A 144,179-nucleotide genomic window follows, 5' to 3' on the forward strand; every position below is an offset into this window, starting at 1 on the left:
CTGTAATCCTAGCACTCTGAGAGACCAAGGCAGGAGAATTGCTTGAGATCAGGAGTTTGAGACCAGCTTGAGCAAGAGCAAGACTCTTGCCTATACCGAGAATAGAAAACTTTGCTGGGCCTGGTGGCATGTGCCTGTAGTCCCAGCTATTCAGAGGCTGAGGCAGGAGGATCACTTGAGCCCAGGAGTTGGAGGTTGCAGTGAGCCATGATGATGCCACTGCACTCTGGCCCAGGTAACAGAGCAAGACCCTGTCTCAAAAAATAGGGAAGTCTAATAGTAGACTTAACAAGCCCCTGCCTCTTACACAGAACTCCCAGTCAGCTTTATACTGAGTTCTTCTTAAATCAATGGCTGATAGGTTTGAGCATTTATGAAAAAATATGCTATAGGTTTATGAATGAACTGATGAAACTAATGGGAAAAACTAAGGCTAGGCACATTTCAAGTGGAAAAAACCCCAAGCAATTATTAAAACCAGGAATATTTTAAAAATGGAAAAAAAGGTAATTATAGTGTACTTCCTAGCTCTGCAGTGACTACTGGTTTGCTAGGAACTGGGATATAAACATATTGGAAGAATGAAGGGAGGGAAAGTAGGGGTGTGGAGGGGACCAGCAAAAGGTAAATCATCTTCTACCATAAGGATATGCAAGAGATAATGACACAGGCCGGGCGCAGTGGCTCACGCCTGTAATCCTAGCACTCTGGGAGGCCGAGGCAGTTGGATTGCTCGAGGTTGGGAGTTCGAAACCAGCCTGAGCAGGAGCGAGACCCCGTCTCTACTATAAATAGAAAGAAATTAATTGGCCAACTAATATATATGGAAAAAAAACTAGCCGGGCATGGTGGCCCATGCCTGTAGTTCCAGCTACTCGGGAGGCTGAGGCAGTAGGATTGCTTGAGCTCAGGAGTTTGAGGTTGCTGTGTGCTAGGCTGATGCCACGGCACTCACTCTAGCCTGGGCAACAAAGCAAGACTCTGTCTCAAAAAAAACAAAGGCTGATAATAATTTTGTATCTCCAGAGCAAAGGACATCAATTCAAACTTGGAAGTAGACTTACCAGAACAGGCTTTTTACTTAGACTTAGGTGTCTCAGGTATCCACCCAGTGATTAGAGAAAATTGTGCTATTATTAACCTGAATGTGGCTGGTGGAAACCAGGACAGCTATGTGTAGCAGTTACATGGGTTGAAAGTTGTTAGACGGTCCTGGTGCAATTTCCTGTCTTCCATTTATTAGCTCTGTAATCCTGGTTGAATGACACCTTAGAGCCTCACTTTCCTTCTTTATGAAACAAAGGTAACTCAAGTGTAAGCACTCAGAGTAAGCATGCAACAAATATCATCCACTGTGATTAAAATCATAAATGTTCTGTGTAGTGACATAATTTGGGTGTACTTTAACAGCATTATGCTTCCACTGAGTTAATGTTTTTATTCTAAACATGGGTTTGGACTAGACTGTCACTGAAAATTATTATTTGTTCTTTAGAGATGTGTGTACACATTTTTTCCCAGGCCTTTGCTTACAGAAGATACTCCGTTGGGACCACATCAGGAGACATGCAGGCTGTAATTGCTTTGGACTCCTGTTGGATGAAACGCTGTAAAAATGAATGAAACAGCATTGTTGGTCCCACTACAAATATTGTTATTTAACTTTTTTTTTTGAGACAGAGTCTCACTTTGTTGCCCAAGCTAGAGTGAGTGTTATTTAACTTTAAAAAGAATCCACTCTGTGACATATAGTTGCTGACTTTTGTGATGGCCTCTTCTGGGCCATGGGGCTGAGGTCACCACTATGGGGCAGGTGTTAGAACACCCCAGAAAGAAAATGGATATGGGGAGTGTTATGCTGGAGCAGGAAATACAGTTGGCTTGGGAGTGGGGAATGGAAAAATGACCTCTGCTTTCTGATGCCAATGTGAGAGCTGGAGATCTGGAAGGCAGGTAGGGAGCACGTGGCCAAAACCAGTTAGTAGAAGACAATCTTTCCCACATGTGGTATCAGAGTGGGGGGCTATGGAGAGGGACAGCCAGTAGACAGCCTCCCTCAGAGAGGCAAGAGTGACATTCCCTTGGAGAGATAATGTCTGCTATCCACTGAAAATTTTCCTTTCTGGACGGATAATTGTCTTCGGTTATCCACAAGACTCTAGTAAAGTTAAGTTCTATTAAGCACACATACACAGAAGATATTGCATCCATAAAAGAAAAGAAGACAAGGATGCTATGAGAAAGGCACCTTTAGCTGGGCGTGGTGGCTCACGCCTGTAATCCTAGCACTCTGGGAGGCCGAGGCGGGCGGATTGCTCGATGTCAGGAGTTTGAAACCAGCCTGAGCAAGAGCGAGACCCCGTCTCTACCATAAATCGAAAGAAATTAATTGGCCAACTGATACATATAGAAAAAACCAGCCGGGCATGGTGGCACATGCCTGTAGTCTCAGCTACTTGGGAGGCTGAGGCAGCAGGATTGCTTGAGCCCAGGAGTTTGAGGTGGCTGTGAGCTAGGCTGATGCCACGGTACTCACTCTAGCCTAGGCAACAAAGCGAGACTCTGTCTCAAAAAAAAAAAAAAAAAAAGAAAAGAAAAAGAAAAAGAAAAAGGCACCTTTGGAGAATAAGAAAGAATGTTTAGAAATTAAAAATGACTACCAAAATAAAAGAGTCCAATAGAAGATAAAGTCAAAAAAATGTCCCAGAATGTAGAATAAAAACCAAAGACATGGAAAATATGTGAGAAAATAAAGAGACAAAGACAACCATCCAGAAGATCCAACATCCAACTAATAGGAGTCCCAGAGAAAATTTGCAAAGAAATAAAACTGTGGGCCGGGCGCGGTGGCTCATGCCTGTAATCCTAGCACTCTGGGAGGCCGAGGCAGGCGGATTGCTCGAGGTAAGCAGTTCGAGATCAGCCTGAGCAAGAGCGAGACCCCATCTCTACTATAAATAGAAAGAAATTAATTGGCCAACTAATATACATAGAAAAAATTAGCTGGGCATGGTGGTGTATGCCTATAGTCCCAGCTACTCGGGAGGCTGAGGCAGCAGGATTGCTTGAGCCCAGGAGTTTGAGGTTGCTGTGAGCTAGGCTGACGGCATGGCACTCACTCTAGCCTGGGCAACAAAGTGAGACTCTGTCTCAAAAAAAAAAAAAAAAAAAGAAATAAAACAATGATTTCTCAGACTAGAGAAATAAGTCATAAAATTGAAAGGGCCTACCCACCAGGTGCCCAGCAAAACAGATGAGGGGAAAACACACTTCTGGGCATATCATTGTGATATTTCAAAACACTAAGTATGAAGGAAAAAATGTAAGCTTCTAGTGGTAGGGAAAACAGGTTGCCAGCAAAGAAATGAGAATAATATTAATATCTGACTTCTAAGCAGCAACACTACATGCTAAAAGCAATACCCTGAAAATTTAGAGGAAAATTTGTTTCTAACATAGAAGTCTAAAGCCAAACTATCATTGACATATGAAGGTAAAATAACAACTGCGTTTTTAGACACGCAAAGACCCCCAAATTTACCTTTCTCAAGAAGTTACTTCAGAGTGTTCTCCAACAAAATGCACGATGTATCAGTTAGGATTCTTGAATGTAAATAACAGAAGTGGACTCTAGTTATGCAGAAAAAGGATTTATTGTGAAGTTATTAGGTAGTTCACAGAAGTCTGGAGAATCAGGCTGAGAAAATGGGGCAGTAGCTAGAAAGCCCAGGCAGGAGGAACCACAGCTAAGGTTCTACCATAGGAAAAGCCTTGTTAAAAGGCTGCTCCTGGTACTGCTATCCCCACTGCCCCTACCAGTGGATCTTGTCCTATTATCACATGCCACTGCAAAGGAGCACTCTAAACATCCTCATGTATGTTATTTTGGTTTGTTTGTTGTGGACTTCAGGGTTGAGTTAATCATAATCTTCAATTCATGGTATATTATTATCACCAGTCCACTGAAGTCTGCTCTTTTACTTTATTATTATTTTCTCACATCAGTCCCTATCCGCACTCCCATTCTCTTGCCCATTTTACTGAGCCTCTGTAGTATAATTAATGTGTTTAACTTTAAATCCATCTTTCATATGTTTATTTAGGAATATGCATATGCATGAAAATATACAATGTTATTTACATAAATAGTATTATGCTATAAATCTCATTCTGTTTCTTACATTTTTTACTCATCACTAGGTTTGCAGACCTATCCATGTGGCTATGTATAAATCTATCTTATTACTTTTAATTGTTTTACAATTTTCCATCCTATGAATATATGACAGTTTGCTTATCCAGTCCCAGTGATGAATTGCTTGCAATTCCTCACTATCACAAATAACACTGCAATGAACAACCTCAACTATATTTCCTTAGGACCTATGTGAGAACTTTTCTGGAATACATCCCTGGAGCAGGATCACTGTGTTGTAGGGCATAGACATACTTACTTTCATGAGGTACTTGGCCAAACTACTCTCTGGAATGCTTGTAACAGTTTACACTCCCACTCACGGTTGTCCTTTTTCTCACATCCTCATTGGCACTTGATATCTGACTTTCTACATGTTACCATTGCTGTCATGATTTTTCCCTGTTATTTTAATTTTCATGTCTCTAATTATTAGCAGAGTTGAAAACTCTCTTAATATATTCCAGGTCCCCTTCTGTAAATTCCAGTTTCCCCTTCTGTAAGTTACTCTTCATATCCTATGCCTATCTTCCTATTGCATTTACTATCTTCCTTTTCTATTTATTAATCTTTTGTCAGTTTTGCCCATCATACATATATTCTCCTAATCTGTCATCATTCTGTTAATTTTGTATATTCCTGCCTTCTCTGTATTGCTGGCTCCAGATTCAAGCCATGAACAGACTATTTAGCTCTTATTGCCTGGTGGGCAGGTAAAGGAAGTATCAGACCACCTTTTGTTTCCTTAGTAGGAAGTGGGGCTCTACCTCCGACCAAGACTCCCACTAGGGGGTAATCCCCCAAAAGAGCATGGGAATTTAGATGCTAGGGAGTACTATAGTTCACTCCTTTGGTTGTCCAACATCCACATATACCCTTCCTCTCATACTTAATGCTTAAAAAAAAAAAGCTTTCACCTAATATAGTGCAAATATAGCTTATATAACCAAACATATACTCATCCCCTTTCCAAAGGAGACCACCAAAAAAACATAAATTGGAATGCTTTGTGGTGCAAGCAATAGAAAACCCAACTTAAACTGCCTTAAATAGTGAATGCAATTTATCGGCTGACTTAACTGAGGAGTCCATAGGCAGGGAGACTTCAGGCATAGTATGATCAGGAATATTGTTTCATTTCTCTGATTCTCTTGGTTCTGCCCCCTCCATTTGTCAGCTCCATCCTCAGGTAGGCCTTCCATATGTTCATGAGATGGCTAGCAGCAGCAACCAGGCTACATGCTTCTTTGTTCATATCCAAGGGAAGACAGGCCACCTCTTCCCTCAAAAGCTGAACAAAAGTCCTAAGCTTCACTGTGATTGGATCATCCCTGAACCAATCATCACTATGGCTAAGGTGGTGAAATTACTCAGATCAGTTTATACCAATAAAGGCCTATACCTAGAGCTGGTGGTGGAGTTGATCCTATTCAAATCTCTTAGTTTTTATACAATGGGGGGAGTGGAATGGATGTTGCAGAACAACCACAATGTCCACTACAAGGGAGGACACTAAGAAAGAGAAAAATATGGGGTCTAAGAAAGATTGGGTCCACCCAGAAGAGTAATGAAGGGACGTCCCAGGATGACAGCTGTGCCACAGGCCTATAGAGCAATCAGTCCAAATTGGAACAGGAAGATGGAGGGCTCCAGGAAGAAGGTATCTGGGAAAAAAGAGGATTCAAATGATTTTATACTTTCCTTGAGAATTTGGAATAACTTAAGAAGGTGATTAAAGTCAGACAATGCAAAGAAAAAAAGACAATTAGAAACTCAAGGGAAAAAACTGTGTAAGAAAAGAAATGTAATCCTAGTACACTAATTGGACCTTTGTGGAACAATATTTATATAATCATCATAGTATGAACACTTTATTGATGTTAAATTTTTAGAATTACTTATTGGCAAAGTATGGATTACTCAATTATGGTTACAGAACAGAATGTAACTATTATTAACCTTGTTAATATAAAAGTACAGATGGCAGAAGTAAAGAGCTAGAAAGAGAAAGTATAAATTTATTAGTTAAAAGTACAAAGGTAAGGAAAGGAGGATATATAATTAGTGACATGACTGTATTGGGCATGGGAAGAAGGGATTTTGGTAGTATAAATAGCAGGAAGTCAGCAGGGCACGGTGGCTGACGCCTGTAATCCTAGCACTCTGGGAGGCTGAGGCGGACGGATGGCTCAAGGTCAGGAGTTCAAGACCAGCCTGAGCAAGAGCGAGACCCTGTCTCTATTAAAAAATAGAAAGAAGTTAATTGGCCAACTAAAAATATATAGAAAAATTTAGCCGGGCATGGTGACACATGACGGTAGTCCCAGCTACTCGGGAGGCTGGGGCAGGAGGATTGCTTGAGCCCAAAGTCTGAGGCTGCTGTGAGCTAGGCTGACACCACGGCACTCTAGCCTGGGCAACAGAGTGAGACTCTGTCAAAAAAAATAGCAGAAGTAAACAGATTATGACAAATTAAAAAATAAGTTGATAAATAGAAAAATCTGCATATTATTTAGAGATATGAAGATAATTATCATAAAAATGAAAAAAAGTTAAAAGTAGACTAGTAGATTTCCAGGTCAAAATGACAGACTTACCACATGTTTATCTCCAGTCCCACCTGAGACCCTACTAAAATGATCATAAAGGAATACAAAGGGGTATAAAACACAATGATGGGCAGCGGGGGGAGGATCAAGATGGCGGACAAGAAACACCGCCAGACAAAGTGTCTCTGCAGAAAAGACAGATTCTAGCAGAAATTAGAAAAAAGAAGCAAGAAGAAGAGCATACAGCGGACGAGGGTCGGAAGGTGGGTACCTGAGACCCCGGGAGACTCCACGGGAGGAGGTTGCGGAGGAGAACTGGAAGCTGAGACCGCTGGAGCAGCCCGGAAACCAGCGGGAAGGGTAGGTGGTTCAGCCGTTTCCCCTCCCCTGCATTTGGGACTGCTGGTGGGCTCCCCAGCGGGTGGAGAGACCTGCGGACACCAGCCCAGAGACGGCCGCCGCCAGTAAGCGGTGAGCCTGTAGCGGACGCGGCACCAGGCTCCCAAATCCCACGGGGCACCTCCGTGTGCACAGACCCGAGCCGCGTGGCAGGCGCCATATTGCCTCCTCGTCCCCTCTGCAGACCCTACTCGCGGCTGCCCAAAGAGACCATATAGCCACCAGCGGGAGGCACCTCCAGGGAACGGGACCTTCTCTTTTAGGAACCTACAGCTGACTAAGGGAAACTCAGACTGTGAGCTCCCTACCCACCAGCCCACGCAGGTGCTGCTGGCACAGTGATCCCAGGAAAACCGTGCAGACTCAGAGGCTGAGAGACATAGACCCAGCTTGGGCTCCCTGTGGGTGAATTGGGACTGGAACTCCTCTCCCTGGTTGGGATATAGTTTGAACTCTGGGACCCAGAGGTTAGACCTGCAGTCCAGATCCCGTGCACCGAGGTCTCGAGTTGCTGGGGCACAGAGGGATATATGGGAACAGCCTACTGAGGTGTGTGTGCCTTCAGGGGCAGATCAGCGTCCTAGAGGGCAACCGTCCTCTCAAAAGGAGGCCGTGCGCCCAGCCCAGGTGGTGTTCCTGCGTAGGGAACCTCCCAGCCGGCATCACAGTCCGGGGAGGCCTGGTGGCGTGTGGTGTGGCCTACTGGCAGAGGCCCAGGAGTAGCCGCAGAGTTGGAGCCGGTGGAAGGAAGCCAGGCCCGCTCCAGACAGCGGGTCTCAGATAGCCCCACCCCCACACATAGACATTCTGGCTGAGCGGGGCCATTCCAGCACCTCCCAGACAGCTTTTACTGGAAGCAGAGAACAGAACTTTGAGCCCTGCTAATGGCATACGTGGTGCCTGAAGGCTGGCTTGCCCAACTCAGCTCTGCCCAGACTCTCTCCTAGACCAGTCCTCACTGAGGGGGAGAAAAGGACACACCTGGAAGTCCCAGGGCCCCATCGACCACCTGAGGCACTAGAGTGCCTCCCTACAGGAACAAGAGCTGATAACAGGACACAAAAACAACAGCGTAGCCTGTTCCTCCAAGCAAGCGCCACCTACTGACAGGGAGGACATCCTGCACAGCCTTTTCACAGCACCTACTGACTCATTATACAGGGAGTGGTCGAATCTCACCCAAAGATACCACCTACCGGCTCAGAAACTAAACAAGGCGTGTGAATACCCAAACAAAAACAAAAAGGAAAGAAACAACAACTGATCGACAAGGGAAGAAATCAGCGAAGGAACTCAGGTAATATGAAGAACCAAATGGAAAACACACCCCCAAAGAGGAGCACCAGCCCCCTAGAAATGGACGCCAACCAAAATCAGGCAACCAAAATGACAGAAGAGGAATTTCCTATGTGGATCATAAGAACACTCACCGACCTGCAAGAACAACTCAAAAACCAACACAAAGAAACCACAAAAAGCCTCCAGGACCTAGAACAAAAGTTCACTAAAGAAATAGAAATATTGAAGAAAAGTTTAACCGAACTCCTGGAAATGAAGAATCAATTCAGGGAACTATAAAATACAGTGGAAAGTCTCAAGAACAGGGCAAATCAAACAGAAGAAAGAATCTCAGAGATTGAAGATAACACCCTCCAACTAAATAAAACCGTCACAGAGATAGAGCAGAGAAACAAGAGAAAAGAGCAAAGCCTACAAGAGATGTGGGATTATGTGAAGAAGGGTCATAGGGTTACCAGAAGGGGAAGACGACAACACTCAAGGGTTGGACAAGATATTTGAAGATATAATAGAGGAAAGTTTCCCAGGCCTTGCTAAAAATCTCGATATACAACTTCAAGAAATCAGAGGACCCCTGGGAGATTCAATGCAAACAGGGAGATGTCAGGACATGCAGTAATCAGACTGACCAAAATATTAACTAAAGAGGCCCTTCTAAGAGCTGTAAGACGAAAGAAGCAAGTAACATACAAGGGAAAGCCAATTCAAATAACACCAGATTTCTCTACTGAGACTTCACAAGCAAGGAGAGACTGGGGCCCCATTCTCACTCTTCTGAAACAAAACAATGCCCAGCCTAGAATATATTCCCTGCAAAACTAAGCTTCATCTATGAAGGGGAAATCAAGACATTCTCAGATAAGCAAAGTCTCAGAGAATTCACCAAGACAAGACCAGCCCTACAAGAAGTACTCAAAAACAGTGTTATGCACAGAACAACATAATAAAAACTCACGAATATAAAAACAACCAAAACCCAAAGATTAAAGGCCAGATAATACAATGGCTCAAGACAGAAATGAAAGCAACAACATCCAACCCAACGTTATGAACAATAATCTACCTTACCTATCAGTTCTCTCAATAAATGTGAATGGCTTAAACTCTCCACTCAAGAGACATAGGCTGGCTGAATGGATAAGAAAATACAGGCCAAGTATATGCTGTCTTCAGGAAACACATCTAACCTGCAAGGATGCATATAGACTAAAAATAAAAGGGTGGAGATCAGTATTCCAGGCAAATGGAAGCCAAAAGAAGGCTGGCGTGGCGGTCTAATTTCAGATGATTTAGTTTTTAAACGAACAAAAGTAGTGAAAGACAAAGAGGGTCATTATATAATGGTGAAGGGCACACTTCAACAAGACGAGATAACAATTTTAAATATATATGCACCCAACTTAGGTGCACCCAGTTTCATAAAGCAAACCTTACTGGATCTAAGCAAATGGATTAATAGCAACTCCATAATCACCGGAGATTTCAACACCCCACTGACGGCACAAGACAGATCCTCCAAACAGAAAATTAATAAAGAAATAATGAACTTAAACAAAACCCTGGAACAACTGTGTCTGCCTGACAACTACAGGACATACTACCCAAAATCCACTGAATGTACGTTCTTCTCATCAGCTCACAGGACATTTTCTAAGATTGACCATATCCGAGGACACAAAGTAAACCTTTTTTTTAACAAATTAGAAATAATAGAAATCATACCATGTACCTTCTCAGATCACAGTGGAATAAAAGTAGAAATCAACCCTAACAGAAACTCACATTTCTACACAAAAACGTGGAAATTAAACAACCTCCTACTAAACGATTACTTCATAAATCAAGAAATCAAGATGGAAATAAAAAAATTCTATTAGGAAATGACAATGGAGAGACAAGTTATCAATTCCTCTGGGACACAGCTAACGCAGTGCGGAGAGGAATGTTTATCTCCATAAATTCCTATAACCAAAAGACAAAAAGATCACAAATAGACAATCTAATGAAATGACTCAAAGAGCTGGAAAAAGAAGAACAGACCAACCCCAAACCCAGCAGAAGCGAAATCAACAAGATCAAATCAGAACTAAACGAAATTGAAAACAGGGAAGCTATTCAGGAGATTAATAAAACAAAAAGTTGGTTCTTTGAAAAAATAAACAAAATTGACACGCCATTGGCTAGGTTAACGAAAAGCAGAAAAGAGAAATCTCTAATAACCTCCATCAGGAACAAAAAAGGAGATATCACAACTGATCCCAAAGAGATACAAGATATAATTTATGAGTACTACAAAAATCTTTATGCACACAAACTAGAAAATGTGGAGGAAATGGACAAATTTCTAGAAACACACAGCCTCCCTAGGCTCAACCAGAAAGAAATAGATTCCCTGAGCAAACCAATCTCAAGAGTTGAAATAGAAACAGCAATTAAAAATCTCCCTAAGGCCTGGCGCGGTGGCTCACGCCTGTAATCCTAGCACGCTGGGAGGCCGAGGCAGTTGGATTGCCCGAGGTTGGGAGTTCGAAACCATCCTGAGCGAGACTCCATCTCTACTAAAAATAGAAAGAAATTAATTGACCAACTAAAAATATATATACAAAAAATTAGCCGAGTATGGTGGTGCATGCCTGTAGTCCCAGCTACTTGGGAGGCTGAGGCAGGAGGATCGCTTGAGCCCAGGAGTTTGAGGTTGCTGTGAGCTAGGCTGACGCCACGGCACTCACTCTAGCCAGGGCAACAAAAAGTGAGACTCTGTCTCAAAAAAAAAAAAAAAAAAAAAATCTCCCTAAAAAGAAAAGTCCCGGTCCAGATGGTTTCACACCCGAATTTTACCACACTTACAAAGAAGAACTAGTACCTATCTTGCAGAAACTATTCCACAACATCGAGAAGAACGGAAACCTCCCCCACCTTTTATGAAGCGAATATTACTCTGATACCAAAGCCAGGAAAGGATGCAACAAAAACAGACAACTACAGACCAATATCCCTAATGAATATAGATGCAAAAATTTTCAACAAAATCTTAGCTAACCGAATCCAGACCCTTATCAAAAAAATAATCCATCACGACCAAGTGGGCTTCATCCCAGGGATGCAGGGATGGTTCAACATACGTAAATCTATAAATGCAATTCACCACATAAACAGAAGCAAAAACAGAGACCACATGATTCTCCCAATAGATGCAGAAAAAGCTTTTGACAAAATTCAACACCCTTTCATGATACGAACACTTAAGAAAATAGGCATAGAAGGGACATACCTAAAAATAATACAAGCCATACATGACAGACCCATAGTCAACATCATACTGAATGGGGAAAAATTGAAAGCATTCCCACTTAGAACTGGAACCATACAAGGCTGGCCACTATCTCCACTTCTATTCAACATAGTGCTGGAAGTCCTGGCTACAGCAATCAGACAGGAAAATGGAACTAAAGGTATCCAAATAGGGGCAGAAGAGATCAAACTTTCACTGTTTGCTGATGATATGATATTATATCTAGAAAACCCCAAAGATTCAACCAAGAAGCTCCTGGAACTGATCGATGAATTTAGTAAAGTCTCAGGATACAAACTGAATACACAGAAATCAGAGGCATTCATATACGCCAACAACAATCTAATTGAGAACCATATCAAAGACTCAATTCCCTTCACAATAGCAACAAAGAAATTAAAGTACCTAGGAATATACTTAACCAAGTACGTAAAAGACCTCTACAGGGAGAAGTATGAAACACTGAGGAAGGAAATAGCAGAGGATGTAAACAGATGGAAATCCATACCATGCTCGTGGATCGGCAGACTCAACATCATTCAAATGTCTATACTACCCAAACTGATCTACAGATTCAATGCAATACCTACTAAAATCCCATCAGCATTCTTCACAGATATAGAAAAAATAATTTTACGCTTCATATGGAACCAAAGAAGACCCCGCATATCAAAAGCAATTCTATGCAACAAAAACAATATGGGAGGCATTAATATGCCAAATATCAAACTATACTACAAAGCTGTAGTAATTAAATCAATATGGTATTGGCACAAAAATAGGAATATTGACCAGTGGAACAGATCTGAGAATCCTGATATAAAACCATCCTCATATAGTCATCTAATCTTTGACAAAGCAGACAAAAACATACGCTGGGGAAAAGAATCCCTTTTCAATAAATGGTGTTGGGAAAACTGGATAACCACCTGTAGAAGGCTAAAGCAGGACCCACACCTTTCACCTCTCACAAAAATCAACTCGCGCTGGATAACAGACTTAAACCTAAGGTATGAAACTATTAGAATTCTAGAGGAAAAAGTTGGAAACACTCTCCTAGACATCGACCTAGGCAAAAAGCTTATGAAGAAGTCCCCAAACTTCTTCTTCTTCTTTTGTTGCTGCAATCATAGCAGCAACAAAAATAAATAAATGGGACATGATCAAACTATAAAGCTTCTGCACAGCCAAAGAAATAGTCATGAAAGTAAACAAACAACCTACAGAATGGGAGAAAATTTTTGCATCCTACGCATCCGATAAGGGACTGATAACTAGAATATACTTAGAACTCATGAAAATCAGCAAGACAAAATCAAATAACCCTATTAAAAAGTTGGCAAAGGACTTGAACAGAAACTTTTCTAAAGAAGACAGAAGAATGGCCAACAAACATATGAAAAAATGTTCAACATCTCTAATCATCTGGGAAATGCAAATCAAAACCACAATGAAGTATCACTTAACTCCAGTGAGAATGGCCTTTATCAAAAAGTCTCCAAACAATAAATGCTGGCGTGGATGAGGAGAGAGAGGAACACTCCTACACTGCTGGTGGGACTGCAAACTAGTTCAACCTCTGTGGAAAGCAATATGGAGATACCTTAAAGCGATACAAGTGAATCTACCATTTGATCCAGCAATCCCATTGCTGGGCATCTACCCAAAAGATCCAGTGACACTCTATAGAAAAGACACCTGTACTCTAATGTATATAGCAGCACAATTCATAATTACAAGGTTGTGGAAACAGCCCAAGTGCCCTTCAATCCATTAATCCAAGAATGGATTAATAAAATGTGGTATATGTATACCATGGAGTACTATTCAGCTCTAAGAAACAACGGTGATATAGCACATCTTATATTTTCATGGTTAGAGCTGGAACCCATACTACTAAGTGAAGTATCCCAAGAATGGAAAAACAAGCACCAGATATATTCTCCAGCAAACTGGTATTAACTGAGCAGCACCTAAGTGGACACATAGGTACTACAGTAATAGGGTATTGGGCAGGTGGGAGGGGGGAGGGGGGCGGGTATATACATACATAATGAGTGAGATGTGCACCATCTGGGGGATGGTCATGCTGGAGAGTCAGACTTGTGGGGGGAGGGGGGAAAGGCCATTTATTGAAACCTGAAAATCTGTACCCCCATAATATGCCGAAATAAAAAAAAAAAAAAAAAACCACATGATGAAGAAAATGGGAATAGGTCCATCAGCAAAAGAGAAATTTCAACCAATTTCTGGAAGATAGAAAGTAAATGGAGGAATGGTGACTAATGAAGTATGGTGGAGGATGCCATAGCCTGGAGTATGCATAGAGGTGATGCCTCTGAGGAAGGAGTCCATCTTTCTCTGCAGACACCTGGAGTATCCTGGGTCTTGACGATGCCAGGTATGATGAAAGGTGGGAGTGTGATGTGGGTCTAAAAAGAGGAAGTTTAACTGGAAGATTGCATATCAAACCATCAATTCACCCCCTTGTGCACAATTCACAGCAGCCAGGTGTCTACCTATTAGGCAAAAATCAGAAGGTTCTTCTCTAAGGAAACTGGACCATCTCAGAGAAAAGACCTTGGCATTCTGGGACTTTGCAGCACAATAGTCAGCTCCCCTCCAGTCATCTTAAAGGAAGGTCACCAGTTGCCTAGCCCTGCTCCCATACACAGAGCTTCCAATCAGGTTTTTATTGCTACATTCTTAAATATCAGGAAACAACCATGGATCACCAGGAACTTGAAAAAAGAAAGATTTCAACTTGAAGAAAGAGACCAAAATAAATTAAACAGGGGCAAAAACAATCTCAAATGAAATAGATATTTCAAAGAACAGAAGAAATATAAACATATCTCTACTATCCTTAGAGAGATTTAAGATGATAGTGCATCCATAAAACAAGAACAGGATGCAAAAGAAAGGAAGAGAGAACATGAATGAATACTTGGAAATTTCAAATATGACTATCAAATGATTTCTGGAAGGAAAGAACAAAGAAAGTGGAGAAGAGGAATATATCAAAGAAATAATATGAGAATTTCACAGAGTTAAAGGACTTCAAAATGAAACAATGTAACAAACGTCCAGCACAATGAATGACAAAAGACTCCAAATCAAAACACATAATAGTGAACTTTTAGAACACTGAAAATAAAATTCTGGGAAGTGTATATTCAAAGCCAGTTGAATCTATGCTGCCAGGTTGCCAAAAGAAAAAAATTATTAAAAATTTTTTTAAAAAAAGCATAAAATTCTTAAAAAATAACAGGAGGAAGGGTGGATGGAGTAGATTTACTTTTGCCTATTCTTCTCACCAAGTACAGCTAAAATCCTTGGATATTATATTAATATATAAACATAAGATTCTGAAAGGTAGAGAGAAGGGGGCAAATCAGGTAGGGAACTTGATAGCAGAGGAGTGACATGGTGGTGAGTTCCCTGAGTTGTGTTTTTTTTTTTTTTTTTTTTTTTTTTGCCTCCCATATCCCAGACTTAGGGATGGAGAAGCCAACAATTAGATAATAACCACTCTACTCTAGCCATATACCACAGAAGAAAACTGTATTCCAATTCCCACCTCACCAGCAAAGGCCAAGAGGGGAGCCTAGACTTCTACCCTCACTGGCTATAACCAGTTGCCCCTCTCCCTTCCCACTGGGATGGTATCAGAGAAGGTTGCCTGGGTAGCTGGAACTCCCACCCCCACCCAGCAGGAACAAGGAAACCCTTCCCTTGTGGTATCAATGGAGACTGAATGGGGAACCTGGACTTACACGCCCACCTGGCAGTGATGAGGTAATGTCCCCTCTTCCATTGCCAGGGTGGTGTCTGAAGAGGCAAGCTAAAACAGAATATTTAAATAAGATCTGGTGTCTCATAATACAATACCAAAAATGCCCAGGTTTCAATAGAAAATCACTCATCATACCAAGAACCAGGAAAATCTCAACTTGAATGAGAAAAGATACTCGATTAACACCAACACCAAGATAACAGAGATGTTAAAATTATCTGACAAGAGTTTTTAAGGAGCTATCATAAAAATGCCTCAAAAATTAGGAACATACTTAATATAAATGAAAAAGTAGCTGTGTGCGGTGGCTTACGCCTGTAATCCTAGCACTCTGGGAGGCTGAGGCAGGAGGACTGCTTGAGGTCAGGAGTTTGAGACCAGCCTGAGCAAGAGTGAGATCCTGTGTCTACTAAAAATAGAAAAATTAGCTGGGCATGGTGGTACACCCCTTTAGTCCCAGCTACTCAGGAGGCTGAGGCAGGAGGATTGCTTGAGCCCAGGAGTTTGAGGTTGCTGTGAGCTAGGCTGACGCCATGGCACTCATTCTAGCCTGGGCAACAAAGTGAGACTCTGTCTCAAAAATACATAAATAAATAAAATAAAATAAGATAAAACAAAATAAAATATAAAATGAAATGAAATGAAAAAGTGGAAACTGTCAGCAAAGAAACAGAAGATACAAAGAACCAAGTGGGAATTTCAGAACTGCAAAATACAAAAATGAAAATAAAAACCTAAAAAGATGGGCTAACAGCAAAATGGAGAGGACAGAGAAAAGAAGTCAGTGATCTCTAAGATATTATAGAACAACAGAAATTACCCAGTCTGGAAAACAGAGAGAAAACAGATTGGAGGAAAAAAAATGAACAGAGTTGCAGGGACTTGTGAAATCGTTAGAAAAGATCTAACATTTGTGTCATTCGTGTCCTGGAAGGAGAGGAGAAAAAGTGATAAGGAAAGTTACCTATGAAGCAATGAGACTCAGATTGATATCAGACTCAAGATACTAAGATCGGGCCGGGCGTGGTGGCTCACGCCTGTAATCCTAGCACTTTGGGAGGCCGAGGCGGGCGGATTGCTCAAGGTCAGGAGTTCGAAACCAGCCTGAGCGAGACCCCGTCTCTACCAAAAATAGAAATAAATTAATTGACCAACTAAAAATATATATACAAAAAAAAAAAAAAAAAAGATACTAAGATCGATATAATCAAAACAGAATGCTAGCCGGGCGCGGTGGCTGACGCCTGTAATCCTAGCACTCTGGGAGGCTGAGGCGGGCGGATTGCTCAAGGTCAGGAGTTCGAAACCAAGCCTGAGCAAGAGCGAGACCTCGTCTCTACTATAAATAAATAAAAAAGAAATTAATTGGCCAACTAATACACATAGAAAAAATTAGCCGGGCATGGTGGTGCCTGCCTGTAGTCCCAGCTACTCGGGAGGCTGAGGCAGGAGGATCACTTGAGCCCAGGAGTCTGAGGTTGCTGTGAGCTAGGCTGACGCCATGGCACTCACTCTAGCTTGGGCAACAAAGTGAGACTCTGTCTCAAAAAAAAAACAAAAAACAAAAAACAAAAACAACAACAACAACAACAACAAAAACCAGAATGCTAGAAGAAAGTGAGGGAATGCCTCCAAAGTTCTGAGGGAAAAATGATGTTGAACCACAAATTTTATAGCCAAATGTGAGGATGGAATAAAAACATTTTCAGACATGCAAAGACTCAGAAGTCTACTTCCTATATAACCTTTCTGAGAAAGTTACCTGAGAATGTGCTCTATCAAAACAATGGGAAAAACAAGCAAGCAAACAAAACAGAAACCCTGGGAACCAGTAAATAGTGGATATAACCATGGAAAGCAGTGAGAAGTCCCAAGATGATAACTATGCATCAGGCTTAGAAAGCAAATAGTCCAGATATGAAAAAGAGATGAAGAGCTCCGGGAAGAAGGTCCTCTGGTGGGCAAAAACAGACTTGACGAAATTCCCAATGTAATAGAGATTTTGAAAAGAAAAAAAATGGAATCTATGATAAAGTCAAAAGAGTGAAAGAGAAAAAAATAGAAACTTCAGGAAAAAGAAAAAGCTACTATAAGGAAAAAATTACAAAAGTACATGATGTGGCTCTGCAATGAAGAATATTTACATAGTCAAATAACAGCTGTTTATTGCTTTTCAACTTGTAGAATCAAACTAGACAAAATACCAAAAAACTCAATTATGATTACAGAACAAAATTCAATGTTATCATCTTTGACAATATAAAAGACCAGATAATAGAAGTTGGGAGGTTAATGGTGAGGAAATGGGCTATAGGAAAGATATTCTCTCATCTAACAAAGTTCTGGTCAAGAATTATTGTCTCTGGTTCATGGAATAAGAAATAAAGATGTTACTTAAATTCAGAAAGCTAACCAATATAGAAACTAAATTATACTAGAAGCAGGAAGGAGTTGAACTTGGTGTAAATGATCTAAATCCTTATCTGTCATAGCAGGACATCAACAGGTAATGTCTGAAATTGATGATTTTTAAAATGCACACATATTATTTAGGTATGGAGATGACAATCAGAAGAAATAACTAAAAGCGGTTGCTAAAAGTGAGAGAGAGTGGGGTTGTGGATGTGTGGGTCAGTAGATTTTTGCTTTTAATAAGTCCTTTTGTACTGATTTGAGTTTACTGGTTTTTCTAAATAAGATACATGCATTACTTGTATTTTAAAATGAACATTTGAGAAAAAAATTAATTTTAAAAAACACAAAAAAGGACACTCCAGCCCACACCTCCCCCTCCCCCCAAATTCCTTTGTTTCCCCAGACCTACTGCAACAGGATATAATGAAGTTCGGGACATCTTGCAGTCTTCCTTCCTGCCTTTCCCTTAAATGCAGCTTCTGCTCCAAATTGAAATATTTGTTAGTCCAAACAGGTCACATTTACTCCTACCTCCTTGCTTTTTTTCATGTCTCCCAGGCATGGAAAGCCCTTCCTTCTGATCTCCACCAGTTGAAATTCTCTCCCTTTTAAGGCTCAGCTGAAATTCTACCTTCTCCAAAAGTCTTCCTTGTCCCCTGGTAGAACTTTTCTGTCTCTCTCCTCCGGGGCTCCCAAATATCTTCATTCATGCCTCTAATTATGACACTTAAATGTACTTTCTTCAAGTACATTATTTAGGTCAGTGTTTCGTGCCTGCAACCGTCTTTCACACCAGCTATTAGAGTGATCTTCCTAAATAGCAATCTGACTGTCACTTCCCTGCTCCAAAAGGGTCTACAGCTTCCCATTGCTCATAGGGTCAAAGCTAAGCTTGATTGCCTGGATTCTGCCACTTATCCCACTGCATGCATATAACTTTGCTTAGGTAGTTCCTCTCCTTGGTATGTTCTTTCCTCCCTTTCCACATGGTAAACACCAATTCCTCTTTTCAAGAATCAGTTCAAGTGCCCCACCCTCTATATAAAGGCTTTCCTGAGTACTCCCTCCAACCCACCCCACCCCAGGGAACACCATCCAGTGCTTCCTATATGCTCACTTTGCCTTATCTAGACTTCCATTATATCATTTCCCATGCTTAGTGCACTTAACTGCTTACTTATCTAAGTCCCCAATTAAACTGAATTCCTGGAGAGCAGAGAATATATCTTATCCCCAGAACTTAGCAAAGGGCTGACGTGTAGCAGGAATTCAGCGTATGCTTGCTGAACGAATGCATGGAAAAATAATGTGTGAGTGAATGCAGGAAAGAACAAATGAGCAGTCCAGGCGCGGTGGCTTACACCTGTAATCCTAGCACTCTGGGAGGCCAAGTTGGGTGGACCACTCAAGGTCAGGAGTTTGAAACCAGCCTGAGCAAGAGGGAGACCCCGTCTCTACTAAAAAAAAAAAAAAAAAAAAAAAAGAAACAAATTAATTGGCCAACTAAAAGTATATAGAAAAAATTAACCAGGCATGGTGGCGCATGCCTGTAGTCCCAGCTACTGGGGAGGCTGAGGCAGAAGGATCGCTTGAGCCCAGGAGTTTGAGGTTGCTGTGAGCTACGCTGATGCCACAGCACTCTAGCTCAGGCAACAGAGTGAAACTGTCTCAAAAAAAAAAGAACAAATGAGCAAATGCATGAATAAATAAGTGAGTGAAGTTATGAGTTAGTGCATAAATAAGAGAATGAATGATGAATGAGTGAGAAATGCAAGCCAATAAGTAAATGAATGAAAAGTGCCTATGTCAGTAAGGGCATGAGAGAAAGAATGAGTGAATTCCCACTGCTGTGTCTTGCTTCAAACCAATCAGGAAGACCTTCTGCCCTGCTCCTCCATCTATCTAAACAGCACACCACAGTGTTAACCACTTTTAGATTGCAAGAAACAAAGACACACTCAGGTTAGTGATGGGGATTTATTAAAGCATTCACAGGGAAATAAGATGAGAACAGCTACACAGGCAGCCTCACAGAACAGAAACTTGAAAATGGTTCATGATCCAAAGTAGCTCTAGAGCCCGGTTTATCTTGTCACCCCCTCAGCTGCAGGCATCTGTTGCTCCCTTCTCTGGTGCTTCCCAAAATGGTGACTCAACTACTTTCTGGCTGTATTTATACTCCTCCTACTGCTACTAACTTCTTTCTGCGCCCCTCATTGCTAGCCCATAGCTTTTGCTGCCTCACAGCTTCCAAGCCTCCTGGCTCCTGCAGCTTCATGGCTCTGGGGCTTCAGTTCCTATTATTAATTCACAACTTCTCTGCGTTTTAACTCCTGTTGCCTCTTCAATTCCTGTTGCCTTGCTGCCGCATGGTTCCGGCTTGTGTCTCTTGCAGTCTCACCACTTGTGTTGCCTCATGGATCTTGTATATTCCAGTCTCCTGCTGCTTCCTGGATCTGTCAGTTTTGTCTCATGGTTTCTGTTCCTCATGGCTCCTATTGCTTCATGGCTTCTGCATCCTTTTGGCCCATTGTTGCCTTGCTGCTTCATGGCTTCTGTTACTTTGTGGCCCCATGATCTCATGATACAAATGTCTCCTGACATCTGCTCACTTATGGTTTCTACAGCTTTCACTTTGCTTTTGCTGTTTTAATTTCTGGCCACTCTCATCTACCACCACTTCTGCCTCATTGAATTCTAATTAATTGTTCACTTCTTCTGAATGCCTCACATTCAGCCTCTTTGAAAGGTCTGTTTCATGCATTTGCCACTTGATATTTATTTGCCACCCCTATGAGGTAGAGTCCTTACATCAGTCCACGTAACAGGCTGGTGGCCAGCCTAGAGATCAGCTGCACTCGAGTCAGATACTAACCCAATCTAGCCATTTGTGGCCAAGATTCGTGAGGTCACATGGTACAGAGCATGGCAACTTATCCTAAAGAAACCCTTTAGAAGAGACTGTGGGCATGACAGGTTTGCTGAGGGTTTGCAAGCATCTTGTTTTGCCTGTCCAGTACACTGACCTCCCTAACCACGTCTGCCTGTCCTGATCTGTAATGAGACAGATCAAGATCAAGGTTCTTGAGATGATATGGAAAGGGAACTTAGGTTCCAGTTCTGGCTTGAACACTTCCTAATAGTGGGACCTTGGGAAGTTAATTCCCCTCTGAGGGCCTCAGGAAGGGGTTGGGCAAAGTCTCAAAGTTCCCAAACAGGTGTGACATTTTGGGCACCTCACTGTTATTGTATAATAACAATAACTGGGAAAGCCCTCCAAAACATCTCTTGAGGTAGGAAAGAAAGAGTCAGAGTCCTAGCTTAGAGAAGCCTCACTGTACATAGGAGGTGCTCAGCCAGGATTTATTGAATAGGATGAATGAATCAATGGCTGGGGGGGAGTGAGAGACCACACAACACACAGAATGTTTAACTAACTTGAGGGAGAAATTCCAGTTGCTGAGGAGGCTGGAAGGAGATTCTCATTCAGAGATGGATGAGGAGAGAGAAGACTGGGATAGGGTAGGAATCCTATCCATTCATGGTGGGTACTCACTCTATCCGCTCAGTCAGCCTCCGCATCCAATAATCAGTCACCAAGTCCAGTTTATCACCTTTTCTTAACAGCTCACATCTTAACACCTGCAATCCATTCCTACTGGCCCTTGCTCTAGTGTAGGCCTCCTGGTCTTTTCAGTAATCTCCTAACTAATCTCTTGTGTCCATTCTGTCCCTTGCAAATGCATTCACTCATGCTTTCATTCATTCGAAAACTTTAGTGGGTGCCTGTTTTGTTTCAGGCACCCTGCTTTTGGCAGGGGATATACTGGTAAGCAAGATATCCCCAGGCCCATCCTTGTGGTGCTTACAGTTTATTCAGACACAAAGTAAGCAGATACAATAGTATGAGAAATTGAATAACAGGGAAACTACAGGCATAGGCACATATGGCATAAACATCTAAATTCATTTCCACACTGGCTGGCTGGCCAGACACAGGTTAGATTCACATCTGATCTGGAGTCCCCCTGCTTAAGTTTCATGATTCCCCTACTGCCTTCAAGCCATAGTTCTCAAATCTGGCTGTACTGTAGGCATATGGTGACCTTCATAATCATTCAAGATTCCAAGGCCCCACCCCAGACTTACCGAGTTTTTAGAGTTTGGGGCCCAGAATGCCCTCTGTGCTTCTGGTATACAGCCAGTTTGGGAACCACACTGTCCCACAAGATATGTCTGAATTCTGTAGCCAGGCATTTACAACCCTCTTCTGATCTGGTTCCTGACTACCTCTCTAGCTTTTCTTGCTGCTCTTCCCCTACTCCAGGAATCTTTATGCTTCAGTATTTATGAATTGCTTTGCTGTTTCTTTCCTTCAGGTCTTTGTGCATACTGTTTCCACTACCTGGAAATCCCTTCTACTTCCACAACTAGCTAATTCCTACCAGTCCCTCAAGACTCAGTTCAGGTGTTACTCTTAGACTAGAGGATACCTTCCCTGAATTTTTACCTAACCTAGATGCCCCCTCTTGTGTGCCTGTCAGAGCGATGATCACACCATATGGTTAATGGCTGTTTATTACTATAAAGCAAATTACCTTCCCAACAAACAGTGAGCTCCTTAAAGGCAGGATAAAAATTTGATTCAGCTTTGTGTTTCTGGTGCAGTGATTTCCAGGGTGAAGTGCTCAATTAAAGGTAGATACCATTGTGGAGTACTCTTCAACTCCCTAGACCAGGCATCCTCAACATAAGGCCTGCGGGCCACATAGCACATTTATCCAGCCCTCTGGGTGTTTTCGCCGCTGCTGCCTGACCTGCTTAGCAGCCGACTCATCCCAGGCCCACAGTGCGCACTCTCCAACGGTCTGAGGGACAGTGAACTGGCCCCCTATTTAAAAACTTTGAAGACCCCTGCCCTAGACCAAGGTTACTGGGTCCAGAGTACAAGGGAGTTAAACTAGTACTAGTTCTTCCAACAAGCCCTAGGGATTCTACTCAGATCCAGCTTCCTCTCAGAAACACTCCATGGTGTCTAGCCTCCTGAACACAGCGTTCACTGACATGTGTTGCTCTGCAATGACAGGAGATGGTGGGGCATAACAGGAAAGAGCAAGGAGCAAGTAGATTCGAGTGGAAGTCTAGGCTCTGCTATTAAACCACCGGAATCTGGGCCAAGTCATCTCATCTCCTGGATCCTCAGGACTTAAGTCCTCGAAGCTCCTTTGTAGAACTTGTGCTCCTGTGTGCCAGGGCATCTCATGTAATCTTTTCCATCCTGTGTGGTAGGGGTTAGTTATCCAGGTTATTGTCCACACCTAGTGAATTGATTTCCAGAGGTGGGCCCAGAACAATTTATTTTTAAAGAGCTTCACATCCTTTTGATGTGGAGGTGCAGCAGGAAATTGCTGCTTCTCATTTTAAGCCCTTCTGTACTATTTGATTTTTTTTTTTTTTTGGAGACAGAGTCTCACTCTCTTGCCCAGGCTAGAGTGCTGTGGCGTCAGCCTAGCTCACAGCAACCTCAAACTCCTGGGCTTAAACAATCCTGTCTCAGACTCCTGAGTAGCTGGGACTACAGGAACGTGCCACCATGCCTGGCTAATTTTTTCTGTATATTTTTAGTTGGCCAATTAATTTCTATTTTTTTAGTAGACGGGGGTCTCCCTCTTGCTCAGGCTGGCCTCGAACTCCTGACCTTGAGTGATCCACCCAACTCGGCCTCCCAGAGTGCTAGGATTACAGGCGTGAGCCATCGCACCCGGCCTAGTGATTCTGATGTACAGCCATGGTTGATAACCACCGTTATAGTAGTAGAGAAAGCACTAGGATGACTCAGGGGACCTGGGTTCAAACCCAGCCTGTTATCTTGTACATAGGTCATCTACCCTTTCCTGGCCTCAGTTTCCTCATCTGTAAAGTGGGGAGAACAGCAATAGCTCCCTTTTTAAAGGGCTATGATGATCTGCATACTAGCCAAACTGCTTCAGATTTATTTCATTTAATCTTCTCTTCACAGCTGCAAGGTAGGTGTTCATGATCTCTTTTTTTTTTTTTGAGACAGAGTCTCACTTTGTTGCCCAGGCTAGAGTGAGTGCCGTGGCGTCAACCTAGCTCACAGCAACCTCAAACTCCTGGGATCAAGCAATCCTACTGCCTCAGCCTCCCAAGTAGCTGGGACTACAGGCATGCGCCACCATGCCCGGCTAAATTTTTCTATATATATTAGTTGGCCAATTAATTTCTTTCTATTTATAGTAAAGATAGGGTCTCGCTCTTGCTCAGGCTGGTTTTGAATTCCTGACCTTGAGCAATCCGCCCGCCTCGGCCTCCCAGAGAGCTAGGATTACAGGTGTGAGCCACCGCGCCCGGCCCATCATCTCCTTTAATAGATGAGGAAACAGAGGCTCAGAGGTGAAGTAACTTGCCCAAGTTTCTACAGCTAGAATTAGAACCAAGTGTGACCCCCAAATTGTGCTCTTCCATATATGCCAGCATTTGCCAAATTATGGCACATGTACCACTGATGGTATGTGACTTCCTTGGTTGAACACAGACAAATTTATTTTGATAGTTATGCCTTTTAATATGTATTAGAAAAACACATAATTAGCACATCAAACCTATGATTTCACAAATATCACTACTTAGGATGAAACTGATGTAGATAACAATGTTAGACCTCAGATAACTTCAAGAAAAATACTGAGTAAATAGTACAGGAGGGCATCTTGGAAGTATCTATTAAAAACAAATACATAAATATCCTATGATTGCAACTCCACTTCTAGGAATGAACCCTAGGTAAACTTTCACACACACACACACTTTCACACAGGCATAGGGATGCTCCTGTGTAGTATTTTATAATAGCAAAAAACTGAAAACAGTCTTAATGTCCATCACAAGGGAAATATGTAAAATGTGGTAGTCATATGATGGCAATCCATACAATTTACAGAGGATGGACTGATCAATATTTAGCAACATGCATAAATCTCAAAAACATTGTTAAGCAAAGAAAGAAAATTGCAGAACAATTCAACATACCATTTGCATTAAACACAATTTTTTCAATGAATTCATAAATGTATGTAAAAGTATTAAAACAAAGTCTAGATGGAAGTACAACAAACATAACCACCATTAAGAGGGGAAGGATCAGGAGGGGGAGTAGTTGGTAGTCAAATGAGGCTACCTTATCTAACAATCTAATTTCCCAAAAGGAGGATGGATTCATGCATTACTTGAGTAATTAGAAATGATTTAACTTTTTAAAAGCACAAAAACAATATACAGATTAGGATAAGAAAAAAGACTAATGGTACTACATGAATGAATGAAAGCTGAACTCATCACATCAGGCTTTGCTGCCTCTGCATGGTCCTTAACAGCTCACGAGGTTAGTTCCCAAAAGGAACCTCACCTGTTAGGCTGGGATGTAGTCCAGGCTACCTCTCCCCTATTTCCTCATAACCCAGGTTGGGGCTCAGGCACCTGGTTATCATACATGGTTGAAGCTATAGTTTTCCTCAGGCCCTCCCTCCACTTATCAGGTACACCCTATCAGTGCCCTGGAACTTTCCCAGTAACCAGGGCATTCAGCACCTCCCAGATTTGGAGCCTCCTTCTGTCCCTAATAGCTGGGATCAGAAGCCCTCAATGGGCCAGGTTTATATTCTGAAGGGTCGACACCTAGTGGGCTCCAAAAAGGGATAAGGCATCCAGTGAGGAGCTTGACATCATTAAATCCTATGAGGTAGGTAATATTTTTAGCCCCATTTTACAGATGAGGAAACTGAGGCACAGAAAGGTCAAATGACTTTCCCAAGGTCAAACAACTAGTATGTGATAAAAAGTGGGACTAGAACCCATAACTGTCCCTAGAGCCAATGCTCTGTTCCTAGTGCCTGACCAAATCCTACCAATTTGTCAAGGTCCAGCTCAAATGTGACCTTCTCCAGGAAGCCTGGAGGTAATCGTCCTCTTCTCAAATTCAAAGTACATACAACATTCAGCTAACTACAGTAATTCATGAACTCATTACATCTCCTTATAAGGAGAGTAGAGATCATGTCTGATTAGAAATCATGTCTGATTTAACTCTGTATTCCAAGCACACAGTCTGACAAACAGAGGGTGTTCCGTATGTGTTTGATGAACACATGAATGAGTAAATGAAAGCAGTTTCAGGTAACTGCCTAAGACTCCTATGATATCCACAGTACCTTTGCCCAGCTCTGGGGTGCTGTCATCCTAAGCTCTTTTGGAATCAAATTCAGCCTAGGCTCCTTCTAAAACAGGTCTCCAATATCTTTTCATTATTTTGCAAACACACCCACATGCACACGTGCCAACACACATATACACGCATACATAGCCACACACACAGTTGGCAAGGGACCCATGATTATGGGTGATGAGGGGGAGGTCCAGTGGGGGTTGGGGAATGGACAGATGGCCCTGTTCGGTTCAGCACCTCCGTCCAGAGGCCAGGATGCTCCCTGTCGCTCAGAAATTTTTGCTCCAAGCCTAATACCACCTCTGTTCCTCTTCGCGCTTGATAGCAGTGCTTAAATCCCATGACTACACCAAAAAGGGCCAGGAGGTAGGGGAAGGTTGGGAGCCAAATATCCAGAGACTGGAAGAAGGGCAGTTTAGAGATCCAGACAGGGCTAGGGGGGCAGAACTACTGCTACTGCTCATTGGGGTTGGGGTTGGCATCTGGGTACTTGGTGAGGTCGAAGGTCAAGACTTTGCTGATCACACAGTCCCCTTGCTGAAGGAGGGAGGAAAAAGAAAAATAAAATTGTAAGGAGAGAATTAAGAGGGGCCTAGTACCCCAGGACCAGGGGCCTTAAACCCTCCTCCCCTACATACCCGCCCAAAGCCCAGACAATGGGTGTGAGAGGATGTGCTCAGTCCCATGTGCCTTCTCTCCCTGACTATTTCTGCACTCTCTTCCTTTCTCCACTGTCTGGCTGCCTTTGCCTGGCCTTTCCACCTGTCCCCAAATGCAATGGCCCTGCTTGGCTAGGCTGGCTAAGCCTCCACAGCAGGGCTTCAACAAGCCCAGATGGCTGTTCAGGACCTGATTCCCTATGCTCCCCCACCCCCTTTCCCCTCCACTGCAGCCTTCCCTTCCTGCCCTGGGAAGTCAGGCAGGGAGTGGGGCTGGCTCCTGAGCCAGGCCTGCCCTACCTCAGGATAGACTCCAATAAGGCTCTCAGCTTTGGTGTAGAACTCCTCCTTGAGAGAGATGACGATGGCCTGGAAGTTGCAAGTTGACTGCTCCTTGATGTAATTTGCCACCTATGGAAGAGGCCACCACGCACTTAGCAGGGCTGAAGCCCTATCACTCCCTTGATATTCTAGTCACAACCAGAGGCAGAGGGGGTTGGGTAGGGGCTGGAGGAGGGAAAGGCTGAGAGGAAGGAGACTACTGACTACCATGGTGTAGATGACCCTGGGCCCAGTCTCCCAGGCACAGAGAGCAGGCAGCAGGAATGGCTAGGGCGCACTCAGGAGTTGCTCCCTGAAACCCAGTCCCAACCTGGGGATCTCCCTCCTAGGTCCCACTTTCCTTGCACCCACCTTGCCAATGTTGGTGTTATCCAAGGCAGCATCGATCTCATCCAGGACGAAGAAGGGGGCTGGCTTGTAGCTGGAAGGGAACCAGTAGGTGAGCTGACACTGAGGTGGGGGAGGGGGCGGCAAGGTGGGGTGGGATAGCCCCAGGGCCCATCAAACAGCCAGCTTTCCCCTCCATTTCTTCAAAGACTAAAAAACTCATGTCTTAATGTTGCCTGAGCCCTTAAAAGCCAATATACCAACCAAGCCCTCCCCTCTGCACACAACCCTGTGTTCCAGGATCCTGTAGAACCACAAGAAGACATGGTCTTCTCAGGAGCTCCCAGGCTGGCTGGGGAGATAAAGCTGTTCTAGGCTCTAGTCATACTGACCAAGGTGCCTAGAGGTCCACCCCACTACAACACATACCATGCTCTGTCATGCCTCCTTGGCCCTGCACATGCTGCGCCCCCGGTCTAGAATGCCTGCCAGTCTCCCTGGCAAACTTCTAGTCATCCTTAATATGTCCTGCTCAAGTGTTACTTGCCCTTAAATCTTAAGAAGTCATCCCTGGCCTACCCACAACTCCTCCCAGACTGGGTTAAGTGTACCTCCTCTGTGTATCCATAGCACTCACGCTCACCCAGTTATAACACTTAGAACACTGTCCACATGTCTGGTTTCCACTAGACTGAGCTCCTCCAGGCCAAAGACCAGGTCTGATACATCTGTGTCCCTAGTCCCTCTACAATGCTGGGTCTGATACAGAGCAGGACACAAGAAATGCTCACAGAATGATGCTGTACAATCAAGCACTAAGTTGTGGGAGTCAGATTTAAATACTACTAGCATTCAGGAGGAGGAGGTCAGGGTATGCCACAGTGGTTAAGGGGGGCTTCCTAGAGGAAAGAGAGGAAAACGAGGCGTGAAGGGGTAGAAGGTGACAGTCAAGCTAGATTTGCATGGGAAGGACTTAGCCAGCAACCACGTGGGCAAAGGCCTGGAAGCAGGACAGAATACATGCAGGGGCCAGTGAGGACATGCTGAGTGGATGAGGGTGGATAGGGAAGACAGGTCCAGGAAAACCAAGGACCAATACACTGTAGTAGGCAGTGAAACAGGGACACAATCCAGATTCCACAAGGATATCTTTGCCTCCGCAGATCTCTGCATATCCTTGGGCCCCAGAGCCTCTGGTGGCCTCAGTTCAGTCTTTCTGCTAACTGCCCTGGGGCAGCAGCCTTACCTGTGGATGGCAAAGAGTAGGGCCAGAGCTGCCACTGTCTTTTCCCCCCCTGACAAGTTGTCCATAGGCCGGAAGCGTTTCCCAGGAGCCACACAATTGTAGTTGATGCCATCCAAGTAGGGCTCCTCAGGGTTCTCAGGGCCCAGGAATGCCTGGGGGAAGGCAGATGAGTCAGGATCTCAATTTGAGTCTAAATGGTGATGGGGACAGGAAGCCTAGAGGGAAGGGCAACTGAGCATGGAAGGGTATGGTGGTTGGGTAAGGGGCTCCAGCCTACCTGTGCACTGCTGTTACGGGACAGGGCCTTATAGATCTCATCAATGTTGGTAGCCACAGATTCAAAACAAGCATTGAAGCGGTCAAAGCGCTCCTTCTTGATCTGTTCAAATGCCTGCTTGGCCTTCTTTGCTCGCTTTCGGGCTGCCTCAAACTCTGCCAGAAAGAAAGACAAGTGATTTCTTAGGACCACCCTCTGACAAGAATAACCTGAAAATGACAATACAGAGTAGAGACATTCCACAGAGAAAGGAATGCCTAAAGAGGGTCCCACAAGGACCTGTATCCAGTGGGCTGGCAACTGGATACAGTGTAGAGTAAGAAAGTATGGGCATGAAGCCACATAAACATGGATTCCTCCCTGGGCTCTAATAGCAACCAGCTGTGTGACCCCAGACAAAAAACAGGTAATTTATCCTCTCAGAACGTCAGCAGTTTTCCTCTCTATAAAATAGGTATAGTATTTAATAACTCCCACTGTTTAGGGTAAGAAAGCATGTAAAAACAGGAGCTGTTGTCATGTATAGCAGGTCTGTGGCCTACGTCCAGCCTCTCGTCCTCCTCTTAGGCCCAAGTAGAAGGGCAAATCTTACCATCTGAGGTCTCCTGGAATTTGTCTCGGACACTTTCCAGCTTTTCCATGGCCTTCATGTTGGGGGCAGCAATACGCTGAAGCACACTCTGCTGCTCATTCAGCTTCTGCTGCAGTGTGTTCATCTCTTGCTTGATCTCCTCCTCAGCCTGGGCATCCTGTAAGCCCCAGGCCCAGCAACATCAACAAGGGCCTAGCCCCTGCGCCCATGCAGAAGGTAGGTTTTTTCCCAACTTGGCTCCTTCCACCAGTAATCATTCCCACCATCCCTGGAAATTATAGGCTGATGCCACTTTCTCATCTCTAGCCCTTCCCTCAGGCCCTGCCAACATCTCATCTCTCAGGAAAAGCAGCTGGTGGTGGCCCTCTCTGGCTCTCAGCCCAGGCCATAAGCCAGCACCATCCCAGGATGACCTAGAGGCTACCCATACAGGCTGCTCTGGACTACACTTACAGCTCCATAATAAATAAGGCAACTCACATTTTCTGCTTAGATCACCACTTCTGAGCAAATTCCACTCAAATTTGGCTTTAGGTCTTTTTTTTTTTTTTTTTTTTTTTTTTTTTTTTGAGACAGAGTCTCGCTTTCTTGCCTAGGCTAGAGTGAGTGCCATGGCGTCAGCCTAGCTCACAGCAACCTCAAACTCCTGGGCTCAAGCAATCCTCCTGCCTCAGCCTCCCGAGTAGCTGGGACTACAGGCATGAGCCACCATGCCCGGCTGATTTTTATATTATATATATTAGTTGGCCAATTAATTTCTTTCTATTTTTTTATGGTAGAGACGGGGTCTCGCTCAGGCTGGTTTTGAACTCCTGACCTTGAGCAATCCGCCCGCCTCGGCCTCCCAGAGTGCTAGGATTACAGGCGTGAGCCACCGCGCCCGGCCTCTGGCTTTAGGTCTTATGGATATTACAATGCATGTCTGGGCTTGTGCCTTTCTGCCACTGTCAGTCAATAAATATTTACTGAATGCCTACCAAGTGCCAGGCACTGGGGCTGTCATGTCCTGTGAGCCATGGTTCCTGTGCTCACAGAACTCAGGAGTCTAACAGAGGAATGCATGTAAGTAAATAATCAGAATACTGTAGGATGAATGTGTAAGCAATGTTGAATCAGCACACAAGAAGGGTACCTAACTCAGACTCTGAGGTAGGGAAGGCCTCTAGGAACATGTTTAAATTAAGGCCTATAGGATAAATGAGTGAGGACAGAGAGAAGGAACAATCTTCTGTGCAACCAGCATCATCACAGGCAAAAGCCGGGGGTAGGGGGAGGGAGTTGTTGATGGTTAATTCATTGAATTGGAAGCAATTCAAAAGAGTAATCAACTTTAATAAACTTCGAAATCTCCCCCACCCATTGTGTGTGTGTATGCACAGGGCACAGGAAGAGAAGAGGCCAAATAGACAAGCAGAAGTCAGACCATGAAGCACCTTATAAGGTTTAGACTTTAGCCCAAGGGAGGTGAGGTACCACTGAATGATTTCAAGAAGAAGGACATAAACATATTTACATTTCAGAAGGCCCTTCTGGAAATCTCTATATACTGCTGTGGAATGGTTTCCAGGTAGACTTTTAAATAAAATATAAAAGATACACAATAGTATGCTATCCATTATCTAAGAGAAGATGGAGGGAATATAAATGTTTGCATACAAACACACTTGTATTTCAAATGTACAACAACAAAAAAAGGATGATCCAAAAACTAATTAAAAGGGATAGCTATTGAGAAAGAGAGGTGAAGAGAACAGGAATGGAAGCTAGAGTTTTCTCCATGCACCTTGTTTTAAACTTTTGGTTTTAGAACCACATGAAGGTGTTATATAATTAAAAAACAAAATTGTATCAAAATGTGAGAACCACTGGGCAAAAAATTATTGGGGAACAAGATATTCATAAGATGCCAATCATTGCCCTAAAGATTGCTTACTAATTAATGACAAAGGTAAAAGTGTACATTTACCATTGAGGGACCTAGCACCTAACACCTTAACTAAGGGATGAAACTCAGCATCACAATAGTGGGCTAGTCCTGGTAGGATATCACATAAAGTTCACTAACAAAGTGGTTCTTGCCAAAAAATACTTAAACTCAAATCCATTCAGCCTCGAGACTAGACCAAATTTCCAATTTATAGAAGATATAGGGGTTGGAAGAACAGGTTAAACAATACTATAAAGTACCCAACATAGTCATAATGTGGGACATTTTCCAAGACAACTTACATGGACTCTTCAAAAGACCAATGTAACCAGTAAAAGGTGAAGGACCCACTCCATATTAAAAGAAACTAAAGGGGCTGGGCACAGTGGCTCACACCTGTAATCCTAGCACTCTGGGAGGCCAAAGTGGGAGGATCGCTCAAGGTTAGGAGTTCGAGACCAGCCTGAGCAAGAGTGAGACCCTGTCTCTACTAAAAATAGAAAGAAATTAATTGGCCAACTAAAAATATATAGGGAAAAATTAGCTGGGCACGGTGGTGCATGCCTGTAGTCCCAGCTACTTGGGAGGCTGAGGCAGGAGGATCGCTTGAGCCCAGGAGTTTGGGGTTGCTATGAGCCAGGCTGACGCCACAGCACTCTACCCTGGACAACAGAGTGAGACTCTGTCTCACAAAAAAAAAAAAAAAAAGAACCGCTCCTATAAAAGATAAGGACTTAAAAAAATAAAACCGTAATATCATTATCATACCTAAAAACATTAAAAGCAATTCCCTAACATCATAAAACACCTGGTCAGTGTTCAAATTGCCCTGTTTTATAAATTTATTTTTTACACAGATTTTTCAAAGTAGGTACACACATTGCAGCTGACTGATATGTCTCTTAAGTCTCATTTACTCTATAAGGTCCCTCTCCCTCTCTTTCCTTTGCAATGGATTCAAGTTAAGTCCACACATTTCATTTGGTTGATTTGTCTTTTGTGATAACACTTCCCCCTCCCTCTTTATTTTTTCTCCTCATTTACTTGTGGAAGAAATCGGGTCTTTTGTCCTTTAGAGTTTCCTAGTCTGGATTTGGCTAACTGAATCCCTATGCTTTAATGTAAGCTTGATCAGATACACGTTTCAGTTTTTGGCAAGAATACTTCATACGTAATGCTGAACAATGATCAATTTTAACATATGAGAGAGAGAGAAAGAGAAAGAAGTGACATCAGGTGTCTACTGATATGATACAAAAGGAAGTTCACAAGTACACAGTACTACCTGATATAAAAAAAAGAACCCGAATCCAATCAAACTCTAGGTTTACTTATTAGCTTATAGGAAATACAGGAGATGGAAGAACACATTAAGTAACATAATGAAGACATAATCAGTCAAATCCAGATCTGGAATGTAGAAAATTCTATAGTACCAATGACCCAGTTTCTTCCATAAATAAATAAGAAAAATAAATAAATAAAAGGAATAGGAAACTGTCATAGACTAGCAGAGACCAATTTTAACATGGACCTCGGCTAGGCGTGGTGGCTCACGCCTGTAATCCTAGCACTCTGGGAGGCCGAGGCGGGCAGATTACTCGAGGTTAGGAGTTTGAAACCAGCCTGAGCAAGAGCGAGATCCGTCTCTACTATAAGTAGAAAAAAATCAATTGGCCAACTAATATATATAGAAAAAATGAGCCGGGCATGGTGGCACATGCCTGTAGTCCCAACTACTCGGGAGGCTGAGGCAGGAGGATCGCCTGAGCCCAGGAGTTTGAGGTTGCTGTGAGCTAGGCTTGACGCCACGGCACTCACTCTAGCTTGGGCAACAAAAGTGAGACTCTGTCTCAAAAAAAACAAAAAAACAACAACATGGACCTTACTCGAATATTGATTTAAACATAAAAACTGCAAAATAAGGCCGGGCGCTGTGGCTCACGCCTGTAATCCTAGCTCTTGGGAGGCCGAGGCAGGCGGATTGCTCAAGGTCAGGAGTTCAAAACCAGCCTGAGCAAGAGCGAGACCCCGTCTCTACTATAAATAGAAAGAAATTAATTGGCCAACTGATATATATATAAAAAATTAGCCGGGCATGGTGGCGCATGCCTGTAGTCCCAGCTACTCGGGAGGCTGAGGCAGGAGGATTGCTTGAGCCCAGGAGTTTGAGGTTGCTGTGAGCTAGGCTGACGCCACGGCACTCACTCTAGCCTGGGCAACAAAGTGAGACTCTGTCTCAAAAAAAAAAAAAAAAAAAAAAAACTGCAAAATATAAAAATTAAATTAAAATATATGAGACTTTCATGAAAATCTAAAGATTTACTGAATATTAGGTGATAGTGTACAGTTATTATTAAATTTTTTGTGGTTATGTTTTTTTAAAAGAGTCTTCATATTCTAGAGATACATTCTAAGGTAATTATGGATGGAATAATGTCTGGAATTTGCTTTAAAACAGCCCAATGCTGGGAGGAGCAGGGAGAAAAAACAAGATTGACCATATGTTGCTAACTATTGAAGCTGGGTGATGGGTGCCTCAGGTTCATTATTATCATTCTCTTTACTTCCATATATATTTAAAAATTTCTGTAACTTAACCTAGCACAGAGACAGCAGCTAAAGCCAGGGGAGTGAAGTGCTACCCAGGAGAGAATGCCAAATGAGGAAAGAGCCCTAAGAAAGACTTGAGGCCAATCTGTTCACTGTACAGGAGCCTGTTCTGTGTGTGTGTGTGTGTGTGTGTGTGTGTGTGTGTGTGTGTGTGTATCCGGGCTTAGCCATGTATACACATGGAAGGGGAAGACTGACAGCAGGCAGAGACAGCAGCAACTGGGGATGCAGGGTGGAAGATGTGCATATATCTGTGTGTATGTATGAGGGGAAAACCCTGGCTCACAACTCAATCCTTCTTCCCTTGCCAGCTCTCCCCTTTCCAGCCATGGTCTCCACAGAGCCTCCAGATGGGCTGACCCTTGCTCTGGACAGCTGGGAAGATGGCCCACACCCATGGTTGATCCTCACCTTAAGATCTTCACACAGGTCACCGTAGTCAATCTCAATGAGGGCCTCTCGTGCATAGATACTGGAAATTCTCTGGGAACCACTCACTGATTCCTCCCCCTGGGAGCTACCCTGCAATGGTGAGAGGGAGAGTCAAATGTAGCAGACTGGCCGTGAGAGTACTCCTCTAGAGAAAGGCTGAGGACTCCTTTGCAGCCTTCAATCTTTGAGATAGCATCTTGCTAGAAAGCACCGTGGCAAAAGGAACAGAGATTTTGTAAGCAGAATGACCTGAGTTTAAAATTGGGCTCTACCCACTTACTAACAGTGTGATCCTGGGCAAGTCATGTTCTCAGATCCTGAGTTTCTTCGCCTGTAACGTAGGCATAACACCTGCCCTGCAGGGCTGTGTTAGGATTAGGGGTTATTATGCCACATGTTACCATGATGCCTGGAACATTTCTGGTGCTCAAAATATTATAATTTATTGAATTAAACTAAAATGCCATTTGGGAAGGGGGAGAGGGGACAGAAGACACGTGGACTGCGACACATGACCAGATCTAAGACAAGATATATGCTAACTTCCTCTCAGTTAACACCCCCCATCCTTGTTACCAATCTTCACTTCTAATGGATAAAATGCCTTGGCTCCTCTATTTGTAAGTGTCCCTTCCTTTCTTAAAACTAAACTTCCTCACCTCTGCATTGCTGATGTCCCTTACCCAACCCTCTCCTGGCCAACCTCCCTCACTGTAGCTAAGCTATCATCCTCAGGTCCCCTAACTTCCTATCTTCCTTTGTTCTTGGCTAATGTCCCTCAATTCTTACTCCTACCAATATCCATCACCTGCTGGAGCTAACATAGCTCAAATTCCCAAGGTTAATGAATTCCTTCATCCTCTCCTGGCTCAACACTCTCACCATCCATGGGGGATGCAGCTCTCTTAATTCAACATCCCTCTCACACCGAGGCTATTATTACTTTCACCTCACCTGCCTTAACCACCTCACCCTGCCTCATCTCTCCTGAATCCCTCCACTGTCTGCCCACCATGCTCTCTCTCACTGTCCTTACTGGCCACTTTTACTTCCCATCCCTGGTTATTGTTGTTCACAGCCCACTCCCACCACCAGCCATAATACTCACTTCCTCCTGGCTAATATCATCCATGGTGCCTTTTGACAGTGGCAACTTGATGTCTTGCATCTTGCAGGCCTGCAGCAAGTTGTGGCGGTCACTGCGCTTCTGTTCGAGCTTGGTCTCAATGGCTGTCACCTCCTTCTGTAAATGGGTCATTTCCCTAAAAAAAGTCCAAGGAGCTAGGTGAGACCCAAATCTGGAAGTCTGCCCACTCTACCTACTTTCTCCCACCCCAGGCCCGAACCCACTCACTTGTTGGCACCCCCTAGTTTCTTACGAATCTCCTCCATCTCGTGATTCTTGTCATTCACTTCTGACTTCTTGGCCAAGTGCTGATTCTTCAGGTCTTGTAGCTGGGCCATGGTCTCATCTATGATCTTCATGTGTCTTTGTTCCTCCTGGTCCCAGCAGGGGGAACAGGACAAGAGGTGAAGGCTTTCCCCATCTCACCTTGGGATCTTCTCCTCCTGCCTCCACCCTGCCTCCCAGGCATTTTGCTGGAGCCACTTAATGAGCTCTGCTTTCTCACCCTCATCAGCTCTCAGCCTCCTTTTATCTTTTTCTCAATTATTTGGTTGCCCTCTCCCACATACCCCTGTTATATAAGTTACCTACTATAGAAAAGTTAAAAGTATAGAGGAAGTATAAAGGGGGGGAGGAATTGGGATCACTCATAATCCCACCAGCCAGAAGTAACCAATTAACATTCTAATGTATTTCCTCTCAGCATTATTTACAGACAGCTTTACATGGTTGAGACTAGATTGTTAATTAAAACTCTTATTCTCACTTAATATTTAAATAATTTTCCCACATCAAAACTTTTGTCATGGGGGGGAAATGGGCATTTATTGAAACCTTAAAATCTGTACCCCCATAATATGCCAAAATAAAAAAAAATAATTAAAAAAAAAAAAAAAAAAAAAAAAAAGGCCGGGCGCTGTGGCTCACGCCTGTAATCCTAGCTCTTGGGAGGCCGAGGCGGGCGGATTGCTCAAGGTCAGGAGTTCGTAACCAGCCTGAGCAAGAGCGAGACCCCGTCTCTACTATAAATAGAAAGAAATTAATTGGCCAACTGATATATATATAAAAAAAATTAGCCGGGCATAGTGGCGCATGCCTGTAGTCCCAGCTACTCGGGAGGCTGAGGCAGAAGGATCACTGGAGCCCAGGAGTTTGAGGTTGCTGTGAGCTAGGCTGACGCCACGGCACTCACTCTAGCCTGGACAACAATGCGAGACTCTGTCTCAAAAAAAAAAAACAAAAAAAAAAACTTTTGTCATGTGCAATATGACATTTGATTTTTTAAAAACCCACATAAACAATACTGTGTACTTTCTATGAATACACATATATGAATGTGCAAGTATTTAAGTAAATCCCTAAAAGGTCTGGAAGAATACATACTCACGTGGGATTACCTCTGGGAAGTGGAAGGGGAGTAGGACTGAGAGTCCAAAGGGAAGTGTAGCTTTACTTATAATGTTCTGATTTTTAAAATTTTTTTTATTTTCCTAATGCTTTATCTTAATATTCTGATTTTTTAACAGAGAATTTTGTTTTCATTTTGACCTTAAAAAGTCACATAAAGGGGACATATCTGCAACTTACTCTCAAAAGGCTCATAAAAAATAATAAGCATATTATACAGAGAGATGCGAAAGGGAATGTGGCAACATATTGATAACTGATGAAACTTGGTGATGGGTAGATGAGAGTTTTTGTACTATTCTTGCAGCTTTCCACAAAGATGAAAATTATTTCAAAATAAAGTCAAAAAGTCAAATAAATATATTATCCTGGATCATCTAGATATCTACCTAGTCTTGCCCTGGGATTTTAATTGCTCAATTTACAATGCATTTAAGATTCCAGTGACACCAAAGAGAACTACCTTGATCATCAAGGGTTAATGAAGAAAAACACAAAAACGAGCAACAAACAGGCAGACATAAAAGTCAAATGATATTTTCAAGCCAAGAGAAAACCAAATCACCTCAGAAGGGAATGCTATAAAGGAACAAAGGTTTCATAGTAATTTAAAGAGAATAGGTGGGCCGGGCGTGGTGGCTCACGCCTGTAATCCTAGCACTTTGGGAGGCCGAAGTGGACGGATTGCTCAACGTCAGGAGTTCGAAACCAGCCTGAGCAAGAGCGAGACCCTGTCTCTACTATAAATAGAAAGAAATTAATTGGCCAACTAAAAATATATAGGAAAAAATTAGCCAGGCATGGTGGCGCATGCCTGTAGTCCCAGCTACTCGGGAGGCTGAGGCAGTAGGATTGCTTAAGCCCAGGAGTTTGAGGTTGCTGTGAGCTAGGCTGACGCCATGGCACTCACTCTAGCCTGGGCAACAAAGTGAGACTCTGTCTCAAAAAAATAAATAAATAAAGAGAATGGGTGTGTGAAAATTGAGTCATCACACAATACACTGTGGCCCAGGCATGCTAAACTCAAAAGCACTGAGCTAGAGAAATCAGTAGCGTAGTCACACTGTGAAGCGACTAGGTTTCAGCAAAACGTCATCTGTTGTACTGAATTTACACGGTTAATCTAAATTTTACTCATTTTGTTAGTTTAATTTGTAAGTTTGTCTTGGATTTTGGTTAAGTATGTATATTTGTATATATTTAAGTAACATTAAGGATTTAAGCCAACACTGGCGATCTTAGGGACCACTTTTCCTTTTAAAGCAGTCTGTGTATTACTTAAGTTTGAAGACCACTAAACTATATAAATATTTCTGTGGATGTGGCATGATTTGCTAAATTCCTACTTTCCAAGGGGCACTGGGTAGTTTCCAATTTGGAACTATAAATAATACTTGTAATTAACATCAACCTGTTTGCACAAAGCTTTGCCAACATTTTGGATCATCTCCTCTGGTACTACTGAGGGTATAAATGCATTGTGAAGCTTCTTGATAGATTGTGCCATACTGCATAAGAATACTGGTCTCCTGCACCATGGCTGACATTGAGTATTATCCTTTTTTAATTTGGGGGTAATGTGATAGGAAGCAAATTATCTCTGACTGTTGCTTTAATTTGCATTTCTTTAATTTCTGGAAAAGCTAAATTATTTGTATGTGTTTATGGCCTATTTGAACCTCTTCTTGAACTGTTTGTGCCACTTATCCATTTTTACCCCTATTTAGGTCTTGGTGTTTTATTTTGATGAGATTAATAAATTATGGACATTATCCTTCTGTCTGTCATATTTCCTCTAATTTTCCTCCCAGTTTTTAGTTTTTTAATTCTCTCCTGTCTTACCTTCTTGAGCTTTTCTATCTCATTTTCGTCCTTTTTCACTGTCTGCTCCCACATGTGTACTTTATCCTGGTCCTCCTTCAGTTGGTTCTTTTCAAAATCCAACTGGATGCCCAGGCGAGTCTTCTGATTCTCAAACTCCAAACTGTGGAAGAAAGGGGAACCAGGCCCAGGGCTCAGGGAACCAGCTACTGCTGAATTTAATTCAGTCACCACTAAGCTTCTCCACCCATAAGCATATCAAAACTGTCTCCTGAAGTTAGAGGATACAGTTCCTCAGCCTGGCCCTGTGGACATGGCACAAGACAGGGGAGATTGGGCCAAACCCTAATTATCCCCCCTTTAAACACTAGAGACTCTAATGGCCTCCCAAGTTCCTAGAATCCACCAGCTATGGTAATTCTTACTTATTAAGCTTCTATGTACTTTACATACATTATCTCTAATCCTCTAATCAACTACCTAAGTATCCATTATTATCTTAATTTTACAAATGTGGAAAATTAGGCCAAGAGGTAAAAGATCTGGCCCAAGGCCACACAGCTAGTAAATGGCACACATGAGACTGGAACCCAGGTTTAACACCAAAACTCAGGGTCTTTCCTGCACATCATCATCGCAATGTAACAGTGGGTTAAGAGGATTGGTAACTCTGCAACTCACTAGTAGTATGATCTTAGGCTAGTTAGCTATACTCTCTAGGCCTCAGTTTCCTCATCTGCAAAATAGAAATAATAATAGTACTTACCTCTGAGTTATCAGGGGATTTTTTAAATGAGTTAATATGTATGAAGTCTTTAGAATCAGACCTGGCAGACAGTAACTACTCAATAAATTTCAGTTACCATCATCATTACCAAGTATATTGACTGTATTCAGCTCATCTTTGCCCAAGGGTTCCCAATCTCTGCCCCAAGATTCTAGAACCTCTTAAAGGGCAGAGCTTGGATGGTACAAAAACATGCAGAAAATAATAGATTTCTGCTATTGTCTTCCTCCCCATCTCTTTAGAAACTCAAAGCACACGTAGACACTAGCAGACCAGGCAGGGCTAACTTCCAACTGCCCCCAACCCCCAATATGATATGACAGATGCTGCCAGATGTCATGCTAGCAGTTTAAACCTATTAGTCACTATAATCCAAATGGAATGTAATTAACTCTATAATTTTAAGCTACACAATTTTATGTCCAATCTCCTGAGTATGACTCATAAAGGCCTCTGTGATGTGGCCCGTTGCCCTCTCTACAACCCCCACCTTCCTACTGACCCTGTTTTTATGCTCTAGATATTCAAAACTACTTAGTGTCTAGAACAAGGCATGCACTCTCACACCTCCAAGCATGCTGCTCTCAATGCCTGCAACTCCCTTCTTATGTAGTTGCCCAGCGGCTAAATCCTACTGGTTCTTCAGGTCTCCAGTTCATCACTCCTTGTTTTGTAAAACCTTTCCTGATTTTCTGAGCAGGTTCTTAGTTTCTATTATACTTTGTTGGGTTCCTCCCTTTTTGGACTTCAGGTGGAAAGTTGAATTAATCATATCCCATAGTTCATAACACACTTAGCATAACTGCCTGTGCAAGACTCCTCCCTCCCTTGTCCCCTTTGTTTCAATCCCCAATTTCCACTCTCACTACCTTCCCTACTGTGACATACACATATCCTTAAAAACACATATCCTTGTAAAGCCATCGTTTTAAAATGTATACAAATGTATGTTGTTATAAATTTCATTCTTTCATTCAATACCAAGTTAATATTTTATTGATAAATTATAAATTATTTAGCCTGTAAACCCAGTTCTTGTTTTGAATTGCTACACAGTATTCCATAGTCTGTATATTCATTTAACTTACACTTCCCCCAGTGATAGTCATCTATATTGCCACCAACACCTCACTACCACAAATTATGCCAAGATGAACAACCCTGAATGTGTCTCCTTATGACCCTGTGGAAAGACCCTGGGATCTATACCCATAGGGCATATATATACCTATATACAACATAGGATATATATATAGACTTATTTTCACTAAGTATTGCTAGATTGGGTTTTTCTTTTTTTTGTTTCTTTGAGACAGGGTCTCACTTTCACTCTGTTGCCTAGGCTACAGTGCAGTGCCATCATCATACCTCACAACCCCAAAATCCTAGGTTCAAGCGGTCTCCTCTCCCTCAGCGTCCCGAGTAGCCGGACCACAGGCATGTACTGCCCATCTGATTTTTCCATCTTTTGTAGAGATGGGGTCTTGCTCTGTTGCTCAGCCTGATCTTGAACTCCTTGGCCTCCCAAAGTGCTAAGATTATAGGCTTGAGCCACAGTGCCTCACCCTGGATTGCTTTTAATTTGCATTCTTCTGATTCAGAGATTAAATATCAATTCCTACAGTTGTTAGCCATTCAAGCATCTCTTTCCATGAAAGGTCATCTATATACTTTGCCCATTTTTCTGTTGGGTTTGTTGTCATTGTTTTTATTTTTCCTCTTTTTTTTTTTTTTTTTTTTTTTATTCCTTTATTTTTTTTTTTTTTCCATTTTCAGTTGGCCAATTAACGTTTTTTTTTTTTTTTTTATTTTTAGTAGAGACGGGGTCTCGGCTCTTGCTCAGGCTGGTCTTGAACTTCTGAGCTCCAACGATCCACCCGCCTCGGCCTCCCAAAGAGCTAGGATTACAGGCGTGAGCCACAGCGCCCGGCCTATTTTTCCTCTTAATGATTTGCAGTTCCTTGAAAATGTATTCTGTATTTTGTATCTACCTCGATTACACCATGGATCATACTGTTCTTAAATCATTGTTCTACCTTTTAAGTTTCCTGAGGAAAAAAACAGCCACTGATTCAATCCTATATCCCTTGAGCCTGGCTTGGAGTAAGAGCAATGAATATTTATTGCATGGGCCAACGGTTAGATTAACTGCTGACTGAAGCCCAGCATCCAAGGGGTGACCTCTTTCTGCAGAGACTGTTGTGTTCATCTCTGTCTTACCACCGGTCTCCCTTATAACCCTCTGGTGCATAGCACAGGATAACCTGGCACAAGGTAGGTACTTAAGAAAAGTTTATTGACCTAAAGCAAGACAGAAAGGAGCAGCTTATTTTGTTCTGGCTATTCTTCAAACCTAGATAGAACTTTATTCCTCCAACCCCACCCCTACCTCCCTACCCCCTCAAATCACCCATCAGGATAATGCCAATAAAAGCTAACACTTATTGCACTCAGTAGGCGCTAAGTATTATGCTAAATAGTTTACAAAGATTAGCTAGCTCATCTGATCCTCCCAACAATGACATGAGATAGGTATCATTATACCATTTTACACACATTGTGGTTTGCAGAAGTCAAGTCACTGCCCAAGATGATGAGTTGTGGAGCTGGGATTTTAATCCAGGTAAATCAAGTTTAACCACTCTATTATGCCCTACTGCCTCCCTGATATCCTTGCTCTTTAAGGCCCAACTATAATAAACTCCCATAGCTCTAAGAGTTGGTCCCTGCCTTACGATGGCATTTGACTTTCCAAGAATGTCAGGATGGAGGATCGATGACATCCCAGTCTCTTCTACCAAGACTTAAACCTACCGCTTCTTGGCGATTTCATTCTGCCGTTTCACCTTTTCTTCCTCAAACTCCCGGATGTTGCGCACACCAATCTCACGACAGAACTCTTCAAACACCTCGTCCTCTACCTGAAGGGAGAAGCCAGGGAGCACAGAGGCTCTCTTAGTCAGAGTCCTGCTTCCAACCCTATAGTCCTGCCCTGTTGCACATGTTGGCATGGCTCACCCCTACCAACCTGGTTCATCTTCTCCTTCAAGTCTTTCATTTCCCTCTCTCGGCTCTGGATAATCCTCTTGATATCGTTAATGCGAGGCCCAAAGTTGGCTAGCTCACTCTCCAGCTTGGACTTTTCCTACAAGCAATGGGTTGAAAAGAGAAAGTAAATCAGGCTCCTTGGAAGAAAAGAGCTACCCTGATGCACTGGCCCCATGGTCAAGAAGGGCTATCTCTCCACACACACTGAGAAACCCTGACTTAGCACCACTGCCCTAGTCAGTCTCCATGTTCTCTTGCTGAAACCATCACAGGGTTTCCTCCCTGGCCTCCAGTTCAGCCACCTTCAATCTATAGGGCAGGGCACACAACAAACATCATTAGTTATAGATCCATAATCCCTTATTCATAACCCGTGGGGACAGATGTTTTAGAATTCAGTTCAGATTTTTTTGAGTTTAGAAAAAGGTAAAATAATATATATACTACACATTATAAAACACCTCCAGGATGGTCTAGGGAAGCACTCAAAAGTAAATAAAACACATTACTATATCTAGAACAGTACCCCTGCTGACAGGGACTGAAACACCTGTAGCTCTTTCAAAAGTTCAAATATTTACTGAATGAACAAATTATGCTAATAATAGTACCTAATATTTATTAAACACTAGTCTAAGCACTTTATAGGTTAACTCATTCGATTCAATCTTTGTAATGACTCTATAAAGTAGGTATTATTCTAACTCCCATATTATAGATGAAGATGAGAAAATTGATACTGAGAGATGAAGCAACTTGCCTAATGTCATACCTATGGCAGAGCCAAGATCTGAACACTTGGCTGTCTGACTCTATGCTGTGTGCTTGGTTCCCTGGAGCAGGCTGGGAGGAGGGAGGGAAGTAAAACAAGTTCCCCATCCCCAGAGAAACCTAGGCCAGGAGTGTGAGGATGGCCTTTAGAGGAGAGGGCTGAAGGCCAGGCCCCACCTGCAGATTCAGAGCCAGATGCCGTGTCTTGGTCTGTTCCAGGTCACTCTGTGAGTACTTGAGCCGCATCTGTAATCCGTGGGCCTGAGACTGTACCTGACGCAGCTCTGCCTCTTTCCGTTTTGCTTTCATCTGTTCCTGAAGGGAACAAGAAAGAAGGCCTAGGTGGTAAGATGGCCAACCTAGGCTTAGGACCTCCACTCCAAGGAATAGTGCTGCCTGTGACTTACTTTCAGCTCCTCTGTCAAGCGCTCCTTCTTCTCTTTCAACTTATCTACTGCTTTCTCATCCCAGCGCCGCGCCTTGGCCTTCAGGTCACTAGCCCCACCAGAGATCACTCCTGACTTCTGGAACAGGGTTCCATCCAGTGCCACTGTCTACACAAGGAAGGAAGAAGAGAGGAGGAGAGGAGGAGAAGCTGAATAGAGGAATCTCCAGTATTGAGCCTGTCCAGCTCCACTCTGGACAAAGGAATCCACACCTTGTGGCGTTGGTGTCCTCCAAAGGCAATGCGGCGGGCATCCTCCACGTTGTCACAGACAAGGGCATTGCCACATGCATACTGCAGAGCCTTTTTGATGTGAGGTGGCTCATAGCGAATCACATCAATCACTAGCTTGGCCCCCTTCAGCTCCCGGAGTTTCTCATCTGTAGGTTTCACCTGTGGAGAGAAGCTCAGTCAGTGGCAAAACATGGAGGACCAGGAAGAGGGTCCCATGAATACTGCCCTGAATCCATCCCCAACAAGGCTTACCTCCAGGTAGTCAAGAGGCAAGAAGGTCTCAGGCTCCCCACGTTGCTCCTTGATATACTGAATACAATCCCGGCCTGTCTTCTCTGAGTCCACAATAATGGCATCCATGTTCTTGCCCAAAACCTTGGTTACAGCAATCTGATACTTCTTTTGTGTGGGCTGGCAGAGGTCAATGAGACGGCCATACTGAGTAAAATAGAAAGGGAAAAACTAAAGCATGAAGCTTTTGGATCTGGCTCAGGAATCCCAATTCCTAGCATGCAAAGAGGGTCAGACTGGAATCTGTTATTAGAAACAGTGAATGCAACTGTATTGCCTAGTGGTCAGAACAGCCCACTAGTTCTGCACTTATGTAACTCTACCCTATCTAAATGGTGATAGACTGAGAAGGAAGCACTTGCTGAACTAGTATCGCTGCCTGAAGTCTAGACCAGCACATTTGCCAATCCTAATTCCCTTCCAAAGGTGGAAAACTAAGAGAAGGGGGTTGGCCGGGCGCGGTGGCTCATGCCTGTAATCCTAGCTCTCTGGGAGGCCGAGGCGGGCGGATCGTTTGAGCTCAGGAGTTCGAAACCAACCTGAGCAAGAGCGAGACCCCGTCTCTACTATAAATAGAAAGAAATTAAATGGCCAACTAATATATATAGAAAAAATTAGCCAGGCATGGTGGCGCATGCCTATAGTCCCAGCTACTCGGGAGGCTGAGGCAGGTGGATTGCTTGAGCCCAGGAGTTTGAGGTTGCTGTGAGCTAGGCTGATGCCACGGCACTCACTCTGGCCTAGGCAACAAAGCGAGACTCTGTTTCAAAAAAAAAAAAAAAAAAAATAGCTAAGAGAAGGGCGTTGGGGGAGTAAAGGAATGAATAAATGGATTATGTGAGGGAAACCCAATATTACACTAATACTTCAAAAGAGGCTCAGAGCAAAAGATGATATTATCTCTTAAGGAATTATACCAGATGCCTGAAAGGGTGAAGTTATATGTTTGCTGAGACTATTTCTGTTTTTAGAACCTGACAAAATTGAATAGAAGCCTGCAAACCTAAGTAGCGTGGTTATGGGAGACAGTTTCACATGATATGATGACAGACCAGACTATTAATTAGCGACTGAATTGGATTCTAGTAATGTGCCAGTATCTTTCAACTTATATGACTGCTTTGATGTAAGGGATTTGTGCTTGATGACTGAGATGAACTGTGATATTGTGAAAGATATGAGGTCATTAAGTATGAAATGTCCAATTTCCTTAAGTATTAACTTTGACACTGGATACCTCTGGCATTTCACATTGACACTTGTTTGTTTGTTTAATTGTGAAGATACATCCTCATTTCTTCAAATGCATGATTTGGCTTATGATTATCTTTCAATGTTTTTAGAGCAATTTTTATGAAACCACAGATAAGTCAAAAATTCATGTTATTTTTTAATATGAGTACTATCATGGAACCAGTGCAGCACAAACAGCTAGAAATATCAATGAAGTGTTTGGGAAGTATATGGCTAATGAACACACAGTATATAAACAATTTGAGAAGTTCTGTTCTGGTAATTTTAATCTTGAAAATGAGCCACGTGGGTGACCTGAGACCAAGGTGGATAATGATGAGCTGAAAGCTGTAGTGGAAGCGAATCCATTTCAACCTATGTGTGAATTAGTAGCAAGGTTTGACATTACTATTCGAACAATATTGGACCATTTGAAACAAACTGGCAAGGTAAAGAAGCTGGATAGATGGGTAACACATGAATTAAACCAGCATCAGACGAGAAATCATTTCGAAACTTGCCTTTCTTTGCTGTCACAACATAAAGGTAAACCATTTCCACACCGTATTGCAACGTGTAATGAAAAAATGGATTCTTTTTGACAATCGCAAGCATTTGGCACAATGGGTGGATAAGGATGAAGTGCCAAAACAGTCCCAAGCTTATTCATCAAAAAAAGCTAACAGGCCGGGCGCTGTGGCTCACACCTGTAATCCTAGCTCTTGGGAGGCCGAGGCGGGCAGATTGCTCAAGGTCAGGAGTTCAAAACCAGCCTGAGCAAGAGCGAGACCCCGTCTCTACTATAAATAGAAAGAAATTAATTGGCCAACTGATATATATATAAAAAATTAGCCGGGCATGGTGGCGCATGCCTGTAGTCCCAGCTACTCGGGAGGCTGAGGCAGAAGGATCACTCGAGCCCAGGAGTTTGAGGTTGCTGTGAGCTAGGACGCCACGGCACTCACTCTAGCCTGGGCAACAAAGCGAGACTCTGTCTCAAAAAAAAAAAAAAAAAGCTAACAATGTCTGTTTGGTGGTCCAGCACTGGTATTATCCACTAGAGCTTCATGAAACCTGGTTAGCTGATTACAGCGGATGTCTACTGCAATCAACTGGATGAAATAATGAGGATGCTTGCAATTAAGCAGCCGAGAGTGGTCACTACAGACACTCTAGTCCTCTTTCAAGACCACACATCGCAAAAAACAATGTTGCTCAAACTATGGAAGCTGGACTTGGAAACTCCCTGATATCCACCAAACCTCGCACTGACTACCACTTCTTTCAGATTTTTGACCACTTTGTGCAAGGAAAAATATTCAGTTCTCAACAAGCTGTGGAAAATACCTTTTAGGATTTCATCTTCACTTGCTCTCCAAACTTCTTCTTTGCTAGCATAAACCAGCTACTATTAAGATGGCAAAACTGACAGAAGAGGAATTTCAAATGTGGATCATAAGAAAATTCAACGACCCGCAAGAACACCTCAATAATCAACACAAAGAAAGCACAAAAAGCCTCCAAGACCTGAAACAAAAGTTCACTAAAGAAAAAGACACAATGTTAAAAAAAAAAAAAAAAAAGAAATTAAAAAAAAAAAAAAAAAAAAGAAAAAGACACAATGTTCATCTTGCTCACTTAAAAAAAAAAAAAAAAAAAAAAAAAAAAGACACAATGAAGAAAAGTTTAACCAAACTCCTGGAAATGAAGAATCAATTAAGGGAACTAAAAATACAGTGGAAAGTCTCAAGAACAGGGTAGATCAAACAGAAGAAAGAATCTCAGAGATGGAAGGTAACACCCTCCAACTAAATAAATCAGTCACAGAGATAGAGCAGAGAAACAAGAGAAAAGAGCAAAGCCTACAAGAGATGTGGGATTATGTGAAGAAACCTAATGTGAGGGTCACAGGGTTACCAGAAGGGGAAGAAGACAACACTCAAGGGTTGGACGAGATATTTGAAGATATAATAGAGGAAAATTTCCCAGGCCTTGCTAAAAATCTCGATATACAACTTCAAGAAGCTCAGAGAACCCCTGGGAGATTCAATGCAAACAGGAAGACGTCACGACATTCACTCATCAGACTGATGAAAATATCAACTAAAGAGGCCGTTCTAAGAGCTGTAAGATGAAAGAAGCAAGTAACATACAAGGGAAAGCCAATTCGAATAACACCAGACTTCTCTAATGAGACACAAGCAAGGAGAGACTGGGGACCCATTCTCACTCTTTCGAAACAAAAAATGTCTAGTCTAGAATCTTATTCCATGCAAAACTAAGCTTCATCTATGAAGGAGAAATAAAGACATTCTCAGACAAGCAAAGTCTCAGAGAATTCACCAAGACAAGACCAGCCCTACAAGAAGTACTCAAAACAGCGTTACGCACGGAACATCATAATAATAACCCACGAATATAAAAAGAACCAAAACCCAAAGATTAAAGGCCAGATATTACAATGGCTCAAGACAGAAAAGAAAGCAACAATATCCAACCCAACAGAATGAACAGTAATCTACCTTACCTATCACTTCTCTCAATAAATGTGAATGGCTTAAACTCTCCACTCAAGAGACATAGGCTGGCTGAATGGATAAGAAAATACAGGCCAAGTATATGCTGTCTTCAAGAAACACATCTAACCTGTAAGGATGCATTTAGACTAAAAATAAAAGGGTGGAGATAAGTATTTCAAGCAAATGGAAGCCAAAAGAAGGCTGGCGTGCCATTTCTAATTTCAGACGATTTAGTTTTTAAAGCAACAAAAGTAGTGAAAGACAAAGAGGGTCATTATATAATGGTGAAGGGCACAGTTTAACAAGAAGAGACAACAACTTTAAATATATATGCACCCAACTTAGGTGCACCCAGATTCATAAAGCAAACCTTACTAGAGCTAAGCAAATGGATTAATAGCAACTCCATAATCACTGGAGATTTCAAAACCACACTGACGGCACAAGACAGATCCTCCAAACAGAAAATTAATAAACAAATGATGGACTTAAAACTCTAGAAAAATTGGGTCTGACTGACATTTACAGGACATTCTACCCAAAATCCACTGAATATACGTTCTTCTCATCAGCTCACGAGACATTCTCTAAGATTGACCATATTCTAGGACACAAAGTAAACCTCAAGAAATTTTAAAAAATAGAAATCATACCATGTACCCTCTCAGATCACAGTGGAATAAAAGTAGAAATCAACCCTAACAGAAACTCACACTTCTACACAAAAACGTGGAAATTAAACAACCTCCTACTAAACGATTACTTCATAAATCAAGAAATCAAGATGGAAATAAAAAAATTCTATGAAGAAAATGACAATGGAGAGACAAGTTATCAAATCCTCTGGGACACAGCTAAAGCAGTGTGAGAGGAAACTTTATTTTCATAAATGCCTATAAGCAAAAGTCAAAAAGATCACAAATAGACAACCTAATAAAACAACTCAAAGAGCTGGAAAAAGAAGAACAGACCAACCCCAAAGCCAGCAGAAGAAGTGAAAGCAACAAGATCAAATCAGAACTAAACGAAATTGAAAACAGGGAAGCTATTCAGGAGATTAATAAAACAAAAAGTTGGTTCTTTGAAAAAATAAACAAAATTGACATGCCATTGGCCAAGCTAAAGAAAAGCAGAAAAGATAAATCTCTAATACGCTCCATCGGGAACAAAAAAGGAGATATCACAACTGATTCCAAGGAAATACAAGATATAATTTATGAATACTACAAAAATCTTTATGCACACAAACTGGAAAATGTGGAGGAAATGGACAAGTTTCTAGAAACACACAGCCTCCCTAGGCTCAACCAGGAAGAAATAGATTCCCTGAGCAGACCAATCTCAACAGCTGAAATAGAAACAGCAATTAAAAAGCTACCTAAAAAGAAAAGTCCCGGTCCAGATGGTTTCACACCCAAATTTTACCACACTTACAAAGAAGAACTAGTACCTATCTTGCAGAAACTATTCCACAACATCGAGAAGAACAGAAACCTCCCTGACACCTTCTATGAAGCAAATATTACTCTGATACCAAAACCAGGAAAGGATGCAACAAAAAAAGAAAACTACAGACCAATATCCCTAATGAATATAGATGCAAAAATTTTCAACAAAATCTTAGCTAACCGAATCCAGACACTTATCAAAAAAATAATCCACCACAACCAAGTGGGCTTCATCCCAGGGATGCAGGGATGGTTCAACATACGTAAATCTATAAATGCAATTCACCACATAAACAGAAGCAAAAACAGAGACCACATGATTCTCCCAATAGATGCAGAAAAAGCTTTTGACAAAATTCAACACCCTTTCATGATACGAACACTTAAGAAAATAGGCATAGAAGGGACATACCTAAAAATGATACAAGCCATATATGACAGACCCATAGTCAACATCAGACTTAATGGGGAAAAACTGAAGGCATTCCCACTTAGAACTGGAACCAGACAAGGCTGCCCACTATCTCCACTTCTATTCAACATAGTGCTGGAATTCCTACCTACAGCAGTCAGACCTGAAAGTGGAATTAAAAGTATCCAAATAGGGGCAGAAGAGATCAAACTTTCACTGTTTGCTGATGATATGATATTATATCTAGAAAACCCCAACGATTCAACCAAGAAACTCCTGGAACTGATCGATGAATTTAGTAAAGTCTCAGGATACAAAATGAAATCAGAGGCATTCATATAAGCCAACAACAATCTAATTGAGAACCAAATCAAAGACTCAATTCCCTTGACACTGGCAACAAAGAAATTAAAGTACCTAGGAATATACTTAACCAGGGAGGTAAAAGACCTCTACAGGGAGAACTATGAATCACTGAGGAAGGAAACAGCAGAGGATGTAAACAGATGGAAATCCATACCATGCTCGTGGATCGGCAGACTCAACATCATTCAAATGTCTACACTACCCAAACTGATCTACAGATTCAATGCAATACCTATTAAAATCCCATCAGCATTCTTCACAGATATAGAAAAAATAATTTTGCGCTTCGAATGGAATCAAAGAAGACCCCGAATATCAAGAGCAATTCCAGGCAACAAAAACAAAATGGGAGGTATCAATATGCCAGATACCAAACTATACTACAAAGCTGCAGTAATTAAAACAATCTGGTATTGGCACAAAAATAGGAATACTGACCAGTGGAACAGATCTGAGAATCCTGATATAAAACCATCCTCATATAGCCATCTAATCTTTGACAAAGCAGATAAAAACATACGCTGGGGAAAAGAATCCCTTTTCAATAAATAGTGCTGGGAAAACTGGATAGCCACTTGTAGAAGGCTAAACAGGACCCACACCTTTCACCTCTCACAAAAATCAACTCACGCTGGATAACAGACTTAAACCTAAGTTATGAAACTATTAGAATTCTAGAGGAAAATGTTGGAAACACTCTCCTAGACATGGCCTAGGCAAAGAGTTTATGAAGAAGTCCCCAAAGGCAATCACAGCAGCAACAAAAATAAATAAATGGGACATGATCAAACTATAAAGCTTCTGCACAGCCAAAGAAACAGTCTTGAAAGTAAACAGACAACCTACAGAATAGGAGAAAATTTTTGCATTCTACGCATCTGATAAGGGGCTGATAACTAGAATATACTTAGAACTCATAAAAATAAGCAAGAAAAAATTAAATAACCCTATTAAAAAGTGGGCAAAGGACTTGAACAGAAACTTTTCTAAAGAAGACAGAATAATGGCCAACAAACATATGAAAAAATGCTCAACATCTGTAATCATCAGAGAAATGCAAAGCAAAACCACAATGAGATATCACTTAACTCCAGTGAGAATGGCCTTTATCAAAAAGTCCCCAAACAGGCCGGGCGCTGTGGCTCACGCCTGTAATCCTAGCTCTTGGGAGGCCGAGGCGGGCGGATTGCTCAAGGTCAGGAGTTCAAAACCAGCCTGAGCGAGACCCCGTCTCTACTATAAATAGAAAGAAATTAATTGGCCAACTGATATATATATAAAAAATTAGCCGGGCATGGTGGCGCATGCCTGTAGTCCCAGCTACTTGGGAGGCTGAGGCAGAAGGATCACTGGAGCCTAGGAGTTTGAGGTTGCTGTGAGCTAGGCTGACGCCACGGCACTCACTCTAGCCTGGGCAACAAAGCGAGACTCTGTCTCAAAAAAAAAAAAAAAAAAAAAAAGTCCCCAAACAATAAATGCTGGCGTGGATGCGGAGAGAGAGGAACACTCCTACACTGCTGGTGGGACTGCAAACTAGTTCAACCTCTGTGGAAAGCAATATGGAGATACCTTAAAGCGATACAAGTAAATCTACCATTTGATCCAGCAATCCCATCACTGGGCATCTATCCAAAAGATCCAATGACACTCTACAAAAAAGACACCTGCACTCGAATGCTTATAGCAGCACAATTCATAATTGCAAGGCTGTGGAAACAGCTCAAGTGCCCATCAATCCATTAATCCAAGAATGGATTAATAAAATGTGGTATATGTATACCATGGTATACTATTCAGCTCTAAGAAACAACAGTGATATAGCACATCTTATATTTTCCTGGTTAGAGCTGGAACCCATAGTACTAAGTGAAGTATCCCAAGAATGGAAAAACAAGCACCACATATACTCAACAGCAAACTGGTATTAACTGAGCAGCACCTAAATGGACACATAGGTACTACAGTAATTGGGTATTGGGCAGGTGGGAGGGGGGCGGGTATATACATACATAATGAGTGGGATGTGTACCATCTGGGGGATGGTCACGCTGGAAACTCAGACTTCTGGGGGGAGGGGAGGAAAGGGCATTTATTGAAATCTTAAAATTTGTACCCCCGAGTTGCTAAAAAAAAAAAAAAAAAATTTGTACCCCCATAATATGCCGGAAAAAAAAAAAAGATGGCAAAACTGTGTTGATTCTTTAGGCACTTACTTTGATTAATTGTACTGCTTGTTTGAGATATAGTAACTTTTGATTCAAAATTGGACATTTCATATTTAATGACTCAATATTTGGTCTTTGACCTAAGTTCCTGACACATAGCTCCTAAAACACTTGGAATATTAAGAGTGATTAGAGTGTCTTTTGCATGTTAATGAGATGAGTAATGCCTAGGGGGCCCTAGACAGCTTCAGGATGAGGGCTGGTCACCAGAAACAGGGGAAAGGGGCTGAAGATTCAGTTGATCGCCAATGACCAATGTCTACAAAGTAAAGCCTCCATGAAAACCTAAAAGAACTGGATTCTGGACTGGATAGCTAAACATGTAGAGGTGCCTGGAGGGTGGTATGCCTGGAGAGGGCACAGAAGCTTCACAACCTTCTCCCATACCTCACCTTATACATCTCTTCCATCTGGCTGTTCGTCTGTATCCTTTGTAATATCCTTTATCATAAATGGGTAAGCCTAAGTAAAATATTTCCCTGAGTTCTGTGAGCTGCTCTAGTAAATTAATTGCACTCAAGGAGGAGTTTGCGGGAATTTTGATTTATAGGTCAATCACAACCACAGGCCACAACTTGGGACTTTCCATTGGCATCTGAAGTGGGTGGTAGTCTTGTGGGACTGAGTCCTTAATCTGTGGGATCTGATGCTATCTCCAGATAGATAGTGTCAGAATTCAATCACATTATAGGACACCCAGCTGGAGAACTGCTTCATGTGTGATGAAAACCCCCCACATGGCCGGGCGCGGTGGCTCACGCCTGTAATCCTAGCTCTCTGGGAGGCCGAGGCGGGCGGATTGCTCAAGGTCAGGAGTTCGAAACCAGCCTGAGCAAGAGCGAGACCCCGTCTCTACTATAAATAGAAAGAAATTAATTGGCCAACTAATATATATAGAAAAAATTAGCCGGGCATGGTGGCACATGCCTGTAGTCCCAGCTACTTGGGAGGCTGAGGCAGAAGGATTGTTTGAGCCCAGGAGTTTGAGGTTGCTGTGAGCTAGGCTGACGCCACAGCACTCACTCTAGCCTAGGCAACAAAGTGAGACACTGTCTCAAAACAAAAACAAACAAACAAAAAAAAACCCCCACATGTCTGGTGTTAGACTGAAGTGTTGTGCTGGCTGTGTGAGAGTAGGAAAAGCAATTTGGTTTTCTATCTTACAAAAGAACACAGCCCCATGCTATAGAGGAAAAGCCTATTCTGGCTCCCAAGCAACGACTTTGGGCAGTCATGTCTGAATCCAAAATCATCTTTCTAAACCTCACTTTTACGATTTCAGACCACTGCCACAGAGGTACTACGCCAAGTACCTTATATACATTATCTCAAATTCTCATGAGCAACTGGCAAAATAAATTTTTTACCAGTTCCCTTTCCCCATCCCCCCAAAACCAAGCATGGTTCCCTAAGAACTATCAGATAAAGGGTAAACTCTTCAAGGGCAGGGACTAAGCCTAATTCATACTTATCTCCTTAGCAGTGCCTAGAGAGGAATGATAGGGGATATTTGTGGAACCAAACTAAGTTGAACCCAGGGATGGGATAATATTCAGGAAAGCTGGTAACTCAGGATTTTGTTAAAGAGGCCAAGAGATCTGACAAATCCCAGGGTGTCCCTAAAAGATAATGGGCTGGTTGGCACATGCCAAGGGAGCTCATATAGAAGACTGCACAGAGATACTTTCCGGGAGCGTAATTCCAGCCCAATGGCCCCTCCCCCTTCCAAAGGTTTTCCCCACAGGAGTGGACACAGCAAGACAAACCCTTTAGAAAGATTATAATTGGTGTGAGGAAAAGAACACGAGCTTAAGAGTCAGAACAAGTTGAGTTTGAATTGTAGTTCTTCCACTTATAAGCTGTGCTGCTTTGGGAAGTAATTTAACCTATCCGAGCCTCAGCTCCTCCAACTATAAAAATTGGATCAGCAACCCTGTCCTTACAGAGCAGCTGGGAAAATCATACGACAGTGAGTGTGGGAGTAGGTGCTCAGGAAATGAGTTCCCTCTCCATTCTTACCACAGAGCCAGGGTAAAGGCGCTTGATGCTTTCCATTATCTCTGCCTTTCGCTGCTGGCGGCTGCTCTCCTGACGGTCAATGCGGGCATCCCCTAGCTGTTCCATCACCTGGTTCAGTTCCTTATTGATTTCATCAATACGCCGCTTGGCCATCTCCACCTCCTCTGTCAGCTCCCCCTCTAGCTTCTTCTGCTCCTCTAGGGACTGCCTGAAAAGTGAGAGAACATACAAGTCACTTGGGCTGGTCAGAAAATTTGCCTGTCTGAGAATGACTCGGGGGGTCCTGCCTGAAGAGGGGCAGGACAGGTATGGTCACAAAAAACAGGCCTGGGGGCCAGGCGTAGCCCTCTGGGAGGCCGAGGCGGGCGGATCGTTTGAGCTCAGGAGTTCAAGACCAGCCTGAGCAAGACTAGTCTCTACTAAAAATAGAAATTAGCTGGACAACTAAAAATATATAGAAAAAATTAGCTGGGCATGGTGGCACATGCCTGTAGTCCCAGCTACTCGGGAGGCTGAGGCAGGAGGATCGCCTGAGCCCAGGAGTTTGAGGTTGCTATGAGCTAGGCTTGACGCCACGGCACTCACTGTAGCCCGGGCAACAGAGTGAGACTCTGTCTCAAAAAAAAAAAAAAAAAAAAAACCAGACCTGGAAGTAAGGAGAATGGTTGCAGAGCCACATACTTGCTAGTGGTGATGTATTCCTCTAATTTTTCAATCCGCTTCTGATTTTCTTCAATCTCCCGCAGCTTTTGCTTGATCTTGGCCTGGAAAACAAATATATTCTGTCACCAGGGGTTGCACAAGTTAACTCCAAGATCATGAGGCCCAGGCTTACACTCCCTATGTGCCCACTCATTCAAGAGCCCAACAGTCCCAGACAATCTGTCACTCTAGCAAGAGGTCTACTAAAAGGCAGACACACAGATGGTGTTCAGTTTGGATCTGCTAACTGATGGGGGCCTCCCGGGGCTCCAGAACCTCTCATAGGTGTTCTCGCCAGCCCTGGCTATCTTCTCATCGATCATAGAGGCTCAAACCAAGATAAAGAGAAGCTTAACAGGCCTTTCTGTCCCTGTTTTCTCATGTGTAAAATGTGAGTAATCTCTACTTCATAGACTAGGGTAGCTGTTAATGCCTACCATATTTTTTTATTTATTTATTTATTTTTTAAAGACAGAGTCTCGTTTTGTTGCCCAGGCTAGAGTGAGTGCCGTGGCATCAGCCTAGCTCACAGCAACCTCAATCTCCTGGGCTCAAGCGATCCTCTTGCCTCAGCCTCCCCAGTAGCTGGGACTACAGGCATGCGCCACCATGCCCGGCTAATTTTTTCTATATATATTAGTTGGCCAATTAATTTCTCTCTATTTATAGTAGAGATGGGGTCTCGCTGTTGCTCAGGCTGGTTTCAAACTCCTGACCTCGAGCAATCTGCCCGCCTCGGCCTCCCAGAGTGCTAGGATTACAGGTGTGAGCCACCTCACCCGGCCTCATATTCAAGAGAAGTGCTTAGCAGAATGCCTGGAACACTATAGGCTCTTGGGCACTGTAACAGTTTTTTATCACTGCTGTTATTACTATTAGGGAAGCAGTAAGTAAAAGTATATTTGGTAAGAGTGTTGGCTTTAGAGCTAGAGTGTCCAGGTTCATATCCTAGTTCTGCTGCTAAATAATTACGTGACCTTAGACAAATTACTTCACCTCTGTGCTGTAGCTTTCTTATTCGGAAGATGGGGATTAATAGTAGCCATCTCATGAAGGTAGTTGTAAATGAAGAATTAAATGAGTGAATATGTGTAAAGAACGATGCCTGGCAGTCAGTGCTTGACAGATGTTATTTAGCTATTGTCATTATTGTGAAGACTATCACTATGGATTGAGTATCCCTTATCCGAAATGCTTGAGACTGGAATATTTCAGATTTTGGAATTTTGGGGGGATGCTCAACCTATATTTCCTTTTCTCTGGACCATCATCCCTAATCTTATAACTCTTGCGCACCTCTGTCTCTACTTTCTTCCGCTCTTCCAGATCTAGACGGTCTTGGTCAGCTTTCTGGTCTCTATTGAATTTCTCCAGTTCCTGGGCCAAGGTAGCTGCTCTCTTGCTGGCTTCTTCTTTCAACCGGTGGTATTTTTTCACCTGTGTTAGAGATAAGGAAGGACAATAGATATGACCAAGTCAGTCCATGTCAGCCCAGTTATCTCCTTTCCACTAAACCCTCCCAGGCCTACCTGATTCTCCTCCAGGGTCAAGTCTCTGCCCTGACTCTGACTCTCTTCTTCCATTCGTTCTTCAAACTCCTGCCGGGCCTTCTCCACTGACAGCATCTCCTTCTCCAGCTCATCCATGTCACCTTTACGCTTCTTGTAGTGCTTCTGAGCATTCTGCAGAGATTTCTTAGCCGCTTCCAGCTTCTTGATTTTGTGGGAGGTATTCTCCTTGGCTTTGATGTACTGAGGCCGCTTCTGGTTCAGTTCTGAGTCCTTCTCCCTTTTACCAGAGGGGAGGGGGGAACCAATTAGCACTGTGGAATAAGGGAGAATTCACAGGCTTTTTACTCAAAGAAAGGGGGGCCTGAGCCCCTGAGCCAGCCTCAGGGAATTAAGGGCAATCTGTCTACTCCCTGGAACCTATGGCTTCAGTCTGACATTCCAGCCACTCCACAAGGGAAGGTGACCGACCACTCTTGCCTCAACCTTGGCCATGCCAGGCCCCTCATTAACAACTCCCAAGAACACTCTGTGTTTACTGAGTTGTCCCCTAAGCCTTTTAAATTACTGTCCTTTAAACTTCTAGTTTCAGTTCAACTTCTCCCTCTTCTGAGTACCTACCTACCCAGAGCCCGAGCAGTTCAATATTTTATTTGTCCAAAATGCAAGTCAAGAAATATGCCTGGCCAAAATAAGTCAAGGGGAAAACAGAGAAACTAGTAAGGGCACTGGACTCTAGGCTCACAAGAGCCCTAAGAAATAGTACTACAGCCTCTTCATTTCCCATAAAGTACAGGTCCCAGTCAGCCTCTTACTTGATCTCCTTCTCAATCTGTTGCTGTTCCCGCATCATTTTGCCCAGTTCCTTCTTCTTCTCCTTCAGCTCATCCTCTACCTTGTCCATTCGCTTCTTATCCTTCTCAATCTCCTTGTTCTTAGAAGCCAGTTCCTTGTTGAGCTTCTCAATTTCCACTTCATTATGGTAAAGCTTAAAGAGCTGCAGCTGTACCTGAGCTCGTACCACCTCATCCTTTAGGCGCTGGTAGCGGTCAGCCTATGCAAACATGGGAATGGGGATAGGGCTGCATCAGTAAGGCACCAGCTCCATCCTGGCCCCTCAGAGCCAAGAGGTAGCCTGGCCACCTACCTCTTCTTTCTCCTGTTTGGCCTCCTTGCGTTCAGCTGCGATGTTCTTCTTGCGATGGTAATTAAACTGTGTGTCCTCTTCAGCCTTCACCATTTCCTTCTTTCGCTTATCATACTCCTGGGCCAGCTCCCCAGAGCGACTGATCTCTTCAAATAGAGCAGTCCTCTCTTTGGGGTTCTTCATGGCAATAGATTCCACAGCACCCTAGTAAAGGTCAAAATCCGCCCCCATTTAGACCCAGCCAGTCCAGTTCCCCTTATCTACTCCTACTCATCTACCCAGAAAAAGTTCACTGACCCCTACCCTTCCACTGGGTGCCACATTTCACACTGGGCTTTGAAGACACATTCCTTGCTTTTTGAGAAACACAAGGAACCAAAGAGACAGACATAAAGATAACACAGTGTGTTATGTGCAGCGACAGAAGCAGCACAGAAAAAGGACTAAATGAAGCTTGGGGGTAGGAAAACTGGTAGGAATGTCTACCTGGGAAGGCTTCCGAAAGGTGACATCTATGCTGAATTTGGAAGATTGGGAAAAACCAAGAAAATAAAAAGGGTTATTCCATGCAGAGGAAAGTTAATAAGCAAAGGCCTGCAGGCCAAAGAAAGTGGGTATATTTTGGGAACCATAAATGGTTTTAATTAGGCTGAAGTGCAAGGCTGTAGAGGAAGAGCATGGGCAGATAAGGCTAACTAAGGTGGGCAAGAACCAAATGACGGTGTTTCCTGAATGACAGACTTAGGAGTTTGGATTTCATCCTAAAGCAATGATTCTCAAACTCCAGCAGGCATCCTAATAATCTGCAGAGCTTGGTAAAACACAAACTGCTGTGTCCAACCCCATAGCTGCTTCTGAGCCAGGAGATCTGGAATGGGGCCTGAGAATGTGCATTTCTAACATGTTCCCAAGTGATGCTGATATTACTGGTCTGGAGATTACAGTTTAAGAATCACCATTAGGCCGGGTGCGGTGGCTCACACCTGTAATCCCAGCACTCTGGGAGGCCGAGGCGGGCGGATTGCTCAAGGTCAGGAGTTCAAAACCAGCCTGAGCAAGAGCGAGACCTCATCTCTACTATAAATAGAAAGAAATTAATTGGCCAACTAATATATATATAGAAAAAATGAGCCAGGCATGGTGGTTCATGCCTGAAGTCCCAGCTACTTGGGAGGCTGAGGCAGAAGGATTGCTTGAGCCCAGGAGTTTGAGGTTGCTGTGAGCTAGGCTGACGCCATGGCACTCACTCTAGCCTGGGCAACAAAGTAAGACTGTCTCAAAAAAAAAAAAAAAAAAAAAAAAGAGGCTGGGCGTGGTGGCTCACGCCTGTAATCCTAGCACTTTGGGAGGCCGAGGCGGGCAGATTGCTCAAGGTCAGGAGTTCAAAACCAGCCTGAGCGAGACCCTGTCTCTACCAAAAATAGAAATAAATTAATTGACCAACTAAAAAAAAATATATATATACAAAAAATTAACCGGGCATGGTGGCGCATGCCTGTAGTCCCAGCTACTTGGGAGGCTGAGGCAATAGGATCACTGAGCCCCGGAGATTGAGGTTGCTGTGAGCCAGGCTGACGCCATGGCACTCACTCTAGCCTGGGCAACAAAGTGAGACTCTGTCTCAAAAAAAAAAAAAAAAAAAAAAAAAAAAAAAAAGTATCACCATTGTGGCCGGGCCCGGTGGCTCACGCCTGTAATCCTAGCACTCTGGGAGGCCAAGGCGGGTGGATCGCTTGAGGTCAGGAGTTCGAAACCAGCCTGAGCGAGACCCCATCTCTACTATAAATAGAAAGAAATTAATTGGCCAACTTATATATAGAAAAAATTAGCCAGGCATGGTGGCGCATGCCTATAGTCCCAGCTACTCGGGAGGCTGAGGCAGCAGGATCACTTGAGCCCATGAGTTTGAGGTTGCTGTGAGCTAGGCTGACGCCATGGCACTCACTCTAGCCTGAGCAACAAAGCGAGATTCTGTCTCAAAAAAAAAAAAAAAAATTAAAAAAATAAAAAAGAATCACCACTGTAAGGCAATTAAGGAATCACTGAAATGCTTTAAGGAAAAAAAGGGAGAGAAACAGATTTGTGTCCTCATAAGATCACCCTGGCCTAGAGGATAAATGAGAAGGGGCCAGACTGGAATCAGGAAGCCCAGTGAGGAAGGTGCTATTTTAGTTCAGGGAAGCAATGATGACACTTGAGATGGAGCAGGCCCAGTGGGGATTGGAAAAGGTCTGGCAAAAGCAAATAGCCAATAACTGTTAAAAATGCCCACCTGGAAGACGAGGAAGTTTCGAGCTTTGATGAGAATGCCCAACTTCTCCAATTCCTCACTGTACTCATGTAGCTGGACCACTTTGTTGTTTATCTTATACTCAGAGGAACCCCCTACAAGACAATGCATGAATGAATCAGTGAGAGTCAGGCCTCCTTCCTACCCCCGTCAATCAGTCTAGCCATATCCTAGGACCCAAGGAGAGCCTTCTGGACAGTCTCACCCACCTACAATGACACGGGCAAAGGTACGGTCCTCAGCACCCTCCTCAGAGTAGACCATGCTGACAAAGGCCCGGTTGGCGGCTGGCTTGCCCACAGGAGCTCCATGGATCAGGTCCCGGAGGGTCTTTACCCGCAGGTTGCTGGTTTTTTCACCCAGCACAAAGCTGATGGCATCCATGAGATTTGACTTACCTAAGGGAAGATCGGACAAAGTACAAAAGGTCAGGAAGAAGGAAAGAGAAGAGCAAAAAGAATAAAGGAGACCTGAGAGGAGCAGGAATGTCCCCTAATCACTCTGTGCTCAGACTAACAGGAGGAGAGAATATTCCTTCACACCCATGAAGACTGGGCCCGACCAAAGCTCTGGGTCAAAGGCTTAGGAAAAACAGTCCTCTTGTAGTTATTACTTATAGCAGCCAAAAACTACAACCCAATCTAAGGAAATAGTATATTCAAAAAATGGATTGCTCTACAACCTTTAATGGCATGGACAAAAACCCACAATAGGTTACACAAACAGGATACAAAACTCTGTATAGTTTGATTTCAACGATGTTAGAAAAACAAAAACAAAACGGGCTGGGGCAGGGCGCAGTGGCTCACACCTGTAATCCCAGCACTTTGGGAGGCTGAGGCAGGAGAATCACTTCAAGCCAGGAGTTTAAGACTAAGACTGGGCAACACAGTGAGACTCCATCTCTACACACACAAACACATTTGTCTGGCACAGTGGTGTGCACCTATAGTCCCAGTTACTTGGGAGGCTGAGGTAGTAGGATCGCTTGAACCTGGGAGTTTCAGGCTACAGTGAGCTATGATCTTGCCACTGCACTCCAGCTTGGGCAAAAGAGTGAAACTCTGTCTCAATGGTAGCTGTTTTTTAGTGAGAATAGTTTCAGTTTTGCAAGATAAAAATGTTCTAGAGATGAGCTGCACAAATATGTGAATATATTTAACACTACTGAACTATATACTTAAAAATAGTTTAGCAAATTTTATGTGTATTTTACCACAATCGAAAAAAAGCCTGTGGTAGTGTTACTGGGCACTGTGGCTCATGCCTGCCATCCTAACACTCTGGGAGGCTGAGGTGGGAGGACTCCTTGAGGTTGGGAGTTCGAGACCAGCCTGAGCAAGAATGAGACCCTGTTTCTACAAAAAATAGAAAAATTAGCTGAGAATGGTGGCACATGCCTGGAGTCTCAGCTACTTGGGAGACTGATGCAGGAGGATCACTTGAGCCCAGGAATTTGAGGTTGCAGTGAGCTATGATGTCACTATACTCTAGCTGGGGCAACATAAAAAAGGGCATATTCCTATTGTGATACAATATGAAGCACACGGCATCATCTATGAAGTGTCTGTCTTGCCAGACATATTTCACCTGAACCAGAACAAGCCTTTAGATTTACCTTGAGGAACATAGAAAATGATATCATGAGGAAACCTTAGATAAGCACAAAATGTGGGGCATTCTAGAGACAACTGGCTTAGTCTTTTCAAAAATTCAATATCTAAAAAAAAAGGTTGGGAGAACCATTCTAGTACACAAGAGATTACTGAGACATAAGCAAATGCAGTGACTGAACTTTGATTGGATTTTGGTTCCAAAAAACCACAAAGACATTTGGGTAGCAAATTAGGGAAGCCTAAATATAAGCTGGATAAGTGATGACATGAGGAAATTAATTTTCTTCGTTGTGATAATGGAATAGTGGTAATATAGGAAATGATTTTAGGAGATGAATGCTGAAGCACTTAGGGGTAAAATGTCATTAAGTCTGCAATTTATTTTCAAATGATTATGTGAAACACATATTTGCAAATTTTCACAATAAAAACTTGGAAAGAGGGGAAAGCATAAGAAAAAATATAAAAAAATATAAACAATATAATTGTGATTGCCTCTGAGAAGTACACTAGGTAGAGCTAAGGTAAAGGGAGAGTCTTCTTTGTATTATATATCCTTTGGGATTTTTTGAATTTTATACCATGTGCATGTATCAACTATTCAAATAAATAAGGTTTTCTTTTTTTTTTTGAGACAGAGTCTCACTTTGTTGCCCAGGCTAGAGTGAGTGCCGTGGAGTCAGCCTCACTCACAGCAACCTCAAACTCCTGGGCTCAAGTGATCCTGCTGCCTCAGCCTCCCGAGTAGCTGGGACTACAGGCATGTGCCACCATGCCCGGCTAATTTTTTGTATATATATTTTTAGTTGGTCAATTAATTTCTTTCTATTTACAGTAGAGACAGGGTCTCGCTCTTGCTCAGGCTGGTTTCGAACTCCTGACCTTGAGCTATCTGCCCGCCTCAGCCTCCCAGAGTGCTAGGATTACAGGCGTGAGACACCGCACCCGGCCATAAATAAAGTTTTTAACATTAAGAATAGCTATCTTGGCCAGGCACAGTGGCTCACGCCTGTAATCCTAGCACTCTGAGAGGCTGACGCGGGCAGATAGCTCAAGGTCGGGAGTTCAAAACCAGCCTGAGCAAGAGCGAGACCCTGTCTCTACTGTAAATAGAAAGAAATTAATTGGCCAACTAATAGATATAGAAAAAATTAGCCGGGCATGCTGGCGCATGCCTGTAGTCCCAGCTACTGGGGAGGCTGAGGCAGCAGGATCACTTGAGCCCAGGAGTTTGAGGTTGCTGTGAGCTAGGCTGATGCCACGGCACTCACTCTAGCCTGGGCAACAAGGCGAGACTCTGTCTCAAAAAAAAAAAAAAAAAAAAAAAAAGACAAGAATAGCTATCTTTTCAGTAGTGGAGTTACAGTTTTTACTATCTTCATTTTAGAATCTGAAAAAAAGACACAGTAATGATGAACAGTTTAATCTCTATAAATTCTATCTCAAGATTCTCCCTAAATATGTTCTACATGCCTTTCTACTCTACCTTAAAAATGGCAGCCCAGCCCAGGTGTGGTGGTTCATACCTGTAATCCCAGCACTTTGGGAGGCAGAGGCCTTGCTCAAGGCAAGAAGTTTGATACCAGCCTGGGCAACATAGTGAGACCCTGTCTCTACAAAAAATATAAAAATCAGCCAAGTGTGATGGCATACGCCTATAGTCCGAGCTACTCAGAAGGCTTAGGCAGAAGGATCCCTTGAGCCCTTGATCACTTTGAGGTTGCAGTGAACTATGATGAGGGGAGAGAGGGAGAGCGGAGAGGGAGACCCCATCTACAAAAAAAAAAAAAAAAAGCCCAAGTCAAAGTCCTTCCCTGGAGGCAATATAAGACTGCGATTAAGAGCTTGGGCTCTAGTCCAACAGATCATATCCCAATCTTAATTCACTACTTCTTAGCTGAGCTTCCATTCCCTTGCCCAGTAAAAAAATTGAAAAACTGCAACTAATAAGTCTAAAAAAATGTATGGCACGTTAACTCTATGTTGGAGTGGCAGAAGCACCAGCTTTGAAGTATGACAGGTATGAGTTCTGATCCTGACTCTGAGAACCATGGACAAGTTATCACAACTCTGTGCCTCAGTTTCCTCATGTATAAAACAAAGCTAATGGTATTTCCCTCCTATGATCATTGTGAGAATGTAAATGTAAGGGGTTCTAATAAATAAAGTACTTGATACACAGTAAATACTCAATAAATGAGTACTATCCTATCCTAATACTCTTAGCTCCCTCAGTGCAGCAGGACTTTTAGGTATCAATTTCCACCCTTTGGGCTTCTCCTATGATCTCCAGGGATGACAAGAATATCTCACAACCACAGGCCTCTCTACTCACAATCATTCAATATTGTAAACATTTTTATAATATATATTTTGGGCTGAACACAAATAAAACGTTTCAAGGAATGTCTTCTTTAGGATACTCACAGATCAGTGATGAAGATACAAAAACATACGCCATGAATACAAGACAGAAGAAAAAAAACATTAATGTGTACTAAGTGTCTACTGTGTGCTAGAGAAGAGGAATTCACTGAGAGGAATCAAGGAATGCCATGTAGAGGTGGGCCTTGAAGAATGGGGGTAGGGGTGGGGGAGCAGCGCAAGCGAGAGATGTCAGGCCATGAGCCTTTTCAGAACAGCTGGGTATACAAATCTACCAATGCAGAGGGGATTGAATGCCAAGAGGTTCATCCTGGCTGTTTCCTCAGGGGCCACTACACCAAATCCTAAGAAACTGGGTGGATCCCAAGCATTAGCACTCCAGGCCAATGGTTCTCAAATGAATTGGGAGGGAGGAGCGATTTTGTTCCACCTCCTCAAACTTTTGGTAATGTCTGGAGACATTTTTGAGTGTCATACCTGGGGAATGGGGATACTATTGTCATCTAGTGAGTAGAAGGCAAGGATGATGCTGAATATCCTACAATGCACAGGGCAGATCCCACAGCAAAGAATTATCTCAGTGGAAAAACCCTGCTCTAAGCAGACAGCCAAACCCAGGTACGACTCCAGGGAAGGTATTCAGAATGAGCTACCTCAGCAAGGGCAGCCTCTCAGGCTAGGAAATGATTCAGCTATCAACAGAACACTTATGGGCTGGAAGAACACAGCAGGATTCCAAATGGACCACTTCTGGGGGCAGAAGACAGGAATCCACGGTGTATCATTTAGAGATGGAGAGTTAAGACATGACATAGAGGCTTTATCTAATCATCCATTCTAAAGACACCACCCAAGTCACTCTATCACATCAACCTGTCTCATGTCCTGAATAGCATTTATGACAGCTTAAAATTATCTTATTTTCTCCTTCTTTATATTCTCTCCCTCTGGAATGTAAGTTCCCTGTAAGCATAGACTTGGCTTATTCTATTCTCCACTGTTTCCACAACTTGAAATTGAACAACTGATAAACAATAAGCATTCAGGCTGGGTGTGGTGGCTCACGCCTGTAATCCTAGCACTCTGGGAGGTCGAGGCAGGCGGATTGCTCGAGGTCAGGAGTTTGAAACCAGCCTGAGCAAGAGCGAGACCCCGTCTCTACTATAAATAGAAAGAAATTAATTGGCCAACTAATATATACGGAAAAAAGCAGTCGGGCATGGTGGCGCATGCCTGTAGTCCCAACTACTCGGGAGGCTGAGGCAGTAGAATTGCTCATTCTAGCCTGGGCAACAAAGCGAGACTCTGTCTCAAAAAAAAAAAATAAAAATAAAAATAAAAACAATAAGCATTCAACAAATCTGTTAAGCAAATGAGTTCTGACTTTTGACGGTTTCGGAGGTAGGAAAAGGGCGAATTCGAGGCAACTACCTCTTAGATGGGGGATGAGGGTGGGGATCGAGACGTCAAGCACTCTGAAGACACCAGCGCTGAGCTCGAAATTCAAAAGAGCCGCCTCGGGAGAAGAGTAAAAAGGAACAAATTGGAGCGTACCAATACGAGGCGGGTGGGGGCGCTAGGCTGAAGCACAAGTGTACAGTTTGGGACCGGAGGCCACAGGAGAGCTAGCAGCCGTCCCACATTTTCCGGAGGGAGTCAAACAAGGCTGGGAGGCCGGATCCATGCGGTCCGGCAGATAGCCGTGCGGCGGGCGGCTGGCTGACCGCAGGCTGACTGGCTGGCAGCCGGCTCCGACGCGCCTCCTTTGGCGGGAGGGGGCAGTGGGCGGGGTAACGTACAGTTCGGCCCGTACCAAGTGGCTGGAACGGGGGTCGCGCAAAGTGTGGGCAACTGACACCTGGAAGAGGTTTGAGTTAGAGCGACCGCGCAGGGAGAGCGGGTTCGAGCCGAACCCCCTCAGCAGGGGCAAGGAACCCATAGGGATTTGCGACGTTTCAGGTTGCACGGGCTGGACCGTACTACTCTGGGGCCGGATAGGGGGTCCAAGCCGGGACGGGCGCAGGGCCGAAGCCGGGTTTATCTCACCAGAGCCATTGGGTCCAATGATGGCGGTGAACCTCTGAAATGGTCCGATAATCTGTCGACCCTTGTACGATTTAAAGTTCTCGATCTCAATCAATTTCAGGAAACCCATGACGGCTGCAGCGCCGACGGCGCTAGGTAAGGCCGCACCGTACGCCCAGGAACTGAGCTATTCCGCGCGCGAAATGCCGCAGTGCAGGCCGGGCGGATGGCAAACTTCGCGAGAATACGTCCAGGCCAAACGGCATTTCCAGCTTCCGGCACGGCGGGAATCAGGGGCGGGGACTTCGGTCTGGCGTAGGGGTTCTATCGATCCGTTTACGGGGCGCGAGTTTACGCCGGGCGTCTAGGCCCCGCCCCCCTTTCTCGTTGCTTGGCAACAGCTAACGGCTGCTACAGCGGACCAAGTTGTAGAGGAGTTTGGTGTTGGGAGAATTCAGAGCAGCTTTTGGGATCCAAAGAGGCAAGCTTACGCTTGCTGAGACGAGTCTGAAGTCACAGCAGGGATATGCCCTTGAGGGCAAGAGGAAGGTGGGAGCTTGACTGTGGCTTTAGCTTGGCCGGCCTACAAGGCTCGGACAAGGACAGGGTTGGGAATTGGAAGGACCCCGGGGAGCTGAGGGCTGGGCAGGAAGGAGGGGCAGCAGGAGGATTCAGTGTTATCATAGATGAGCTCAGACTTTGCTAATGGTGGGTTGGGATTGGAGGCGAGATGGGATGTGAAGGAGAATGGGGTGTGGATGGACCCAGGAGTACTCCCAGGTGACAGGGATACAGGCTGGGACAGGCTAGGGCAGGCTAGGGCCTGAGGTATTACCCTTATCCCCTGCCTCCCTCCTGTTGCTCCAAGCAGAGTTCAGAAACTGCCGCTGTAACCCAAGAACAGACTTGAACCCAAATCCAACCTAGGAGCTTCAAAATCAGGATTTCTAACTGAGAAAGGTATTTTGTGTGAACTCCCAGGAGTCAGGATCCCTAAGCCAGTGCTCTCCACCTCCATCTCCCCTCTCCCTTCCTGCATCTCCCTTATCTCATTCCCATCACTCTGTACTCCTCTGCCATTGTCCCTCTTTTCCCCCTTTCTCTTCCTTCTCTGCTCTGTCCTCCACCTCCTCACCCCTTTGTTGTCCTATCTTCCTCTGCACCACTGTTGCTCTCCACTCTGTTCCCTACCTGTTCTGTTCCTCTCCTCCACCCCTCATTCCCATACTATCACCTTATACCTGCTCATTACTAAGGCCTGTAAGCAGTCCAAGAAGCTTAAAATGTCTGCTGAATTTTCCCCTTCATTGACCTTATAGTGGCAGTTGGAGCCTGTAGGCTGAGGTTGGTGCTATTATCAGACTTAGACATGAAGAGGATCTGGTGGTTGCCATAGCCATTCCTGTAACTATTTCAAAACTTATGACTATTAAGATTCAGGGGCCTGCTAAAAAAGAAGAAAAATAGGCTGGGCGCGGTGGCTCACGCCTGTAATCCTAGCCGAGGTGGGCGGATTGCTCGAGGTCAGGAGTTTGAAACCAGCCTGAGCAAGAGCGAGACCCCCGTCTCTACTATTAATAGAAAGAAATTAATTGGCCAACTAATAGATATAGAAAAAAAATTAGCCGGGCATGGTGGGGCATGCCTGTAGTCCCAGCTACTTGGGAGGCTGAGGCAGGAGGATCACCTGAGCCCAGGAGTTTGAGGTTGCTGTGAGCTAGGCTGACGCCACGGCACTCACTCTAGCCTGGGCAACAAAGCAAGACTCTGTCTCAAAAAAAAAAAAAAAAAAAAAAGAAGAAGAGGGCCGGGCGCTGTGGCTCACGCCTGTAATCCTAGCTCTTGGGAGGCCGAGGCGGGCGGATTGCTCAAGGTCAGGAGTTCAAAACCAGCCTGAGCAAGAGCGAGACCCCGTCTCTACTATAAATAGAAAGAAATTAATTGGCCAACTGATATATATATAAAAAATTAGCCGGGCATGGTGGCGCATGCCTGTAGTCCCAGCTACCCGGGAGGCTGAGGCAGAAGGATCACTCGAGCCCAGGAGTTTGAGGTTGCTGTGAGCTAGGACGCCACGGCACTCACTCTAGCCTGGGCAACAAAGCGAGACTCTGTCTCAAAAAAAAAAAAAAAAAAAAAGAAGAAGAAAAATAATTATATCTGAAAGCTGAGAAGATACTTAGGAGAAGTCCAGGGAAGTGAGAAAGCTTGGTTGATAGAATCTAGTAGGGGAACTATAAATGAAATTCAAACAGGAGAAACAGGATCAGGCTGAGGGAATAAAATGGCCAAAGGATAACAGTCTCATATAATTCACAGTGAACTATTGTTCCATTTTAAAAGGTCAGATGGAGGCCAGACCCGGTGGCTCACGCCTGTAATCCTAGCACTCTGGGAGGCCGAGGCGGGCAGATTGCTCGAAGTCAGGAGTTCGGAACCAGCCTGAGCAAGAGCGAGACCCCGTCTCTACTATACATAGAAATTAATTGGCCAACTAATATATATAGAAAAAAATTAGCCGGGCATGGTGGCGCATGCCTGTAGTCCCAGCTACTCAGGAGGCTGAGGCAGTAGGATTGCTTGAGCCCAGGAGTTTGAGGTTGCTGTGAGCTAGGCTGACACCACGGCACTCACTCTGCCTGGGCAACAAAGGGAGACTCTGTCTCAAAAAAATAAATAAATAAAATAAAATAATAAAAGATCAGATGGAGCTTGGGGAAAACAAATTGGATCCCTATGGCACATCATATATGAAATGCAATGACAAGTGGATTAAAAAGTTAAATGAGGCTGGGTGCTGTGGCTCACGCAGCTCATGCCTATAATTCTAGCATTTTGTGAGTCCGAGGTGGGAGGATTGCTTGAGGTCAGGAGTTTGAGACCAGCCTGAGCAAGAGTGAAACCCTGTCTCTACTAAAAATATTAATAGAAAAAATTAGCTGGGCAACTAAAAATAGAAACAAAAAAATTAGCCATGCTTGGTGGCGAGCACCTGTAGTCTCAGCTACTCCGGAGGCTGGGGCAGGAAGATCACTTGAACCCAGGAGTTTGAGGTTGCAATGAACTATGATGCCACTGCACTCCATCTGAGACCCTGTCTCGAAAATAAATATATAAACTAAGAAATGATTAGTGTGTAGACTATGTAAAGAACTCCTAAAATTAATTTTGAAATGACAAAGTAAATTTTTTTAAAAAGTGAACAAAAGATATGAATAGGCACTCCATAGAGAAGTAAACAGAAAGGGTCAAGAAACACATGAATGGCCGGGCATGGTGGCTCACACCTGTAATCCTAGCACTCTGGGAGGCTGAGGTGGGCAGATCGTTTGAGCTCAGGAGTTCGAGACCAGCCTGAGCAAGAGCGAGACCCCCATCTCTACTAAAAACAGAAAGAAATTAATTGGCCAACTAAATATATATATATATATATATATATATATATATATATATATATATATATATATATATATAAAATTAGCCGGGCATAGTGGCACATGCATGTAGACCCAGCTACTCAGGAGGCTGAGGCAGGATTGCTTGAGGCCAGGAGTTTGAGGTTGCTGTGAGCTGGGCTGCTGCCACGGCACTCTAGCCTGGGCAACAGAGTGAGACTCTGTCTCAAAAAAGAAAGAAAGAAGGAAACACATGAAAAGATATGAAAACTCATTGGCAATAAGGAAAATTCCAATTAAAATCAGTAATTATAAGTTTATACCCACAAATTGGCAAAAATGTAAAAATCTGCTATACCAAATGTTAGTGAGGATATGGAGTGACTGGAATTTTTATACACTATTGTGAAAGTGTAAATTGTTACAATCTCTTTGGAAAACAACTTAGCATTATCTTGTAAAGTTAAATATGCATATACTCTATGATCCAGCACTTCCACACCTAGGTATATACTAGAAAAACTTTCCCACCTGTGTATACTGTGTATATAAATCTCTTTTAATCTACAGGTTCCTATTTTTCTCTTGCAATTAAAAAAATTAACTGGGTTGTTTGTCCTGCAGTCCTAGTCTCTCTTGAACCTACTTCTATCAGGCTTTCATCCCCATACTCCTCCAAAAATGATCTTGTCGAGGTCCTCAGCTACCCTCATGTTACTAAATCATTTAATTCTCAGTCTTCATCTTAATCCAGTCTCTCCTCCCAAAAGCACCTTTTTTTTTCTTTGAGACCAAGTCTTGCTCTGTCACCTGAGCTAAAGTACTGTGCCATCATCATAGCTCACTACAACCTCAAACTCCTGGGTTCAAGCGATCCTTCCGCCCCAGCCTCCCAAGTACCTGGGACTATGGGCATGTGCCACCACGCCTGTACAAAAGTACTTTCTTTACTTGGCTTCTTGGACACTACACTCTCTTGGTTTTTCTCCCACCTCACTGGCCACTCCTTAGCCTCCTATACTGGCTCCTCCTCTCCTTGTCTCACCTGGGACATTCCTATCCATATACACTCACTTCCTTAGAGATCTTATACAGTCTCATAGCTTTAAATTATTTTGTGTCAGGATAGGCTGAATTATGACGAGGTTACAAACAACCCAAAAATGTCAATAGTTTTTTAAAAAGCTTTATTTCTCACTCATGCTTCTTGTCCATTGCGGGCTGGCTGCATCTCTGCTCTATGTCATCATTCCAGGACCCAGGCTGAAGGAGCAGATCTTACCAATGAGACATTGCCAGTCTCATTCATAGCAGAGAGTGAAGAGAAAAAGTGGCAATCATTTAATGGTTCTTAGTTCTTCCTGAGAGTGGCACATGTCAATTCTCCTCACATTGCAGGGGCAAAGCAAATCACATGGCTAACCTCAAGGGCAGTGAGATAGAGATGTATGATCCTTCCATAGGGAGGAGCAGCACATATTTTTTAACAATAATAAAATTTACCATATCAACTTCAGAGTCCAGCCTGAAGTTGGGGCCTGGTGGCTTCCCCCACCTCATCCCAAGGCTCCCTGGGAACTCTTCTCAGGGGCAGCCCTCAGGTGCTCACAGCTCTGCACAGCCTCTTTTCACAGGCTGCTTTCTCTGCAAAATCTGTCTTGTCCCTGCAGTCCCTCCCCTCCCCTTCCCTACTCCCCTCCATAAGGCCTACTTGGGGCTCAGATTGTGCATTCAGTTAGGACAACTTAGGGCCACCCACTGAGGAAACCCCCTTCCCCACAACCAGCCTTCGCTTCAGCTTCCTGATCCATGTTCTGGCCTCCATGAGGTCCCTACTTCTCCCATTGTCCACAGTGTCCCCCTACTCCCTACCCCCAGCCTGTGCTTCCCCTCTTTGATGCCAACTAGTCTTGAGCTCGTCAGACAGGCAGGACCAACAAACAAGAGGGCTCTTCTTTCCCTGGTAGCCAGAGCCTTGCCATCCTCAGCCTTGCCAGCCTCTTCTGAACTCAGTAGGCAGAAGGGATCAGGGTCTTCCTGGGCAATCTGGGAACTCACCCTGCTGTGGCTTATGCAAGACCCAGGGGACTGACCCAGGGCTGGCCAATGCCCATCAGAGTAGAACCAGCAAGCCAGGTTATTTTGAGCGCAACCTTGAACTTAGATAGAACATTCGCTGGGACAAAGACCAGATACAAAATTATGTATACACTATAAGCACAACCATATAAAACATTATCAGAAGGAAATGTACCAAAATGTATGCAGTGGTTACCTCAGCAGAGTAAGTTATGGGTGATTTAAAAAAATTTAGCCATTGTGCCTGGAGCACAGTAAGCAAGGGAGTCAGTGATATGAGACAATTTGGAGAGGTGTGCAGGAACCAGATCTTGAAAGCCCTTGGTAAGGAATTTGGATCTGATTCTAAGTGCAGTGGGAAGCCAGTGGAGGCTTTTAAGCAGGTGAGAGACATGATCAGATTTATGTTTGCAGAAGTTATTTTGGCTACAGCTTTGGCTGGGTCACATGCCAAGAGTGGGCTTCCCAAAATATGAAAGGAACACAAGGTGGCAATGGTGGCTTGGACCAGGGTTATTTTGAAAGAAGGAGGGAAAGGAAGGATTAAAGGATGCCTTCTAGGTGTTTGGCCTGAGCAGCTTGGTGAATGGTAGTGCCATTTACTGAAATGAATAAAACTGAGTACAGCATAATGAAAAAGGGGGGGTGTTGTAAATGTGTTTGAGGCTTAGAAAGGTGAGTAGGTGTCAGATCATGAAGAACCTTATAAATCTGGCAAAGGAGGTTGGACCTTATCTTGTAAGCACTGGCGAGCCATTTGCTTTAAAGCTGCTTTTAAGGTTTTAAGCTGAGGAGTGCCATGGTCACATTTGCTTCCAGAAAGATCACTCTGGTAGCCAGTGCAGACTGGGTAACACTGGAACAAGAGAGCCCAGTGAGGCTCCTGGGAATATTGTCTGACACCAGAATGTGAGGCCTGAATTAAGGTGATGACAGCAGAGATGGAGGACACAAAGATGAAATATATCAGGAATTAAAGTCATTAGGAATCAATAACTGGTGAGATATTATAGGGAGAAAGGAAAGGGGGAAGGGGTGTAGTCAAGGATGGTGGTCATGGCCAGGTGTGGTGTCTCATGCCTATAATCTTAGCACTCTGGGCAGGAGGATCGCTTGAGCTCAGGAGTTCGAGACCAGTTTGAGCAAGAGCGAGACCCCGACTCTACTAAAAACTAGAAAAATAATTAGCCAGGCAACTAAAAAAATAGAAAAAATTAGCTGGGCATGGTGGCATGTACCTGTATTTCCAGCTACTCAGAAGGCTGAGGCAGGAGGATTGCTTGAGCCCAGGAGTTTGAGGTTGTTGTAAGCTAGGTTGACGCCATGGCACTCTAGCCTAGGCGACAGAGCAAGACTGTCTCAAAAAAAAAAAAAAGGATGGTGATCGGTACTGATGGGCCATTTCTACCTCCCCCTTTGCTCCAGATGTATAGGGTGGACCTGTCATTAGATCCCAAGGAGGCAGCAGCCATCGAGGCTAGAAGAAATCGAGAAATGGAGCGGCAAAGACGATTCTTCAATGTGCGGAACCGAGTCATGGGGGTGAGTGGGCAGTGAGGACTATCGCTCAGGACCGGGGCTACCTCACTGTTACACCTGGAGAGGAACATAGCAGTGGCTGTTATAGCCCTTCCCCTGATTCAAACAGGCTCTACAGCTGGAAAGGAAGGAGACTGAAAGAAGGCTTCCACTCCTACAGGCCTGAGAAAGGCTCAAGAAGAGGGATGAAGTGGTGCAGGGGAAGAGACTCAGGGTGACAGCTCGCTCTTCTTTTGGTCAACTCCAGACCATGTGGCCTGGTTCTTGAGAGACAGGCAATATGGAGCCAGAAGAAGCCTAAAGAATATTTGGTATTACGTGTACCTAAACTATCTCTGCAAGGCTACATAAGAAATTGCTAACCAGGTGGAGGGACAGAGATGGAAGGGACACTTAGTCCTCATTAAACTATATTCCCTTTTGTACTATTTTGAAATGTTTTAAATGAATTATAATCAAAATAGAGAAAATATTGATAGTTTAAGAAACAAACAAGAAAGATTAATTCATATACCATATTTTTCTACAGGAAAAAAAAGAAAGATTGCTGGGTAGGTGGATAGAGGGGATGCAACATGGTATTCTGGAAAAAACACCATACCTGTTCAAGGCCAGGTCTGCCGATTGTTAAATGTGTGGCTTTGGATAAATCACCTGTTTTTTCTGAGCTCCAGGCTCCTCCTCTGTAAAATGAGGCTAAATAAAGCAAGTGATGAGGTGTATATTAACATATAGTGGCAGCTCTGAAAACCAGAGCATAGTGCCTGACATGAGTAATTGCAGAGGTGAGTGGTCTGATTGAGATGCACGTGGCAAGTGTTTCCTCGGGTCCTGCTCTGTGCCAAGCAGTGCGTTGGGCAGTAGGGATACATGCATGACTAAGGCCCAGTCTTTGGCCTGAAAGGGCTCAGTCTGGTGGAGGAGAAAATAGAGACAGGCAAACTTCAATATAAAGTGGACAATGGGTCCTAGATTCTATGGGAGTAAAACATGCCTGAGCTGGTCTTGATGAATTAGAAGCAGAGGCTAGACCATGGAAGGGCATACAAACCATGTTGAGGCGTTGGAAATTTATCCAGTAGGTACTGGGCAGCTACAGGAGAATTTTGAAGTGAGTAAATTCTAAGCAGTTTGTGTTAGAGCATTCAAGGCCCTTTGCTGGCCCCCTACCCTGACTTAGCTCCTTTCTTTGGAATCAGGTGGATGTCGATGCCCTGAACAAACAGGTGGAAGAACAAAAGCTTCGGGAGGCAACAGAGCGGAGCATGGAGGCAGCTTATGGTAAAAGTCCAAGGCCAGGGGCCAAGGGGGTAAAGTGAGAGCCTGAGTGGGATGAGGTAGGGCAGTTCTGCGTCTGAGCGGGGCCCAAAGCCCTGGGGAAGTGGGACAAACTGGTGGACCTTGAGAGCCAAGGCCATGCTAAGTGGGCTCTGTCCCTTCTGTGGTACCTTCTCCATGTTCCTGCCTACCACTCCCAGGTGCCAACCAGGTGCAGTATGACCTGGTAGCCCAGATGCTAGAGGAGGAACAGGCAGAACGGACACGCCGGCTGGCCAGAAAAGTCCAGGAGTTTCGGGAGCAGAAGCAGCAGCTCAAGAACAGGCGTGAATTTGACCTTTGGGATCCAGACCAACTCTGGAAGGAGTTTCCAGCTGATCTCAATAACAATGATCCTTACTGTGGCCCAGCCAGCCTTCAGTGCTTCTTTGGGGAGGACCTAGACAGGACCACGTGCCTGAGAATGCAGCAGGAGCAGTTCAGGTACAGCCTAGAGAGGCAGCAACAGGAGCAACAGCAAGCCAGGGGTGATGAGAAGTATGCAGGTAAGCAGCCCGGCCCTCCAGGCTTAGAAGCCGGAGGCCTAGTGGGGAACTGTCCTGAGCTCGGTACGGTACAGCAGCCAAGAGACCAGAACTGTGTGGGAAGGTCCAATTACCCATAGGGCTGATGCTGAAAGTTTAGGCTATACAGACCCCAACCTCCCTGACTTCCTTCAGTTAACTTGATAGTGTAGCCATTGTTCCTGATTAACCTGGAGGCAGCACAGTACAGACACACCTAACAGCTCTGCTGCTTACTAGCTGATTTGGGCAAATGAGTTTTCCTCTGTGCTTCAGTTTCTTTATCTTTAAAATGGGGATAACAATCCATACCACATAGAGTAGCTACTATTATTATGATTTTGTCTATGACTACATCCTTCTCTTCCATTAGAGGAAGCCCTTCAAGGGCAAGGACCATGTCTCATCTACTTGCACTGCTCATCTTTCAAATCAACTGTTACAACACCCTGTTCTCTTAGACCACTTACTATAGTTGAACATAACTATGAAGTATTTAATGTCTGTCTTCTCCCCAAAATATCAGCTGACTGAAGATGAACCATCTCTCTCATGTCCACTCCATCTTGCAATTGCTTAGTACATCATCTGTCACAATGTCTGACAGGTCCTAGGAAAAACAAGGAGCTCAGTGTGGCTGGAGTGGAAAAAAATGTCAGTACCTTTGCTTGTGCTGTGCCCTCAGCTTGGAATGCTCTTTGCTCTTTTAGCCTGTATACAAAATGTATTTCAAGGATCACCTCCTCCTAGCAGCCTTCCTCCCATCCACCACCCAAAGCCCTCAAAATGCCCTGTACATGTCTCTGCCATTATTCTTGCCAAATTGTGGTCTGATTATCTATGTTTGATCTGTCTCCCCCACTAGACAGGGAGTTCTCTGAGGATAGGACCTAATCCCATGGTATCCTTAGAACCTAACACATGGCCCTTAGACTGAGGCTTAGAGATATGAAATTAAGTCCACACAGCTCAGAAGTGGCAGAGCTAACATTGGGGCCTAGGTCTATTGGAGGCTCCTTTCAATTAGGCAAGGGTTTCAATTGAGAAACCCTTGTTGTTGTACTTTGGCTATCTCTAGCCCCAAAGAGTAGCTCCTTCTACATTCCTACAATTCAGACACTATCTGCCTCCTAAACATACACACACACAAAACTTGTTGAACAAATGGCTGAATGAATGAACCAGGAATGGAGCAAGCCAGTATGGTGCCCCAGCCATATTTCTTTGTGTAGATATGCTCAATGACCAGCTGCGCCTAGCCATGGACATGCAGGCCACCCAGCTGGCCAAGCTGGAGGAGTCCTGTCGCATAGCCATGATGTCTACTATGGTCAATATCAACAAAGCCCAGGTATGGCCTGAGCCATCCAGTACACCAGGCTCTCTCCAACCCCTGACCAAGGTCCTGGGGAACCTCAGCCACATCATTCCTCTCACAATCCCTTCTCAAGTCAGCACCAGCCCTCTCATCTACCTGAGGACTCCCCCTTCACCTAAGGTCCCTCTTAGGATACAAGTTACTATTCCCCACCTCACATGGGATGACTTGGGAACAGAGCATTGCCCTCTCATCCCCAGCCTCTCAGTCTAAGGGCTTCCTGAGGGTAAAGATCCCTGTCCATTCCACCCCTCCCCCAGCTTACAGTCATTAAAAGGCCATATGGTGTTTGTTCTTTCTCTCCCTGAGATGGAGTAGGGCCATGGTCCCCCCTCCCCCTCAAAGGAGAGTTCCCTGAGGTTGGGCACCCAAATACTTACATTGGGGCCCTACCAGGCAGCTGAGCTGGCTGAGCAGCAGCGCTGTGAGCATGAGCGTGAACAGGCAGCCAACCTAATGGAGATCCAGAACCAGATCAAGAGTGACCTGCTGACTGAGAACCCTCAGGTTGCCCAACATCCTATGGCTCCCCACCGGGTCCTGCCCTATTGCTGGAAGGGCATGACTCCAGAGCAGCTGGCTGCCATCAGGAAAGTCCAAGAGGTACAACGCCTTGAGAAGGAGGCACAGCACCAGGCAGAAAAAGCACTGGATACCAAATGGGAAAGCCAGACTCTACTTGCAGCCCAGGCAGCACGGGAGCTAGAAGAGCAGGAGAGGGAATTGTGCGCTGAATTTCAGAGGGGGCTAGGCTCCTTCAACCAGCAGCTGGCTAAGGAGCAAAAAGCCCAGTGAGTTCTAGGGGGTGATAATGGGGATAAATGCCAAGGGAGGGTGAGGAAGGATAGCGAGGACCAGGGAGAGGGAAAGCACATCAGTTGAGGCCTCTGGATTTCTTTCACAGGCAGAATTATCTGAATTCAATAATCTACACCAATCAACCTACAGCCCGATATTACCAACAGTTCAACACCAGTAGCCGCTGAGCTCCAGGATAGTTCTCTCTCCCTTTTACCCCATCAAGCTCACAGATGCCTAGAAGTCAAAGAGGAAAATGCTACATACCCCCACCTTCTACCCTAGGTAATAAAGTTATTCACCAAAATCAAGGCCATGTGTTATAACTGGACACAAAGAGTGTGAGGTACTGCCTTTCCTACTCTACCCTGGGGCTCTGAGCATCCAACCCTATCAGAGACTTCACCTTTTTTCCCCATGCCAGGTCCCCCAGCACACAACACTGCCCACACCCTGTGGGAAACAGAGGCTTTATTAGGCACAGAGGATGACTGGTAAACAGTTACAAAATGGCTACTAGGCTTCCTCCTGAGCTGGAGAGTAGTATCCCAAAGGAAGGTAGGGCAGAGGAGTGTGTTTTCTCTGCCTTCTCCCTTCAAGGTTGCAAGCGGATGGCCCCATCCAGCCGGATGACCTCTCCATTGAGGAATGGGTTCTCGATGATGGCCTGTACCAGGTGAGCATACTCAGCAGGGTCACCCAGTCGGCTGGGGAAGGGAACCTGGCTGGCCAAGAAGTTGCGTACCTTCTCTGGGAGGGTGGTCAGCAGAGGGGTGCCAAATAGGCCTAGACAAGATAGCCAGAGTCAGAGACCCACCCTTGCTTTCATATTTACCCAGTCCTTCCTCACTTTAGCCCTACGTCTTGGTGCTTCCCTGGGGCCCAGAGGTGAAAGGCTGCTGTTGCTGAGGCAGTGGATACTTTCCCTTCTCAATTGCCCACAGATCCCACCCAAATCCCATTTGTAACAGGGAAAAGGGGATATGTCTACCTGGAGCAATGGTCATCACCCGAATGCCTATGGGAGCCAGATCCCGAGCAATAGGCAGTGTCATGCCCACTATGCCCCCCTTGGAAGCAGAGTATGCAGCTTGTCCAACCTGGAGGAGGAGTGGAGATCATAGATGGAAGTACCACAACAAGTCACTGAGGAGGCACAAGCTTTGTCCTTGCTTACACACCTGGCCTTCGAAGGCAGCTACACTGGCAGTGTTGATGATGACCCCACGTTGGCCTCCCTGGTCTGGTTCATTCTGGCCCATCTCACCAGCCACTAGGCGGATCACATTGAAGGTACCCATGAGATTCACCTGAAGGACAGGTACAGACATGGTGTAGGACCTGAGGCAGAGGCAGCTTTCTGTCCCCTAAAAGCTTTGGGGCCACCCACAGCTAGCCACCTCTTACTCCTACCCCTGGAGAACCTCCAAGGCCTTACTTACATTGAGAACTCGCTGGAAGTCCTCCAAGGTATGGGCTTGGCTCTTCTTTAAGTTGTATGTCTTGATGGCCACTGCAATACCTGCACAGTTGACAGCCACATCCACGCGGCCAAATTTTTCTTTTGCTAGAGTCAGGGCTGCTTGCACGTCCCTCCCAGAGGTCACCTTCAAAGGGAGAGGTGGAGAAGGTATTAATCTCCCAGCACACCCTCTCACTTCTAAAACTGGGGGAGGGGAGGGCAGACCCAGTGAGAACAGGGAAGAGGCCAAGAGAAAGGGTTGTAAAACTTGAGAGGAGAGTGGAGCAAAGGTGAAAACGTTACGTACTTCTTTTGATAAATTCACATGCCCCTGGAGATTCTCAGTTGCTGTGGATCAGAGCACTAATACAACCTTGTTGTGAGAATTATTGATAGGAAAATAAACTAGCTTTTTTTGTATCTCTACCTCCTCAGATGATTTAATCAAACTTTACTTCCTATAGTTTGGTTCATATAAAGCTTTTTGGCTTTGTAAATATAAAGTCATAGGGCACAATATGCATTTTCAAACCATCTATATCCCCTTCAGGAGATTATGTTATGTCCAATCCCCATGCTCACTGTTGTGAGTCCTGGCTTCAGAGAATCCTTATCGCAGGTGGTTCCACAGTGCTTGAAGGCTCAGGGCAAAAGGGACAAGGTGGGTCCACCACCCCAACAGAAGACAAACTTATGAGAGGGACCCCACTGCTTCCCAGGCCGGTGTTGGGAACCTCATGCATACCCTGACTGCACACCCTGAGAGAGGAGAGGCGACCCCACTTACATCGGCTGGAGCGAAGACGCAGCTCTTCCCTAACTTCTGGGCTTGGGCCTCCCCATCCGAGCTGGGCAGATCCAGAAGCACAGCAGCGGCCCCCTGCCCCACCAGTCGCTCCGCTGTGGCCAGGCCCAGGCCTGAGGCTCCTCCGGTTATTACTGCGACCAAGCCCTTGAAGAGACACACAGCCGTTACACCGTCCAGACTACCCACACCCTTTCACCTGCCTGTTCTCCAGGCTTCTGCAAAGGGGGTGGGGGGCGTGTTCCTGGTCACCTCTGCAGTGTGACCCAGGTGTGCTTCCTCTCCTAACGGATGGGACCTCTGGAAGGGCGTCTCACCCACACAGCCCGTTCGGTTACCCCACATACTCGTGCCGCGGAGTGTTGACTTTCACCTCCCGAGCCCAACCGTCAAAATATCAGGACTAGATAAGCAAAATTTCTCCCGGCACTGATCTTTTCCCCCTAATTCCACGGCCGTGCTGTCCCAGCCTGTGCAAAAAAAAAGGGCAAGCAGCAGAGGCAAGGAGCCGCATACCTTCACGCTCCGACACCCCGCAGCCATCTTGCACCCACCTTCCCACAGGAAGGCTGCGCAGGCGCCTGCTGATTGGCCAGGGCGCTGGGCGGGTCCGACGAGCTGGCGTCTGTTGCGCAGGGCGTAGGGGCGTGTACTGCTGTTTGTGTCCCTCGACTAGGGGCGAATTTGTTATAAGGTGTCCTCAGGTATTTCATCTCGGGAAAGAACCCGATAGCAGCAGCACAGTACCACCACACCCTCCTCCCTACTCTCTAGCTGGCCTTTTGGCAAGTGGCCAGCTCCGCGTGGGGGCGGGGAGTCTGGAAGTTGACAGTGAATCCCTTTCTCCTCAGAAAAAGCCTTCAAGGCCAGGCGCTGTGGCTCACACCTGTAATCCTAGCACTTTGGGAGGCCTAGGCGGGCGGATTGCTCGAGGTCAGGAGTTTGAAACCAGTCTGAGCAAGAGTGAGACCCCTGTCTCTACTATAAATTAACAAAAAGAAATTAATTGGCCAACTATTATATATAGAAAAAAAATTAGCCAGGCATGGTGGCACATGCCTGTAGTCCCAGCTACTCGGGAGGCTGAGGCAGTAGTAGGATCACTTGAGCTTAGGAGATTGAGGTTGCTGTGAGCGAGGCTAATGCCACGGCACTCACTCTAGCCTGGGCAACAAAGTGAGACTATGTCTCAAAAAAAGAAAAAGAAAAAGAAAAAGCCTTCATTCAAGTATATTCATAAATGTATCCGAGACTCCTATATGCCAGACTCTGTGCAGGGCACTGGGGAGACCCAGAAGAATAGTAAAAGGTTCTTGCCTTCCAGGAGGGCATAGTCCAGTTGGAGAAAGATAATTACAGTACAGAGACAGACAAAGGAATTGTAGAACTCTCAGACAAGAAGGTCCAAAGATAGACATTCTGAGATACAGAGAGGCACTTAGAAAGAAATATGTTGAGACCAAGATAGAGGAACAGAGATGCCAGACAGGATCACAGAGATATGGATGTGGAGAGCCACTAAGAAAGATACTAGAAGGCAGACATTCTGAGACAGAGCTGCTGAGAAGCACAAACCTAGAGAGGCAAAAACATCTTTCATCACTTCAGCCTTTGCTACTCTACTCTATCTGTGTCGAATCTATTTTAAGTCCAAAAGCCTAGATTGCAGATTGGACCTCGACCAGAGACTATTATAGTATTTAAGACCCAAAGCTTTGATCATCCCATAACATCTTTCAGCCAGCTTCCCAATTCAAATCTTGAGCCCAGACATCTAATCTGTCTTTTTTCCATACTTTTCCCCAAACCAAAGTCTTCAGGAGATACAGAAAAACAAAGTTGGTTTTCACTTCTGGGAGATAAAAACCACAACATAACCCATTTAATCCCCGTGGGCACCTGCAGTTACCTCTACAAAGACAGAGCTGCACTGGCTCTGGCTGGCTCTGAGGTGACATTGGCAAATATAAAAGACCCCAAGTAATGAGCATGGGGAACACCCAAATGTGTGCCTGTAATTTCTGAGTGAGTTGGGGCACAATTTGAATGACTAGTTTAAACTCTGAAGCAGTATGGGGGATGTGAGAATGACTTTGGCAAGCATCTGAGAGGGTGCTGAGGACTCATGCTGAGTGTTTGCCATTTGAATTAACGAGGTTGATGTCTGAATGAGCCTGTGTAATACCAGCCTAATGTCATGATGACTTTACCATTGGCCAAATCAACTGCCATCTTTCAGCTTTTGTGTAGTCAGACCTTTCTTGCTGCATTTGACATTTTGATCACTTCTTCCTCCTAGAAACCCCTACTTGAATTCCTCATTGCCTCACTTTCCTGGTTCCTCATACTTCCCTGACTGGTCCTTTGTCTCTTCCTTGGGTTCCTTTTCCTTGGTCCCCTCTCTAGGGGGCTCATCCATCTCCTGGTTTCAATATTGTCTCTTTCCTGAGGACTTCCCAGTTTCTACTTTCAGCTCACCTTCTTCCCTGAACTGTCAACGGAAAAGAAGCCAAACTCTGTAAAATAATTTAAAGAAGTTTATTCTGAGCCAAATTTGAGGATCATGACCAGGAGCCATGCCCAGGAATCCCTGAGCAAGCAGACTCGCTCTGATTGGGTTACAATGTGGTTTTATACATTTCAGGGAGACGGGGGTTACAGGTAAAGTCATAAATCTGTCAACGGAAAAAACCCAAACTCTGTAAAATAATTTTAAAGAGATTTATTCTGAGCCAAATTTGAGGACCATGACCTGGAGTCACTCCCAAGAGGCCTTGTTTACAGTTTGGTTTTTATACATTTCAGGGAAACAGGGGTTACAGGTAAAATCATAATCAATACATGGGAGACATACATTGGTTTGGCCAAAAAAGGTGGGACACCTTGAAGGGGGGGGGCTTACAGGTTATAGGTGGGTTTAAAGATTCTCTGGATTGTAATTGGTTAAAGACTTGAAGCTTTGTCTAAAGGCTTGGAATGTTTTAACATAAGGAGCTGTTATCGGAGATAAGTCACCCCACATACATTTGTTGTGTAAATTGAGGACCTGCAGGATTGTCTTGCATACCCTTAGGCCTGTTAATGGGTTACAAAGGATGTCTCCAAGAAGGGAGGGGGGCATGATGAGGCCTGTCTGACCTCCCTCCTGCTGGCAGACGATTTAATTTTAGGATATTCCTTTGGCCACCAGAGGGTCCATTCAGTCAGCCGGTGGGGGTTGAGCATTAAAATATTACTTTAGTTCACAAATCAATACATGGAAAGCATACATTGGTTTGGCCTGAAAAGGTGGGCAATCTCAAAGGGGGGTGCTTGCAGGTTATAGGTGGGTTTAAAGACTCATGGACTGCTTTAAGTTAAGATAGAGAAGTCTGTTAATCAGAGACAAGCTACCCAGCCATGGCCATATATTTGTTCTGTAAATTGAAGACCTGCAGGTTTGTCTTGCATAGCCCTAGGCCTGCCACTGAGTTACAAAGGATATCTACAAGAAGGGAGGGAGGCATGTCTGACCTCCCTCTCAAGGTCTGCAACTCAGTTTTAGGTTATCTCCTTGACGAGGAGGGGATCAGTGGGGGGATGAGGTTAAGATTTTAACTTAGTTCATACTTCAGAATCATATAGCCGATCATTGGCTGACACCAGATGTCCCCTGGGCACTTCCAACACAAGTCCTAAACTAAGCTCAATCATTGCTCTCTAAACCTGCTCTATCTCAGTTGGTGGTGATACTATCTTCCCAGACACCAAAGCCAGACCCTGGGATTCATGCCCTCTTCACCCCATCTAAAAACTGCCAAGTCCTTTTTTTTTTTTTTTTTTTTTTTTTTTTTTTTGAGACAGAGTCTCGCTTTGTTGTCCAGGCTAGAGTGAGTGCCGTGGCGTCAGCCTAGCTCACAGCAACCTCAAACTCCTGGGCTCGAGCGATCCTTCTGCCTCAGCCTCCCGAGTAGCTGGGACTACAGGCATGAGCCACCATGCCCGGCTAATTTTTTTTATATATATATCAGTTGGCCAATTAATTTCTTTCTATTTATAGTAGAGACAGGGTCTCGCTCTTGCTCAGGCTGGTTTTGAACTCCTGACCTTGAGCAATCCGCCCGCCTCGGCCTCCAAGAGCTAGGATTACAGGCGTGAGCCACCGCGCCCGGCCTTTTTTTTTTTTTTGAGACAGAGTCTCACTCTTTTGCTTGGGCTAGAGTGCCGTGGTGTCAGCCTAGCTCACAGCAACCTCAAACTCCTGGACTGAAGCGATCCTTCTGCCTCAGCCTCCTGAGTAGCTGGGAGGCATGTGCCACCATGCCCAGCTAATTTTTTCTATATAGTTTTAGTTGGCCAATTAATTTCATTGTATTTTTAGTTGTCAACTGAAAAAAGCCAAACTCTGTAAAATAATTTTTCTTTTTTTTTTTTTTTTTTTTTTTTTTTAAATTTTCGTGGACGAGGTTCTGGGGCCCCAAGAGCGGGGGCCCCGGAAGTCGCCACTGTAAAATAATTTTAAAGAGATTTATTCTGAGCCAAATTTGAGGACCATGACCCGAAGCCACTGCCGAGAGGCCTTGGGCAAGTGGACTCGCTGTGGCTGGGTTACAGTTCGGTTTTATACATTTTTAGAAAGTGAGTTACAGGCAAAGTCACAAATCAATACATGAGAGGCATACGTTGGTTTGGCCCAAAAAGGTGGGACATCTCGAAGGGGCGGGGCCTTACAGGTTATAGGTGGGTTTAAAGATTCTTTGGCTGGCAATTGGCTGAGAGAGTTAGACTTTATCTAGAAGACCAGAAAGGATATGCTTATTTTAAGATAAGGGTGTGAGCACTCTGAGAGGTCCAGACAGGAGGACGATTTAAATTTACGATAGGCGCCTGCTAGGATAAATTAAGATGCTTTAAGATGCTTTAAATTTATGATAGGCATCTGCTAGGATACCTGAGTTAAGATAGGGGCTTCTTATCTTTTAGGTGATATTAATGCTATACTGGAATCAGGTTGGGAAGTAAACCACCGCTTTATTTGGTTAACAAAAGCCGCTTAGTGGGAATTTACCGTTTGTCAGCCTGATCCAGCTGGCCTCCTTAGGAAGCAGTTTTTAGCAAAAGAAAAAGATCAGAGTTCAGTCCTCATAGTAGAGATGGGGTCTCGCTCTTGCTCAGGCTGGTTTCAGACTCCTGATCTTGAAGGGATCCTCCTGCCTCAGCCTCCCAGAGTGCTAGGATTACAGGCATGAGCCACCGCGCCCGGCCCACCACGTCCTTTTGATTTAACTCCTATGTACTTCTTTAATCTGGCATCTACTCTCTCCTACTCTTCTATTATCACCATCCAAAATCTCTTGCCTGTACTATTACAACTTGTCAGACACCACTGCTGTCCCTCTTAAAAAGATCTTCCAAGAAGCCAGCAGAAGCCTCTTTCTAAAATGCAAATTTTATTATGTTGCCCCCTTGCTTTAAGCCCACCCTTCAGGGTCCTCCCATCACTTTTAAGACTCTTCCATAATCTGATGGCTGCTGACTAACTTCTGCCTGTATAACATGGTACTTTCCAGTAACAACACACGGCTTGATAACCCTCACAATAGTTTTACCAGATGATATATAGGATGCTTAGTACTTAAATTTGAATTTCAGATAAACAACAAATAATATTTTTAGTATAAACATGTCCCATACAATATTTGGAACATTCTTATATGGTAAAAGTTGTAAGGCTGGTGGCAGGCGTCCCCTTCCCTAGATCAAAAAGAAAAGGCTCACGAGACCAGACCCGCCAAGGACAAACAACCAGACCCCGCTGAGAGGAACCACACCCAGATGTCCACCAGGATAAGAATGTTTTGGCTCCTGGATTCCACAAATACCGCCAGCCCCTCTTATTTCTCAATGACCACCAAAGGTCGCCCCAGCTCTTCCCGCCAAAAGTCCCGAGCCCACCCCAAAGAGTATAAATGGCCGCACCCCCTTCAAATGGAGGCGACTTCTGGGGCCCCCCTCTCTTGGGGCCCTAGAACCTCGTCCAGGAGCACTAAATAAAGCCACGTTATTTGGTCCCACTCTTTCTCTCTCTGTGTCTGTCTTTTCTTTTTGCTGCTGCTGAAAAACCTTACAAAAGTATTTGTTATGTATCTGAAATTCAAATCTGTGGGCACCCTGTATTTTTATTTGCTCAATCTGGCAACCCTACCTCACAGATAACCCCTGAGATGGTGAGATGCTCCTCAGGCTCCCACAGCTCTATAAGCCTACCTGTGAATCAACACTTATCCACCTAAGAGATTGGGAATCTATCTCTGTATCCTTGCTATGCAATACAGAGCCTGGTGCAGAATAGATGGCAGTGTCTGCTGAGTGAATGAATGCATATGTGTGACATCGCAATAAATGTGCATCTTCTGGTGGAATCAATAAATGTTGTAATCGGGATGATGCAGGGGGTGTCCCAATGAAGGGAGGAAAGTCCCCTAAACTCTCCAAGTGGGTTCTTGCCTACCTGCAGGAAAGAATTCAAGAGTGAGCCAACTAGTGACCGTAAGTTTATGGAGAAACAGACAATAGATCCCACTCCGCAGAGTAGGGGTTCTTTCCCAAGCAAAAGGGAAAGATGGGGCATGGTAATGTTTATTCAAAACCCCAGTTTGGGGCCGGGCGCGGTGGCTCACGCCTGTAATCCTAGCACTCTGGGAGGCCGAGGCGGGCGGATTGCTCGAGGTCAGGAGTTCGAAACCAGCCTGAGCAAGAGCGAGACCCCATCTCTACTATAAATAGAAAGAAATTAATTGGCCAACTAGTATATATATATAAAAATTAGCCGGGCATGGTGGCACATGCCTGTAGTCCCAGCTACTCAGGAGGCTGAGGCAGAAGGATTACTTGAGCCCAGGAGTTTGAGGTTGCTGTGAGCTAGGCTGACGCCACGGCACTCACTATAGCCTGGGCAACAAGCAAGATTCTGTCTCAAAAAAAAAAAAAAAAACCCAGTTTGTGACCAGCATTGTCTTGCAGTCAGGCCATAAAGGTTAATCATAAACTGCTGTCACAGAAAGGTAAGTGCAGTTTGCAAGGCATCCTGCTTAGTAATTTATCCATCTTCGGGGAGTCTCAGGTCAGTCACTTACTGGCAACTTCCTTGTTCAGGGTGGTTAGGGTCTGGTATCAGTCAAAATGGCTATACTCGGGCTCTTTCGACCTTCCTTTTTTGTCTTATCCCTACATTACATAGTTTCAGTTCCACTTATATTCACCTTGCCTTCACAGCCTTGGAAGAATTACCTCGTGGTTACACATCCACCCAGGCAGGTGAACTAGAAAGCTGGAATCATCTGAAGACTTAGGGAAGCCATTATAAGACCAGTTGGGTTTTTTTTATTTGTTTGTTTGTTTGTTTGTTTGGAGTAGGGAGGAATGGGAGGGAGACGACCATATTCTGGCGACATGGAGGTCGAGGAGGGCAAAGAGGAGAGGAGCAAGAGAGGAAATGGGGGAGGAAGGGAAGGGGATGTGGAGAGCCCCAAAAAAGGCAGGAAGTCGAGCAGGTAAGAATAAAGGCAAGAAAGGGAGAGCCAGCTGGCACCAGAGCAAGGAATGACAGCCGCAGACGTTAGGGGTCAGAAGCTGGGAGGAGGGTGTCTCTGGCAATCTGTGCGGAGCAGTCCTTCTCCCTCCGGGACTCCTCACCATCCCTCCAGCTAGCCAGGGCGGTGCGGAGGGTCCCCACCCTGCTAGTCGTCAGGGGTAGACACCCGGGGCTTGGCTCTCTCTGGGTTCCGCTCTGCGCCCGCCCTGGTGGAGTTAGGAAAGATTCCGAACAGAATAAACTGTGGGGGAGATGAGTTAGTCTGGGTGGGGCTGCAGCTGCCAGTGAAACCCCCGGCAGTGTGATTGGCCAACACTCAGAAGTGGGGAGATAGAGGGGTGGAGGTGCCCATTCCGGGTGTAAGCCTTTACAGGCACTTTCTATAATGTCTTAACCGCACAGACACTAAAGGGGTGGCTGTGGGATCTGGGTCGAGTCTTCTTTTCCCAGCCTCAATTGCTTCCACAGTGAAATGGGATCCGCCGGATTTATCCCAGCGGATCACGTCTGCAAGGTGCCTAGTGTAAGGTTTTTCGGTGGCGGTGAAAAGAAAAGACAGAGAGAGAGAGAAAGAGTGGGGCCAAACAACGTGGCTATATTTAGTGCTCCTGGCCGGGATTCTGGGGCCCCAAGGGGGGGGGGCAGAAGTCGCCTCCGTTTGAAGGGGTGAGGCCTTTTCTACCCTTTGGGTGGGATAGGGACTTTTGGCAAGAAGAGCTCGGGATTTTCCATTGTGACCTTGGGTGGTCATTGAGAGAAATAGGAGGGGCTGTCGGTATTTGCGGAATCCAGGAGCCGAAACTTTCTTATCCTGGTGGACATCTGGGTGTGGTTCCTCTCAGCGGGGCCTGGCAGTTTTGTCCTTGGCAGGTGTGATCTAATGAGTCTTTTCTTTTTCATCTAGGGAGGCAAAGGCACCCCCCACCAGCCTTACACCTAGGTAGTCAGCCAGTAGTTTGCTGGTCATGCTTAGTGCTTTGCCTGCCACTCTAGGCCACTTGCGCCATGTAAAACTGTTGCAGGGGCGAGGGTGTAGGACGCAGTGGGGAGGCCCTGATCGGTCGTCACAGGGAGCCCAAAGTGGCTTTGGTCCTCAGAGGCCCTGAGTGAACCTGACGAAGGGACTCAGGCAGGAGGCATGTTCCTCTTTTATTTCTGCCACTTCCAGGTGAGGAAGAAAAGACATCCGCGCCAGAACCAAGGGTTGGGTGGCTGCGCCCGCTCGAAGCAGTCATTTAGATTCATCATGTTTGTCATTCATTCATTCATTTTCTTTATTAGAAGGACTGCTGGTTAAACGGAAGGATTCACCCTAAGACTCAGTACGGGGCTGTGCTATAGACCTGATCGATTGTGTGTGAGAAGACAAGACCCCGGGAGAGGAAGGAGGGCAGCAGCATGCACAAAGATCCACAGGTCAAGCTTCTCGCCGCTATCCACTCCCCTCATCTTGTGGGAGCAGCGTAGGCACAGCATCTGCGCATGCGCTCCCCTCAGCCCCTCCCCCCGCGGGGGTTGGCGTGTCCTGGGTAGAGTTGCTGAGGCGCGTGCATGACCAGCTCACACCAAGCTCCCTTTGTGGTCGGCTTGTCCCCTGTGGAGCTGGCAATTAGGAGGACAGCAGCCCGGCCCAAAGTGGGTGGCTGTTAGGGGATGTGGACAAAGCGGTGTGTGACAGCGATAGGTCACAGAAGGCAGCAGATGATAAGTCCGGCCGCTTGGGGCGGTTTAGTTTGACCAGTGGTGTAGAAGTGGACCCACAGTTGTGGTTGCTCCTTTAGCCTGGACTGCGGTGTGCGGCCCCGCTGGGGGAGACCAAAAACCAGAGGACGTAGGGGAGTGGACGTGTTAGACCCGGAGGAAACTCCTCTTGTGCCCGCCTTCACACTCCATGCCCTAAAAGTGACCCAGTCTGAGGTCCAGTCATCCCCAAATCATCACACATACCCCCCAAGACTAAAGGCTAAATTTGGACGGTAACTGTGCCTTACCTTATCCTGTAGTCCTCCAGTCATCTCCAGGGGCCCACCCCACATTCTGGAGAGCTCTGAATCAAAAAGGAGGGCCCATTGAGTGGGTTGGGCTTGTGGGACCTGCTGGGGAGACACCTCTGGCCTGGGAGAACCGCTGCTTCCTCATCTGCCACTGAGGCTGAGGAAGACATGCAGACAGGCCTTGCAAGCACCCCGAAGCATGGTCTCCAGACCACTGATCAAGAAGTGAAGACACGCCTGTAATCCTAGCACTCTGGGAGGCTGAGGCAGGCAGATTGCTCAAGGTCAGGAGCTCGAGACCAGCCTGGGCAAGAGCAAGACCCCATCTCTACTATAAATAGAAAGAAATTAATTGGCCAACTAAAAATATATAGAAAAAATTAGCTGGGCATGGTGGCACATGCCTGTAGTCCTAGTTACTCGGGAGGCTGAGGCAGGAGGATCGCTTGAGCCCAGGAGTTTGAGGTTGCTGTGAGGTAGGCTGATGCCATGGCACTCTGGCCAGGTGACAGAGTGAGACTCTGTCTAAAAAAAAAAAAAAATGTGAAGACAGTGTAAGATTGTGCTAATGACCCTGACCCCACACCCCTGTAAGTAAAGAGAAGGGAGCCACTGGCTCTCCTGCTGCAAAGTCATAGAGGCTTCAGAGATCCTAAAGCCTAATGTTTATTATGAATGAGGATCCCGAGGCCCAATCATACTATTTAATTCATATACCATGTGTCAGGCTACGTTGTGAGTATATTAACCCTATTAATCCTCACAACAACACTATGAGGTAGACATTATAATCATCCCTGTTTTATAGATGAAGACAGTGAGTACTGAAAAGTGAAGCCACTTTCTCAGGTCATATAGGGACTTCACATTCAGGCAGACAGGTTCCAGAGTCTGCAATCTACGTTGCCCAGGCTGGTCTTGAACTCCTGGCCTCACGAAATCCTCCAATCCTCCTGCCTTTGCCTCCCAAAGTGCTGGGATTACAGGTATGAGCCACTGCACCCAGCCCCCAGAGTCTACACTCTGTGTTTATCTTTGTGCTGCTGGGTAAGAGACCAGACAAGAGAGATCCAGTGAAAGGTCAAGATTGGAATTGTTTCCTGAGCACCTGCTCTCAAACTATTGTGTTTCTCTCATACTATTTCAACCTTCCCAATGACTCTGTGAGGGAAGAATTGCTAGCTGAGGAAACTGATGCAAAGGGAGGTTAAGTATTGTTAAAGAAAAGTATTATTCATGACACATGCTAAAGTCATTAAGTAAAGCAGGTCATGGCAACAGGTATAGGGACTGCTGCACTGGGGTCTTGCAATCGGGGAGATTGGACTCAACTCCTACTCCAACAATAACAAGTGGAAATTTATAACCATGGAGTAGGGTAGGGGTTTGTGGATGGAAATTTAGTAACAAGAAATACCAAGGATAAGGGGTTTCTGGCTAAACTGACTTGATAGGATTGTTACTACAGGCAGGCTAGCATGATAAGAATCAGGGTTGGTCAAATACCAAGGGTGATACTTCTGTCAATGACTCTCGAAAAAAAAAAAAAAAAAAGAAAAAAAAAATACCAAGGGTGGGGGATTTTCCCCAAACCGACTTAGCAGGCTTCTTGCTCGGACTAGATTCAGTAAGGACAGGTCAGGCCTAGTCAAGCAGAGGGCTCAGAAGAGCCTGACTAAAGTTTTGGTCAAAGGAGAGTCTTTGTCAGCATCTTGTCCCAGGTCACACAGAGAGTAGTTGGACCAAGTTGATGAAGCCACTTGACTTAGGTAACAAGTTAGTTAACCAGGACAAAAGATAAGATTAAAATGTAGGTCTCTTAACTACGAAACACTAAAAAAAGAAATTGCAGATGATTTGAACAGATGGAAAAATCTACCGTGTTCATGGATTGGTAGAATCAATATCGTTAAAACATCAATATTACCTAGAGATATCTACAGAATTAATGCAATCCCCATCAAAATATCACCAGCATTCTTTACAGATCTAGAAAAAATAATTCTGCACTTTGTATGAAACCAGAAGAAACCTTGTATAGCCAAAGCAATCTTAAGTAAGAAGAACAAACTGAGAGGCATCAGTCTTCTGGACTTCAAGCTTTACTATAAAGCAATAATAGTTAAATCAGCCTGGTATTGGCACAAGAACAGAAGCATCGATATCTGGAATAGATCTGGGATACCAGAGATGAAACCATCAGTATACGGCAACCTAATATTTGATAAAGCAGACAAAAATATACAATGGGGAAAAGAATCTCTCTTCAATAAATGGTGCTGGGAAAAGTGGTTAGCTACATGCAGAAGAATGAAACAGGATCCCTACCTCTCACTTCTCACAAAAATTCACTCAAGATGAATAACCTTAAGAATCCTAGAAGAAGACGTTGGGAAAACCCTATTAGACATTGGTCTAGGCAAATAATTTTTGAGGAAGAGCCCTAAGGCAATCACTGCTGCATCAAAAATAAACAAATGAGATCTCATCAAATTAAAAAGTTTCTGTACAGCTAAAGAAACCATCATTAGAGCAAATAGACAACCCACAGAGTGGGAGAAAATATTTGCTCTCTACACTTCTGATAATGGTCTAATAAAAAGAATCTATCTAGAACTTAAAAGAATAAACAAGAAAAAATCAAACAACCCCATCAAGAAATGGGCAACGGAAATGAACAGAAACTTCTCCAAAGAAGACAGAATAATGGCCTGCAAACATTTAAAAAAATGCTCAACATCCCTAATCATTAGAGAAATGCAAATCAAAACCACAATGAGATACCATCTAACACCAGTGAGAATGGCTTGTATCAAGAAATCCCAAAACAACAAATGCTGGGGAGGATGTGGAGAGACAGGAACACTTCTACACTGCTGGTGGGACTGCAAATTAGTGCAACCTCTGTGGAAAAGAATTTGGAGATACCTCAAACAGTTAGATATAGAAATACCATTCAACCCAGCAATAGCATTGTTGGGCATCTACCCAAAAGAGCATAAGACATTCTACTATAAAGACATCTGGGCCGGGCACGGTGGCTCACGCCTCTAATCCTAGCACTCTGGGAGGCTGAGGTGGGCAGATTGCTCAAGGTCAGGAGTTTGAGACCAGCCTGAGCAAGAGCGAGACACCGTTTCTACTATAAATAGAAAGAAATTAATTGGCCAACTAATATATATAGAAAAAATTAGCTGGGCATGGTGGTGCATGCCTGTAGTCCCAGCTACTCGGGAGGCTGAGGCAGGAGGATTGCTCACTCTAGCCTGGGCAACAAAGTGAGACTCTGTCTGAAAACAAAAACAAAAACAAAAAAAACCACATCTGCACCCGAATGTTTATGGCAGCATAATTCACTATTGCAAGATCATGGAAACAACCCAAGTGTCCGTCAATTCATGAGTGAGTGGATAATTAAAATTTGGTATATGCTCACAATGGAATACTACTAAATTCTAAGAAATGACAGTGAGCTAGCACCGTTTATGCTATCCTGGATTAAGCTTAAACCCGTTATCCAAAGTGAGGCGACACATGATCAAGAAAATGGGCTCCACATCTACTTGCTATCAAATTGGTACTGACTGATTAAAACTATGGTGCTCAAATGGTGGTAGTGTTCACCAGGGTTTGGGGGAGGGGGAGATACACATCTTAGGGTTGTGGTGAGCATTGTAGGGGGGTGGGAGGGAATACCTCTAACCCTTCATAGAGAAAGGCAAAGATACACAATGTAACCCAAAGGTCAAAAAAAGGAAAAAAAAAAAACAACTTTTATCGGGTGGTGGGCAGATGGGAGAGGGGAGGAGGGGAAGGGTATATACTTACAAAATAGGTGCGATGCGCACCACCCGGGGGTAAGACACACTTGATGTTTTGGTAAGGCGGGGGTGGGGGGTGGGAGGAGGAATAGCAGGGCCAATATATATAACCCTAACAATATTTGTACCCCCATAATATGATAAAATAAAAGGGAAAAAAACATACCATATAATTTACTTATTGTTTTTTATGTTTCCCTCATGGTAAGCTCCTGGACAACAACAATCTTTGTTTTTCCCTGATGTATTTCAACCTCATTTAACAATGTTTATTTAAAGAATAATTATATATGGTAATCATGTTTAATTGGACCACATTTTTGTTCATTTATAATATGTTAGAGAAATCAAAAATAAAACTTATTCAGAAGACTAAAAAAAAAAAATCTAGGGCTGGGCGCGGTGGCTCACGCCTGTAATCCTAGCACTCTAGGAGGCCAAGGCGGGCGGATTGCTCAAGGTCAGGAGTTTGAAACCAGCCTGAACAAGAGCAAGACCCCGTCTCTACTAAAAATAGCAAGAAATTAATTGGCCAACTAATATATATATATGAAATTAGCAGGGCATGGTGGTGCATGCCTGTAGTCCCCGCTACTCGGGAGGCTGAGGCAGGAGGATTGCCTGAGCCCAGGAGTTTGAGGTTGCTGTGAGCTAGGCTGATGCCACGGCACTCACTCTAGCCTGGGCAACAAAGTGAGACCCTGTCTCAAAAAAAAAAAAAAATCTAGGTCTCTTATCTTCCAATCTTGAGGCCTTTCACAATTTGCACTTTAACAAACATTTATTTGTTCATTCAGCAGCTATTTATTGTGCTAGGTGTTCTTGGAGGCACTGAAGATTCAGCAGTGAACAAAACAGACATGGTCCCTATCCTGAGTCTCTGAAGGAGGGTGAAGGTGGAGGGTGTCAAAGGTAAATACAACCACATTAGTTAAATGTGATGAAAGCAGATTTTAATCGGTAACTACTGACAGCAGGGAGAAAGAGAGCCCTGCTTCATTCTGATTTGCACAGTGGTAAGTAGAAGGTTTCTTTTCTTTTCTTTTCTTTTTTACTTGAGACAGAGTCTCGCTTTGTTGTCCAGGCTAGAGTAAGTGCCGTGGCGTCAGCCTAGCTCTCAGCAACCTCAAACTCCTGGGCTTGAGTGATCCTTCTGCCTCAGCCTCCCAAGTAGCTGGGACTACAGGCATGTAGGCATGTGCCACCATGCCCGGCTAATTTTTTCTATATATTTTTAGTTGGCCAATTAATTTCTTTCTATTTATAGTAGAGACAGGGTCTCACTCTTGCTCAGGCTGGTTTCAAACTCCTGACCTCGAGCAGTCTGCCCGCCTCGGCCTCCCAGAGTGCTAGGATTACAGGTGTGAGCCACCGCGCCCAGCCTTTTTTTTTTTTGAGACAGACTCTCACTCTGTTGCCTGGGCTAGAGTGTGTGGCGTTAGCAACCTCAGACTCCTGGGCTCAAGCTATCGTTTTGCCTCAGCCTCCCAAGTAGCTGGGACTACAGGCATGCACCACCATGCTCGGCTAATTTCTTATACATATTTTTTAGTTGTCTATTTTTAGTAGAGACGGGATCTCGCTCTTGCTCAGTCTGGTCTTGAACTCCTGAGCTCAAGTGATCCTCCTGCCTTGGCCTCCCAGAGTGCTAGGATTACAGGAGTGAGCCACTGCCCCAGACCAAGTAGAAGTTTTAAAGGAAGAATGAGAGAATAGGGAGGGGGATCAAGTGGAGGCCTGAGTAGAGTCAGGGAAGTGAAAAATTACAAAAAGTTGGTTAGGGTAAATGCAAGTAGGCCAGCTGTGTCTGCTTGCTGGCAGTGATGGAAGTTAGGATTCTGTCTCTCCACAGAGACTGGGAGATAGAGGCCCTATCTTCTCTGATCATTACATTTCAAAGGAATGGCTCTCAGGTCCTTGAGAAAGAAACACATGCATATATATATATATGTGTGTGTGTGTGTGTGTAGGACAGAGGAAGGATTTACGCTTGTAAGCTTTTTCTTAGAGCTAAGAAAGGAGGGGGTCAGGACCCATCATCATCAGGTTTTGGATGGACCAAATGGTGAGTTCTCTTGACAGCCCTGACCTTTTTCAGACTGGAACTCAAAGCAGGGCTGGGCCATCCCAGGGATGTAGTTTTAGGTTTCTAGAAGGCATGCCAAAGTTTGATGAAATCTCTTAGTGCAGGGGTTTGAACGGAGTGTTCCTGCGCAGTTTTTGCAGATCTCAAGGGGATGGGAGGAACTGATAATGAACATCTAAATAAGACTTTCAGGTAGTGATGATATTTGAAGACGTGGGAGTCCAGGAGAAGGAATTAACTATTTTTGTGAATTGAGAATCCAGATATACGAAGGTCCAGAAAAAAAGATTCCAGAAGAAAAGCAGTCCAGAGGGAAGAGCAAGTGAGCAGCCCTAAGGCAGGAGGAAAGGCCAATGATCCTGGAGTGCAGCTAACAATCAGTGAAAGCAGTGAACAAGGTGGGACTAGGGCAGGGGAGGGTGGGACAGTTGAAGTCTGAGGTCTTGGAGATAGTCAGGGGACAGGTCACAAGGACTTATGTGGCAGCAGGACCGTCCCATGAGATTGTGCAAGTTTTCACTGTATAAGGGCAACTTGTGCTGAGGGAATGAGGACAGGGACCTAAAATTCTACCTGTACTATGTTCACCAAGTTGTATAGTGCATCCTGGTGCAGGGCTATGTAAGCCAGGAGAAAGGGGTACCTTTTTCTAGTAACCACAAGCTAGCCAAACTGTGAGCCAGAGGGGCTGCATGTGCTCAGAGGGGCACTACTGTGGCTTGAATGTCTGACCCTCCTTCTAAATTCAGAAGTTGAATTCCTAACCCCCAAGTTGATGATATTAGGAAGTGGCACTCCTTGGGAGGCGATTGGCTCCACCCTCATGAATGGGATTAGTGCCCTTATAAAAGGGGCCCAAGGGAAGTTGTTCACCCCTTCCACTGTGTGAGGACACAGAGAAGGCACCATCTATGAACAAGGAAGCGGGGCCCCCACCAGACAATATGCCAGTGCCTTGATCTTGGACTTCCTAGCCTCCAGAACTGTGAGAAATAAATTTCTGTTGTTTATAAACCACCCAGATTATGGAATATTGTTACAACATGCCAAATGGACTAAGACAGGCACTTTTGCCTACATAGCACGGGGGTGCTCCATGGGCTAGCTTCGGCTTGTGTGTAGGCGCTGAGCTAGTAGTTGCCAAGGTAGCAGACTAGTTATTGAGCAAGCTGAGGCAGCTGCCTTAAGATAGCCTTGAAAAATGAATGTTACCTTATTACAGGGACCATAGCGGCCATGCAGTGGCATGTTAAGCGCCTCCATGGAGAAGCTGCAGTGACAGCTGTACAAGGGATAGGATGGTATGTATGTTCGTGCACTCACTGATATTTGAGAATGATTTCATCCAGGTGAATGAACCCCTCTCCTCCTCCCATGTTAACTTCCCTCCCCCACTCAGCTCTCTTTCTCATTCCTTTTATTTTCTTCAACAGAACACTTATTAAGCACTACTATGTATGCAAAAATGTTCTCAGTGATATCTTCAAAATCATGTACAGCAGTGGTCCCCAACCTTTTTGGCACCAGGGACCGGTTTCATGGACAATTTTTCCCAAGGGGGGGGAGCTGTCGTGGGGTGGGGTGCGGAGCTCAGGTGGTGATACACATTGATTTCCTAACAGGCAGCAGACCGGACTGGTACTGGGCTGGGGCCCTGGGGTTGAGGAAATAGACAAGTTATTTTTAAAAAAGTTTAGAGTTATGGATTTATTTATTTTTATTTTTTAAATTTTTCGAGACAGAATCTCACTCTGCTGCCTGGGCTAGAGTGCCAAGGCGTCAGCCTAGCTCACAGCAACCTGAAACTCCTGGGCTCAAGCGATCCTCCTGCCTCAGCCTCTTGAGTAGCTGGGACTACAGCTATGACTATGTGCCACCATGGTCGGCTAATTTTTTCTATTTTTAGTAGAGATGGGGTCTCATTCTTGCTCAGGCTGATCTTGAACTCCTGACCTTAAGTGATCCTCCTGCCTGGGCCTCCCAGACTGCTAGGATTACAGACGTGAGCCACTGCGCCCAGCCTAGAGTTATGGATTTATACATCTCTATTTTACAAGAAGGATTTGAAGCAGCTGTCAATTCCAAGATCTATCACTTCCTGCCACTATACCAGGGTAGACAATAGAATTAAGCTAGGGCAAGATAAGAATCTCATTCATTTTGCTTTAAAAATGCTTATATATTGGACTTTGGGAAAAAACGGCGGAGTAGAGGTAACTCTCTGGACTTCTGCTCCCAGAGAAGGAGACACAGATCTTGGTCTCCTACGCGTGAGTGGATCTCCCCACTACAAGGATAGCGTTGAGAATCCGCAGAGGTTCAGCGTGGAACTCTCATAAAAGGATAAACAAGGTGATCGGGAAATAAGATCGCATTCTCTGGAGAGCGCAAAGCAAACAATAGGGCACGTGGGAGGGCGCCGGCCTGCCAGGCCAGGTGGTGAAGTGGGATCAGACCCACAGGAGAACTCCTTGCTTCCCCATTGACCTCCACACCCACCCAGCCAGAGACCTGTCTGAAACTGGTGCAAAATCGCAGCAGAAGAGGGTGCTGGAGGGTACGGTTGATGGTGAAAGGCGGCGGTGTGGTCCCCCCTGAGGCCCGTGCTAGGACGGCTCCAAGACGCGAGGAAACTGATCTTCGGGAACCCGGAGGCGGTTAGAGGTCTCGCCTCTGGTAACCAGGGAGACTAAGTGGGGGCTCTAAGTTGCAACTGTCCCTCGAATAAAATCGCACAGGGCGGGTCAGTAAAAGCATGGGCTCCGACTGAACAGGCCAGCGGGCAGGCGGCGTGGAGGAACCTGCGGGGCGTCCTATTGAACCAGGCCTCCAACATGGCACCGGCTTCACCCTAATCAGTCACCCCCAGTACTGGTGCCCTACAAGTGGGCTAGCGATTGCCATTGAGGGGGTCCACAGCCCAGCTGTCAGCGGCCAAGCCCCCCGCCCCCGCCCAGACTATTAGTCTCTCCTGGCAAATCCCACCCCTATACAATCTGCCATCAGCTCGTCAGGCCTGGCTCCATCAAGGATCTACTGAGAAGTCTAGCAGCCGAGGGGAGTTACAGCCACTGGGGTGCAGGGCGTGCAGGGCAGACTGGGGAGATGAGGCCTCCCCTCAGCCCGCATCTCTCTTGCCCAAAGTGGTAGGCTCCACCCCTGGAGTCCCGGCGAGACAAGAAAACCCACTTTCCCCAAAAGCTACCCAAGTCAGGGAACCTTCCAAGTGTGGTGGAAGAGCTCCCCCCAGTGGTTGATCAAGAAACTACAAAAAGTAGATGACTGAGCTCTAACAATTGACCCAGATGGGGAGGACCCAACGCAATTCAAAAAATCAAGCCAAAAATACTCCCCCTAGGAGATACACCAGCTCTCAAGAAATGGAGCCTAAACAAACCCAAAACACTAAAATGACAGAAGAAGAATTCCAAAATTTGATTGTTAAAAAGCTCAATGAAATGCAAGAAAAAATGGATAACCAACACAAAGAAACTACAAAGATACAAGAATTAGAAGAAAGATTCACTAAGGAGATCGACATCTTGAAGAAGAATCAATCAGACATCCTCGATATGAAGAATTTATTCAGGGAAATTCAAAACACAGTGGAAAGCCTCAAAAATAGGGTGGACCAAACAGAAGAAAGAATCTCAGAGCTGGAAGACAACTCATTCAAATCAAATAAGTTAATCATAGAGCTAGAGCAGAAAAATAAGAGACACGAGCAAAGCTTACAAGAACTGTGGGATTATACGAAGAAAAATAACCTACGGCTCCACTGGATTCCGGAGAAGAAGGAAGAAAAAACCCAAGGGTTAGATAAACGTTTTGAAGAAATAATTGAGGAAAACTTCCCAGGTCTAACCAGTAACCTAGAATTAGAAATACAAGAGGCCAAAGGGATTCCTGGGAGATACAATGCAAACAAGAAAACACCACGCCATGTAGTCATCAGACTGACCAAAATATCTACAAAAGAGACCCTCCTACAAGCTGTTAGACCCAGGAAGGAAGTTACATATAAAGGAAAACCAATCCGAATAACTCCAGATTTCTCAACTGAAACAATACAAGCAAGGAGGGAATGGGGACCTACTTTCACTCTTTTAAAACAAAATAACGCCCAGCCCAGAATATTGTACCCTGCAAAATTAAGCTTCATATATGAAGGAGAAATTAAGACATTCTCAGATAAGCAAAGTCTCAGAGAATTCACCAAGACAAGACCAGCCCTACAAGAAGTACTCAAAACAGTGTTACCCACGGAACACCATAATAAAAACTCATGAATATAAAAAGAACCAACACCCAAAGATTAAAGGCCAGATATTACAATGGCTCAAGAGATAAATCAAAGCAACAACATCCAACCCAACAGAATGAACAGTAATCTACCTTACCTATCACTTCTCTCAATAAATGTGAATGGCTTAAACTCTCCACTCAAGAGACATAGGTTGGCTGAATGGATAAGAAAATACAGGCCAAGTATATACTGTCTTCAGGAAACACATCTAACCTGCAAGGATGCATTTAGACTAAAAATAAAAGGATGGAGATCAGTATTCCAAGCAAGTGGAAGCCAAAAGAAGGCTGGCGTGGCAGTTCTAATTTCAGACGATTTAGTTTTTAAACCAACAAAAGTAGTGAAAGACAAAGATGGTCATTATATAATGGTGAAGGGCACAGTTCAACTAGAAGAAATAACAATTTTAAATATATATGCACCCAACTTAGGTGCACCCAAATTCATAAAGCAAACCTTACTGGATCTAAGCAAATGGATTAATAGCAACTCCATAATCACCGGAGATTTCAACACCTCACTGACTGCACAAGACAGATCCTCCAAACAGAAAATTAATAAAGAAATAATGGACTTAAAAAAACCTCTAGAACAATTGGTTCTGACTGACATTTACAGGACATTCTACCCCAAATCCACTGAATATACGTTCTTCTCATCAGCTCACGGGACATTCTCTAAGATTGACCATATCCTAGGACCAAAATAAACCTCAAGAAATTTTAAAAAATAGAAATCATACCATGTATCTTCTCAGATCACAGTGGAATAAAAGTAGAAATCAACCCTAACAGAAACTCACACTGCTACACAAAAACGTGGAAATTAAACAACCTCCTACTAAATGATTACTTCATAAATGAAGAAATCAAGATGGAAATTAAAAAATTCTATGAAGAAAATGACAATGGAGAGACAAGTTATCAAATCCTCTGGGACACAGCTAAAGCAGTTCTGAGAGGAAAGTTTATCTCCATAAATTCCTATAACCAAAAGTCAAAAAGATCACAAATAGACAATCTAACAAAACAACTCAAAGAGCTGGAAAAAGAAGAACAGACCAACCCCAAAGCCAGCAGAAGAAGTGAAATCAACAAGATCAAATCAGAACTAAACGAAATTGAAAACAGGGAAGCTATTCAGGAGATTAATAAAACAAAAAGTTGATTCTTTGAAAAAATAAACAAAATTGACACGCCATTGGCTAGGTTAACGAAAAGCGGAAGAGAGAAATCTCTAATAAGCTCCATCGGGAACAAAAAAGGAGATATCACAACTGATTCCAAGGAAATACAAGATACAATTTATGAATAATACAAAAATCTTTATGAACACAAACTGGAAAATATGGAGGAAATGGACAAATTTCTAGAAACACACAGCCTCCCTAGACTCAACCAGGAAGAAATAGATTTCCTGAACAGACCAATCTCAAGAGCTGAAATAGAAACAGCAATTAAAAATCTTCCTAAAAAGAAATGTTCCGGTCCAGATGGTTTCACACCTGAATTTTACCACACTTACAAAGAAGAACTAATACCTATCTTGCAGAAACTATTCCACAATATCGAGAAGAATGGAAACTTCCCCGACACCTTTTATGAAGCAAATATTACTCTGATACCAAAACCAGGAAATGATGCAACAACAACAACAACAAAAAACCCACAGACTAATATCCCTAATGAATATAGATGCAAAAATTTTCAACAAAATCCTAGCTAACAGAATCCAGACGCTTATCAAAAAAATAATCCATCACGACCAGTGGGCTTCATCCCAGGGATGGTGGGATAGTTCAACATATGTAAATCTATAAATGCAATTAACCACATAAACAGAAGCAAAAACAAAGACCACATGATTCTTTCAATAGATGCAGAAAAAGCTTTTGACAAAATTCAACACCCTTTCATGATACGAACACTTAAGAAAATAGGCATAGAAGGAACATATCTAAAAATGATACAAGCCATATATGATAGAACCATAGCTAACATCATACTGAATGGCGAAAAATTGAAGGCATTCCCACTTAGAACTGGAACCAGACAAGGCTGCCCACTATCTCCACTTCTATTCAACATAGTGCTGGAAGTCCTGACTACAGCAATCAGACAGGAAAGTGGAATTAAAGGTATCCAAATAGGGGCAGAATAGACCAAACTTTCACTGTTTGCTGATGATATGATATTATATTTAGAAAACCCCAAAGATTCAACCAAGAAACTCCTGGGACTGATCAATGAATTTAGTAAAGTCTCAGGATACAAAATGAATACACAGAAATCAGAGGCATTCATATACGCCAACAACAATCAAATTGAGAACCAAATTAAAGACTCAATACCCTTCACAATAGCAACAAAGAATTTAAAGTACCTAGGAGTATACTTAACCAAGGAGGTAAAAGACCTCTACAGGGAGAACTATGAAACATTTAGGAAGGAAATAGCAGAGGATATAAACAGATGGAAATCCATTCCATGTTCGTGGATTGGCAGACTCAACATCATTCAAATGTCTATACTACCCAAACTGATCTACAGATTCAATGCAATACCTATTAAAATCCCATCAGCATTCTTCACAGATATAGAAAAAATAATTTTACGCTTCGAATGGAATCAAAGAAGACCCCGAATATCAAAAGCAATCCTAGGCAACAAAAACAAAATGGGAGGTATCAATATGCCAGATACCAAACTATACTACAAAGCTGCAGTAATTAAAACAATCTGGTATTGGCACAAAAATAAGAATATTGACCAGTGGAACAGATCTGAGAATCCTGATATAAAACCATCCTCATATAGCCATCTAATCTTTGACAAAGCAGACAAAAGCATACGCTGGGGAAAAGAATCCCTTTTCAATAAATGGTGCTGGGAAAACTGGATAACCACCTGTAGAAGGCTAAAGCAGGACCCACACCTTTCACCTCTCACAAAAATCAACTCATGCTGGATAACAGACTTAAACCTAAGGTATGAAACTATTAGAATTCTAGAGGAAAATGTTGGAAACACTCTCCTAGACATCACTCGAGGCAAAGAGTTTATGAAGAAGTCCCCAAAGGCAATCACAGCAGCAAGAAAAATAAATAAATGGGACATGATCAAACTAAAAAGCTTCTGCACAGCCAAAGAAATAGTCATGAAAGTAAACAGACAACCTACAGAATAGGAGAAAATTTTTGCATTCTACGCATCTGATAAGGGGCTGATAACTAGAATATACTTAGAACTCACGAAAATGAGCAAGAAAAAAATTAAATAACCCTATTAAAAAGTGGGCAAAGGACTTGAACAGAAACTTTTCTAAAGAAGACAGAAGAATGGCCAACAAACATATGAAAAAATGCTCAACATCTCTAATCATCAGGGAAATGCAAATCAAAACCACAATGAGGGCCGGGCGCGGTGGCTCAGGCCTGTAATCCTAGCTCTCTGGGAGGCCAAGGCGGGCGGATCGCTCAAGGTCAGGAGTTCAAAACCAGCCTGAGCAAGACTGAGACCCCGTCTCTACTATAAATAGAAAGAAACTAATTGGCCAACTGATATATATATATAAAAATTAGCCGGGCATGGTGGCGCATGCCTGTAGTCCCAGCTACTCGGGAGGCTGAGACAGAAGGATCGCTTGAGCCCAGGAGTTTGAGGTTGCTGTGAGCTAGGCTGACGCCACGGCACTCACTCTAGCCTGGGCAACAAAGCAAGACTCTGTCTCAAAAAAAAAACACACAAAAAAAAACACAATGAGATATCACTTAACTCCAGTGAGAATGGCCTTTATCAAAAAGTCTCCAAACAATAAATGCTGGCGTGGATGAGGAGAGAGAGGAACACTCCTACACTGCTGGTGGGACTGCAAACTAGTTCAACCTCTGTGGAAAGCTATATGGAGATACCTTAAAGCGATACAAGTGAATCTACCATTTGATCCAGCAATCCCATTACTGGGCATCTAGCCAAAAGATCCAATGACACTCTACAAAAAAGACACCTGCACCCGAATGTTTATAGCAGCACAATTCATAATCGCAAGGCTGTGGAAACAACCCAAGTGCCCATCAATCCAAGAATGGATTAATGTGGCATATGTTTTTTTTTTTTTTTTTTTTTTTGAGACAGAGTCTCGCTTTGTTGCCCAGGCTAGAGTGAGTGCCGTGGCGTCAGCCTAGCTCACAGCAACCTCAAACTCCTGGGCTCGAGTGATCCTTCTGCCTCAGCCTCCCGGGTAGCTGGGACTACAGGCATGTGCCACCATGCCCGGCTAATTTTTTTTTATATATATATCAGTTGGCCAATTAATTTCTTTCTATTTATAGTAGAGACGGGGTCTCGCTCTTGCCCAGGCTGGTTTTGAACTCCTGACCTTGAGCAATCCGCCCGCCTCGGCCTCCCAAGAGCTAGGATTACAGGCGTGAGCCACAGCGCCCGGCCTTAATGTGGTATATGTATACCATGGAGTACTATTCAGCTTTAAGAAACAACGGTGACATAGCACATCTTATATTTTCCTGGTTAGAGCTGGAACCCATATTATTAAGTGAAGTTTCCCAAGAATGGAAAAACAAGCACCACATATACTCACCAGCAAATTGGTATTAACTGAACAGCACCTAAGTGGTCACATAGGTACTACAGTAATAGGGTATTGGGCAGGTGGGAGGGGGAGGGGGGCGGGTATATACATACATAATGAATGAGATGTGCACTGTGGGGGATGGTCATCCTGGAGACTCAGACTTGTGCGGGGAGGAGGGGAAAGGGCATTTTTTGAAACCTTGAAATTTGTACCCCCATAATATGCCAAAATAAAAAAAATGCTTATATATTTATATTGTATATAGTTATTTTATTATCTTTTCAAGTATGCAGAAAAATAATATAAAACTCCCCTAGTTTTCTCAGACATTCACGTTTTGCGATGTTTACTGAGGATTTAATTTTTGAAAAATAAGGTGTTAAAGTTACAGTTATGCTCCCTTGTTTCCCTTCTGGAGATGCATCCCCTTCGCCCCCTTCCCCTGGTTCTGAATTTGGAGTTTATTATTCCCATGCATGTTTTGTCCTTTGACTTTATAAAATACTAGAAAACATTTATGGATACATTCATATAAAGTCAAAGGACAAAACATGCATGGGAAAGATAGTCTTGTTTTGCATGTCTTGAAACTTTCACTCCGTATTAACACTGCGGGGCACCCCCTGCAGGCTGCTTTTTATCACTGATGTTATCTATGTGGGTCCACACAGCTCTAGAGAGCTCTTACATTCACCTGGTGCTCTCCAGCATGCAAAGGACTTCAGGGTCTATGATTTCCTGTGATCCTCACAACAACAAGTGTTAGGACTGCCACTGGGCTCAAGAAGAAACTGAGATCTGGAGAGTGAAGTAACTTGCCCCAAGACCACGAAGAGGCAGAGCCCGAGGCTCACTGACTCCAGGCTGGGCTAGTAGTTTATTCAGGTGACACCAGGATGACACTTTGAATCTCATCATCAAGACAACAGCTGTGAGCGACCAGAGGGCAGGCTAGTGGGAGGGAGAAGAGAGGAGAGGAAGGGAGCCTGGAGGATAGGTTAGAAAGGAAAGGTGGAAAAGGGAGGGAAAGAAAAGGAAGGCAGAGCCAGCTGAGCCAGCTTTAAATCCTGCAGTGATTCTCATTCTTGCTCACTGAGATCACCTGGGGAGCTTCAAAAAGTGCTGCCTCCTGGGACCCACCCCCAGAGATTCTAAAGTAATTGGCCTGCTGAGAGGCCTGAACAGCAGGATGTTTAAAAGCTCCCCAGCGGATTTGAATACATAGTCAGGGTTGCAAACCATTGACTAAGCCAAGCAATTTGTCAAGCAGTGAATTGGCTGAGGGGGCGATACTCAGAGGCTGGCTTGTTAACATTAATAAGATCTTAGACTTTGAAGGCTGGCTTGATAATGTAATGTAAATAAGGTATTGAGATCTTAGGCCCAGATTCTATTGACAGAAATGGGCTAAAATGAAGGAGGCCATAATCCAGTTTTCTTACTGCTGTTCACACTAGTCTTAGACTATTATATTCACTCATGGGGCTTTGACTTGAAGGAGAGACCAGCAATTTTCATGATGAATGCCAGTAAACCCCCACAGAGTAATAGACTTAAGCAGACACTCTAAATAATTTCTTTATGCTGGGCCTGTGCTGCAGGGAAGGAAGACAGAAATGGGAAAATCACAATAATTGCCCTCCAGAACTTTAGACTAATGGGCAACCCAGACACATATATGGGCAATTAATGCAACATGCTAAAGTGCTAGAGATAATTCCAAGGAGGGAGGGAACAGAGAGCAGAGAACACCTAATTCCCTCTCAGGGATGCTGGCAGAGAGGCTCAGAGTAGTCTTCACAGGAGGGCTGCATGGGTGAGTGGAGTCTTAAAGGATGAGTAGGAGTTGGTTAAGAGTGAGGCTGAGGCTGGGAGTTTTGGAAAGCACGTGTAAAGGCATGGTGTGGTGGAAGCACAGGGAATACATGTGTGGTGAGGGAGAAGTAGGGGATGAGCCTGGAAAAGTGGGCCTGGTGGGCCATGCCCAGGAGTCCTGGCTTGGCCCTGTAGGCAGCAGGGCATCATGGAAGGGAGGAGTGTGGGGAGAGCAGGGAGGGCCTCATGGAGGAGGAGGCATCCAAGCTGGGTCTTGGAAGAGGAGTAGAAATTCACCAGGCAGGGATGAGGGATGGAGATGAAAGTTTTCTAGGCTGGGACAGGGAGTGGGGAAAATAGTGTGAGCGAAGGTGTGGAAACAGGAATGAGCTTGATGGTGCAGTGAGGGGACTGACCATTTCATAGGACTGATCAAAGTCATCATCTCGGGCACTATTTTTTTTTTTTTTAGAGACAGAGTCTTGCTTTGTCACCCAGTCTGGAGTACAGTGGCATCATCGTAGCTCACTGTATGGGCTCAAGTGATCTTCATGCCTCAGCCTCCTGAGTACCTGGAACTATAAGCACATACCACTACACCTAGCTAATGAAAAAAAAAATTTTTTTTCATAAAGACAGGGTCTTGCTATATTGCCCAGGCTGGTCTTGAACTCCTGGCCTTCTAAACTGCTGGAATTATAGGCGTGAGCCACTACATCTGGCCTCTTCTGAGTCACTTTTAAAAAATATCAATGCCTGAGCTCTAGTCTCCCCATTCCCCAAGAGACTCCGATTTATATGGCCTGGGAGTGGGGCCCAGACATCAGTATTTTTCAGTATGTTTTCAAAGTTCCCCAGATGATCCTAATCTGCAGCAAGGCTTGAGAGCCACAGCTGTAGGGGAGATGTCAAGGACATGGGTGGAAAGGTTGGCTACAGTCACATACCAGTGATTATAAATTAGCTAATGTTTATTGAACATTAACTATGTGCCAGACGCTTTGTGTGGATTAATCCATTTAATCCTCACCACTCTATAAGGATAGGTACTATTATCCTTGTGTCACAGATGAGGAAACAGTAATTTGCTCAAAGTCATATGCCAAAGTGGCAGGCAATCTGGCTTCAAGCCCTTCAAAAAGGGCTTATATTCCAGGCCAAAGAGGTTGGGTTTTCTTCTGTAACCACCTTTATTGGTTCAGTGTGTATCTGTCCAGAATTTCTACAAGCAAGTACAAATACATATTCCCCCCTTTCTTACACAAAGATAGCATACTGTTTACACTGTTCTGGCCTAGCTTTTATTAACAACATACCCTGGAAATCTTTACAAATCAGTACATAGAGAGCTTCCTCATTTTTAAAAATAGCTCCTTAGCATTCCTTTGTGTGCATGTACTCTAATTCACTTAATCTTGGATTTTTTCCCAGTTTCTGGCTATCAAAATGCTGTAATGAATAATCTTATATATGTATCATTTTGCATATTCCCAGAAATGGAATTGGGGGGTTGAGAGTTAGGTAGATGTGCATTAGTAATTTCAGTACATGTTGCCAAATTGTCCTCCCTAGGTGTTGTACTATTTTGCATTCCTACCTGAAGTGTGTGACAGTATGTAGGCACATTTAAAAAGAATTACTTAATTTTTGTTTGTTTTTGTTTTTTATTTATTAGAAATGGGGTCTTGCTATGTTGCTCAGTCTGTCTCAAACTCGTGGGCTCAAGTGATTCTCCTGCCTCAGCCTCCCAAGTAGCTGGGACTACAGGCACATGCTACCATGTCTGGCTTAAGAATTACTTAATTTTTGAATAAGTGATATGTGTGTGCTTCAGAAACAAATGGGAAAAGAAGTGCAGTGGAAAGCTTCCTGCCATCACCGCCCATCCACCCAGCGTCCACTCTGCCATTAACCATTATTAGTCATTTATTATGGCATCTTCTAGTGTTTCCACTCTCTTTCTCTCTCTTTCTCTTTGCCAGATATAGATTTTGAAAACTTAATGGAACTTTTCAATCATACACAAAAGCAAAGAGTAATACTGAAAGGGCTGGAACAGTCCAGGTCCAATGAACTGTCAAAACAAGTACACTGGAAAAAGTAGGAATAGAATCAAACGTGAGTAGGAAGAACATAGAGATAAAGGAAGAAGAAGGTCCAGGTGAAAGTGAGACCACAGAACCGGGCTGTCTCTGAAAGTGAGTTCTCATCATTTTGAGCTTATCACAGAAACAGAAGAGGGAGCTATAGAACCACAAAGTTAGAAGAGCTATCCTGAGCCTTGCTTCCCTTCTAAACATTCCAGAAAATCATTTTTATGTAAAAGGATGGAGATCAGATTCCATTAAAAGTTATTGTAAGAAAAAAGAAGATAAGAAGCAGCATGACCTCCCTATAGACAATGAGAGAATGCCAGAAAGACATGCCTACAAAACAAATGAGAACTCTATCTTAATATCGCCAAATGAGCTCAAAGAGATTAGGAAATGATACAAGATACAAAAGAACAGCATAAATCAGAATGAGAACAATTCAGAAAATGAGGTAATAGAATTTGACAAAGAATTAGAAACAAAACAAAAAGTCATTTCAGGCCGGGCGCTGTGGCTCACGCCTGTAATCCTAGCTCTTGGGAGGCCGAGGCGGGCGGATTGCTCAAGGTCAGGAGTTCGAAACCAGCCTGAGCAAGAGCGAGACCCCGTCTCTACTATAAATAGAAAGAAATTAATTGGCCAACTGATATATATATATAAAATTAGCCGGGCATGGTGGCACATGCCTGTAGTCCCAGCTACCCGGGAGGCTGAGGCAGAAGGATCACTCGAGCCCAGGAGTTTGAGGTTGCTGTGAGCCAGGCTGACGCCACGGCACTCACTCTAGCCTGGGCAACAAAGTGAGACTCTGTCTCAAAAAAAAAAAAAAAAAAAAAAAAGTCATTTCAGAAACGTAGACTAAATTAGATGGAACATAAGAACCAATAAATGCAACAGATAATGGCTTAAGAGAAATAGATGAAAACAATGAAAGGTTTTTTGTTTTGTTTTGTTTTTTTGAGACAGAGTCTTACTCTGTTGCCTGGGCTAGAGTGCCATGGCATCAGCCTAGCTCACAGCAACCTCAGACTCCGGGGCTCAAGCGTTCCTTCTGCCTCAGCCTCCCGAATAGCTGGGATTACAGGCATGTGCCACCATGCCCGGCTAATTTTTTCTATATATTTTTATTTTTTTTTTTTTTTATTTTTTTTTTTATTTTTTTTTTTTTTTAAAACCTTGGTCACTCTTTGATCTATATATTTTTAGTTGTCTAGTTAATTTCTTTCTATTTTTATTAGAGATGGGGGTCTCGCTCTTACTTAGGCTGGTCTCGAACTCCTGATCTTAAGCCATCCTCCCACCTCAGCCTTCCAGAGTGCTAGGATTATAGGCGTGAGCCCCGACACCTGGCTAAAGGAGCAGTTTTTAAGATCAAAAAGAAATAAAAAGCCTTTTGCTTTCAACATGGACATGTAAAGAACTGAAGAAAAGAAACTCCCATCCCTAGCCATGTGGGTCTCTCCAGGCAAAAAAAAAAGAAAAGAAAAGAAAAGAAACTCTCATCTTACAACAAGCAAAAAGCTGGGTGGGGAGCAAATTAACAAGTGCGGAAAAACTGCATCAGATAACTGAGATCACAGGACAGAGGAGCATCCTGAAATCTGGAGAGATACAGGACCAGAGCAGTTGCTTACCTGGAGCTGAAGCCACTGGATGCTACATGAGCTGATAGGAAGTTTAAACTAGAAATTTTGATGAATTGCTGGAGGACAAGTGCATACTAATGAGACAGTGTGAAGCTTTTAGGGACACTGTCATAGGGGAATTCCCACCCTTTTGCAGGTTTTTTACTCTAGGAACTCCACCAGGCTCTCTCAGGAAGGATAGGGAGAATCTGGAGAAAGCTTCCTCCCTGTCCCTATGGTGCAGGCTGGTGGAGGGAAATAGTAGCCATAATAGCAGCCATACGCTGCCTAGACTACCTGTCACCCTTCCAGAAATAAAGGCTTAATCTGTAGGGGGAAGTGTAAGGCTTCTGGGCTGTTTGAGGGACTATGTCCTAGGTGTGGGATCTCTCAGTTCTTTGTGGGGGATCTGTGTCCTAGGGATGTGGGGATTGGAGTTCTACTTCCCAGTGTCAACCTAAATAACAAACAGAAAGGCTTTGTCAAAGAAAACGATATTTATTTGGGAATAGGGCATTGCAATGGAAATACGCATGCCATGGTAAATTAACTATGTTCATATTCAGGGAAGTAAAGGAAGACAAAGGTTTCTAAAGGAAAAATGAGGAGAATTACATAATTGTTTTGAAATGATTATCCTTGGTTACAAGGACCAATGACAAAGATGATGCCAAAGGTTCGACAGGCAGTTGCTGGCAGATGTTCTGGAAGTATTTTTTATGTAAGGTTGTAATGACATTTGTGCAAGGTTGTGGTTTTTGCAGTCTTTTTTTTTTTTTTTTTTTTTTTTTTTTTTTTTTTGAGACAGTGTCTGCACTACAGAAGCTGGAAAATGCAGAAGCTGTAAATGCTTTAGGAGCCAGAGGCAAACTGCTACTAAACCCTCTGATGGGAGATTCCAGGGGAAACTGCTGGCCACTGGGCGCTGCTGGCCTCCATGCACTGCAAGAGCCATTCACTGGAGAAGCTGTGAGTACCATGGGACCCAGGTGCTGGAGAAAGCTGCGAACACTGCATGAACCTGTTGATTGTACACTCCAGAACCAACCCAGAAGCAAAACTTTTTTCCTTCTTCCAGTGTCTCTTCAGTGCCCTCTACTGGCAAAGCTTCAGTGCCAGCTAGCAAAGGAAAAATATGTAAATAGACCAGATCCATTTTCACAGAGCAGGCACAAAGGGTGAATTTGATGCCAAGAGGCAAAAATTGCTAAGTGGCACAGTCCACCCCTTTGACTTCTCAGCTTCCATGTGCACCCTCCTATACACATTTGGATTCTTGTACAACAAAACAACTTTATTTCTACCTAACAACTTTATTTTTATAACTAGAAGATATAGCTATTCTTACAAGAGACGAAGTTGCTACCCAAATGAGGAGATACAGTCGCAAGAGTCATTGTATCCATCACTGTCTATATTAATTACTCCTCAAATTTAGTCACAGTCCCACTGATATTACTGTTACCTAAAGAGTAAATTGTAAAATTAACTTTCAATAACTACTTGTATATAAAATAAAAATGGGAAAGAGAGAGAAAAAGAATATGGCTAGTGTATGCAAATAAACACATACATATATCACAAGCAAAAAGAAAATAAGCAGGGCCGGGCACGATGACTCACATCTGTAATCCTAGCACTCTGGGAGGCCGAGGCGGGCGGATTGCTCGAGGTCAGGAGTTTGAAACCAGCCTGAGCAAGAGCGAGAACCTGTCTCTACTATAAATAGCAAGAAATTAATTGGACAACTAATATATATAGAACAAATTAGCCGGGCATGGTGGCGCATGCCTGTAGTCCCAGCTACTTGGAGGGCTGAGGCAGAAGGATTGCTTGAGCCCAGGAGTTTGACGTTGCTGTGAGCTAGGCTGATGCCACGGCACTCACTCTAGCCTGGGCAACAAAGCGAGACTGTGTCTCAAAAAACAAAACAAAACAAAACAAAAAAACAGAAAGAAAATAAGCAAAGCTACTATATACTTATTTCTGTAATTGATCATGAAGCTATAATTGACATCTATGGCTTCCTTCTTCTCTCCATTCTGTATTTCCCTTGCCTTCTTTCAGAACCTCAGATGCTCTCTTCTACCTGGTGGAGTCACCCAAACTTTCATTCCTGAAGGGTCTGAGTCCTTGATCATCCTACCTCTTTTGGGTTGCTGTAGTTCTTCATTAACCTTTGCTATTAGGTATGGAAGTACTAAGAGGCACCCTAGATAATTCTCTGGGTTGCAGACATGGTCCTTCCTGCATCCATTTTATAGCAACAGCCCACTTCCACTTGGTAATTAGAATCAACCATTCAAGCCAGTAAGTTAACTCTCACTGTGCCCCCCTTTTTTGTATGTAGCTTCATTGGCATAAGGAACCTAAGATTTCCAAAGTATTTTACCTTCCAATTTAGTGGAATCTTGTTGTCTCCCCTGGTAAGAAGCATTCTACCCTTGGGGACTAAGAATTCCAAACTAGCAGAGCTCAAAATTGCCAAGAGATGAAGCAAAAATTCTGTGAGTGTGTTATTGTGAGAGGAGCCACTCCCGCTTACACCCCTTGATTCCAGGAGTCATTTATTCTGGCTATGAGGGAGTACACTATATAATAGTCTCTAACTTAAAGTATATACTATGTCCTAAAAAACAGAATCTCGTCCTTTCAGGGTATTGTTTCCCAACAAACATCATAACCAAGTCTTCAGTAAGTCATTCCACCTTTCTTCTTTTTTTTTTTTTGTTATTGTTTTTCTTTTTATTTCATCATATTATGGGGGTACAAATATTGTTAAGGTTACATATATTGCCCCTGCACCCCTTCCCCCTCCCCCCGCCGTGTCAGAGCTTCAAGTGTGTCCATCTTCCAGGTGGTGCGCATTGCACCCATTATGTAAGTATACACCCATCCCCTCCTCCCCCTCCCACCTGACTGACACCTGATAAAAGGTTTGTTTTTTTTTTGACATTTTGATTACATTTTATATCTTTGCCTCTCCCTAAGAAGGGTTAGAGGTATGCCCTTCCCCTCCACAATGCTCACCACATCCCTAAAATGTGGGTCTCCCCCCATCCCTGGTGAGCACTACCACCATTTGAGCACCATAGTTTTAATCAGTCAGTACCAATTTGATGGCGAGTACATGTGGAACCCATTTTCCTGATCTTGTGTCGCCTCTCTTTCGATAATGGGCTTTAGTTTAATCCAGGATAGTATAAGCAGTGCTAGCTCGCTGTCGTTTCTTAGAATTGAGTAATATTCCATTGTAAGCATATACCAAATTTTGATTGTCCACTCATGAATTGACAGGCACTTGGGTTGTTTCCATGACCATGCAATAGGGAATTGTGCTGCTATGAACATTCGAGTGCAGATGTCTTTATAATAGAATGTCTTATGCTCTTTTGCGTAGATGCCTAACAACGCTATTGCTGGGTCGAATGGTATTTCTATTTCTAGCTGTTTGAGGTATCTCCAAATTCTTTTCCACAAAGGTTGCACTAATTTGCAGTCCCACTAGCAGTGTAAGAGTGTTCTTGTCTCTCCACATCCTCACCAGCATTTGTTGTTTTGGGATTTCTTGATATAGGCCATTCTCACTGGGGTTAGGTGGTATCTCATTGTGGTTTTGATTTGCATTTCTCTAATAATTAGAGATGTTGAGCCTTTTTTATATGTTTGCAGGCCATTATTCTGTCTTGTTTTTTTTTCTTCTTTTTTCAGAGAGAGTCTCACTCTGTTGCCTGGGCTAGAGTGCTGTGGCATCAGCTTAGCTCACAGCAACCTCAAACTCCTGGGCTCAAGTGATCCTTCTGTCTCAGTCTTCTGAGTAGCTGGGACTACAGGCATGCGCCACCATGCCCAGCTAATTTGTTCTATATATTTTTAGTTGTCCAATTAATTTCTTTCTATTTTTAGTAGAGACAGGGTCTCGCTCTTGCTCAGGCTGGTTTCGAACTCCTGACCTTGAGAGATCAACCCTCCTTGGCCTCCCAGAGTGCTAGGATTACAGGCATGAACCACCACGCCCGGCCGTATTCTGTCTTCTTTGGATTCCACCTTTCAATTAGGCCAGCTGCATTAGGATGATGTGATACATGGTAAGACTAGTTAATTCCATAGGCATGAATCCATTGTTGTACTTGCTTTGCTGTGAAATGAGGCTGTGGATCAGAAGCAATGCTGTGCAGAAGAGACTACAGATGGTGCTGCTGACACAAGCATTATGGGAAGCAAAGGGAAAACCATATCCAGAAAATGTGTCTGTTCCTGTGAATGTGAATGTCTGTTCCCCTCCATGATGGGAGAGGTCCAATGTAATCAACCTGCCACCAGGAGGCTGGCTGGTCCCCACAGGGAATAGTGCCATACTGGGAACTCAATTCTGATCTCTCCTATTGGCAGATTAGGCACTCAGCAATAGCACTAACCATGCCATTGCTGGTAAGGGGAAGCCCATATTGTTGAGCACAGGCAAAGTTTACATCCTTGCCACTAGGGCCTCCATTCATAGGCTCATTGAGCAAATACTGGGGTAGCTGGTGAAAGAGGCTGACTGATATCTACAGAGTGTATCATTTTTGTCCCCTGGATTCTAAGGGTCTCCTGTGTAATGTATGCCGTTTGCTGGGCATTTACATGGAACACAAATATCTTCACTGTATGTGCCCATTCAGAGTTCCATCCACATATCTCTTCCCCATCTTTCAATCCTATTCCTTTCAAGTCCCTGACCACATGTCATTGTAATTCCATACTCAAGGCCATATCTCACTCCAGACATAGTGGACAATTAAATATACTGCTCTATGTTCTTCCACTGGAGATGATATTTCTTAACCACTGTCATTCACGGTCACCCCTGAGCAGACCCATAATGCTGCATCTGTCCACTCTCAGATGGTATCAGCATATCATGCAGACCCATAAATAAGCCAGTTTTCCTTAATCAATGGGTCATAAGGAACACTCCATAATACCATAGGCATGGGTTGAAGGAGAGGAGGCAATACAATAGGAGTCGGTGTCAAAAAAGTCTGAACTACCAGCTTGTGCAACTTACTTGTACATATGGACCTGCTCAACTTGGTCTTTTATATACTATTTTTATTTGATAGTAGATTGCTGCTATGTACACCTAAGCTTATAGCTATGTGGGTCAGAGAAGATACCAGTTCATCATGAGAATCTCAGGCTGTATGATCACCTAATATCTCATGGTTAGGTGTTTCAGTCTCTGCCAAGACCCAGTGGTAAACCAAAGCTGCTTTTTAAAAGGAGAATAGTTCTCTGCAAAAGAGGGCACAGACTTGCTCTAAAATCCTAGAGGCTTATGCCGTGATTCTATCATTGGTGCTTGCCAGAAACTCCAGACAACATTCTTATTTGTCACAGACACTTCATGTATCATTGGATCTGCTGGATCATAAGGTCCAAGTGGAAGGGCAGCTTGTACAACAGCCTGAACTGCATTATCTTGTCTGGTCCTATTCAAACCTGGAAACCTTGGGTGGATTTGAAGCAGCATACTCAAATGTTGCCTCCAAAATACAAAAGGCCTACCAAGGGTTGTAACTCTTTGTTTGTGGTAGGAGGTGTGAGGTATAGCAACTTGTGTTTCAAGGGGATATTTTGAAGGAATATTTTGACATGCTCCACACTATTTAACTCCTAGAAACTTTATTGAGGTAGCAGGCTTTTGAATTTTTGTGGAGTTTATATCCAATTGTATTAGACAGGATTCTCCAGAGAAACAGAACCAATATGATGTGTATATATTTAGAGAGAAATTTAAGGAACTGGCTCATGTGATTATAGAAGGTGGAAAGCCCAAAATCTGCAGGATAGGCTGGCAGTTTGGAGCCCCAGTGAAGAGCCAATGTTGCAGTTCAAGTTCAAAGGCCTTCTGCTGGCAGAATTCCTTCTTGCTAGGTGGAGATCAGCCTTTGTTCTATTAAGGGCTTCAACTGATTAGATGAGGCTCACCCACATTATGGAGGGCAATCTGTTTTACTCAAAGTCTACTGATTTACATGTTAATCTCATCCAAAAAACACCTTCACAGAAACATCTAGAATGTTTGACCAAATATCCAAACAATATGTTCAAGCCAAGTTGACACATAAAATTAACCATCACATCAGCCCTTTCATTCTTACAAAGGCATTTCAAGTACTTTCTACTTCCTGCTCACCAGATCCACTCAGCATGTCATCAATGTAGTGGCCCAGAGTGATGTTTCATTGAGTGTCAAGATGATCAAGGTCTCTGCAGACTATATCATGTCAGAACAGGAGAATTGACATAGCCCTGAGGCAACACTATGAAGTTATACTCTTGTTCTTGCTGGATAAAAGCAAAGGGTTTCTGGTAGTCCTTAAAAATTGGTGTGGAGAAAAAGTCATTAGTCAGGCTGGTATCTGAATATCAAGTGCCAAGGGTTGTGCTGAGTTGTTCCAATAAAGATACTATATCTGGGGCAGGACCTACAATTGGAGTCCCTATCTGATTAAGTTTACTATAGGACACAGATAGTCCAAGATTCATCTGACTTCTGTACAGGCCAAACTGGTGAGTTAAATAGAGATGTGCGATTTGAAGGAGGTGGAGCAAAATGGCTGAAGAGAACCCCTCCAGCAATAGTCCCCCCTCAGGAACACCAAATTGAAAAACTATTCACTCAACAAAACACCTTCACCAGCCTGAGCAAGGGCGAGACCCCGTCTCTACCAAAAAAATAGAAAGAAATTAGCTGGACAACTAAAAATATATATAGAAAAAATTATACAGAAATATATATATATATTTAGAATATATAGAAAAATATATATAGAAATATACATATAGAAAAAAAATATATAGAAAAAATTAGCCGGGCATGGTGGCGCATGCCCGTCCCAGCTACTTGGGACACTGAGGCAGGAGGATCGCTTGAGCCCAGGAGTTTGAGGTTGCTGTGAGCTAGGCTGACACCATAGCACTCTAGCTCGGGCAACAGAGTGAAACTCTGTCTCAAAAATAAATAAATAAATAATAAATTAAAACAGAAAAGAAATCATCTGAAGGTAAAAAATATCCCTGGTAACAGTGAGTACACAAATACTGAATACCTTATCACTGTAATTGCAGAATGTAAAACCACCCATATCTTGAGTAGGGAGACTAAAAGACAAAGCTATCAAAAATAATAACTACAACAACTTTTTAAGAGACAGATAATATGAAAATATATAAATAGAAACAATAATAAGTCAAAAAGCAAAAGGGATCGGCCGGGCGCTGTGGCTCACGCCTGTAATCCTAGCTCTTGGGAGGCCGAGGCGGGCGGATTGCTCAAGGTCAGGAGTTCAAAACCAGCCTGAGCAAGAGCGAGACCCCGTCTCTACTATAAACAGAAAGAAATTAATTGGCCAACTGATATATATATAAAAAAAAATTAGCCGGGCATGGTGGCGCATGCCTGTAGTCCCAGCTACTCGGGAGGCTTAGGCAGAAGGATCACTCGAGCCCAGGAGTTTGAGGTTGCTGTGAGCTAGGCTGACGCCACGGCACTCACTCTAGCCTGGACAACAAAGTGAGACTCTGTCTCAAAAAAAAAAAAAAAAAAAAAAAAAGCAAAAGGGATGGAGTTAAAGTATAAAGCGTTTTTTTAGCTTTCTCTTTGCTTTTTTTAAAATCAAAGTTAAACTATCATCAGTTTAAAATAATTGGTTATAGGATGTACTTTGCAAGCCTCAAATAAAAAAAAAAAACCTATAACAGATACACAAGCAAGAAATTAAAACACACTACCAGAGAAAATCACTTTTACACAAAGGAAGACAGGAAAATAAGAAGAAAGAAAGAGAGTATAAAACAACCATAAATCAAATAACAACATAGCAGTAGTAAGTTTTTACCTATCAATAATAACATTGAATGTAAATGGACTAAAGTCTCCAATCAAAAGAGAGTGGCTGAATAGATTAAAAAGAAAACAGGACCCAACTATATGCTGCCTATAAGAAACTCACTTCACCTATAAAGACACATGTAGACTGAAAATAAAGGGATGGAAAAGATATTCCATGTAAATGGAAACCAAAAAAGAGCAGAAGTAGCTATACTTACATTAAATTAAATAGATTTCATGACAAAAACTGTAAAAAGAGACAAAGAAGATCATAATATAATGATAAAGGGGTCAATTCAGCAAGAGGATATAACAATTCTAAATATGCCCCTAACACTGGAGCACCCAGACATATAAAGCAACCATTATTAGAGCTAAAGAGGGAAATAGAGCCTAATACCATAATAGCTGGTGACCTTAACACCCCACTTTCAGCATAGGACAGATCATCCAGACATAAAATCAACAAAGAAACACTGGACTTAATCAGCACTATATACCAAACGGACCTAATAGTTGTTACAGAAATTTCATCCAATAGCTGCAGAATAAACTTCTTCTACCCAGCGTGTGGATTATTGTCAAGGATAGACCATATGTTAGGCCACAAAATAAGTCTTAAAAATTTGACTTTTTAAAAATTCTTTTTAAAAATTGAAATCATATCAAGTATTTTATCTGACCACAATGGAACGAAACTAGAAATCAATAACGAGGAACTTTGGAAACTAGATGGACATATGGAAATTAAATAATATGCTCCTGAATGACTGGTGGGTCAATGAAGAAATTAAGAAGGAAATTTAAAAATGTCTTGTAACAAATCCCACTGGTAGATATATATTCACAAGAAAGTAAGTCAGTATATTGAGAAGATATCTGCACTAATGTGTTTATTGTAGCACCATTCACAATAGCCAAGATTTGGAATCAACCTAAGTGTTCATCAATGGACGAATGGATAAAGAAAAGGTGGTATATATGCACAAAGGAATATTATTCAGCCATAAAAAAGAATGAAATCCTGTCATTTGCAACAACATGGATGGAACTGAGAACGTTATGTTAAGTAAAATAAGCCAAGAACAGAAAGACAAATTTTACATGTTATAAGTCAGACGTGGGAGCTAAAAATTAAAACAATTTATCCCATGGAGACAGAGAGTACAATGATGGTTACCAGAGGCTGGGAAGGTGGGATAAATTAGGTATGGCTAACAGGTGCAAAAATATAGTTAGACGGAATGAGCAATATTTGATAGCACAACAGAATAACTATAGTTAATAAGTTATGGTATACTTTAAAATAACTAAAACAGTGGAATTGGAACATTCCCAACACAAAGAAATGATGAATACTTGAGGTAATGGATACCCCAATTACTCTGATTTGATTATTATACATTGTATGCTTGTATCAAAATATCACATATGCCCCCAAAATATATACAACTATTATGTGCCCATAATCATTAAAAAAAATTTAAAAAAATATAGATATGATAGGTATCACCACCCCTACTTCTTTCAAGTCTTTTATGGTGCCATTAAGGGTGCATTTCCCCCTTAACACTTCTGGTTTACTAACTTTGAAGGCAGTATGTGTTCTTAGCTGTTCTTACAATAATGGCCCTCGGCCAGACGTGGTGGCTCATGCCTGTAATCCTAGCACTCTGGGAGGCCGAGACGGGCAGATTGCTCGAGGTCAGGAGTTCGAGACCAGTCTGAGCAAGAGCGAGATCTTGTCTCTACTAAAAAAATAGAAAGAAATTAACTGTATAACTAAAAATATATAGAAAAAATTAGCCAAGCATGGTGGAGCATGCCTGTAGTCCCCATTACTCAGGAGGCTGAGGCAGAAGGGTTGCTTGAGCCCAGGAGTTGGAGGTTGCTGTGAGCTAGGCTGATGCCACAGCACTCTAGCCTGGGCAATAGAGCGACACTCTGTCTCAAAAAAAGGAGAAAATAATGGCCTTCAGCCTGTGGATCAGCAAGCTGATGAGGAGATTATGCCAGTTTCTAAGTATGTTTATTGCAGTGATAAAATCAGGAACTGGGGAAATAACTACAAGGTGAGTAAGTGGACCAACTGGGCTCAGTGTGAATCAGGCCTGACCTAAGACTCTATTACCTGACCATTCTAAAGTCCCCACTTTGACTGTTGGGCCACAGTGGCATTTTGAGTCCCCAGGAATTAATATCAATTCAGAGCAAGTATCTAGAAGTCTTCCAAAGGTCTGGATATTTCCTTTTCTCTAGTGTACACTTTAGTAAATAGCCTCGGGTCTCTTTGAGGAAGGCTTGGAGAGATTTATGGTATATATCTGTGGTGATGGTACAGGCATCTCCCTCAAGTGGATCTGGCCTCCTCTTCAATCAAGGGGCTCTGGGTATGTGAACTGACTTCAGTCTGGAAAGTGAGTAAGAGGCTGAGTTTCTCCGTTGTGGTGGCTTGAGTTAGATTTTTGCCTACCAGATCTAGAACTGTTCCTATCATATAGACTGAACAGAATTCTAGCAGGCTGTCCATCTATTTCATCCCTAGGGACATGGTGATCAATGTGCCTATACATTTATGGTGCTGATTTGGCAATTTGCTGCCACTTGGCCTGTGCTCCTCTGGGATTCCGTGATCTCCATTGAAACCAGGGAGTTCATCACCTACAGCCATACATGGCCTACAAAGGAGAGCAACCATAGACCTTTTCAAGGATGCAGGTGCTCCTCTCACTAATGGATTTCTCAGTGCTTTGGTGAGGGAATTGTCTTCCAAGCTTTTTCATGGAACATAATTAGGGGTGTGGGCAGATCAAACATAATAAATCTTGTCCAACATTCCTATCCCTAAAGCCTTTGGATTTGCTCCCTCGCATCATGAAAAGGCAGCTCTGGCATCTCAACCTCATTTCCTGTGGGCCATAATTGAGTCCAAGTTTCAGTCAATCAATCAAATAAGCTCTTAGTCCCATTTCCAGCTGCATAAATGGTATTGAGTTCTTGATTTGACTCTCAGCTTGACTATTATTAGTATATAGAAATGCCAGTAATTTGTGTATATTAATTTTTTAATAATGGTATCAGGGTGATGTTGGCTTCATGAAATGTCTTGGAGAGGATTCCTTCCTTCTTGATATTATGGAATAGTGTCAGTAAGATAAGTGCTAGTTCTTCTTTGTAGATCTGGTAGAGTGGCTGTCAATTTGTCTGATCCTGGGCATTGTTTTGTTGGGAGATTTTTTTTATTACTGTTTTTTCTTTTGAGACAGAGTCTCACTCTGTTGCCTGGGCTAGAGTGCCATAGCATCAGCCATGGTCTATTGATTTTGTTTATTTTTTCAAAGAACCAGCTTTTGGTTTCATCGATCCTTTGTACTTTTTGTTTCTATTTTGTTTAGTTCTGCTCTGATCTTTATTATTTCTTTTCTTCTGTTAGTTTTGGAGGTTTTCTCTTCTTTTTCTAGTTTCTTGAGGTGTGATGTTAGGTTGTTAACTTGTGATCTTTCTGTCTTTGTGGTGTAGGCATTTAGTGCTATGAACTTCACTCTTAGCACTGCTTTTGCTATACCCCAGAGACTTTGGTAGCATCCATTGCTTTTGTCATTCAATTCGAAAATTTTTTATTTCTATCTTGATTTTGTCATTGACTCGATTGTTCAAAAGTAGGTTGTTTAATTTCCATGTGTTTATGTAGTTTTGAGAGTTATTATTGGAATTGATTTCTAGTTTTATTCCACTGTCTTCTGAGAAGGTACATTGTATGATTTTGATTTTTAAAAATTTGTTGAGACTAGTTTTGTGGCCTAACATATGATTTATCTTGCAAAATGTTGCATGTGCTGATGAGAAGAATGTATATTCTGCAGTTTTGGGGTAGAATGTTCCATAAATGTCTGTTAGGTCTATTTGTTCTAGAGTCTCATTAAGTCCAGTGTTTTTTTTTTGTTGTTGATTTTCTGCCTTGATGATCTGTCTAGTCCTGTCAGTGGTATATTGAAGTCCCCGGGTATTTTCAAGTTGCTATTTATTTGTTTCCTTAAGTCTAGTAGTATTTGTTTTATGAATCTTGGAGATCCTGTGTTAGGCTCATATATATTTAGGATTACACATCTTTTTTTTTTTTTTTTTTTTTGAGACAGAGTCTCACTTTGTTGCCCAGGCTAGAGTGAGTGCCGTGGCATCAGCCTATCTCACAGCAACCGCAATCTCCTGGGCTAAAGCGATCCTGTTGCCTCAGCCTCCCAAGTAGCTGGGACTACAGACATGCGCCACCATGCCTGGCTAATTTTTTTTTTTTTTTTTTGAGACAGAATCTCACTTTGTTGCCCAGGCTAGAGTGAGTGCCATGGCATCAGCCTAGCTCACAGCAACCTCAAACTCCTGGGCTCAAGCAATCCTGCTGCCTCAGCCTTCCGAGTAGCTGGGACTACAGGCATGCGCCACCATGCCTGGATAATTTTTTCTATATATATTAGTTGGCCAATAATTTCTTTCTATTTATAGTAGAGACGGGGTCTCGCTCTTGCTCAGGGTGGTTTCGAACTCCTGACCTCGAGCAATCCGCCTGCCTCGGCCTCCCAGAGTGCTAGGATTACAGGCGTGAGCCACCACGCCCGACCTTACATATCTTCTTGTTGAATCAATCCCCTTATCATTGTATGATGACCATCTTTTTTTTTTTTTTACCATTGTTGATTTAAGGTCTATTTTATCTGATATAAGAATTGTTATACCCCAGCCAGGCGTGGTGGTTCATGCCTATAATCCTAGCAATCTGGGAGGCCGAGGTCAGGAGTTCGAAACCAGCCCGAGTGAGACCCTGTCTCTACTAAAAATAGAAAGAAATTAATTGACCAACTAAAAAATATATATAAAAAAAATTAGGGCTGGGTGTGGTGGCTCACGCCTCTAATCCTAGCACTCTGGGAGGCCGAGGCGGGTGGATTGCTTGAGGTCAGGAGTTCAAAATCAGCCTGAGTGAGACCTCGTCTCTACTAAAAATAGAAAGAAATTAATTGACCAACTAAAAATATATACACAAAAAATTATCCAGGCATAGTGGCACATGCCTGTAGTCCCAGCTACTCGGAAGGCTGAGGCAGCAGGATTGCTTGAGCCCAGGAGTTTGAGGTTGCTGTGAGCTAGGCTGATGCCATGGCACTCACTCTAGCCTGGGCAACAAAGTGAGATTCTGTCTCAAAAAAAAAAAAAAAAATTAGCCAGGCATGGTGGCGCATGTCTGTAGTCCCAGCTACTTGGGAGGCTGAGGCAACAGGATCGCTTTAGCCCAGGAGATTGCGGTTGCTGTGAGCTAGGCTGATGCCACGGCACTCACTCTAGCCTGGGCAACAAAGTGAGACTCTGTCTCAAAAAAAAAAAAAAAAAGAATTTTTACTCCTGCTCATTTGCATGGAATATTTTTTTCCACCTCTTTACCTTGAGTCTATGAGAAGCTTTATAAGTTAAATGGGTTTCTTGAAGATGGCCTATATTTGGGTTGTATTTTTTATCCATTCCACCAATCTATATCTTTTAAGTGGAACATTTAGACCGTTTACATTCAATGATAATATTGATATGTGAGATACTGTACCAGTCATGATGCTGATTGTTACCTAGTTGCTTTGTTTTCTGTCTTATGTTACTGTTTTATAAGAGCTGTGAGTTTTTATTTTGGGTTGTTTTTACACTGGAGGGTATCAATTGTTCTGTTCAATGTATTGAACATTTTTAAGGATTTCTTGAAGGGCAGGTGTAGTGCTGACAAATTTCATTAGTGTTTGCTTGTCTGGGAAAAACTTTATTTCTGCTTCATTCATGAAACTTAATTTTATGGGACACAAAATTCTTGGCTGGCAGTAATTCTGTTTAAGAATGAAGCTAGCACTTCATACCATTCCAGCTTGCAAGGTTTCTTCTGAGAAATCTGCCATTAGTTCGATGGGTTTTCCTTTGTAAGTTACTTGATGTTTTTGTTTTGCAGCTTGTAGGATTTTCTCCTTTACTTTGACCTTGGCCTGATGACTGTGTCCCCTGGAGATGTCCTGTTTGCACTGAATCTTCCAGGAGTTTGATGACCTTTTTGTATCTGGATGTCTAAACCTCTGTCAAGACCAGGGACATTTTCCTCCATTATTCCCTCAAGTAGATTTTCCATGCTTTTTGAAATGCTTTTTTCACCATGCTTTTTTCTTCTTCCCCCTCAGGGATACCTATAATTCTTATGTTCAGTTGCCTTACATAGTCCTGTAATTCTCTAAAATTTTGTTCATTCTTCCGGATTCTTTTCTCTTCATTTTTGACAGTGTTAGTTCAGAAGCCTTGTCTTCAAGCTCTGAAATTCTTTCTTGTGCTTGGTCTAGTCTGTTAAAAATTTGCACTGTATTTTGTACTTCCCTAAATGATTATTTCATTTCTAGAAGTTATGTTATTTTTAAGAAACAACCTATGTCTTTAGTGAATTTTTCATTCACATATTATTTTTTTTTTGGTTTCTTTGTGTTGGTTTTCAGCTTTCTCATTGATCTCATTGCTTGTGATCCATATTTTGAATTTCATATCCAACATTTTAATAATTTATTTCCTTCTCTTTCTTTTCTTTTTTCTTTTTTGGCAGAGTCTCACTCTGTTGCACTGGGTAGAGTACAGTGGCATGATCCTAGCTCAGTGTAATCTCCAATTCCTGGGATCAAGTGATTCTTCTGCTTCAGCCTCCCAAATAGCAGGGACTACAGGTGCATGCCATCACACCAGGCTAAGTTTTCTCTTTTTTGGAGAGATGGCATCTCACCATTGCTCAGGCTGGTCTTGAACTCCTGACCCCAAGTGATCCTCCCACCTTAGCCTCCAAGAGTGCTAGGATTAGAGGCATGAGCCACTGCACCCAGCCAATAATTTCCTTTTGTTTGGAGTTCATTGTTGGAAAGCTAGTGTGATCCTTTGGAGGTGTTGAAACAGTCTGCTTTTTCATATTACCAGAGTTCTTGTGCTGGTTCCTGTAACTTATTCTCTCAGCTCCAAACAGATAGCTTTGTGGTTCACCCATTCTTCTCTACCAGGAACTCTGCTGCTCAGTATAGAGAGGTAGAGGTATGCTACCTTTTGGCTCATGCAGGTAGGTAACTACTATGGTGTTGTTCGCAATTTGGTTCGGTTGGACCTCAGACCACTGGGATAGTGTTCAGGTGCCAGCAGTGGCAGACTTGGTCATGTAGTCCCCAGTTCCAAGGTCCCTGGAAGGTGTGCTTGAATCCCTGGGGTCTAGACCAAGACTGAGATGGCAAATTTGTTCTTAAGCCTCCTGGGTTCAGGTGCTGGCTGTGATAGTATGGGATGGGGTGTTCTCATGCTCCAGAAGAATGCTCAGGCAGGAGAAGGTGGATGCACTGTGAGCCTATCACAGGAAGGGTGGGCCCCTCTTAATGAGATTAGCAGAGGTAGGCTGCTGTGGGACATACAAGCCACTCACACATCTCTCTCTCAGCAAGGACAGCATTCTCTGTCCTTCAGGGGCACAAAAGCACCCAGATTCTACCCTGTCCAGCTGCAGCAGAGGTGTTGGAGGCAGCTCAACCTTCTGTATATAGGGCCACCAGACTGGTTGTGGGCTGTGGCTGAATTGCTCCAGTAGGGGAGATATGGTTGTGTCAGTGAGTTGCCTCCAGGGAGGGTGGGCTCCTCCCAGAAGAGACAGGTATCTTGCAGCTTGGGGAGAGGACTAATAGTTCTGTTCTCCAACAGAGGCAGTAGCTTTTGTTCTTGGCACACATGAAAGCACTCACTTCTGCTTTTTAGTGGGAAAGGAGTGAGCCCCAAGCTCTGTGGAAACCTGGGTATGATAAGTGCCCTGTCAGCAGTGGGGCAGCCACTCCCAGGTGCCCTGGATTTATTGACTCCTGTGGAGCACTTGCCAGTCCTGAGAAGAAACAGTCTTTCAGCTGTGGTTGCCTCTGTGGCAGTGGGCAGGGGAGAGGAGGAGGAGAAGAAGGCCCCAAATGGTTGGGAACGTCTCCTCTAGGAGGGGTGAAGACAACTTCAGATCAAGAGCCAGGGGCTCTCTGGTACATGAGAGTATGCATTTGCCTTCCTCTGTCCTAGAAAGAATTTGTGGCACTTCCCAGTCCCCTTGGGGTAGCCCACCCTACGGGTTAGAGCTCTAGGAACATTGCTACTCTCCTGTTGTGTCTACCCACTCCTTTGTGGTTGTCACAGTCCAAATAAGTGCTGGGGAATGTTTGTGTGGAATCCAGTTACAGGGAGACTTTGGGATGTGACTTCCTTAACTGGATAGATGCACCTGGCATGTACTCAGGTAATATGGTGCCTGCCCATTTTTTCTTCGTAAGTGCTCATGTACATTCAAACAATCCATCCTGCAACACAGCCCTTATAGTATGGTTACTGCCATAATGGTCAAGTGCAACAGTCATTTGGACTCCCAAGGCATGTGCTTCGGTTGGCACTTCATCACAACCAACCATAGGTTGATTAATTATGATGCTTCTGCATGCCATGGATTACTAGCACCCATTTCTCATTGGCAAGGAGTGCAGCACTGTGCTCAAGCCCAGAGTAGGAACAAACCAATCTCAAAGTCCCATCTCTGCAGGTATATTTCCTGGAACCACTCCTGGTAACAATTTTGTATCAGTTTGAGTCTAATCAAGAGAGAGGGATGACATAGTAATTTGAACAGAGATGTTTATTATTAATATAAAGAATCATCCATAACAGGGAGTTGGAATAACAAGGGATTAGCTAGTAAGATATAAAGAGATCTCTAAAGAATATAGGAATAGTAGAAATAAGGAGAGATCATCATTCCTAGGCTAAGATAGAACATGTATGGGGCTGAGATCCAGATCTTATTGGAAGAAGCATGGCTATATTCATTGGTTGGCAGAGAAGTCATTGTGGTGCTGCACTGGTGGAACTTGTTGGAATATACCCTCTGGAAATCTGCTCTTGTGCTAGGAGAAGCTGTTCCCTGCTGAGTGCTGCTGGCCTCTGTGTACTACTGGAGTCAGGCACTGGGGAAGCTGTGAGTGCTGTAGGATCCAGAGTCACTCTGCTAAAAAATTGCCTGAGAGAAAGTGCTAGAGGGAGGGGAAGCTGCTGATCATTGGGTGCTACTGGGTACCATGCACTGCAGGAACCAGACACCAGAAAAGCTGTGAGCTCTTTAGGAGTCTAATGCTAGAAAAAGCCAATCAGCAGGAACCTGGCAAAGTAAGCACAGGAATCAGGAAGGAAGCCCCTTTCCCTCTTGCATTATCTCTCCAGCACCCTCTATTGAGAAAGCTTCAGTGCCAGCTGGAAAAGGAAAAAATACTTAAAATATGCTCCATTTTCACAGAGCAGGCCGAAAGGGTGAATTTGAATTTGAGATGCAATAAATTGATAACTAGCACATGATGGGTCAAAGAAGAAATTATAATGAAAATGAGAAAATATTTTGAACTGAATTAAAAAGAAAACACAATGTATCAAAATTTATGGAATGCAACAAAAACAAAGCCGGAGTGCTTATAAAGGAATTTATAGCATTAAATGCTTATATTAGAAAAGAAGAATGGTCTCAAATCAATGACCTCAGCTTCCACCTTAAGAAATTATTATAAAAGAGGAAATTAAACCCAAAGTAAGCAGAAGAAGGGGAATAATAAAGATAAAAGCAGAAATCACTGAAATAGAAAACAGAAAAACAAGAGAAAATTAGAAACCCAATATCTGGCCCTTTGGGAAGATCAATAAAATTGATAAATGTCTAGCCAGATTGATGAGGGAAAAAGGAGAGAAGATCCAAATAACCAATATCAGGAATGAGACAGGTGATGACACTACAGATCCTACAGAAATTAAGAGGATAATAAAGGGATATGATAAAGAGTTTTATGCTCATAAATTTGACAACTTAGATAAAATGGACACATTCCTTAAAAGATACAAGCTACCAAAGCTCACTCTAGAAAAAAGAAGACTTAAGTAGCCATGTCTTTAAAGAAATTTATTTCATAGTTAAGAACTTTCCCACACACACACACACAAAAAAACCCATGCCCAGATGATATCACTTGTGGATTTAACCAAACAGTTAGGGAAGAAATGATAGCAGTTGTAGGCTGGGCATGGTGGCTCACACCTGTAATCCTAGCACTCTGGGAGGCGGGGGCTGGCGGATCATTTGAGCTCAGGAGTTCAAGACCAGCCTGAGCAAGACCCCATCTCTACTAAAAAAATAGAAAGAAATTAGCTGGACAACTAAATACATACATACATATATATGTACACACATGCATACATATATACATATATATGTATATATATGTGTGTGTGTGTGTGTATATATATATAATTAGCCAGGCATGGTGGTGCATGCCTGTAGTCCCAGCTACTCGGGAGGCTGAGGCAGGAGGATCGCTTGAGCCCATGAGTTTGAGGTTGCTGTGAGCTAGGCTGATGCCACGGCACTCTAGCCTGGGCAAGAGAGTGAGACTCTGTCTCTAAATAAATAAATAATAGCAGTTGTACACAAACTCTTCCAGGAAATAGAAGAGCATATTAATTTTCTATTGTTGCATAACAAATTACCACAAAGTTAGTGACTTAAACCAGCAATCATTTATTATCTCAGTTTCTGTAGGTCAGAAGTCCTGAACAACAAGACTTTGAGTTCTCTGCTCAGACTATCACAAGGCTGAAATCAAGGTGTTGGCCAGGGTGAGTTCTTGTGTGCAGGCATGGGGGAAAACACACTTCCAAGTTAATTCTTGTTGGCAAAATTCAGTTCTTTGCAGTTGTAGGACTGGGGGCCCTGTTTCCTTGCTGGCTGTCAGTCAGGGCTGCCTTCATCTCCTAGAGGCCCCACATTCTTTGCCATGTGGCCTCCTATGTCTTCAAGCCAGCAACAGTATGTCAAATACATCTCATCCTTCTTCTCTCTGACTTGTTTTTTTGTTTTTTGTTTTTTTTTTTTTGAGATAGAGTCTTACTCTGTTGTTCAGGCTAGAATACAGTGGCATCATGACAGCTCACTGCAACCTCAGACTCTTGGGCTCAAGTGGTCCTCATGCCTCAGCCTCCCAAGTAGCTGGGACTACAGGCACGTGCCATCATGCCTGACTAATTTTTTTTTCCTTTTCTTTTTTTAGTAGAGCCAGAGTCTCACTCTTGCTCAGGTGGGTCTTGAACTCCTGAGCTCAAGCAATCCTCCTGCCTCAGCCTCCCAGAGTGTTAGGATTATAGGCAGGAGCCACTGTACCTGGCCCTCTTTGACTTTTAGACACAGATTTAAAAGGCCTGTGATTGGGCTGGGCGCGGTGGCTCACGCCTGTAATCCTAGCACTCTGGGAGGCCGAGACGAGTGGATTGCTCGAGGTCAGTAGTTTGAAACCAGCCTGAGCAAGAGCGAGACCCTGTCTCTACTATAAATAGCAAGAAATTAATTGGACAACTAATATATATAGAAAAAATTAGCCAGGCATGGTGGCACATGCCTGTAGTCCCAGCTACTCTGGAGGCTGAGGCAGCAGGATTGCTTGAGCCCAGGAGTTTGAGGTTGCTGTGAGCTAGGCTGACGCCACGGCACTCACTCTAGCCTGGGCAATAAAGCGAGTCTCTGTCTCAAAAATAAAATAAAATAAAATAAAATAAAATAAAATAAAATAAAATAAAATAAAGGGCCTGTGATTGGCTATAGAGGCCTCCTGCGTGCTGAAGAAGGGCAGCCGCCCTGGCCTTAGCTCTAGGCTGCACAGCAGTGTGTTTGCTCATGTCAAGTGACCAACAGTCCTGGTTCACCCAGGGCGCAGGACTTTTAGTACTAAAACCAGGTTGGCCCCAAGCAAACCAGGACGAGCTGGTTATGCAGCAATAGAAAATTGTTATGCATTAATAGAAAATTAATATGCTCTTCTATTTCCTGGAAGAGTTTGTATACAACTGCTTTACTGTTGTGCGTGTGCAGAGCTGGGTGGGATACCTGTAATTCCTAAGGACTGCATCTAGAAGGAAGAGGGAGAGTGTGCATTGAAGCTAGGTTATTTTCAATAGCAGAACTACATGTGCTAAATTTGATTGGCTAAAAAAAAAAAAAAAGACTACATGTCCACAATGAAAACAAAACAAAAACACAACAATGATAATAAAACACAACAAAAACACAACAACAATAATAAAAAGACAAAATCCTCAAGCAGCAGGAGTGAGTCTCTGGCTCACCCCAGGCCCCCAGGCCCCTATCCATTTCTCAATACCCTCATTTCCTATGCATACATAAGCCTATTAAGAACTCTTTCCAGTGTCCTGGCAGGTCACTTCTGGCCTTCCTGGAAAAAGGCAGCCGCAGCCTCCTCAGGCTTTCCCAGCCTGCATGCTCACCCCCTCCTACCCACTCTCCACAGCAGCCAGAGAGGTTTCAGATTACACCTACTCTGCACAATACCCTTTGGTAGATCCCACCTTACTCAGAGTAAGCCTGGGGTCTGGCCCCTGCCTACTTGTTTGACCTTAACTCCTACAATACTTCCCATCACCTACCTCCCTAGAGCCATGCTGGTCTTCCCTCTGGTTTTCAAAGATGCCATGTTTATTCTCACCTTGGAGCTTTTACACTGGCTGTTCCCTCTGCCTGGAACACTCCTCCTTGAGATCTGCCAGTGGCTTACACTCTTGCTTCTTCCAAGCATGTCTTCTAGGCTCACATGGCACCTTCTCAGTGAGGCCTTCCTCTGACCGCCTCAGCTAATATAACCTCCCCTCTCAACTCTCTGTCCTTTTACTTTGTTTTTTCTTCAGAGAAGAAAATATGTCACTCCCTGGCATATTTGTTTATTATCTGCCTTCCCTACTATAATGTCAGCTCCATGAAAGCAGGAATTTATGTGTGATGTGTTCATTGCTGCATCCCCAGTCTGGTACATAGTAGGTGTACAGTTAAATGTTTGTTGAATGAATGTGTGAACAAAGCAGGAAGGTATAAGTGACAATAAAAAGTGGTGGGGACTGTGGGCCACTAGAGAAGACATGTTCCACTCCAAACCATTCACATTCACACACATACACATATGCACAAACTTACACGCCATGTTATGTCTGCAAGCCAAAAAGTTTGGGCTGTCAGTTTATGTCTGAACTTGTGACTATTACAAATCCTTAACGGAAGCATAGGATACATATTATTTGGCACCTTACTATGTACATTTTAAGGGTCTTCTTAGTGTCAGTGCCCTGTAGCCAAAGACCAGGGGCATGAACATGCCTTGAGTTGAACAAGTTGGGTTTATTACTCTTTGTAGTGGGGAAGGATGTACTCCATAGGGCACTGCGGGTGTCTCAGGAAGAGTATGTTTGCAAAGATGTATTGTGGGATTTGGGCTTGTGTTAGGTGTTTTGGGGGAGAGTTTAAGGAAGTTAAGTTTTGCTCTGGATTGAATACTATCCAGAAGTGGGGGTAATTTTATGATTATGTATATTAATAAATCTTATCTAGAAGGAGGGAAGACTAGAGAGAGGCTAAAGCTGTACAGATGTTCTTTGACTTATGGTGGGGTTATGTCCAATAAACCCATCATAAATTGAAAATATCATAAGTCAAAAGCACGGTTTTCAACTTGTTAACTAAGAAGAGGTGAAATACCACACTGCACAGCAGTAAAACAAGGCACTTATTGGGGTCTTAGGGACTGCAATTCCAGAGACACAGATTCAGCTAGAAGCCATATCGTGTTCCAAAGTGAGGGAGGGGAGTAGGGGTTTTGAAAAGGAAGCTAAGGGTGATTACACAAGTTGTTTTCAAAGAACTCTCATGGGTGAAGCAGCTGGCTTAGTGCATGAGTCCATAGTTCATTGGTAATTACTCCTTAGGAGCTGCAGTACTGGCGAAATTCAGCTGTTTTCCAGAACATTGTGGTTGTGGGAGTTGGCCCAGTCCCAAGGTTCAAGGCAAGTTCCTGGTTTTTCACAAGGTTGCAAGCTGTGTAGTTAATCCTTCTTAGAATGGCTTCCAGCCTCCATTTTAGAGCTCTGAACCAAAATGACATCATTTTGTATATCATGATTCTCAGACTTATGATATTTTCAACTTACCATGAGTTTATCCAGATGTAATCCCATCATAAGTTGAGGAGCGTACTGAATATGCATCACTTTCATACCATCAAAAAGTCAAAAAATCGTAAGTTGAACCATCATAAGTCGGGGACCGTCTGTAATTGGTTAAAAAAATTAGCAGCCACTCATATTAGTTAGGGAATATTCGGTTAATTTGTAGTTTTCACAATTTTCATGTTTTGTTTGTGTTCACACATGGTTATGAAGTGGTCTCAATTTTGTCTTGATCTATCATGGTCACAGAGTAGCCTTGTCTGATGTTAGTGTTGTGTGAAGTTGTTCATGTTCAATAGGAGGACACCAAGGCCAGCTGTGAGTGCCATTGTGACAACTCCCAGAAGTTAGGGGCTGCTTTTCTCTTTCTCAATATATGTTATAAAATTTCATATCAGAAAGATAGTGCCAATTTCTCAGCAGCATATAATACACACATTTCAATTTGGTAAGTGGTTTTCTTTGAGCTTTTAATGGATCTTCAATTATTAGAGAGGTAATAATAATTACAAGGTAAGCATTTGATATGTTTATTGTTTATTTGTATATATTTTTTAAGAGGCAGAGTCTTGCTATGATGTCCATCCTGGTCTCAAACTCCCGGTGGGACTACAGGCATATGCCTCTGCACCTGCCTGCTCACTTGTGTTTCTTCTTTTGTGAATTGTTATTTCATGTCCTTGCATGCTTTTCTGTTGAGGAGTTTGTCTTTTACTGATTTGTATGTTAAAAAAAAAAAAATATATATATATATATATATATATATATGTGATTAACCTGTTCGTGATGATGTCTTTTGTAGTTTTTAGCCTTAGCAAGATTTTCCATATCCCAGATTATTTGCCTATATTTTCATTTTGTGCTTTAAAAAAATAAGTTCATGTTTTTCACTCTTTTTAAAATATTTTTAGGTTTTTTATTTAATTTTTTTCTTTCTTCTTTTTTTCTACTCTGAAAATTCATTTTGCTCACTCTTTGCGTTTTTCACTCTTGAATCTTCCATTTGGAATTTATTTAGTGTGAAATGCAGAGAAAAATTTATATTTTTTCCCCTCTTAATAGTCTGGCAAATTTCCCAACCTTAACAATGAAACAGCCATTCCTTCCCTGATTGGTTTTCATTTGCTTCATTCGCGAGACCACAGCACACTGAATATTCATGGATAAATGAATGTTCATGGATAAATGAATGAACAGATTTAACAGAGGTCTGCCCATTTCAGCTCCCACCTTGCTTAGCACGTCAGTTAACAAACCCAAAAGTATGAAGGCCAGCTAAACTTGTGTTTTTATGCAAATGAACACAGAAAGTCTCTTCAGCTTATTTGCCTCTTTTTATGCTTCTCACATGAATTTTGCAGTTTTCTTCTTCACGTGGATCCTGATCATTGCTTCTTAAGGTTATTCTCAAGTATTTTCTGTTGCTGTTGTGAAGGGGGCGCTATTAGGTCATTAAGTATGAAATGTCTGATTTCCTTAAGTACTAAGTTTGACGGTTGATATCTCTGACATGTACTTTGACACATCTTGTTTTTTTTTTTTTTTATTGTGAAGGTATATCCTCATTCTTTCAAACGCACATTTTGGCTTGTGATTATCTCCCAAAAAGAATTTTAGAGCATTTTTTGTGAAACCATGGATAAGTCAAAAATTTGTATTATTTTTGAATATGAGTTCCATCATGGAACCAATATAGTGCAGACAGCTAGAAATATCAATGAAGTGTTTGGGAAGGATGTGGCTAATGAACACACAGTACATCAATGGTTTGAGAAGTTCTGTTCTGGTGATTTTAATCTTGAAAATGAGCCACGTGGGTGACCTGAGACCAAGGTGGATAATGATGAGCTGAAAGCTATAGTGGAAGCGAATCCATCTCAACCTATGTGTGAATTAGCAACAAGGTTTGACGTTACTTTTCCAACAATATTGGACCATTTGAAACAAACTGACAAGGTAAAGAAGCTGGATAGATGGGTACCGAATGAATTAAACGTGCATCAGAAGAGAAATCATCTCAAAGTTTGCCTTTCTTTGCTGTCATAAAAGTGAACCATTTCTATACCATATTGTTACATGTGATTAAATATGGACTTTTTTGACAATTGCAAGCATTCAGCACAATGGTTGGATAATGATGAAGTGCTGAAACAATCCAAAACTGAATATTCATCATAAAAAGCTAATGGTGTCTGTTTGGTGGTCCAGTGCCGGTATTATCCACTAGAGCATCATGAAAGCTGGTCAATCGATTACAGAGGATGTCTACCACAACCAACTGGACAAAATATGAGGATGCTTGCAATTAAGCAGCCAAGATTGGTCCTCTTGCAAAACCACATGTTGCAAAAAACAACACTGCTCACACTATAGAGGCTGGACTTGGAAACTCCCTGTCATCCACCATGTTCACCAGACCTTGCACTAACTGACTACCACTTCTTCTAGGCTTTGGACCACTTCGTGCCAGGAAAAATATTCAATTCTCAACAAGCTGTGGAAAATGCCTTTTGCAATTTCATCACCACTCACTCTTGAGGCTTCTTCACTGCTGGCATAAACCAGCTACCGTTAAGATGGCAAAACTGTGTAGATAGTTTAGGTGCATAATTTGATTAATTGTACTACTTCTTGTTTAGACATAATAAACTAAACTTTTGATTTGAAATCAGACATTTCATATTTAATGACCTAATATTTGCTGTAATGTTTTCTAACTGGTTATTGCTTGTATTTGAGAAAATGATTAATCCTGCTACCCCCACCTATTAAGTCACTTTGTGTACCATTGCCCCCTGTACTTTTTCTTTTTTTTTTTGAGATAGAGTCTCGCTCTGTTGCCCGGGCTAAAGTGCAACAGTCAGCCTAGCTCACAGCAACCTCCAACTCCTGGACTCAAGCAATCCTATTGGCTTAGCCTCCCAAGTTGCTGGGACTACAGGCATGCACCACCATGTCTGGCTCATTTTTATATATATATTTTTAGTTGCCCAGCTAATTTCCTTCTATTTTTAGTAGACCAACCTAACCCCTCCTCTTCCTCCTCGGCCTACTCAACCTAAAGATAATGAGGATGAAACCCTTTATGATGATCCACTTCTACTTAATGAATAGTAAATATACTTTCTCTTCCTTATGATTTGGATAATAATGTTTTCTTTTGTTTCATTTTATTATAAGAATATAATATAATACACAAAAATGTGTTAATTGATGTTTATGTTATTGGTAAGGCTTCTGGTCAATAGTAGGCTATTAGTAGTTGGTTTTGGAGAGTCAAAAGTTACACATGGATTTTTTTTACTGCAGAGAGGGTTGGTTCTCCTTGACCCTCACTTTGTTCAAGGGTCAACTGTAGTTAACATCAGGTTACTTTAGGCTATCTTTTTTTGTATAAGGATTAAAGCAGAGGGAACTTCATTATCATGCTGATGGAAGATTTAAACTGGCCTATTTGGGAAATAGACTGTTTTTTTTTTTTTTTGAGACAGAGTTTCACTTTGTTGCCTAGGCTAGAGTGAGTGCCGTGGCATCAACCTAGCTCACAGCAACCTCAAACTCCTGGGCTCAAGCAATCCTACTGCCTCAGCCTCCTAAGTAGCTGGGACTACAGGCATGTGCCACCATGCCCCGCTAATTTTTTTCTATATATATTAGTCGGCCAATTAATTTCTTTCTATTTATAGTAGTAGAGATGGGGTCTTGCTTTTGCTCAAGCTGGTTTCAAACTCCTGACCTTGAGCAATCCGCCCGCCTCGGCTTCCCAGAGTGCTAGGATTACAGGCGTGAGCCACCGCGCCTGGCCGGGAAATAGACTGTTAACTCTCCTGATTTGTCGGGTCAGTTAACCATTTAATTTAGGTTTGGTGATGTGGAACTTTAGCATGAGTGCCTCCATTTTGATTTTTAATCTGGTCTGTTTGGCCCTAGTGCAGGAGTTTAATCCAATGGCCTCTGAAACACTGTATTTCACAATTCACCCCTTTCAGTCAGGCTCTCACCTAGGTGAGACTGTGACCAAAACTTAGGGCATCAGCACTAGTCTCACTTGCCATCATTTTGGGTTTCTGGCCTCAGCATGCCAGATATAGGTTATGGTGTTCTCATTCTCATGAGTTTCTTTGAGTTTTTGTTGTTCCAGCCAGTGAAAGACTGTTACTGAATATTTGGTACTTGTCCCTGAGGCCGAATCAGTGTTGAACAAAGAACTGTAACAGAAGTAAGGGCCTAAAAAAGGGCAAAATGTATTACAGTTGTCTCTTTACATCCCCCCACAACTCTTTTTGGGAATTAAAACCTGCATTCCTACCTGAGGCCAGTGATCAGAGGGGCAGGGGAGTGTCCTTTATCCTTTGTGCCATAGGAGATGGCTCAACGAAATTTTCTGGGCACAGGTCAAGAGATTGTCTTTACCAGAAATTCTGTAATTAAATGGCAATAGCCTGAAGCTGAAAGCTCCCTTTAAAAGCTCTGTATTTCTGCTTATAGACAGGATGATGGCCCTTTAAAATGAGAGTATACCATCCTCCTCATTTGCTGGTAAATTAATACAGTCTTTCCTTTTTCTCAAACCTTTTGGTCCTCATTCTTCTGATGCAGCCTCAGGGACAAGTACTGAATTTTCATTAACAGAATTTGACATCACTGGGTGGGCCCATTGGCGCCCCAGTGGAACGGCACCCCACAACTGCTGCTGTGGCTGGAAGAAGTAGGGAGCAGCCCCAGGTCAAGCTGTGGATCTTCACCAGTAGGAGCAGCATCTTGTCCAGCTGAGAGAGTAAGGGACTGCCCCAGCAGCTGCCAGAGCCTGTTTAGCTTTGGGGAACTCAAGTCTCTTTCTACCTGAATTAGATGGAGCTCCAACCAACCTAAATCTTGCTGAGGAAAAGGAAATGTTTTGGGAAGTGTTGTGACACCTCGGCCATTTTTGGTAAGTTCCCTGGTGTGCACACTGAGACCCTTGATTCCACCCATTTGGGAAAGATTTTCAAACCTTCCAGCCCTAGGGCAGGGTATTTTGTTTGGAGGCACTGTTGGGGGTGGAAGTCATGGTTGAGTGGAACTAGGGAACCTGGGGAATTCATTCCCTTTTTGAATTAGGAGATGTTTATTCTCATTTGAGAATTTGGTTCTCATTTGTGCAGTTCCCACTTGTCTGGTAAGGCCTTGGCATTTGAGATTGTTTGCACTGGGAATTCCCTCTATTGTCTGTGTTTGTTGTTTGTGAGTTTTGTTTCAACATAGGGAAGCTCTGTTTCTATTCCATCTGAAAGCCCCTTGGGGAGAATCTTGGCTGAATGGCCAAGTTATAGCTATAAGTCTATGTCTAAAAGAGAATGGTGTTATTGTAATCCAATGTGCATGCTGGAATGTGAGAAGTAGCTGTTGAATGGAACATTCAAATTAAATTATTATACTGTCTAACTATTATAGACAGTATAAATTATTATACTGTATAATTTATACAGTAAATTATTATACTGTCTTACAACTGGGATCAGTTTGTCAAAGATCATATAAGTGAGACATGACCCCATACAATCTTTCATGCAATTGTATAATAAGCAGGCTGAAAGGCCAGGTGACAAAAGTGAGAAGGAAGTAACTAGGTTGGATCTACACCTCCTCCCCCACCACCAGCCCCCCTCCCTCTGGGGAAGGCACTGCAGGCTCGGTGGCCCTCAAGCTCACACTGGTAGGGCCCTGCTGCCCCATCTGTTGCAGGCCTTTGTGATGCTTTCTTTAAATTGGACAGTGGGATTCTCCCAGTCTGCACCAGTTCTAAGTCAGCTGCTGGGCACTGGCCAAGGTGAGGCACTGTGTGGAACCATGGCCCCAGGAGTGCACCCAACATGGGTGGAGTAGGCAGGGGAACTGGTGCATGACTGGCACATGCCAGGCCCACCACCCAGCAATGAATGGTCAGGGAGGCAGAGGGGGGGAACACCACCACCTGACCACTCCCTGCCTGCTGCGTACACAGGGGGGAGGCACTGGCTCCCACCATGCTTCCTGGGGCAGCTGTGACAACACCTGCTACAGCTGTGGCCTCCAATGTGGTGGTGGTCACAGAACAAACTAATGGTAGCAGCTTCTCCCTACCCCCTGCCAGAGCCCCATAGCCAGCCCAGGAGGCAACCCTGTGTGGAGTCAGGTCTGGGGCAACTGCCATTGCTTGCCTCCACCCGTTGCTGATGCTGCCATCTTGGCACCATGGAAGGGGTCACTGAGGGCACAACTGGGACCAATTCTTCAGTCCCATGCTCCCTGGGTTATGACTCAGGAGTGGGAATGGTCTCTCTTTCCAAGACCTGAAAGGAAACTCAATTTGGTCAGAGGGCAGCCATAGCCAGGGCAGGGCAATTTCCATTATGGCAATATCAGATAGGGGGCTTGAATGCACAAGGACAGCTGGCAGGGTATTGTTGGACTTACACAAATTGGGATCCTAATGTGGACACAGATGGTGTGAGGATAAACCATTACTGAAAGTGTGTTCTGGCAGGTCTCCAGAGGGGAGTGCCTAGGCAGAAGAGTTTAAACAAGGCCCAAGAATTACAACAAAAAGCTAATGAAGATCCCTCTGAGTTTTTGGAACACATCTATCAGGCATATCTGAAACATACAGATGTGGATCCAGGGGCCCCTGAAAATATGTGCATGAGTAATATGACTTTTTTTTCACATTTTAAAACTTTTTATTTGCATATTAAAAAATTGTGCATTCCAATAATTAAAATCATTTGAACAACAAAAAAATGGCACACTTTAGGCCGGGCGCTGTGGCTCACGCCTGTAATCCTAGCTCTTGGGAGGCCGAGGCGGGCGGATTGCTCAAGGTCAGGAGTTCAAAACCAGCCTGAGCAAGAGCGAGACCCCGTCTCTACTATAAATAGAAAGAAATTAATTGGCCAACTGATATATATATAAAAAATTAGCCGGGCATGGTGGCGCATGCCTGTAGTCCCAGCTACTCGGGAGGCTGAGGCAGGAGGATCGCTTGAGCCCAGCAGTTTGAGGTTGCTGTGAGCTAGGCTGACACCACAGCACTCACTCTAGCCTGGACAACAAAGTGAGACTCTGTCTCAAAAAAAAAAAAAAAAAAAAATGGCACTCTGATTAAACTGCATTTTACAGCCTGCAGGAAACCTTGGGCCTGCTTGGTTTTATTCTAAGATTTCACTGTCGTCCCACCCCGTTTTTTCCTTCACCAACATGCAAGTTCTTTTCCTTCCCTGCCAGCCAGACAGGCAGATGGGAGAGGCAGGCTCGGCCTTCATTGTCAGTAGTTCCCTTGATGAGAAAGGGGCAGCACAGTCATTTAAGCTTGATCCAACCTCTTTGCATCTTACAAAATTAAACAGCTAAAAGAAGTAAAATAAGAAGGCAATGCTTGTGGAATGTACAGTGCATATTGGTGGCGCTCGCCTCATTACGATTCGCCTGCTTTCTTCTCCTGTTCAATCGTTTCTTTGGAAGGCAGTGGATTTTTCTCTTGCGTTTCTGTCTTCTTCAATTTCGACTTATTGAATTTCTCGATCTCAGCCATATCAGGCTTGTCAGACAGGGTTGCGGAGAAGTGGAGCAAGGCGCGCGCGCGCGCGCGCGAGAGAGAGAGAGAGAGAGAGAGAGAGAGAGAGAGAGAGAGAGAGAGAGAGAGAGAGAGAGAGAGAGAGAGAGAGAGAAGAAACCGATATGCGCAGTGACCACCGCCGAGTGCTGAGTGATATGACTTTTATAGGGCAGAATTCTCCAGATATACAGAGGAAGCTGAAGCTTGTGGCAAGGACAATTGGCATGAATTCTTCACAGCTTGCTGATATCACCTTTAAAGTATATAACACTAGGGAAGAACAGAAACTGAAATCTATGTGTGTTCTGTTAGCTGCACCAACCAAGGGTCCTTTGAGACAGTCAAAAGCAAAGGGTGGCCGGGCGCGGTGGCTCACGCCTGTAATCCTAGCTCTCTGGGAGGCCGAGGCGGGAGGATTGCTCGAGGTCGGGAGTTCGAAACCAGCCTGAGCAAGAGCGAGACCCCGTCTCTACTATAAATAGAAAGAAACTAATTGGCCAACTAATATATATAGAAAAAATTAGCCGGGCATGGTGGCTCACGCCTGTAGTCCCAGCTACTTGGGAGGCTGAGACAAAAAGGATCGCTTGAGCCCAGGAATTTGAGGTTGCTGTGAGCTAGGCTGACGCCACGGCACTCACTCTAGCCTAGGCAACAAAGCAAGACTCTGTCTCAAAAAAAAAAAAAAAAAAAAAAAAAAGCAAAGGGTGGAAAAAGTGAAGAATCATCAGTGTACTTTTTGTAAAAAGGAAGGATATTGGAAAGAATATTGCCCCAAATTGCAAAGGGCTCCAGGTAGCAAGAAAGCCCAAGAGAGCAAATGGTTCTTTGAGTCCAGGACTCAGATGACAAAGGAGGGGACCCAGGGCTCCCTGCCTCACTAGTGTCTCCAATCCAAATATCCCTACAGAAGCCCTGGGTATGATTGACAGTGGGGACTCGATTAGTGGGCTTTTTAATTGGCACAGGAGTGCCACTACTGCCAACCCACATGAGCAGAAGTGGCCTGGGGCTGCTGCCCTTCCCCCAGCAGCAGCCATGCATGGTGCTCCATGAGCCAGGCTGGGGGCAGGGACACCAGGCAGGGCAAGGCAGCTGTTGGCAAGCGACAGCTGAGGAACTTGTCACCTTAGGCCCAGGAGGCAGGCCCCAGAGAGCCACCACCAGAACTGGAACAAGCAGTTCAGGAGCACTGCTGCTACCTCTGCCACCAAATCTGGTAGAACTGAGCAAACAGTGGAAGCACCAGGAGCTGTTAAAGAAATGGCAAAAGCTCACCTCCGAGGGTATTGACAAGCTGGATGAATACCAGGGCCTGGTGAAGTATACAGGAGGCTGCCACTGCAAAGTAGTTCACTTCAAAGTTTGGGCCTCAGCAGACTTGCACATCATTGCAACATTTACTAGAAGAAAGCTACCAAAAGGTGAGTAAAGCTGTATAGGCCGATGGGACCCCAGGATGTGCAGAAATACAGAGGAAGAGTATAGATTCATGCAGGATCTACATACCATTAATGATATTGTACAAGTGACTATGAATGGTACTCAGTCACACTTGAATGGCAGGGTCCTAGGACTATGGTGGCCTTGTGGTGCTGCTGGACTGTGTTGCCTCTGGGGTTTAAAAAGGCTCTTCTATCTGGGAGGCCTGGGCGAGGCGGGCGGATTGTTTGAGCTCAGGAGTTTGAGACCAGCCTGAGCAAGAGCAAGAATCTGTCTCTACTAAACATAGAAAGAAATTAATTGGCCAATGAAAAAAATATATAGAAAAAATTAGCCGGGCATGGTGGTGCATGCCTGTAGTCCCAGCTACTTGGGAGGCTGAGGCAGGAGGATCACTTGAGCCCAGGAGTGTGAGGTTGCAGTGAGCTAGGCTGATGCCACAGCACTCTAGCTCAGGTGACAGAGTGAGACTCTGTCTCAAAAAAAAAAAAAAAGAAGATAAAAAGGCTTTTCTATCCTGTTTGGTAGGGGCTTAGCAGGGGACTTATGGAACTTGCAATTGGACAGATTTGCAAACAGCAGTTTACTTATCTGGGATTTCAAATTACCAAGCGAACCTGCAACGACTGAGCTGGTTCCTAGGAATGGCAGGGTTCTGTTGCATCTGGACCCCAAACTTTGGACTAATAGCAAAGTCCTTGTATGAGGCTCTTAAAGGAACAGATGTGGAGTCCCTGATCTGGACCATAGACTGTCAAAATGCCTTAAAAAAACAAACTTAAGCAGAGCCTTATGACTGCCCCCACTTTGGGATTGCCTGACTCACAGAAAGAATTTAAATTATACATTTATGAAAAATAAGGAATAAGCCTTAGAGTCTTAGTACAGATGCTGGGAGATATCCCATGGCCAGTGGCATACTTGTCAAAGCCACTGGACAACACTGTGAGAGGGTGTCCTCCTTGCCTCTGGACAGTAGCAGCTATTTGTGAGTTGTTATTAAAGATTGTGTCTACTTTCAATCCTGCCCCCATTACCAGCTGAAGAGAATGAGCTTTGCAGCATGACTGTTTAGAGGCTCTGGAGGCTGTGTATTCTAGCAGGATGGATCTGTCAGGTCAGCTGATGCCAGAGCCAGATTGGGATATTTTTACCAATGGGAGCAGCTTTATGGACAATGGGCAATGAAGGGCTGAATATGCGGTGATCATGGAATGACAGGTACTGGAAGCAATGGCACTGCTGCCTAGGACTTTAGCCCAGGAAGCTGAACTGATTACTTTAACCAGAGCTCTTCAGTTATCCAGAGGGAAAAAGGTAAACATTTATATGGACTCTAAATATGCTTTTATGGTTGTGCATGCTCATGGTGCCACTTGGAAGGAAAGGGAGCTTCTGATGGCAGGAAATAAGGATCTTAAACCTTGGTTTGACCCTTTATGAGGCACCTACATGAATGCACATGCTATGGACATGTTGCCTCAATGGATTTAGTGGGGCCTCATTTAAGAGAATCCCATTGGAATCAGAGCTGCCCTTTATGTGCTCAAAACAATCCAAAGAAAGAAAAGCAACCTGCTGCACAGGGAATCCAACACGTAGGGACCCACTGTTTTGATTACTGGCAAATTGATTGCCTAAAATGATTGGAAACTTCAAATACTTGCTTGAATTAGTGGATACCTTTTCAGGCTGAGTAGAGACTTATTGTACCCAGTTGGAGAGAGCATCTGAAGTTACTAGACTCCTTCTGAAGAAACTCATTCTGAGGTATTGGCTCCCTTCCTCTATACAAAGTGATAATGGACCCTCTTTATATCAGAAATAATCCAGCAAGTAAGCAAAGCCCTACATCTAGAATGGAAATCGCATGTATCCTGGAATTGATGCAGGAAACCCACATAAAGTGGGATGGGGTGTTGCTGCTTACCCTCCTCTGACAAGGGTAGAACCTAGAAGCAGGCTCAAATTAAGCCCCTAAGAAATAGTTTATCAGAGACCCCTCCTAGCACCCTGAGGTAGGTATGATAATATAACTATGAATAAAGAAAGCAGAGTAAAGCAATATGTCAAACAAGTGGGTCAGATAATAACCACTATACATGAGTTTGCCTCTCTCAGGTTCCCACCCCAGTTGTAAGCACCCCTTCACCCCTTTGAACTCAATGACTGGGTGTCACTTATAGCCTGGAGAGAACAAGGACCTGAACAACAACCGGCAGAGAAGTGAAAGGGACCCTATGAAGTGCCTCTAACAACTCACACCTCATTGAAATTGTCAGGAGTAAAACCTTGGGTCTATCATAGTAGAGTAAAGAGGTGTCCCATGGAAAAAGAGGACCCAAGCCCCCAGTGGATGGGCTAGTCTTTAGACAATCTAAATTATCTGTTTAAGAAGAAGGAAAGGCCAGGCGTGGTGGCTTACGCCTATAATCCTAGCACTTTGGGAGGCTGAGGTGGGTGGACTGTTTGAGCTCAGGAGTTCAAGACTAGTCTGAGCAAGAGTGAGACCCCATATCTACTAAAAATAGACAGAAATTATTTGGACAGCTAAAAATATATATAGAAAAAATTAGCCGCGCAAGGTGGCGCATGCCTGTAGTCTCAGCTACTCGGGAGGCTGAGGCAGGAGGATCGCTTAAGCCCAGGAGTTTGAGCACTCTAGCCCGGATAACAGAGTGAGACTCTGTCTCAAAAAAAAAAAAAAAAAAAAAAAAAAGAAGCGGGAAAAATGAAAATGTTGATATTTTTTGCTAACTTTTCTTTGGTTATTTGTTCTGTCTCTATGATGGAAAGACAACTCCTTGGTGAGGATTTCCTGGGCTATCACCTCTTTTGCTGATCTGTTTAACTGCTGGGTTTGTCATTCTAAACCTCATTCAGTGCAAGCATTCCTGTATATAATTTCTGAATTTGCAGAAGCCAGTTTCTCAGATCACTTACAAGGTGCAACTAATGGCTCCGTACTCAGAGGTACCATGTTTCTTTCTTGCCCAGTCCTGTATCAGACATTATATACAAGGCAACAGTAAGAACCCACAGCCCTTCTGGTGTCTTAGATGCCAAGCAGGGTAAAAGCTCTCTTATCAGGTATCCTCCATTTTGCCTTGTCAATCCTCATGGTTGTAGTTGCTGCTTATGCCCTTTTTCACATGGTAATCTGTTTCTTTCTTTCTTTCCTTCCTTCCTTCCTTCCTTCCTTCCTTCCTTCCTTCCTTCCTTCCTTCCTTCCTTCCTTCCTTCCTTCCTTCCTTCCTTCCTTCCTTCCTTCCTTCCTTTCTTTCTTTCTTTCTTTCTTTCTTTCTTTCTTTCTTTCTTTCTTTCTTTCTTTCTTTCTTTCTTTCTTTCTTTCTTTCTTTCTTTTTGGTAAATCTACTGCCAAGGCTTTGTAATTGCATAAACAAGTACAAACCATATCTCTAAAACATCATACCAATTCAGCAGGAAGTAGCTTGATCACTATATGTTGCCCCTCCTCCCACAGATATGGAAGGGTAATGTTGACAGTGGGGAATAACAGAAGTGACAGAAGTAAGGGCCTGAAAAAGGGCAAAATG

General features: G+C 43.6%; 4 protein-coding genes across 5 annotated transcripts; 1 reads left to right on the plus strand and 3 right to left on the minus strand.

Annotated features, from left to right (window-relative positions):
• Positions 1-19,910: 19,910 nt before the first annotated feature.
• On the minus strand, positions 19,911-66,649 carry SMC1A (structural maintenance of chromosomes 1A). Its single transcript, XM_012746627.3, has 25 exons — positions 66,449-66,649; positions 60,611-60,799; positions 60,384-60,496; positions 58,112-58,315; positions 57,780-58,018; positions 56,986-57,244; positions 56,753-56,893; positions 55,436-55,518; positions 54,755-54,962; positions 44,494-44,679; positions 44,221-44,400; positions 43,970-44,116; positions 43,740-43,877; positions 42,772-42,888; positions 42,558-42,664; positions 38,978-39,119; positions 35,957-36,102; positions 35,711-35,864; positions 34,582-34,692; positions 29,631-29,787; positions 29,039-29,193; positions 28,762-28,913; positions 27,540-27,609; positions 27,147-27,257; positions 19,911-26,724 (listed from the first exon to the last, which is right to left on the minus strand). Exons 1-25 carry the CDS (start codon positions 66,555-66,557, stop codon positions 26,641-26,643), a joined length of 3,702 nt encoding a protein of 1,233 aa, XP_012602081.1. The 5' UTR covers positions 66,558-66,649; the 3' UTR covers positions 19,911-26,640.
• A 167-nt stretch (positions 66,650-66,816) lies between these two features.
• RIBC1 (RIB43A domain with coiled-coils 1) lies at positions 66,817-77,764 on the plus strand. 2 transcript variants are annotated; one of them, XM_012746628.2, is made up of 8 exons: positions 66,817-66,976; positions 67,299-67,387; positions 73,327-73,443; positions 74,640-74,721; positions 74,919-75,263; positions 76,514-76,632; positions 77,056-77,450; positions 77,564-77,764. In XM_012746628.2, the coding sequence occupies exons 3-8, from the start codon at positions 73,327-73,329 to the stop codon at positions 77,643-77,645; spliced, it is 1,140 nt and encodes a 379-aa protein (XP_012602082.1). In that variant the 5' UTR covers positions 66,817-66,976; positions 67,299-67,387; the 3' UTR covers positions 77,646-77,764. The 2 variants fall into 2 exon arrangements, with proteins under 2 accessions (XP_012602082.1, XP_012602084.1); XM_012746630.3 differs by lacking the exon at positions 67,299-67,387.
• A 147-nt stretch (positions 77,765-77,911) lies between these two features.
• On the minus strand, positions 77,912-80,304 carry HSD17B10 (hydroxysteroid 17-beta dehydrogenase 10). The gene is made up of 6 exons (XM_012746632.2): positions 80,241-80,304; positions 79,707-79,871; positions 78,900-79,064; positions 78,639-78,767; positions 78,449-78,557; positions 77,912-78,243 (listed from the first exon to the last, which is right to left on the minus strand). Exons 1-6 carry the CDS (start codon positions 80,265-80,267, stop codon positions 78,053-78,055), a joined length of 786 nt encoding a protein of 261 aa, XP_012602086.1. The 5' UTR covers positions 80,268-80,304; the 3' UTR covers positions 77,912-78,052.
• Positions 80,305-138,699: 58,395 nt separating this feature from the next.
• LOC142866971 (thymosin beta-4-like) lies at positions 138,700-139,204 on the minus strand. Its single transcript, XM_075999804.1, has one exon. It carries the CDS (start codon positions 139,153-139,155, stop codon positions 139,039-139,041), a length of 117 nt encoding a protein of 38 aa, XP_075855919.1. The 5' UTR covers positions 139,156-139,204; the 3' UTR covers positions 138,700-139,038.
• Positions 139,205-144,179: the final 4,975 nt, after the last annotated feature.

This window comes from Microcebus murinus, unplaced genomic scaffold (assembly GCF_040939455.1).
Source record: "Microcebus murinus isolate Inina unplaced genomic scaffold, M.murinus_Inina_mat1.0 scaf008_hap2_Mmur4.0, whole genome shotgun sequence".
In the NCBI taxonomy this organism is placed as follows: domain Eukaryota; kingdom Metazoa; phylum Chordata; class Mammalia; order Primates; family Cheirogaleidae; genus Microcebus; species Microcebus murinus.

Coding starts and splice junctions, on each gene's coding strand:
- RIBC1 (XM_012746628.2), top strand. CDS start 73,327: ATGTATAGGGTGGACCTGTCATTAGATCCCAAGGAGGCAGCAGCCATC. Junction 74,722..74,918: donor GAGCATGGAGGCAGCTTATG/GTAAAAGTCCAA, acceptor TACCACTCCCAG/GTGCCAACCAGGTGCAGTAT. Junction 75,264..76,513: donor GGGTGATGAGAAGTATGCAG/GTAAGCAGCCCG, acceptor TTCTTTGTGTAG/ATATGCTCAATGACCAGCTG.
- SMC1A (XM_012746627.3), bottom strand. CDS start 66,557: ATGGGTTTCCTGAAATTGATTGAGATCGAGAACTTTAAATCGTACAAG. Junction 42,889..43,739: donor ATCTGGCTCTGAATCTGCAG/GTGGGGCCTGGC, acceptor CATTGCTTGTAG/GAAAAGTCCAAGCTGGAGAG. Junction 35,865..35,956: donor AAACTAGGGGGTGCCAACAA/GTGAGTGGGTTC, acceptor GACTTTTTTTAG/GGAAATGACCCATTTACAGA.
- LOC142866971 (XM_075999804.1), bottom strand. CDS start 139,155: ATGGCTGAGATCGAGAAATTCAATAAGTCGAAATTGAAGAAGACAGAA.
- HSD17B10 (XM_012746632.2), bottom strand. CDS start 80,267: ATGGCTGCGGGGTGTCGGAGCGTGAAG. Junction 79,872..80,240: donor CGGGGTGTCGGAGCGTGAAG/GTATGCGGCTCC, acceptor TGTCTCTTCAAG/GGCTTGGTCGCAGTAATAAC. Junction 78,558..78,638: donor TAGCTGCCTTCGAAGGCCAG/GTGTGTAAGCAA, acceptor CTCCTCCTCCAG/GTTGGACAAGCTGCATACTC.